The sequence below is a fragment of the Haliotis rubra genome, unplaced genomic scaffold, assembly GCF_003918875.1.
Source record: "Haliotis rubra isolate DU_JTF1 unplaced genomic scaffold, ASM391887v1 Scf838, whole genome shotgun sequence".
Lineage (NCBI taxonomy): Eukaryota > Metazoa > Mollusca > Gastropoda > Lepetellida > Haliotidae > Haliotis > Haliotis rubra.
The window spans coordinates 215,450-354,306 of NW_025767566.1; the positions used below are offsets into that span (position 1 = coordinate 215,450).

At 41.7% G+C, this 138,857-nt stretch overlaps 10 protein-coding genes across 14 annotated transcripts in view; 4 read left to right on the forward strand and 6 right to left on the reverse strand.

Annotated features, from left to right (window-relative positions):
* The window catches only part of LOC124262434 (ribonuclease P protein subunit p40-like), a 14,141-nt gene extending 10,521 nt beyond the window's left edge, over window positions 1-3,620 (reverse strand). Inside the window, exons 1-3 of the mRNA XM_046696922.1 lie at window positions 3,482-3,620; window positions 2,454-2,592; window positions 1,681-1,749 (exon numbers count right to left, since the gene is read on the reverse strand). Of these exons, the coding sequence (XP_046552878.1) occupies window positions 1,681-1,749; window positions 2,454-2,592; window positions 3,482-3,601 (328 nt within the window). The 5' untranslated portion in view covers window positions 3,602-3,620. The remainder of the gene's footprint in view (window positions 1-1,680; window positions 1,750-2,453; window positions 2,593-3,481) is intronic.
* A 1,222-nt stretch (window positions 3,621-4,842) lies between these two features.
* On the forward strand, window positions 4,843-12,160 carry LOC124262426. Its single transcript, XM_046696914.1, is given in 6 exon segments — window positions 4,843-5,091; window positions 7,323-7,434; window positions 8,227-8,475; window positions 9,051-9,099; window positions 9,102-9,732; window positions 9,734-12,160. Coding segments are annotated over 6 exon segments (2,634 nt in total). The 5' UTR covers window positions 4,843-4,929; the 3' UTR covers window positions 11,165-12,160.
* Window positions 12,161-26,473: 14,313 nt separating this feature from the next.
* Window positions 26,474-30,270, reverse strand: LOC124262436. The gene has a single exon (XM_046696923.1). It carries the CDS (start codon window positions 29,848-29,850, stop codon window positions 28,441-28,443), a length of 1,410 nt encoding a protein of 469 aa, XP_046552879.1. The 5' UTR covers window positions 29,851-30,270; the 3' UTR covers window positions 26,474-28,440.
* A 58-nt stretch (window positions 30,271-30,328) lies between these two features.
* Window positions 30,329-66,854, forward strand: LOC124262416 (short transient receptor potential channel 4-associated protein-like). 2 transcript variants are annotated; one of them, XM_046696899.1, is made up of 23 exons: window positions 30,329-30,507; window positions 34,771-34,893; window positions 35,664-35,777; window positions 36,228-36,288; window positions 38,082-38,155; window positions 38,365-38,524; window positions 39,537-39,647; window positions 40,506-40,568; window positions 41,938-42,000; window positions 42,448-42,585; window positions 43,337-43,470; window positions 44,056-44,135; window positions 44,629-44,689; window positions 51,715-51,773; window positions 53,711-53,766; window positions 54,170-54,215; window positions 54,620-54,703; window positions 55,317-55,407; window positions 56,112-56,355; window positions 58,934-59,046; window positions 61,035-61,183; window positions 61,709-61,775; window positions 62,932-66,854. In XM_046696899.1, exons 1-23 carry the CDS (start codon window positions 30,406-30,408, stop codon window positions 63,052-63,054), a joined length of 2,316 nt encoding a protein of 771 aa, XP_046552855.1. In that variant the 5' UTR covers window positions 30,329-30,405; the 3' UTR covers window positions 63,055-66,854. The 2 variants fall into 2 exon arrangements, with proteins under 2 accessions (XP_046552855.1, XP_046552856.1); XM_046696900.1 differs by having other exon boundaries at window positions 42,463-42,585.
* Window positions 66,855-72,991: 6,137 nt separating this feature from the next.
* Window positions 72,992-85,154, reverse strand: LOC124262417 (proline-rich protein 2-like). Of its 2 annotated transcripts, XM_046696901.1 has the most exons (9): window positions 84,990-85,153; window positions 82,527-82,569; window positions 81,506-81,621; window positions 80,240-80,403; window positions 79,349-79,376; window positions 78,767-78,950; window positions 76,129-76,413; window positions 75,389-75,550; window positions 72,992-74,015 (listed from the first exon to the last, which is right to left on the reverse strand). In XM_046696901.1, exons 2-9 carry the CDS (start codon window positions 82,567-82,569, stop codon window positions 73,687-73,689), a joined length of 1,311 nt encoding a protein of 436 aa, XP_046552857.1. In that variant the 5' UTR covers window positions 84,990-85,153; the 3' UTR covers window positions 72,992-73,686. The 2 variants fall into 2 exon arrangements, with proteins under 2 accessions (XP_046552857.1, XP_046552859.1); XM_046696903.1 differs by lacking the exons at window positions 72,992-74,015; window positions 75,389-75,550 and adding an exon at window positions 75,760-75,821 and having other exon boundaries at window positions 84,990-85,154.
* A 3,605-nt stretch (window positions 85,155-88,759) lies between these two features.
* LOC124262423 lies at window positions 88,760-91,365 on the forward strand. The gene is made up of 2 exons (XM_046696911.1): window positions 88,760-89,356; window positions 89,911-91,365. Exons 1-2 carry the CDS (start codon window positions 88,904-88,906, stop codon window positions 91,363-91,365), a joined length of 1,908 nt encoding a protein of 635 aa, XP_046552867.1. The 5' UTR covers window positions 88,760-88,903.
* A 73-nt stretch (window positions 91,366-91,438) lies between these two features.
* Window positions 91,439-98,270, reverse strand: LOC124262418. Of its 2 annotated transcripts, none has more exons than XM_046696905.1 (2): window positions 97,163-98,270; window positions 91,439-92,034 (listed from the first exon to the last, which is right to left on the reverse strand). In XM_046696905.1, the coding sequence occupies exons 1-2, from the start codon at window positions 97,836-97,838 to the stop codon at window positions 92,024-92,026; spliced, it is 687 nt and encodes a 228-aa protein (XP_046552861.1). In that variant the 5' UTR covers window positions 97,839-98,270; the 3' UTR covers window positions 91,439-92,023. The 2 variants fall into 2 exon arrangements, with proteins under 2 accessions (XP_046552861.1, XP_046552860.1); XM_046696904.1 differs by lacking the exon at window positions 91,439-92,034 and adding an exon at window positions 93,243-93,549 and having other exon boundaries at window positions 97,163-98,266.
* An 8,691-nt stretch (window positions 98,271-106,961) lies between these two features.
* On the forward strand, window positions 106,962-107,748 carry LOC124262420. The gene is made up of 2 exons (XM_046696907.1): window positions 106,962-107,350; window positions 107,384-107,748. Exons 1-2 carry the CDS (start codon window positions 107,040-107,042, stop codon window positions 107,670-107,672), a joined length of 600 nt encoding a protein of 199 aa, XP_046552863.1. The 5' UTR covers window positions 106,962-107,039; the 3' UTR covers window positions 107,673-107,748.
* Window positions 107,749-110,037: 2,289 nt separating this feature from the next.
* LOC124262419 lies at window positions 110,038-112,749 on the reverse strand. Its single transcript, XM_046696906.1, has 2 exons — window positions 111,644-112,749; window positions 110,038-110,231 (listed from the first exon to the last, which is right to left on the reverse strand). Exons 1-2 carry the CDS (start codon window positions 112,293-112,295, stop codon window positions 110,191-110,193), a joined length of 693 nt encoding a protein of 230 aa, XP_046552862.1. The 5' UTR covers window positions 112,296-112,749; the 3' UTR covers window positions 110,038-110,190.
* Window positions 112,750-123,115: 10,366 nt separating this feature from the next.
* Window positions 123,116-133,379, reverse strand: LOC124262431. 2 transcript variants are annotated; one of them, XM_046696918.1, is made up of 2 exons: window positions 132,465-133,379; window positions 123,116-123,413 (listed from the first exon to the last, which is right to left on the reverse strand). In XM_046696918.1, exons 1-2 carry the CDS (start codon window positions 133,135-133,137, stop codon window positions 123,325-123,327), a joined length of 762 nt encoding a protein of 253 aa, XP_046552874.1. In that variant the 5' UTR covers window positions 133,138-133,379; the 3' UTR covers window positions 123,116-123,324. The 2 variants fall into 2 exon arrangements, with proteins under 2 accessions (XP_046552874.1, XP_046552875.1); XM_046696919.1 differs by having other exon boundaries at window positions 123,122-123,365.
* Between the last annotated feature and the right edge of the window lie 5,478 nt (window positions 133,380-138,857).

The window sequence follows — 138,857 nt, forward strand, 5'->3', positions numbered from 1 at the left end:
CTGTAAACAAGATAATTTAACCCCTGAAATGTACATGAATTCTGCATCGGCCCTCATATCTATTCCTCATATGACGTCACAGAGATGCGCCGCTCTGATTGGTTGAAATTTCGTTTGCGGGTGAGAATTGTGCACTGTTGTCAAAAAGGTTGATTTAAGTTAATTAAAGATCGAATAGAGTAGTTTTAATGACAGGGTTTCATTTATAGCGATGCCAATTAGTAATTTATGTATTTGTACCCCCTAGAGTATATGTGATCTTTAATTTATGATACCCTTTTAAATCATGCAAGATTATGGCCTGATAACCTATATCATGCCGACAATATTTTATTCTCATCTATTTTTGTAATCTTTTGCTTAGTTTCTACATTTAAATTTTGTGCTAGTGAATTATTTTGTGGGCTAGTAACTTTCAGGTATAGCTAGCCCGACTGGCTAGCAAAATGTGGAAACTATTTCGCACACTGATTGGCTGCCATTTTTCTTTTAATATACATGTATATAGGAACAAGCTGGCTGATGGCACCACATTTACTTTCAGATGATGACTTCTTGAAAAGTGAGTGAGTGAGTGAGTTTAGTTTTACGCTGCACCCAGCAGTATTCCAGCTTTTTGGCAGAGGTCTGCAAATAATCGAGTCTGAACCAGACAATCCTGTGATCGACTGCATGAGCATCAATCTACACAATTGGGACACAATGAAGTGTCAGCCAAGTCAGTGAGTCTTACTACTCAATCTGTTAGTCACCTCTTACGACAAGCATGGGTTTAACATATGTTATATTTGGGATTACACTTTCTTAGTAAAGTACAGATTGTAGTACTTTTGGGGTTGAATCCCATCCAGGATTCGAACCCGCACCCTCAGAGTCAGGCACCTAATCGCCAGCACATAAAGTTAGACGCCTACACCACTCAGTCACCGCAGCTTCATGGGTTACTGAAGACCAATTCTAACCCGGGTCTTCACGGGTCCCTTGAAAATATAAAATGCAGTCAAATCCTGATAAGTCGAATCGCTGGGGACCAAGTAATAAATTCGTCTTATCGATGTATTCGAGACATAGGTATGTCTATGAGGGTAGAAAAAAGATGATCCAGTCCTAATTCCTCCACCTAAGCATTTGTTTATCTAATGATTTCCATATCACTAATAGGGGCACCTTATCAGTTCCAGTCTGATTAGCACAGACAGTGATTTCCATAAAATCACTAATCTACCTTTGGAACTCAACCGTCAATGGCGGAAAGGTGTAAGCCGCGCTGGTTTGTTAATTGGATCAGTTTGCTACACCAATCAACTTCTCATTGACTGACTTGGATTATGTGTACAAGATTGCTGTTGTTTGAATCTCATCGGACCAAATTTCCTTCTCGAGTCATCGTGTGTATTTATGAGACGAATTCGTGTAACCGGTATTCAAATGATGACAACTATAACAGGGAATGGTCGGGACCGACAGGTACTTCGAGTTATGCATAATATTCGAGACACCGGCATTCGACTCTTCGGGATTTGACTGTATGTGTAAAAAGGTCATGACCTTACAGGATACTGACAAATATATTTTTTTAAATGAGCTGTCATCTAAACATGTCACAACTAAACATGACCAAACATATTGGGAGTATGGGTGTGACAAGCTTTCAAGACCGATTTATTCTCGTTTCCTTACCAGATGGCAGCAGTGCTACACAATCATGGACGTCAAGCTGCGTGTCATGTGACAGGAAGTACATACATCCTACAACAGCAAAAAATCAAACATTCTACTCTTTGTTTGTTTGTCATTTAATGTCAGACTCTGCAATATGGCTGGTCCGTAAATATTTGACTCTAGACCAGAAAATCCAGTGATCAACATCTATAAACATCTTTCTATGTGGTGGAGTAAGTCAAAAAGTCTGACCACCTGATCTATTTAGATGCAAATAAGTTGACAAGGACTGATTGCCTTCAAACCTTTTACTTTTTAAATATATTTATAATGCATATGATATGAGTCCTTTATGGCATAATAATAATTATCATAACAATAGGGCTTCCCTTGAATTTACCCCTTGTATGTTTGTAAGATAATTTTATGGACAAAAGAAATACAAATCAACAGTGTTAAGTTCTACATTTTTGCAGTGAATGAAATGTTGACATTTACAATTTTTAGCAAAATGTTTTGTCCAGTTTGTCTGCCAAGTGCTCTTTGTTTGAAATCCTAGACAAATCTCAGGTACTTGTCTGGAAGACAAAGTTTCTGGATCAACAGGTTCCTGATTAACCAGGTTTCACTGTGACTTTGAATTAGTTTTGTTTTGTACACTGAAAATGAAAATTGAAACAATCTCATTTTCATTTGTTCAAGATAACACAGAAATGACAATTACATGTGAATGTTATCACGATCCAAACATAATAATGAAAATATAATAATTTGAATATTTTCTGTGTAACCTTTTTTGACAAATGCCTCAATGAATTCCTTGTCTATGAGACGAATCAGCGGCAGTTTGTGAACCAGGTATGCTTCTTCATTGTCCAGCTGGCTGGAGATGTTAGGGGGAATTGCCTCCCCTGGAAGGAGCACAGAAACCTGGAAGGAAATGTCACAATTGAGTCAGTGAATGAGGTTTAGGCACCACTTTCGTATGTGTAACTATCCTTACATCAGTTTATAAATGAAAAATGTAGGACAGCTATTTGACATAAAATTGTTATTTTTGCAAAGCTATCTTTATTATTATTCTTTTCATAGGTATTTCGTCCAAAATGTGGTTCCAAACCCACATGATTTAAAGGGCCGCTTGATTGGAAAGGGGTCCATGGGGCACCATGACACGGGTAAAATGAATATATTTTGTCACCTATTACAACACACATTGAATATTGGGGACTTGTTTTAACACAGAATCTGCACAGGTTTATTGATTGCATCTCAGCGTCCCATCAGAGACCATATAATATTATATGGTCTCTGGTCCCATGCATTGATGCTACTTATATCAAAATGTCAAATACTTAAATATATAAACTTCACACAGAAAATCAAACAAAATGATGATAGTTTGTGAAGTAACTTTCTATTTTGGAGACTAACGTTATGAATATTTTGTCCAGAGTTGTTCTCATGTTGGTAAGAGTTGGTAACCCCCGCTTGAATTAATGTATTCTACTTATTATGATTATTTCAAGGGGTTAGGGCTTTAGATTCAGCATTATGTTAGATTTAGGGTTAGGATAGGCTTTCTATGAAAACATCTATTCTTACTATAAATGTTAGGCATAGAATGATAATCAAACGGGGGTTACGGGCGGAAATCTTTCCCTGATGTTTTCATTACATTCTCTGTTGAAATGAATGTTTGATCATGAACCGATTTGCAGTTAGATTGTGATTCATCCAAATCATTTTCAGGTGATTTTGACCCGAACAGACTTAGCCTCGCTTTTAGACTCACGTGGAATTATGCATAAATACGTACACATGCATTAAAATAATGTTCTGAAATAAATTTCTTATGTCGACTGTTCTTGTGTAAGAAAGACGATTTTTCAAAAACGAGTTTGCCCGAAGGACTCGCGTTTGGAAAGGGCGCAGACATGTTTACATCCCGCACTAAAATCGCCTTTTATACAAAAGACGAACTCAATAGAGAGTCAAACAACTGCGAAATTGGCATGTGAAGCAACATCGTATGTGCTGTTTTCATCGTAGGTATATTGTAAGATAAGATAAGATAAGATAATTCTTATTATCCCAATAAAGGGGAATTTGTTTTGCATCATATGCAGTTCTCCTGTTTTTCTTTCATAAAGCAGCCATATATAACGTTGCAAATGGTTATCATAATTGTTTAAAATAATCAGGATATAAATACATCAATTTAGTACACAAACATAGATATTGACTAGAATTTGGACAATTGGAAGACAAGTAATTCACTGAATTTGTTAATACATCTAATACTAGCTGGAACAAATGAGTGGCGAACCCTGTTTGTTCTAAAAGTCGGCATTCACAGCCTGCGTCCAGAAGGTAATGATGAATATTCCGAAAAGAGTATGTGAGTAGGATCACTTAAAACTTTGTTTGTCTTGTTTTAAATTTGCTGCTCATAACAACTGCCGATAATTTCGATAGGAATCCCAATAATTTTAGACGCAGTGTTTACGATTTTTGAGAGTTTGTTTTTATTCTGGACAGACAGGTTCCCGAACCAACTAAAAAAATTAAAGGTTATCACACTTTGAATATAGGTTTTGTAAAATAACACCATGATAGTTTGGTCGATTTTAAAATGTTTCAACTTCCACAAAAAATGCAAGCGTTGTTGTCCTTTTTTATATATTTTCTCAGTGTTTTCGTTCCAGGAAACATATTCACGTAGACACCTGTTTTTACAACGTTTTCCTACAAGTACAACTTAATTGTCGGGCTGTGGGGTAGCCTAGTGGTTAAGGCGTTTGCTCGTCACGCCAAAGACCCGGGTTCGATTCTCCACATGGGTACAAAGTAAACTCACGCACAATAAACTCTTGTCGTTCTGATATGCGACCGATGTGAATGTAGCTTTAAATCTTTCGACCACACAGAATTACCCACGGGCATTGTTCATGACGAAAACGTTCGTGAGTGCTCTTTCCGCATATCAATCCTAGTTTTTTTGTTGTGATAAACGTTAATGTTTGATGGCGTAAATAGTTGATTTAATAATTTTATGTACTATCTAAAACAAACCATGGATGAATAAAGTTATCAACACAAACTGATTTTTATATTTAAATTCTTTAAATTCGCTGCGATACTTTTATCGACAAAAGGGAAACAACTCTTCCAGTTGTTACAGTAAACATGACCGAGGAAAAGACTCGCTAAGACTTAGGCCATGGAATATAGATTATGGAAATGAAAAACCCAATAATTTGAATAATGGCAGCGATGTTTGAAGAGATAAGACCTTCAATCGAAACTTTGGAAGCGGATATCCAGCCATCCACTGAAACTGTCTGCCCAGTTCAAGGTTGTGACAAAACATTCAAGAATTCATCACATCTGTGTCTCCACAAAGCTAAAGTCCATGGAATTGAAGTGGTAAGTAGTCATTCATAAAATTGTCGGGTTCCTTCCGTTCCCCCATCTCTAAACCAAACTCTAAACCTAACCCTAAACCTAGCCCTAACTTAAATTTTGGACTTTTAATCATTTTGTGAGTTCTCTAGTAATTGTTGTGTTAAGTTTTGTTTATAATTCTAGAATATTTATACATATTATTTGGGATGGGGGAACGGGAGGAACTCTTACCAAATTGTCGGAATTTCAGTAATTATAAATTATGTGTTATATTCCTCAGATCTTTTAACAACTCCTAAATATATATTTTGACAGAAAGTATGGTACCTATTGCCAAATGCCAAATATTGACCTGTCACTCAGTCCGCATGGTATGCACACCTGGGAAGTTGACATGGTAACAATGTCATCTATGGGATGACTCCTCACCCTGCAACATTAGAGTAATCTATCGCCTCTTTCATTCTGGGGTGGTTATTTTTTTTAATGTTTTTTTTCTTCTGAATAGTATGAAAATAACACACTAAAAATATAAGAGGCTCATATCCTCACACAATGTTGCAGAGTCTTGTCTTGACTGTTGAACACCCTCTCAACTAGTTTGATAGGGAGACAGTGTTTTCATAGACTGAACCAGTTCGTAGAATCGGTGGATTCGTAGTCCAGACTGGTTCGTAGATGGTGATTTCGTAGACATGTATAAATAATTGAATAATAGTATTTTGTAAACATATTAATTTTTGATAATCACTTGAATTGTGTATAATGAAGATGTCATGCTTTGATGTCACTCCTCGAATACATCATCTGGTGTGTTGATGGTGACGGCAGTGAGTGTTTGTACAGGTAATCTTTGTCGGCGGATCAGACAAAATTACTCTACTCATCATAGTTTCCCGACAGCAAGAAAATAAAGAAATTGTTTTTATTGTTTTCACTGGCGGCTGTGGGTGGATTAACAGGTTTCACTGAGTTGTTGTGAATGTTAATTAGGAAGTCGTGAGTTGTTTTGATGTTGTTTTTTAAATACTGTGTGTATATTGAAGTGTTTTCTTAATTACTTTCGTCATATGAGCGAAATATTCTCAAGCACGACGTTAAACCCAATTTCACCTCATTTCTTAATTACTTTGTCGGTGACCCACCTTATCCTTCTTCTCTACTGCTACTTCTCTGCTGGTGTGCATTTGATGTTTTTTTCGACACTGATGATACTTACCTAGTATATATTTTTTTAATTTCACAAAACTCAATTTCATATATTTATTAGCGGCCTGGAAGTTGTCCCATAGGCGATCATACTTACCTAATATATTTTATTTATTTCACAAAATGCAAATACTTTTCGTTTACATTAAGTCATAATATCGATTTTCATCATCAAAGATGTTGAAGTTTCCCCATTTTACTAACGTCTACAAATCAACTGGATTTCCACGTCTACGAACCAGTCTGGTCTACGAATTCACCTACAGTCATTTGATATGTCATAGAGATTCAACATTTCTGACATGTCTTTTGATTTAAACATATTTATTCAAGAGAATGGATTGGGTACAAGTTATTCCAACTTAGTGAAACCCTCTCTTATTTACAGTGCTTACATGCAAAAGTGAAACAAACTATATGTACAGGACTAGAAATATATGTACAAAAGGAGTATAAGACCTTTAAAATAAAGTAATACATTGAATACATGAATTATTTAGATCATAAACATTATATCCAATTACTGAACCTTTTGGAGTTTGATACATGTATATATTTTGAACTTCTTAAAAAATCTGAATATTGTCACTGTATGGAAGATCTGACATGTCTAATGAACAGTTGGTCCTTAAAACTGTCATTGTCTAAAATTACAGCTACACTATTTTCAACTTGATTGGGGTTTTATGCATCCAGATTGTGAGTGAGTGAGTGAGTTTAGTTTTATGCCACACTCAGCAATATCCCAGCTATATGGCGGCGGTCTGTAAATAATCGAGTCTGGACCAGACAATCCAGTGATCAACAACATGAGCATCGATCTGCGCAATTGGGAACTGATGACATGTGTCAACCAAGTCAGCGAAACTGACCACCCGATCCCGTTAGTCGCCTCTTACGACAAGCATAGTCGCCTTTTATGGCAAGCACATGGGTTGCTGAAGACCTATTCTACCCCGGATCTTCACGGGTCCATCAAGATTGTGATAAGTATGATGATGATTTTGATAACATGTGAATTGAATTTTAACATATACTTACAGGATAAGTTAAAGTCTAAAGGCAAGGCTGGAATACCTTGTCGCTATCACTGCCCAGTGCTTGGCTGCTACTATTACAGAGACAGACACTTTGCTAGCTACAAACTCCTCAAAAAAGGTAAGCAAGGGGCATTTTCAGTTCACTGCAGTAGTGTCCCTAAAACACTTTTTGATGATAGAGTTGGATGTTATTTTAAAAGAATGGCAAAATTTAAATTCATTTGATTGTGAAGTTGATTTGAGAAAAACAGAAAGTTACTGAGCTTACTGTGACACATGTAGGCTTGGATTATGAAAAAATAGCATCCTGAACATAAGCCCATGAAAAGAGACCTAACTTTGTGTATTGTCCAAGTAAATAACAAGTTTAGTTCATCACAATAATTTATATGCAATATTACCGATGACACAATTTTCACATAAATAATTGGATTGCCTCAGTGGTGTAGTGGTTAGGGCATCCTCCTGGAAAGCGGTCGGTAGGTCGCAGGTTCGATCCCCAGCCACGTCATTCAAAAAAACGTTAAAATATGGTACTTGTTGGTCCCTGCCTGGTGCTCGGCATTAATAGGAACAACAAGGACTGGTCGACTCGGAGTCAGTATAATGTGTCTGAGTGGGGTATTCATGCTTCACTGCGGTATGGTATCTCAGTGGGCTAGCACTATAAAACCAGCTCAAATCTGGGCTAGTACAAGCAGCCGCACATACACACTCATGCACGTTGTCATATGAGTGAAATATTCTTAAGTATGACATTAAACCCCATTTCACGTCACCTCATACCGATAATCATTAATAGTTTTTTCCATCTACAATATTTCCAATTGACGATCATTTTAGCCAGCCATTATGAAGACAGATGAGTTGACATTAAGTATGAAGATATCATTATGTGTTTATCTGCAGCACTATGGAAGTATTCATGGAGGCAAGAAGTTCACGTGCTCCAAATGCCAGAAAGCGTTCGGCTTTGACCACGCCAGGAAGCGTCACGAGGGGACCTGTGGTGTGATATACAAGTGTGACACATGTGATTGTCCCTACACCACGAAGGAAGCTCTAATCATGCACTGTAATCGCAAGCAACATGAACTACCAGATGCTGTGAAGGAAACAATGAGAAAATTCAATTCTGAAAAAAATAATTCAGTATGTGCAATTACCGAATTTAAACCCCAGACTTAATTATGGTATTACAATTTGATCACCAAAGGGGTCGTATTTTCATTATTAAGCCCAGACTTAAATACAAGAATTTCTGTTAACTACTGGTTGGGCAGGTTGGGGATATACAATGTTTAAATTTGATATTTCCATTATATTGGTTTGCTGCCTTAATTAATAGGGGCGGCGGGGTAGCCTAGTGGTTAAAGCGTTGGCTCGTCTCGCCGGAGACCCGGGTTCGAATCTCCACATGGGTACCATGTGTGAAGCCCATTTCTGGTGTTCCCTGCCATGATATTGCTGGAATACTGCTAAAAGCGGCGTAAAACCAAACTCAGTCAGTCAGTTATAATTAATAATGCTAAAGTAGTGTAGACCAGTTCACTTTTTCCACCTGACTATTAGCACTAAGGATATCATTTTACAGGCATATCAGGCTTAGGATATCAGACCAGTGCCTATTTCTATCTCTTGCCAGTATGTTTCCACACCATTATAGGTTTTGTGTTTGGTATGATTGTTGGCGTAATGATAGGGGCAGCTAATGTTCTACTTCTCTTCCAGATGTCGGAAACCGAAACCCCCTGACCGCCCAGCAAGTAAATCTGATGTCTGTCCCCAACCCTGTGTGATCTTTGTGTCTCGGATGGACCCCCAGGTCAATACAGCTCCTGGGCCACTCCGCCAGATTCTGCCGAAACCCATGATTAAAACTGTTATCCCCATGACAAGAGTTACTGTCAATTCCAATAAGATATCTGTAGAAAAGTTTGACTTTCCAGCCAAACAGACTGCTGAAATTCAGACGGACATCTATGGTGTCAGTAATCCCTTAGAACAGAGAGCTGTGGTTAAGAATCCTTCAAATTTACATTTGTCAAAGAATGTTGCCATGGCTACCACAGCAACACAGGTTTCACTAGGCAAATCTCACGTTATTGTTCCTTCCAATTCTTCCGTGACATCATCGACCGGGATTCAGACAAATCTAAGCATTCTGTCCACAAAGAAACGTCACTGTTCCATCGCAGAAACCCAGACTCCTGGAGATTTAATTCTTAAGTCAGCAATGGCAAGTGCAGATATTCCTTTCCATGATCTCAGGGGGAATGACAAAGGTCAGAGGTCACCAAGGTCAAAGGGTAAAACTCCAAGGCGGCGCAGCCTCAAGACATCGGAGGTTCAAACACGGGAAACGTTTCCACCACGGAAGAAGAGGAGACGTCGGGAACTCCGGCAGACAGATGGTTGCTGCTGAGTGCAATACAGACAATATTGGCCTCCTGTATCCCACAGCACCGCCTGCTGCCAGAACAGAGCAAACGTCCACTCAGACCCAGAAGAGTTTCTTGGAAGAGTTTGGTCACTACAGGCAGCAACCAGTAAAGAACTCGGAATCACAGACAAGCTTGTCCACATTGTTTAAGAATATGAGAGAGAGCTTACTTACGGAAGAGAATCCAGCCATTTTGTCAGATCTTGGATTAACGTTCAGCGATGGTCAAGACCAGTCTGTGGTTGATGCAGAATGTGGGCCAGGAACATCTCTGGTTGACTCTGGTTGTAGTCCTGGAATACCTTTGGTTAATACCAATCATCAGAGAATGCTGATGGTTGACACTGGATGTGGCCCTGGAATTCCAATGGTTGACTCTAGTTGTGGATCAGGAATGTCCATGGTTGACAGAGGGTGTGGCTCAGGGTCATCCATGGTTGATGCTAATTGTGGGACAGATTCCTTCAGCAGGACTACTCTTCAGTATCAAGGTAGTGGCACACAGACAAATACGGACCCAGATGTAGATTTTCTCTCTGTTTCAACTCCCTGCTTCCTTGAGCTTCTAGAAGGAGATGCATCATCAACATCAGGACTCACATCAGCAGTGTGCTCGGACTCACGTCAGACGAGGTCTCTTGGATCAAACTCACAGTTCCAGCGAGACAGACTTGGTCAGACATCTGTCACAGTAGGCACTAATGGCGATGATGAAAGAAGACTCTCAGAGAATCTGTTGTGTCAGAGGAATCCTCACAATGGCATTCCATTGAGTCCTCCTAAACACATAAACTCAAACCGTGCAGATTCTGATCCGTACACCTCATCCTATTCCTCCTCCACTGCTTTTGGTCGCCATGACTCCCTGGGTCGATCCACCAAGGAGGTGGAGTCTTTAAATGATTGGAATCCTTGCTTGGCATCAACAGCTGCTAAACATATCCACACTCAGACCATGGTGCCAAGGTCTGCTGATTTCGGTGCCCAGACTCCTGCTGCCCGATCTCAGACTCTAGACTTTCTCGACTCCCATGATAATCCTCATATGGAAGGTCAAGGACCAATGTTATCTTCCAGTGCAGGCACGGATATGCACACTCAAACAGCAGACGATCTTCTAGACTTCCTCATGACAAATATGGAGACACAAACAGACGATCTGTTCATATCCGGACTCGGTTTATCCGATATTGAAACTCAGACACCGGCAGAGAATGATTCCCTGGATACCCTAGTGACCACGGAGACTCAGACAAACATGCAGTCGTTGGTACACGAGGAGAATGATCTCACACTCTTCACCGACATGCAGACTCAGACACAGTTCAATGTCGTGGAATTCAGCTCAAATGATCTCACAGACTCTCATACTCAGACAAACTTTGAACTTTTCAGCTTGTGATATGTTGGCAATGTGCAAACAGTTTTGCTAGTTAATAAGATTGACGGGTCAACTTTAAATCTTTACACAACAGTGTTTAACTGTATGCCTATACTTGCCAAGATTGGCCAAAACTGTTTGTGTAATTGCAGATACACCAAGAAAAATGTGAGTACCGTATTTCCTCTAATAAGCGACTGGGTGCCCAACCCTTATTACGCTTACTGGGTGTACCGTAATTAATTGTTAGTGAACGCTACATCAAAGTTGAAGACCATTTCTAAATAAATCCATTTTTGGATCAAGGGAGAATACATTCATAAAAATGTACCCAGTGCTTATTACAGACCCGACTCTTATTAAGGTCTCTGCGCTTTCTTAAACTGCCGCTTAGTCCCCGGCGCTTATTAGAGACCCAGCTCTTATTAGAAGAAATGCGGTATCACTAACTTATGCCCTGCTTCAGACAACAATGCATTTATTTATTTATTTGTTACATTTCACTGCTGATGAAAATTATTGAAATGGTTGGAGAGTGGTGACATTGGGGTTCAAATCTCAGTCATAAAATTACACTGATCCAAATCTGTTATTATCACAAATCATTCAAGTACATAACCTTTACACGAATAGACTGTCGGTGATGAGAGCTTTGTGGCTGTAATAGACAAAACAGTACAGCTAGCTTGAGTTTGATTTGCCTCAGGTAACCAAATCCATAAGATTTTCAACAATACCTATCATATATGTGCTTTTGCTATAATTCTTTATTATTTATTTTCTATATAACTTTAGACAGTAGAACATTTAATGAAATGATGCAATGTCTGTTTCTTAAAGTTTACTTCAAATTGTATACTGAAATGTTGTTTCTCAAATATCCTTAGCTTGTTTAACCATAGCTCGCGATAACAGCTCAGAATATTCTAGGTAGACATTTTGAATTTGTTCGAATAATATTTTAATTTAAAAAAGAAAGAATCTTTAGCCATAATTAACACATTACATTTGTGATTTGGTAGACTGACTGACTGAGTTTGGTTTTACGCCGCTTTTAGCAATATTCCAGCAACATCACGGCAGGGGACACCAGAAATGGGCTTCACACATTGTACCCATGTGGGGATTTGAACCCGGGTCTTCGGCGTGACGAGCCAACGCTTTAACCATTAAGCTACCCCACCGCCCGTGATTTGGTAGATGTTGATGTCACATGAAAGACTCACCACCAGCCTTTCTTCTTTCAAGTTTTGGAGGGGTGGGTAGCCTTGTGGTTAAAGTGTTTGCTCGTCACACTGAAGACCTGGGTTCTATTTCCCACATGGGTGAAGCCCATTTCTGGTGTCCCCCGTCGTGATATTGCTGGAATATTGCTGACGGTAGTGTAAATCATGCACTCAGAATGGGCTCAGTCTGATATTCATGCCATACCAGAGTCTCCCATTCTCTGTCCTCCAGGGATTATATTTTTGTTAACCGACACTTGCCATTGCTCATGTTGATTTGTTTTTGTGCAATACTTTCATAGCACTTATATTTATCCCTATTTTGTGATATTATTTATTGATACATAATGAAACAGTTTTATATTTTAACTTGAACAAGTATTTGATCAACTTTCAAGGGATCGGATCATTTGTTGTTGATAGTATGAATTGTACGAATCTCAACGTACATCTTATTTACACAGCCAGTAATCAGAGTAGATTCGTTTGGTCTCAGACTGGCCAGGATGAAAGGTGCACTTTCAGTTATATTTTGTAAGAAAATGCACCTTCAAGATGAGTGATATCCAACAACCCTGCACCCTTGCACACCTTCACATTCATGGTGTGGGATATTATGGGATATTGTAGTCAGCTTGTCTGTCCATTCATAATCATTTCTACCTGGATCACATATCACACACTTATTGGTATTTTTTCATAGAACTTTGTACCCACAAACACCAGCTTGTTGACAGGTGCATATTGCTATTTAGAGATTTTTAGAAAAGACAATGAAAATTTCTTTTGCACAACAACAGGTTTGACTTTGATTTTGGGCACAGTTGTCCGCTGGTACTTTTCTTCTTGACAGAATTCGATTATTTTGTGAAATCCATTATCTCATATCATTGGAGAAAAGAGCCTGACATACAAAGTTCTGAATCCCAATGCCATGGTATTGTTACGTAGCTCAATAACTACCCTAGTATATAGACAGAGGAATCGTGTAGGAACAGACTCTTCGAGTTGGCCAGATCACTCTTGCAGGACTTGCTATAACAATCAGATGATTGTTGTTTCAAATTTGTGGGCGCCAGGGGGATTTGTCATCTTTTGATGGCTCTAGGGGCGGTGGGGTAGCCTAATGGTTAAAGCGTTGGCTCGTCACGCCGAATACCCGGGTTCGAATCCCCACATGGGCACAATGTGTGAAGCCCATTTCTGGTGTCCCCTGCCGTGATGTTGCTGGAATATTGCTTAAAGCGGCGTAAAACCAAACTCAGTCAGTCAGTTTGATGGCTCTAATTCTTTGAGTAGTCAAACTTCATAACAGGGTCCATCTGATGTGTTCAGGGTTTGTCAGGTCTTGACCAGATAGGTTTTCATATCGTAAAAAATGTATATTGATCTTCAAGTTTATTACATCATTGGATATTGATCCAAGATCAGGGTTCTGCTGACATGACTTCATAACAAGGGTTGATCAGAACTTGACGGGAAGTTTCATATCGTGGCCATAGAGATCATCCAGCTTACAACCCTGGATAGTGATCACAGATACTGGTAGGTGTTCTGCTGATTGCAAACAAAATTTGGAGTAAATAAGGTTTGTAGATTTAAATATAGACTTAGGCTCTGTAACTCACCACATATATTTCTGGACTGTTTGCGACTCGGATTAAACAGGTCGTTATGTAGAGTCATCCTTCGCAATATCGTCCTTTGTGATACGGCAGGGTAATCTATGTTCCCAGCAACCATGATCTCATATATAACATGTATCCAGTTAAGTCCCCAAGGTGCTGAGTGTATGTTAATTATTGTTATACATGTAGGTAGAAAAATGCATTATACTAACACGACAGCAATATGTGTTATCCCTGTTATAAGAACTGTTTACGATATAAATTCTTTTGATAATGGAATAGAAATTCTTTGAAGTTGATCATTTTTAACTAGTGTCCTTACAATATATGGATAAATAACTTCTATATTGCTGTTCTAACACTGTGATCATCTCTTGCTTGATAACGGTGTTAGAGGTGAGGTGAGGTGAAATTGGTTTAACGTTGTGCTTGAGAATGTTTCGCTCATATGACGACGTGCATGCGTGTGTATGTGTATGTGCGGCTTCTTGTACTAGCCCAGACTTAAGCTGGTTTTATAGTGCTAGCCCACTGAGAGAACCATGCCGGTTTGAAGCATGAATACCCCACTCAGACACATTATACTGACTCCGAGCCGACCAGTCCTTGTTGTACCCATTAATGCCGAGCGCCGATAACAGTGTTAGAACCTTCACCAAAACGTTGCTCTCACAGCAATATAGAAGTTGTTTCCTTATCCTGACTCATGCTCTTTTGCTTGTCTTCTTCTTCTTGCGAACATAGTGGAACACTTGTATCTCCTTATTTGAAGCTCCCTTCAAAATAAAATCACTAATTGGTACTCACCACGAGTTGCTCCCCTTTGTCTCCCCTGGCGGAAAAGGTGTAAGCCACCCTCTGGCCATGTGCTTCACTCTCTCCTTCTTCGCCCAGTGAGCAGGATGTGAGAGCGCCTTGTGTCTCCTTACACACATATCCTTTGATAATCTCTTAGTTTTTACCTCTCATAGGTTACTATAGAGGTATAGCTAGTATCCTTTACTATTTGTATTGATTAATTATCATTATTTCTACTGTTTATTCCGTGTGTATTAAGTGATTGTTCAGCTAACTTCGTTCATGAAAATCTATGCGATTTGTAGATTACGTTTTCTGCCTCCGATCCACATGTAATATGCCCTAGTTGTTCTCGCCGTGTGCGTTTAATTCCGTTGCAGTTACTGCATTAATTTATCTCATTCTGCATTTAATAAATATCATCTTTGCGTCTTAAGGCGTGCTGCAGATAGATCAAAAAACAAGGGCAAAACATGGCAGAGAGTCAGATATTCCTTCCAGTCAGCTGCTAGCGATCGACCCTCTCCCGTCTGGTGTTCTGCTAGAGACCCCTGCGGCAGAGGAGCGTGGGGCGCCATCCGTTACCTCGAAAAAAGCGACCGGCCTCCCCAGACATCCCGTCATTGCAGACTAAGTCTAAGAGGGCCTCATCGTCGTCTCAGCGCAGATTGAGGACACCCAGGGCAGCGCCAGACTTCCAAAGGGAAATCTGAAGACAGCAAGAACTTTCTCAGCGAGATCGTTCCAGCAGCAGAGTTGGGCCTCTCGATGATCAGCCGATAATCATCCCGACTTCACGGCAGAAGAAGCGACCCGGTGTCAGCGACTGTGACTTCTGCAGAGATCTCCATGCAGCCTGATGCCTCTACACCGGCGTCAGGCGTCATTGATGTGAACCCCATCGCAGAGAAAGGCGCCCGGCGACTTCGTCTGAATCATCCCAGAAGACATGATCGCGGCAGATTATGAACATCATGGAGGACCACTACAAACTGCGCCAAGCGAAGTCCGAGCGCGAGCGAAGGCTCCAGCGTGAACACACACCCAGAGGCACCCCGTCAGCGTAGCAGCCAAGGCGATGTCACCTTCGAAGGAAGTCCGCACCACCTTGGCGAAGGACCTAGATGTACAGCCTTGGCGAAGGCCTTGGCGAAGGCGGGAGAGATCATCACCATCTTCGATTTCATCTCTAGATATGGACTCAGACCATCAGACATCCGGAAGCCTTCGCGAAGGTCATATCATCGATCCCCGGACGGGGCGCAAAATGAAGCTTGCGAAGGCATTCGCGAAGGACATATGATTCAGATCTTCATCGTCTAGAAGAACATCGAGGGACTGCCGAAGAGCTTGCGAAGCTATCAACATTCACCTCACAAGTCTCGAGAAGATCATCCCATAGGCGATCTCCACTCCGTTCATCACCAGATTCGATCACCCATCAGATCTCCACATAGAAGCGGCACAAGTCAACTAGATAAATACAAACCTCATCAGATATACAGACAGCTACCGCGGTCGAAGAGCATCTACAATTTATTAATGATGATGGTTTTGAGGATGATGGAGGAATCATATTTTCTGATGCAGAATCACGGTATTGGATGGTCAATAACCTAGATCTCACATCACCATCTAAAAGTGGCAATACAGCTCAGGCGTATTTGATGAAGGAAGATGATCCAGATGCAATCACTCTACCCCGATCGACCCGATTGCGGCAGTGCCACAGAATCTAGATGCAGCTTTCCAGAAAGCTCACGAAAGTTCAGATACCACATCTACCCAACTTTCAAGCCAAGAAGTTCTCCACGCATAACATGGACTCCTTCTACAAGGCCCAGGACATCGATGAGAACTATAAGATCATCAGCGATGTAAAGAACAAGATTTACAAGATGGATGATGCATAAGTTGGCTCATATAGAAACCATGGCGAGGCGTATGTTCTTTGGGTTAAATAGATCTAGGGCGATCAATGAGACTCTTATTACTAGATTCGGGATTCCACGGCGGAAGATGATAGAATGATTTATTCTGCCTTACTTATGCAAAGAAAGATCAGCAGTTTTTAGCGGATCATCTTACATCTGTTTCAGCAGCACTGACCTTAGCTTCGTCGTCAAGGCCTCCTGCGCCTCCTGTAATTGGGGGAGAACTTTACAGCCCACTTTATACAGCCCGTGGTCGACAACATCCATCTTTGGCGGAGAAAATCGACAAAGATTAAGCCAAGGAAGTCTCTAAGGATTCCAGGGAAGTCCTTATGATTAGATCGATGGACACACTAGCCAGCGTCATTAGTCAGACTTCACAAAGATACTCAGGCAGATCTAAGTTCACGGGCCTACAAAGAGCAAGAGACAGGAAGATAGCCAGCTCTAGAGGTAAAGATTCTTTTAAATTAAGCCCATATGGCAACTATAGAGGAGGATCAGGAAGAGGCAGGACACCCAGAGGTTCCGCAATTATAGGCAGCTGAAACACAGGTTGGAGCGACTGGAGTCTTCCACCCCAGCCGTTCCAGTACAACCAGCTCAAGTGGGTGGGCGCCTCCAACTACACTGGGAAAACTGGGGAATACTGCAAGATCCTTCGTCTCCAACATTATTCAACAGTTTATTATCCCTCTACAGGACAAGCCTCCGCTGACAATCAAACCCCCAAGTTCGATTTACAAAGCAACAACTACCAAAGATAAAGAGGCTGTCTCATCACTCCTATCCAAACAGGCCATAGAAGTAATAGATCAAGCAAGCGTCGAACCAGGTTTCTACTCCCCAGTTTTCCTAGTTCCCAAGAAAAACTCCGCGGAGAAATACAGACTCATCTACAACATGAGCTTTTTCAACAAGAACTATCTCATAAAACCACGAAGTTTAGCATGATACATTTACCTCAGTTCGCCAGATGATTAGATCCTATGGACTACATGGGCAGCATAGATCTACAGGATGCCTACTTGCACATCCCCATTCATCCCGATTCCAGGAAATACCTACGATTTACTCTAGAAGGGCTACATTACCAGTGGAAAGTACTCCCATTGAATATCATCAGCCCCTGGCTATTCCGAGGATAGCGAAACCGATTATCAAATTTCTACATCGTCAAGGGCTCGCGGTCGCGTTTTACCTCGACGGACGGGATACAAGTAGATCAAGATCCACTGCGTCTCAAACTACAGTTAAATTACATCATAAAGCTACTAACACAACTAGGTTGGTTAGTAAACTTCACAAGTCGGACCTAGTACCATCGCCAAGACCTACAGTTCCTAGGTATTGATTCATCACAAATCGCAACCGTATTATGGTACCAGAAGACCGTTGGCTCAAGATACAACAGACCATTCCACCAGCTCTACTCTCTCCGTTACCACTGCGACAATGGCAGAGCCTACTAGGTCTTCTCACATCAGCCCAAGACATGACTGTCACAGGCAGATTACAGTTCGTCCCCCCTACAGGTCCTCATCAGCGCACATCTCAGCGATGTACAACCATTCAGTCTACGAAACATCTCAGACCACATCTACTATGGTGGACCAAGAAATCGAATGTCTGCGAAGGGATTTGTTTAGCAGAGCAGGAATACAAAACCCATCTGTATGTAGGCGTCGTCACTCCAAGGTTGGGGAGCTCATCTCACCAACCACCGCGATATCAGGGTTATGGAATCAGCAAGAATGCAAACTCCATATAAACAGTCTAGAAATGAAAGCTGTAATCAGCGCCATTCTACATTGGAGCACATTTCTACAAAATCGCGGCCTAATGATCCATACAGACAATTCGACAGTGGCGTTCTACATAAACAAGCAAGGCTCAGCGAGATCGATGAACCTTTTGAACCTAAGCTTTCAACTGTTGATTTAATACAAGATCTAAATCTACATGTCAGAGCAGTGCACATTCCGGAGCCAGAAATATACTAGCAGGCGGCTCTCTCTCGGCCTCATCTACCATCACCGACAGAGTGGATGATCAACGGGAAATTTTTGCACAGATAATCAAGCAATTAGGGCGCCCGCTAATAGACCTATTAAGCCCGCAGCGATTCAACAATCAGCTACCGACATTACGTGTCACCAGTCCCAGACCCCCAAGCTTGGGCAGCGGGCGCTCTAAGTCTATCATGGGAAGGCCTCAATGCGTCGCAGCGTTTCCGCCGCCAGCAATAATACCTCAAGTATTACAGAAAATCAGACAAACACAGAGCCTACAACTCACTTTGGTGGCCCTACTGGCCGGCCAGAGCGTGGTTTCCCATACTAATTCAAAAATCGGTCAACCAACACTGGAGCTACCCAAGCGGCGCCAAACCTGTTAATTCATCCTCACACCAAACAAGTGCGCGAGCCCAGCAATGTTCCAACTACTGCGTATGGACTGTATACAAATGTGTTTAAACAAGAGGGATATTCTGCCAGGGCGGCAAAAGCAGTCAGCGCTTGCCTTCACGTTACTCAACTTCGTGGCAATGCGGCGACAAGTGGCACAGTTTGAAAATTATGCAACAAAGAAAGGGTTTACAGCAAGAGGCTTCACACCTCAAGTGGCAGACTATTTGTGTTACCTACGCCAAAACAAACATTTAAAAGGTTCAGCGATATCAACATATCTTGCGGCTTAGCTCTGTAATCACCATGAGAGCGGGTGTCAAATTGACAAGATCTCCAGAGTTACTGGCCTTACTCACGAGCTTTCGATTGGAGGACCAAAGCGGAAGTTCCACGCCCAGCTTGGGATCTGAATGTAGTGTTACAACACCTCCGCAGTGAGGTCTATGAACCAACAGGAATCGACAAACTTTGAATTTCTCTCACAGAAAACATTGTTTCTGCTATAAGCTAGCCACAGCAGCAAGAATGTCTGAAATTCAGCTCTGGATTCTGAGAGGATACAGTTTGATGACAATCATAACACAGCGCACCTCGGATTAAGATGGGATTTCATTGCAAAGAATCAACTGCCAGGTCAACCAGACAGATTATTCCACATCCGGTATCCTCTATTCTCGGATCACAAGATACACAAGACCTATCACTGTGTCGGTAAGAAGCTCAAAGTTTATTCTGACGATCCAAAACAAGGAGAAGATTTCTCAAGCGTTTATTCATCCCATTATAAGCCCTCACTGAATCAAACAGAAGTGTCACGGACCACAATATCTATTTGGATAAGGACTGTCATTCTCCGTGCCTACAAGGCAGCAGGCTTGGACCCACCAACAGCATCAAATCCACATGAGATCAGGGCACTGGCCTCTACCCTCGCCCTACGGTAACTGTTCCTTGAACCGCGATTATGGAAGGATGCTATTGGAAATCTAACATGGTATTTGCTAATCACTACCTAAGAGACATCACTACAGAAGATGTCTCTGGCATTCCTCCATTCGGACCACTGGTCCTCGCTCAGCAACTGACAGTCCCTGCGTGAAGCGTTAAAATATTAGCCTCACAAGATTAATATGTATTTTATACATACTCATCTAGCTTATAACTCTAAGGAGTTTTAGGGCTATGTATATATGTTCAGCTTAAGTATTCTACCTTAAGCATATACTTGGATATAGTCAATTTCAGTGCCTCTATCAGAGTCACCTATATATATATATATATAATTTATATGTATTGTTCAATATATTCATAATGTAATTCCCCTTTAATGGCTTTATATAACCTATGGTTTTCTTTATACAGGAAACATCCTAAATCTAAGGCTTCATGAAGTTCCGTGGGGATATTACAGTATATCTATACAAAATCACTAATTATAAATCCAAAGTATTCTGTTACCCACCTCCGTTCCGTTAGGATGCTACAAACAAAAGCATGAGTCAGGATAAGGAAAAATATGTAATTTTTAGAGTAAAATTGATATTTTATACTTATCCTGACTCATGAGGTTAACCCCTCCATCCTCCCCACATAACACTTTGGATTTCCCTGTAAATTCAAGTGTTGGGCTCAAGCTAAATCAGGAGAGAGTGGAGCACATGGCCAGAGGGTGGCGACACCTTTTCCATCCAGGGGAGACAAAGGGGAGCAACTTCGTGGTGAGTACCAATTAGTGATTTTATTTTGAAGGGAGCTTCAAATAAGGAGATACAAGTGTTCCACTATGTTAGCAAGAAGAAGAAGACAAGCAAAGAGCATGAGTCAGGATAAGTATAAAATATCAATTTTACTCTAAAAATTACATCATGCTGTTGATCACTGGATTGTCTGGTCCAGACTCGATTACTTACAGACCACTGCCATATAGCTGGAATACTGCTGAGTGTGTCATAAAACTAAACTCACTCACTCACTCATGTTATGTGGCTAATACAATAAGAACAACTCTTGACCTCCAAGATATTTTTTATGGATTTAAGCTTCTTTATTATTGTGGAAAATAATAAAAAAGCTTAAATCCATAAAAAATATCTAGGACATCTATATACACCGCTAAAAGACAACTCTTGACCTCATGTGATAGCTGCTTGTCAAAGACCTCAAGAATGAGGATTGTTAACTGACAGTGAGGCGTCTTCATGCTATCAACCACCAGTTTGTTGGTCAAGGCGTGGTTATTTAGAGGAAGATGTCTGACATTTAGTTATAAATACTCAGCGGAAAGACTGACAACTGTGAATGAGTATGGCGTGCTCATTTCAGACTGCATGAGTGAATGGTTGACTTGAAGTCACCATGAAAATAGTTGCAGAGATATTTTCTGGCATTATTTCACCAGTGCATAAAACACAGACACCTACCATATAAACTTCAAGACTGGTTAATTGGTTGGTTATTGTTTAATGCCACACTCAGCAATATTCCAGCAATAAGCGGCAGTCTGTAAATAATCAAATCTGGACCAGACATTCCAGTGATCAACAGCATGAACATTGATCTACGCAATTTGGATACAATGACATGTGTCAACCAAGTCAGCGAGTCTGACCCTCCGATCCCGTTAGTCGCCTCTTACGACAAGAATAGGTTGCTGAAGATCAATTCTAACCTGTATCTTCACGGGTTAAACTTCAAGAACCTATATCGGAGTGAATGCCTTGATCACTTCCAAATCAACATATATGTGTCTAAGAATTGAGCGTCAAAATGTTCCTGTACAAACATTTGTCATTGTATTAAGCTTCACACTTCTAGGCTTTCAGGTTGCAACAGCTATGTGTTGAAGTATTGGTGCTACGATCCAAGTGCTTCCATTCCTCACATATTGTAGAAGTGGAGCTTCAAATGTCTAAGCACATCCAACTCATCTTGTGGAACAAAACTTCAAAAATAACAGCATGTGCAATGTAACATTTTATTCTATTTTTATATGAAAAGAATTGGTGTATCAAACTCAAATCAAGATAAACATGATAAAATCAACAGCTCTGAATAATATATGAATAATATGAATATAATATCTTCACAATACTGCACTTCATATTGAGCAGGCAACATAATGCTGGATTATATCAACATGGAATATGAATCATGATATGTGCACCATAAGTCTTGACTACATGTATTAGGAACACAGAACTTCCACAGTCTTCAATAGTATTTCAGTTATTTCACTGTGCCAACATGGGAAGTAAACCCAATGTTAAGTTTAGGAAAGGTCAAACGTATTTGTGAGGTGTTTTAGTAACAACTAATGTCAGGCACGTCTTTACCTCAAGCTGATTTCTTAGATGGAGATCAATACAACATATACATTCTGTGGAAATATCATCTTGGGTCAGTGACTTGGTCAAATTTAGATCCTTTCTTGAATTTCAAAATTTTGACTTTTTCACTATTCTGATACTACTTCTGCAAAAGGTCGAGTCAAAAGTGTCAAACTTGCAAGTGACCTTTCACAAAATGGTTCTCGGTCAGCCATTAGAACATGTCAGACACACTTTTCATACCAATGAATTATAAACTTTGACAGTGGGACAGAAGAGGCCTTATTCTACCTCGACCCTTGTTAATCTGGACAACTGGCTACATCCACATTAACAGGGTTTAACTGTAGTGTACTTACCCTTACTCAGTACTACCTCATCTCAATGTTATCATCTGACCACAGGATAGGTTTTGTGTTCATTACTGCACTTTGAAATCTTTCAAGGTACAGACATTACAAAATGATTAATACCAACCAGCTTATAGCAAGTACATTGTTTAGAAATGTGTTGATGTTAACTCTATACAGTTAATACTGAATGTATATAGTGAATAAAATGAACATAGAAAATAACAATCTCTGAACATACACAAACAAAACTTTAAATGTATTGCTGTCCATGTTTCTTAAAAAACAAAGTCCGTTTGAGACAAAATGATACCGACATAAAAAACAAAAACAAATCGACATAAAAGAATCAAACCAACGCGGACTGCAATAAAAACGACAGACCAACTCTAGAAAAAAATTGCATAATTTGTGTCACAAAATAAAAAAGTTGTTTAAAAAACTGTCATCATTTATTTGTGTGTTTTCCAAGTTTGTTACAAGGGCGCATTGGCAACTAAAGGAACAGCGCGAAAAAGCGACATGCATGTGCATTAGTGACGTCAGAGACTTGTGATTACTGCTGATTGACAAAGTGAGAGAAAATGAAAGTCTATAATTTACAAAGTCTATGATTTCTTCCAGGATGAAAATGACAGGGGGTGACCCAAGTATGCAATTACTAAGTACATACAGCGCACTGCCTGTGCAGCTGGGGTACGTGTCATCTCGCCAGCTCAAAGGTTTGTTGAGAACCCGTTAACGCACGTGCATCTCGCTTTTCGTGCTATTCCTTTAGTTGCCAATGCGCCCTTGTAACAAACTTGGAAAACACACAAATATATGATGACAGTTTCTTAAACAACTTTTTTATTTTTGTGACAAAAATTATGCAATTTTTTTATAGAGTTGGTCTGTTTTTATTGCAGTCCGCGTTGGTTTGATTCTTTTATGTTTATTTGTTTTTGTGTTAGATTGCAATTCATCGGTATCATTTTGTCTCAAAACGGACTGTAGAAGAAAACTGTTTTCAGTTTGCTTCACATATGAACAACCTTCAAACAGCTTCAAGTACAACATATGCGACACCATTTACATGGTGGAATACAAATATATCATATACTACCCACATAAAGTTAAGGAACTCCTGATGTTTCATGACTAGTTAATCTTGGATGTCATGACAGATTAACTATGATCAAACGAAGAATGACATATTAACTATTCATTTGAAAAGTTCAGGTGTTCTTGACTTCCGTTGAGTAGTATCTAACATGTTCAGTTTTCAGGCATTAACAAATCATGCATTGCAAGGCATTCCCATTTGGGAGATTGAATACAAGATGTATGAAGTTGTATAAGTCTTCAGCGATGCACCAAGGCTACAAGACCGTCGGGAGCAAATGTTGCATCACATCCGCCATGTTGCAGGTAGAAATATGCATGTGTGTAACATAGACTTACGCTTAGTCTCTGAATAGGTATAAATTTTATAGTAACAAATAAACCCATTGAAATTGAAAAGGACCCCCAGGGAGAGCAGAGATTTAGAACCTGAGTAAATATAGGCTTGCTTCATTTTACCATTGCAGGGAGGGCTAGGCAGTAGGGAATATAATGTGGTTCGGGAACTGTGAGACAGACTACATTGCAGGGAGGGCTAGGCAGTAGGGAAAATAATGTGGTTCGGGAACTGTGAGACAGACTAGTTTGTAATAGGATGCTAGGTGATTGTTAGTTAAACATCTGTGACTTGCATCAATGCATTATGATTAATAAAATGATTCCCTGAAAATGACCTCATTTGCATATGAGATGGTGATAGCACATAGGTAACATAATCAACTTCATGTGGATTATAATAAATTTTGTTCACCAAATTCTCCTTCCAAACAGCAGTGAACGACAATAACCAAAACCTCCTCAGTCTGCTAACATACTGAGTATACTTAAAGCTTTAACCATGTTTGATGTTATAGATCCCTGTTGGAAGCATACTGACCTAGATCATATTGGGGCCTTGGTGCATCTCTGAGTCTTCTAGTTCTTGTACCAAGTGAGGCACATACAGGGCTTTCACTATAGTGAAAGGCAGACTGGCATTGCATAAATAAAGGCACTAGCTCTATGAACAAGGGTGATAGGGTGACGCTTGATTGTGGGGTTGGCATCTACACCAACATATTGCATATATGAATACACAATGCCATTTAGAAAGTGGTCAAATGTTATATATGTTATATTTGGGATTACACTTTCTTAGTAAAGTACAGATTCTAGTACTTTTGTTGGGTTGAGTCCTATCCAGGATTCGAACCCACACCCTCAGAGTCAGGCACCTAATCCCCTGCACACAAAGTCAGATGCCTATTCCACTCAGCCACCGCGGCTTCCACAAAAATGGAAGTTGTACAACTGGTAGTCAAGACCACAGACTTTGTGTACCCCTCTGATAAGTGTAAGTTGGCACAGCTCCCAGAGCCGAAAGCTATGAATACCCAATGCCATTTAAAAGTGGTCAAATGTAACATATATTATATTTGGGATTACACTTTCTAAGTAAATGTTGCATATATTGTAAAAAAGAAATTGTACAGCCATAGAACTATCACTCTTGTTCGTCACAAGGCTTCTAAATGCCACTCAAAGAAGAAATTAGCTCCATAGAATAGATAGATAGAATCATACAGGACATGAAGAATTCAACTCAAAACATACTGTTACATAGCGGAAATATCTGTGACCTTGAGACCTGTATCTGTTGATATGGCTTCTGGTGTCCCCTGCCGTGATGTTGCTGGAATATTGCTAAAAGCGGCATAAAACCAAAACTCTGTCAGTCAGTCAGTTACACTCTACAATATTCAAGCTGCATGACGACAGTCTGTAAATAACAGTCTGGACCAGACAATCCAGTAACTGACATCATGAACAATCCAACTGGGATATGATGACATTGATCAACCTAGTTTATATGTTACCTGGCCAAATGATCCTTACCTGACAACTAATAATCACTACTTGTCACATGATCAAGTATAAAATTTTACTCTAACGGGAATACTTTTCATACAGATATGCTCTTGAGCTATATGTGAATATCATCAGTAGGGAATGCATGTATGGAGTTTACACATTAATACAATCACCGTTCTTGTTATCTGATACACTGCTTGTCCTGTTATTGCATCACAGTTAATCATCGGTATGGGCCATCTCAAACTAATCATGCACACCCTAGTTAATCATCGGTATGGGACACATCAAGATAATCATGCACACCACAGTTAATCATCAGTATGGGTGAAATCAAGATAATCATGCACACCACAGGTAATCACCATTATAGGCTGTATCAAGATAATCATGCACACCACAGGTAATCACCATTATAGGCTGTATCAAGATAATCATGCACACCACAGTTAATCATCAGTATGGGTGAAATCAAGATAATCATGCACACCACAGGTAATCACCATTATAGGCTGTATCAAGATAATCATGCACACCACAGGTAATCACCATTATAGGCTGTATCAAGATAATCATGCACACCACAGTTAATCATCAGTATGGGTGAAATCAAGATAATCATGCACACCACAGGTAATCACCATTATAGGCTGTATCAAGATAATCATGCACACCACAGGTAATCATCAGTATGGGTGAAATCAAGATAATCATGCACACCACAGGTAATCACCATTATAGGCTGTATCAAGATAATCATGCACACCACAAGTAATCACCATTATAGGCTGTATCAAGATAATCATGCACACCACAGGTAATCACCATTATAGGCTGTATCAAGATAATCATGCACACCACAGGTAATCACCATTATAGGCTGTATCAAGATAATCATGCACACCACAGTTAATCATCAGTATGGGTGAAATCAAGATAATCATGCACACCACAGGTAATCACCATTATAGGCTGTATCAAGATAACAATGCACATCATAGTTAATCATCACTATTTGCCATATCAAGGTAATCATCACGATAAGACCTTATCAAGATAATCATTCACATCATAATTAATCATCGGTATGGGCCATATCAAGATAATCATGCACACCATGTGCAGGCCGCATCACTGTGAATCATGCACAGCACAGACCATATCACAGTTAATCATGCATAGCACAGGCTGTTTCCCAGCTAATCATGCAGATCACAGGCCCGATGGTAGTTAATCATGCAGAGAACAAGCAGTTAAACTAACTTTATAAACAGCTTTGAATACATGTACACATGATTTACTGATTATCAGCTAAGTAAAACTGTTTCTACTGGCAGTGAGTATTAAATATCCAAACCACTGTACTCAGTACTAACAAGATACATCTTTTTGCACATAATCCTGCTTTAACAACTCCTTTGGAAGGCACTGATGAAAAGTGTTCTCATCACAAATGGACATGCAGCTTGTATCATATGTAGAACAGATGATGAGGAACAAGATGAACAGCTGATGAATGCAACTTCACGATGTCAAAAATGTCAGGCACAGCTGGAATTGTGATCATCATGCAAGACAACACACAACTTGTCGAAATGTTGTTTGCATCAGAAGACTGAAGGCAAATCTTTATATTGCATGAACTGACACCCTCAAGTTCCCGCATGAACATTGGGTATTGACATCATGAACAGTGTCCCACCATAAACATGATAAACATGCACACTAAACATTGCACATCCACATCATGAACACGTTGCCTTTACTTCATGAACATGTTGCCTTCACATCATGAACATGTAGCCTTCACATCATGAACATGTTGCCTTCACATCATGAACATGTTTCTTCATGAACATGCATCTTCAATGTCTTCACATCAAAACAGTCTTCATGTCAGTTAATATCACGAATACTGACACAATCATGAACACTGGTCTTCAAAGCATCATGAACACAATTATAATCATCACAAGATCCTGAACATGAAATAAGGAAGAACGTCAATAATTTCCCTGAACTTTAAACCTAATATGGAGCAGGTAACATACCAACATAATAAGCTTTCATGATAACTGTCAAGTAGCTGTCTTCATAAACTACTTAGAAAAACTGGGAGTTCATGTAAAGAAAGAATAGTAGTTACAACTACTTGCTAAAAAACATAAACAGTAAGAATGATAGTACAAATGCAATACTTCTACACAATTCTTCTGGTGAATACACAAATATGAACCAGAGCTGTGATACAACTGTCCTGATACGATATTTATCAGCACAGTACACAAAACTTACATTCTCCATGTAACCGAGCTGTATTCCATCATTGAAGGAAATGAATGTAGACTTAATCATAATTGTAGATTTGAGTTGATCAGTGGGTAGAGTGCTGTGTATACCAGCTGAAATAGTTTCAGAAATAATTTTCTCACTTTTAGTTTTATATATGTGAACATCACTGTATACTGAGTGTGGTATTACAGTAATTACTACAATTGTATTTAGGCCAGTGTATCGTAACGAATCAAAATTGGTATTCATTTACCAAGCACATATATATGTTGTAATTACAGGTATTGATTTTAAAACTGTCCATTTCAATAGCAATCCAGGAAATTAATGACAGTTTAGTTCATATTTTTAACCACCCGATAAAAGATCCTGCATATCTAAAGTAATCTGTAATTTGTAACAGACACTTCTAGTCTTCTCCCTGAAATCTCTGGCAAGTTTGGGTCTCGGACATTTCTACCTCGAGGATGGTGAGCACTTCTATCATCACATAAAGCCTTACTATCTACATCACTGAGATTAACATCATCTACAGCCACTGATGACACAAAACGACCTCCAATTCTTCTTCCAAGTGGCAGTTTGGATGTTCCAAGGATGCCTGAATTCTCCTGCTTGCCTTTTATGATCTGACCAATGTATGCGTTTGATGTTTCTGAAAGAGGTAGTATCCGAAGTGTATCAACATCAGCCTCAGAATTATTCCCACTTTGTTTTCGGGGTTGGCTGTTGTTTTCACTCATGTCACCACCTCCAGATTCATTAAGTGTCTGTTCAGGGAATCTCACCAAATCTTCTTTCATTCGCTGCTGTGGTGTAATCTTTTCAAGTGGTCTTAACGCGTCCTGGCGGCCAACTGGAGTGATGATGAAGGCGCTTTGAACACTCTGTGTATCATGTGAGGCTCTTGCAGTAACGTCGCTCAGTTTCTTGTTCTGTTTTCCTTTCATTAAATTAAAAGGAAACATTCTAGTCTGTTCATCCTGGCTTTTCCTAAGCTGAGAATCTCTCTTAATTTCTTCATCAAGTTCATCTAGACGGGATGATATATTTTCTATGTACAAATCACTAGCACTCTTCACCAAACTGGAATATGGTGATGTTGTTGTTCTTCTGTGTCCTTCTGATGTTGTACTTTGGGATCTTTTAGTACGATTACCCTCTGAAATACTCTCATCTGGAACAGACTTTCTACTGAAATCCCTTTTCATCAGTCGTTTTATTTCTCTTTGCATGTACCTGGTCTTCAGTGAAGGTGAGACTCTTTCAGCATTTTTCCTTCTTACCGTGTACCAGTCCCGGTCTTCTTTGCAAAATTTATGCAACCGATACTGGCCATTATTCTGAACATATCTGTAGGTAACAGGTTCAACATTAGCTTTCCACACAGGCTGTGTCTCATGTTCTTTCTTTTTGACATTATCAATACTCTTCCCAGCTGAGTTTGCAACTTTGTACTTTCCTGACTCCGCATGTTTTTGCCTTTTCTTTTGCGTGTGATATTTCGGATTTGGGGCGACATCCTTCCATCCAGTCACAGATTCCTCCCAGTCATCAGAATATATGTTATGTATACTGTAATATGGGTACAGACCTTCTTCACTTGACCCCAGCAAAGTATATAGTAAATTTACTTTTGATGTCGAACTTTCTTCCTGGTGTTTGCCTTCTTCATCGGGAATTACACAATGAGCGAAATGGTATTCCGAGTTTTGAAATTCATCCTCATTGTCATCGAATTCGTCAGTCTCCGATGCAGATTCACTTGTTGATTCCTGGTCCGACATTTCTGTGAACTATCATCGAATAAACTTGTTGTTTTGGGTATAAATACGGCTATCACAAAGAATAACTGGCACAATCTTCGGGTGGAAACGTTTCATAACTGCTGTTGCACTTCAGTCCAAACTATGCATGGCCCCAGTCGCAATAATTGTTAAACCTCAACATGATTACACAAGTAACAATTGCAGACCACCATGTCACACGAAAACATCATCTTCATTTTGTTTTGACAGATGAGGTTTTGGTGGTCGCCATTTTAGCTTCATATTCACCAAGGGCAACGGAGCAATAGGCTTCAAATTATTGATTGTTGTCGCAATATCAACAACATCATGTATGAAAATATAGATGCAAATACATTTTTAAAAACTGAAGCGAATATTTAATGAAAAGTGGTACGAAATCAAAGATATATTTCAAGAAAAAAGATGAATGCGCATGTGCGATCTTCTTTTCCGGGTCAGAAAGGCATTGCGCATGCGTGCAAAAATTACCCGCCTGGAGTTAGACCATCTTTCACATCATTTGTAGGCTGGGTTTTTGCACAGCGTAATAAAATGTTGCGACACAAAAGTCAAAAAGGCTTGAGTAGAAAGTCTATATTTCAATCCTATGAAAGCTGGCAGTATACCGGTATTGGCTACACCCGGATAAGCCAGGTTTGTATCCGGCGAAAGCCTGTTAACTTTCAGAAAATGAACTTCCTGCGAGAAAGAAAGTGTAAAGCACTCAGATATGGGCGAAATTAAAGATCGAACTTTATAAAGTGTGTTATGTGGTAGTTCTGATTGCTTTACTCTCATAGAAATTGCTGACATCGGTGCTTCTAGGAAATACGCACTTTTTCTCATATGTTCCTTTATTGAAAAAAAATCCAATTTCAGTGTTTACTTGTGACTTGTCCTTTTGCCCTTTTCACTCATCAGATTTTATTTTGGATACATCACATGCTGTGTTATCTGATATCAGTAATAGTGACAGAGAACTTCAGAATTACAGCTCATGCAGTATTCTCAATGGTTGCAGTTTTAGTAAGTGCAGACTAGAACCAAACAATGTACCAGTTGTGAAAGGTAGATATAGATGGGCCTCAGATTTCAGACACATCTGGATTTTATATGTACAGTACATAACAGTTGTGCCCTCATGTCAAATCAGGAATAATAAGCCAATCAAAATATCATTTGCAATGTCTCATGCCTCGCACAAACTTTGATATTTAATTTGGTAAAGATACGGACAGTTAGCCTTTGGAGAATTTGCTTTATCAGTTAAGAGTTCTGCCCATAACCGCCACTTGAAATGTTTTCTGTTTATTTGGATTATTTCGAGGGGTTAGGGTTACATTTTGTTAGATAAAAAAATCTATTCTTAGGCATGGAATGATAATAACAAAACAGCGGTTACAGGCGGAAATCTTTCCCTTTATCATATGAGTATAAAGGACTAGACTAAAATATTAGTTTGTCACTTATAGGTCACACGTCAGTAAGATGTGAAAGATTTGATCAGTCTTAAACTTGCCTTTCAGATTGTTAGCCCAACAAGCTAATTGACTGAATTATGTCCACACTATTGAAATGCAAATTTATCTAGTGTTTCCAATGAGGATGAACACTTAGAAAGGTTAAGGAGAGCCATGGTATCCCGTCACTTTAGTCTGCATAGACTTATGACGAATTTCAATTCCAATTGTTACCCTCATTGCATTTTGTAATCAACACCAAGAACTTAGGAATGGATAAGATAAAAATAAGTGAAAAACATCTCCAGGCGTTTGACATGTAATTCACGAGTAAACATTATGAATGACAGTATTTAATAATTTACAGTGTCGTTTTGTAAAGGAAAAGCACAACTGAACCTTTTGAATCATTTGATGTTACTGAACAAATGTAGCGAGTGAATAGTGGCTTGTTATAAAGTTTTGTGACACCCAACAATTTCATCCTTTTTCAAACTTTTTCAACTGAAAATTTGAATGTTAAAAAACAAACAATAATATGTGGCAACTTGTTTGAGTGGCATTTAGAAGTTGGTGAGATGAACAACAAGGAGAGTTCTATGGGTATACAACTTCTTTAATATAAAGTTTGCTTGCTTTGATGTTTCGTCTGACATCCTTTAAAATGCATTAAAAACTGACAACCTCCATACGTCCCTTTCACAGTTTTTCCCTATTTTCACTACAAGCCTTATTTATTTATTGCCAAAGATGTCCACAGATTATTGTTAAAACCAGTGACTTTCAAATGTGTACGAGATCAATAAGTATCTATTGTCTACATCCCAATACATAATAATAAAAATTACTGAAGACTAAGAACACAACTCCATATTATTATAGTTCCCATGAAGAATCTTTTTAATTGTAAGTCTTTAGTTAAAATTGAAAATGGTTTCATAAGTGTCTGTATTCATGTATGTAAATATGGATTGTCAGTAAGGCTGTTACGATTCACTCGCATATTCGGTGAATCGAACCGTAGCCCTTCATGAATTCAATTCGTTATTCGTGGTCACCAGAACCGAATATTCATGAATATTTACAATTGCTTTAAGGGAGTGTGTTTTACTTGAACACGTATGTCCTTTTTCAAAATGAGATATGCAAGAATGCATTATGTACTAGCCTTGTAGCGCAAGTCATGTTAGTTTGCCAAGGCCGCACATGGTGCTGTCGACTATAACTATTACATACCAAATTTGAGTGTCATGAGATGACTGGTTATTGCTGTGACAAATTAACACTGTCAACATGGGCAATCAATATTGTGCATCAATCACTTAACTACAATATTGTATTCGTGAATAACCATTCGTATTCTTTACCCAATATTCGTGATACATATCATATTCACAACATAGTGTATTCGTTACAGCCCTAATTGTCAGCACCATACCTGTGCTCATGAGTTCCACCAAACTGGTAAATGTGTAAGACCCTATCATTAAGGGTTTAATTTTAATTGTTTCAACCTTTTAGCAGTATGGTTACAAGGACTGCAATGAATCCACTTTGATGTGAATATGATACATATCACAAATGTTTGACAAAGTATATTGGGTAATGAATACAATACCAAAGCAATAGTTGATGTATTATTAATTTCAGTGAAAAAATAACAAAATACATTCTTTGATATGTTTTAACCATTAAGTCAATGTTAAGTTATCACAAAAATGTATCAGACTATTGACCACTCTCCTGCCTGGCTTGGATATACAGTCAAATCCCGATGAGTCGAATGCCGGTGTCTCGAATATTATGCATAACTCGAAGTACCTGTCGGTCCCGACCATTCCCTGTTATAGTTGTCATCATTTGAATACCGGTTACACGAATTCGTCTCATAAATACACACGATGACTCGAGAAGGAAATTTGGTCCCATGAGATTCAAACAACAGCAATCTTGTATACATAAGCCGAAGTCAGTCAATGAGAAGTTGATTGGTGTAGCAAACTGATCCAATTAACAAACCAGCGCGGCTCACACCTTTCCGCCATTGACGGGTGAGTTCAAAAGGCAGATTAGTGATTTTACGGAAATCACTGTCTGTGCTAATCAGACTGGAACTGATAAGGTGTCCCTATTAGTGATATGGAAATCATTAGATAAACAAATGCTTAGGCGGAGGAATTAGGACTGGATCATCATTTTTTCTACCCTCATAGACATACCTATGTCTCGAATACATCGATAAGTCGAATTTATTACTTGGTCCCCAGCTCATTGATTCTGATTCCATCATCAGGGATTTGACTGTATACAACAATGTAAAACTTTGTATCGATTCACTGTGTCTGCGATCCCATGGATCAATGCATCAATGTGTATCTTTGAATCGTCACACCACTATAAATAAGACCCAATTCACATAAAAACATTCCTTTAGAAATGCATGAGTATTTGATTCTCGTGACCATAAATAGCAAATTGAATTCGCCCAATTCATGAAGGAATACAGTTCGATTTGCCAATTGTGCAAGGGGATCGTAGCAGTCGTAATGGTTACATATAATTTTTCCATTCATTCTGGTGTAAAATCAGAAAGTCAGGCCAATATTGTATATACTACAAGTAATCCCAAACATTTGAAATGATCTTTTATGGACATTTTAAGAAAACTATTTTATTGGGTAAACATAATAAGCTAAGTGTACTTCATTTGTAGAAATCCTTTAATTGTCTTGTGACAGCATTTAATTTTAATGTGGGCATGAATGGTTTCTGCATGTCTTCATGTGCGTTGATCAGCTCAGATTCATGTCAAGCATCACTGTAGTTACAAGCATCATACTTTGTTTTCTCAACATTTGATGTGCAAAAAGTACTTTGCCATGATAGAGAGAATGGTCTGTGCATGTCAGATGAGCGCATGTTCACTGATTATAGTAACATTAATATGACATCAAAAAGCTATCAAAATGTTCATTGGCGCGCAGTCATTGAGTCTTCATGAGCTGATTTGCAGTCCGGAACAACTGGCAATCAGGGAAAAATGTCAAATTATATTTTTCCGACTTCTTATGTGAAGTTTAAAGTTCTGTGTTCAGAAATATTTTGCAGTAGTCATTTTGAATATTTAATTGAAGACCACTAGAATTTAGGCCGCATTGGCAACTGCTTTAGTCAGTTGCCACTTAGATTCCTGAATCTGACATTAAGCTTACATGCATTGTTAAACCAAGGTTACTTACTTTTGCCTTATTGACTTCACTTAAAGTAAGTCAAAACTCTTTGCTTTCATGTATGAAACTGATGCTCTGAAATTAAGTTATCTTAAAACGTTTGCGAGTGCTTACTCCATAATAAAAGGTACAAAGTCAAGTTGGATTTGTGGACTTGACTGCCATGATTTGTTTATCAACTTTCTAAAATACCTGTGTCAGTGTTTGATTCTGTTCCCTCCTTTCAGCTCCCCCCTCACATCTTGGGGAAGATTGGCGAACAACAGGAAGTGGCTGAACTCATCCAGTCACTTGACCAGTACAGTGTACAACTTGGATTTGACTGTGATGAATGTCTCAAAAGTCTTAAGGTAGGTCTTGTTGAAGGTTGCCTTGTTAGACCCTGTTAGACCCTGATAGTCTAGAGATCATACGTTCTGACGGGGAAACAGTGTGTTTGGTCACTACCACAACTCATTTTTGTTGATCGGGAAAATTGTTAGTCTGTATTGATCCACTTGACAAGGGCCGGTGGGGTAGCCTAGTGGTTAAAGCGTTGGCTCGTCACGCCGAAGACACAGGTTTGAATCCCCACATGGGTACATTGTGTGAAGCCCATTTCTGGTGTCCCCAGTTGTGATGTTGCTGGAATATTGCTAAAAGCGGCGTAAAACTAAACTCACTCAGTCAGTCAGTCAGTCAGTATATAGATGTTGATGTTGTTGATCAATGGATTGTCTGGTCCAGAATTGAGTATTTACAGACCGCTGCCTGCCATATAGCTGGAAAACCAAACTCAGTCAGTCAGTCCACTTGACAAGGTTTTGTATGAAGTTGGCAATGAATATTCATTTTAGAGCTTTAGAAGTTCTTGGCATATGAATCTTTTCTGTCATACTTCTATCACATGCCTTTGAGTGTATGAAGTGTAGAAGAAGAAAAAAAAATTTCCTTCTTCAGAGATTCAGAAAGCTTCGTTGTCAGGGATTTTGGTGTAGTGCTGTATAATCTTGATTATCCTGTAAGGTATAATTAAGACACACTTTTTTCGACATCCATAGTAGTAAACTTTTATCTGCAGGGCAGCTAATTGAGGCTGGTATTTGTTTATTCATTGACATCTTTGTTGTCTTGATTGCAGAAGCTTCTTGGTAAGCTGATGAACTTTGAACCCAGACGATCTCAGGATGAAGGTCCCCAAGACCAAAAACAGGACAAGTTTGCTGTGGAGTTCTTTGAGCTGGGAGGAGTTGATGTACGCTTTGTTCATTCTTTGGTCTTTAAGTGTGCCACTTGTACAATATTATCTCAGTACAAGGGATGCTACCCGTGAAGATCAGGGTTAGAATTGGTCTTCAGTAACCCATGCTTGTCGTAAGAGGCGACTAACGGTAGGTCAGGCTTGCTGACTTGGTTGACACTTGTCATCGGATCCCAACTGTGTAGATCGATCATGCTGTTGATCACTGGAATGTCTTGTCCAGACTCGATTACAGATCGCCGCCATACAGCTGGAATATTGCTGAGTGCGGCATTGAACAACAACCAAAACAAAGGGTGCAGCCTCTGGCATTCATTTGATAAATCATGTAGAGAATTTTCTTATGCTGGAGTAGTACTTTCTTTAGACCCTAAAAAATGTCTACAGTATTTTGAACAAAATATTTTGTTTCTGTTTCTAATATTGAACATATTTGTTCCCCAGGTGTTGTTGCGATTGCTCATCTTCGGCTCGCTCTTCCCACACCCAGTTAGACATGGCAAAGGTAAGTATTAGTAGCTGACTGTTTGATCTCAGACAAGAATCTTGATAGATTGATCCTTTCATGGCCTCTGATGTTGAATTTCCTGTTAAACAATGTAGTTTACAACCCCAGTACCCTTCGTTGTTGTAAAGGTTGATGGTTAGTACAGGGATGGAAATAACCCATTGCCCGACGTCCGAGTCCAGTGTTTTTTTCTGTTGGGCAAGCAAATTTGTATATCACACCGTACCGGTGTCCAGTTGACTTTCCAATGGTAATTATGTTGTTTATTTAAGAAATCGGCAAGAAAACGGTCGGTATAGTGGAAAAATGATCAGGGCAAGTGACTTTACATGTGGCACTGTACCGGAGTACACTATCAATTTTAAAGTCATTTCCACCCCTGTAGTATCAGGTGGTTGTATGTGTGACAAGCTGTTTGTAGTCACATTCATGTTTTAGAATTTTGGTGGTTTTATCTCCATGATATCGAAAAAATTGACATGCATGCAGACACACAGACATGCATGCAGACACACAGAGACATGCATGCAGACACACAGAGATGCATTCAGACACAGAAATTCATTCAGACACACAGACATGCATTCAGACACAGAGACATGCATTCAGACACAGAGACATGCATGCAGACACAGACATGCATTCAGACACACAGAGACATGCATTCAGACACACACAGATGCATTCAGACACACAAAAATGCATTCAGACACACAAAAATGCATTCAGACACAGAGACATGCATTCAGACACACAGAGACATGCATTCAGACACACAGAGACATGCATTCAGACACAGACATGCATTCAGACACAGACATGCATGCAGACACACAGACATGCATTCTGACACACAGAGACATGCATTCAGACACAGAGACATGCATGCAGACACATAGACATGCATGCAGACACAGAGACATGCATGCAGACACAGACATGCATGCAGACACAGAGACATGCATTCAGACACACAGAGATGCATTCAGACACAGACATGCATGCAGACACACAGACATGCATGCAGACACAGACATGCATTCAGACACACAGACATGCATTCAGACACACAGACATGCATGCAGACACACAGACATGCATGCAGACACAGACATGCATGCAGACACAGACATGCATTCAGACACACAGACATGCATTCAGACACACAGACATGCATGCAGACACACAGAGACATGCATGCAGACACACAGACATGCATTCAGACACACAGACATGCATTCAGACACACAGACATGCATTCAGACACACAGAGACATGCATTCAGACACAGAGACATGCATGCAGACACAGACATGCATTCAGACACACAGAGACATGCATTCAGACACACACAGATGCATTCAGACACACAAAAATGCATTCAGACACACAGAGACATGCATTCAGACACAGAGACATGCATTCAGACACAGAGACATGCATTCAGACACAGACATGCATTCAGACACAGAGACATGCATTCAGACACACAGAGACATGCATTCAGACACAGACATGCATTCAGACACAGACATGCATTCAGACAGAGACATGCATTCAGACACAGAGACATGCATTCAGACACAGACATGCATTCAGACACACAGAGACATGCATTCAGACACACAGAGACATGCATTCAGACACAGAGACATGCATTCAGACACACAGAGACATGCATTCAGACACAGAGACATGCATTCAGACACAGAGCGAGTTGAGTAAGTGTAAATATCTTGAACACAGTATTAAATCTCATTTCACTGTTGTCATGTTGATTGTTCCGGCAGTGATCTGGGAGTCTGAGAGGATGCTGCGAATCAAGAGTCTTGTCTTGGAAATTCTCACCAAGATCACCACAACTGTAAGTGTTGCAGTGTAGAGTGATAGTCATGGCATAGAAAATAACTTCCTTGGATAAACATGTCTCTCCGTTTTGTGTGAGTTTGTAATATCTAAAGATTTCAGACAAGTTAATTTATGCAGTATCATAAGAACTTCCAGCATGACATTAGCATTGAGGCATTCATCAACAAATGTAGCAGATTTTTTCAAAGATGTTGTCTGTTTCAGAGTGTTGGTGAGAGAGTAACCACTGAGCTGATGAGAAGTGACGACACACTCAACTACATCTTCACACTTCTAGCCCATCAGAAAACCTTTGTCAACGCTTGTCAACTCATTGAGGACATGCTACAGTCTCGTAAAGAAGTGCTCGACTTACACAGAATAAGTAAGTTGTTTACTGTATCAAATAACACTGAAGAAGCTTTTGTGTAAGTAAGAATGCCAATGTGGCATTTAATGCCACGTGCCAATGCTGGTAAGAATTCTGAAAATGGAGCTTTGCGACTTGGATAGTACACTTGGCTAGTGTATAATGCCACGCTATTCCTGTTGGTGTGGATTGGTGTTCATAATATCATTCACTGGTTTGATTGGTTCAGATTTGATTTCCAGCCTGCTTTCATATGGCTGGATTATTGCAGATTACAGCATTAAAAATGACATATTTTATAAGAAATATTTAGCCTGTTTTGAATCAAGTGTTAAGTTAGTTGTTGAAATGGACAATGAAGTGATACATTATAGACGTATTAAGTTTTAGAGTGTTTGATGGCTTCCTCGGTTTAGATAATAGAGCGTTTACTGAGCAAGCGATCAGACATTCACAGATCTTGTGACCCTACCTAGTGCTCAGCATTAAGGGAATCAAACAAGGACTGGTCACCTCAGAGTCTGTGTATGTCTGTGTGTTATATCCATGTTAAACGGCGGCATGGTATCTCGGTGGGCTAGCACCAGTCTGAAACCAGCATTAGTCGGGACTATTACAAGCAGGAACACCTGCATATATGTTGCATGAAATTACAAAACCATTTCATTTCACCAAATATGTAACTCATCTGGAACTGGACCTGTGAAGATTCGGGTTAGAATTGATCTTCAGTAAACAATGCTTTTGTAAGAGGGGACTATCGTGTGGTCAGGCTCGCTGATTTGATTGACACATGTCATCATATCCCAATTGCGGAGATTGAGCCTATACCGTTGATCACTGGATTGTTTGTTCCAGACTCGATTATTTACAGACCACCGCCATATAGCTGGAATAGCCAAATGCGGCATAAAACTAAACTCACTCACTCACTCATCTGGAAGTAATTTTGAAGCAAAGGATGTATGATAGCCGTCGTGAATGTCTGTGCATGCTAGTAAGAGTGCTCCTGTGTTATGTTTTGCAGCCAACTTGAGAGGGTTGATCAGCTGTCTCGACGATGTTCAACTGGCCAACTTCTGTCGTATTCTTGCTGTTGTGATCTCAGATTTAGATATTTATGAAAACAAATCCTCGTGTAAGTATCTCTGTTTTTTCTGTTCAGCTGGAACGTGTGTACATTTTATTAAGTTACGTTATATTCCGCAGCAACCTACACTGGTCGTAAAAGATGTCTCTGCGGATCACGTGGTCAGACTCAGTGTCTTGATTGTGTGGGATGGTGGGGTAGCCTAGTGGTTAAAGCGTTCTCTCATCACACTGAAGACCCGGGTTCGATTCCCCACATGGGTACAATTTCTGAAGCTCATTTCCGGTGTCCCCTGCCTTGATATTGCTTGTAAAACTAAACTCACTCACTTGATTGTGTCATTGTTCCCAGGCAGTGGTGAATGTCGCTCACAATATCAATCCCTGGGTTTACTGCTCTGGACTAGATTATTACAGATGCCATCATATAACTGGAATATTGCTGTGTGGGACATTAAACAATAGGACAAATAAGAATCAAAATATATTCACACTCAAGGACGTTGTGGAAAAAACAAAAACATTCTTTAAGACACACTAGTTTATTTGCGAGACATTTCTGTTCAAGACACTGTTAATTGTTACTAAATCAATAAAAATATTGCACAACTTTTGATAGGTATCTGGAAATATTTCATCTTGTGATGTAACATGACACCAACAAATTATTAAATTGTGTAATCATGTAAAATCAACACTGAAATCTTTAGTTCCACAGCACTATTGAATACTATTTTTCTGACAGGGACTGCTAGAATCCAGATATACTATCAAAAGTTGAGTAGTGCATATACCTGTAACTCCTGGGCATATCATGAAAGTGTAATAGTCTTCTTTGTCCATAAACCTTATTGAAAGTGTGAGCTTAATGTATGTAAATATCCATATTTGTACACATCTTTTTCAGTATTTGCTCAAAACAAGCAGAAGAGGAGTAGAGGGTTTGTGAACCTGAGAGACATCAACCAAGGCAAGTAGTTGTGAAATATTGCTCATTGTCTTTGGCTTTGTTGTCTCCCGCTGCAACGCGGAACGGGGGACTAAGTATTCACCGGCGTCCCGATTCTTGTTAACGCGATACCTCATGAACCGTTGTACCCAATGTCTTCAAAATTTGGTGACGGCCTACATTGGGGGATTACGCAGACACCAGTCAATTTGGGTGACCTTATCTTCAAGGTCACCACAACACTTTGACCACTTTTCAAAACTGTTGTTAACGCGATATCTCATGGACTGTCGTACCCAGTGTCTTCAAATTTGGTTACAGCCTACATTGGATGATTATGCAAACACCAGTCATTTCAGGCATCTTGTATGTGACCAAAATATAAAAAATAGTAAATATGGATCTTCCATTATTTAGCGGCGGGGGACATTGCCATATCAGTGGCATACACTTGTTCTTCATGTTACTCTTTGTTTTATTACCTGGTTTTTAGTAATGCCTTGTTTCAGAGCTCCAGATAAGATTTAGCTCATGTGGGTACTGTACCCACTCTATTATTTTGGAGTGGGTATTATGAATATTGAGTGGGTATTTCATTTTCCGTTACCCACTGCTTTCAAATATGTGCATATTTCAGTCATTTTACTCACCTAAGTATTATGTCATTGAGTAAGTTTACTAAGCAGGTATGTTCTGCCTTATGTCATACCTAATCAAAACCAACTTAAATATAATGGAAATGATTTCATAAAAAATCACTCATCCTGTACTGACAGTACAACTTGATAACAATAAATGTCTTTTTCATTATGCAAGCGATTTTTATAAATATATTCCATACGCATTTGTTTTAAACTTTTTGCGTATCTAACGTTATAAGTGCATAATTGGTATGCAACAATTATTTTCAATGCGTAAATGGAAATTTTCTATGCGTATTTTACCCGGATACGCAGCTTATCTGGGCCTCTGCTTGTTTGTAAAAAAACCCAAAACCAAATAATTTCAAGTTTGTTTTTTGTCTGTTTTCTGTGTCATGATATATCTTATCATGAAAAACTGTAAACGAATTAAAAACTAAAAGATCGTGGCCCTGTCAGTGTCACTGTTGTAAGTATTTCTTTATCAAATCAGTTACATAATCATTACATTTATCTTATTTCAAACTAAAATTCCATTTCTTGTGATAATTCACATTGTACTAGTGCCTGTGGGTTCCCCAAAATCATATTCATTATGCTTCACCTATAGCTGATTATGTACAAATCTAAAAGAAACAGAAATATGGTAGTTGTAATGTTATAACACTTGTAGGATGCATTTCATAATTGTATTTTTCACAAACCTTTTACTGTGATTCAGGTGATCAATTTCTCATGCTTTCTTCCAGAACTGTTGTTGGGAATTCCAGAACTACTTCCTCGACTTGTGAAGCTTGCCATTGCCAAAGAATGTAAGTGCAGTGAAAATCTGGTTTTTAAATTAAATATATACCCTACCCCCTGTTCCTACCCTGCCCTGCCCCTACCTTTTACCTTTGACCTCCTACCCTACCATCTGCCCTACCCTGCCCCTACCCTACCCTACCCTACCCTACCATACATAACCCTACCCTACCCTACCCTACCCTACCCTACCCTACCCTACTTGATGATGCAAGTTAGTCAAGAGAAGAGGTGTTAATTCTTAATTGCACATTCAGTTGAATACGGTGTTAAAGAACAGTGTTACCATATTTCTGAAGTAAACATGTTTAAGCATATTTGAACTTAAGATAAACAATTTAGCCTGCCATTATTATTATTATTATTTGAAATGGTAGAATAACCCTTGAAGATGTTGTGGTTTGCCTGTATGTTGTGTGGTATGTGAACTTGTCAAATATTCTAACATGTTACAGATCTGTTTCATGCAGATACACCCCGATACCGAGGAATGGTCAGCGAGCTCGACTGCTGGATGGAGTGGATTGAGAACCAAATGGCAGACGAGTTGTATGAAACACAGACAGTTGATGACTTTGAGGAGTACATCGGAGGTAAGAGCACACAACTTAAGATTATTTTTTGTGTGTATATATGGGTTGTAGAAGTGGATAAAAGGCCCTGGTATGATTCCAGGGAAAGAAACCTTTCAAAATTTCCCACTAGACCACAGGACCATTGAGTGGACAATAATTAGTGGTCCTGTCTGTACTTCACTGGTCCAACATAACATTCATAGATTTACTTTAAAAATTCACTGGCCACCAGGACCACTGCAAACTTCCATGCTGTGGTCCTGATGAATTTTTACTAGCCAGGGACCACAGGACCAGCATACATTTCGCAGACTCCTTGCACAGATGCAATGTGTGAACCTTACTTTTGTTTGAAATAAAAATATTTACTATTCTTGCAAACACACTTCTCCCTCTTTCACCTGCGACCTCTCATCTCTGAAATGACTAGCAGGAAATGCCAAGTGAGCCATACTGTTACTGAACTGAGCAGAGTCATTGCTAGGATTTGAATTTTATTGTCTTCAGTGGCAACAGTTTTTCTAGTGTATTCAGGATAAGAAGTATTGATATTTGTAATTTAATTTACTTTAATGTTGTAGGGTCTGCCTTTACCCAAAGCATATGTTGGCCATGATGTCAAGCCTGGTATATAATATTTCATTTAATAAACTAATAAAGTAAATATTTGTCTGTTCTTTTTAGTTGATATGTTTTTATATTCTTGTTGGGATGGTCAGTTTTCCTGAATCTGAAGGAGTTTGTATTGATGTGTGTATGTGTGTTACAGGTGTGTCGGAGCCGACCACAGAGGGTGGGTCTCTCATCCTACAGCAGGGCTTGAAGATCACAGAGGAGTTAGTACAGAGAGTTGAAGTAGTCTATGTCCTAGGCTTATTCCTACTGGGAAAACACAGGAAAAAAGTGAGTTTCAGAAAGGGAATATTTAATTTATATAATGTTTAAACAAGGCTAGAATGTATTCTTGGATTCATGGCATGGTATGCTGTTATATTTACCGGTACTGAATATTTACAGATATTCAAACCAGTTCTATTCTGAGACAGTGGCTGGTATATTTTTTTTTCTGCAATGTTTCTCCTCATTTTCAAAATTAGCGGTGATAAAGAAGAATGTCTTGCCAGGCTTTTGATTGTAAAACACCACACTCCGCAATATTCCGGCCATATGACAGTGGTCCATAAATGATTGAGTTGGGACCAGACAATCTAGTAATTGATATCATGAGCAGACATCTGCGCATCTGTGAAAGAGGACAGCAGGCCTGACCATTCAAAAACGGATAGTCAACCTTATGACAAGCATGGGTTGTAGGAGACCGACTCATAGATGACATAGAAATGTCTCCATCAAGAGCCTCGTACTTGTATATATGGCAGGACGCTGGCTAAGTGAGCCTTTCATCGTAATGCCCTTATTGAGGAAATAATCCCATATATTTGGTTTATGCCTAATGAAGGAGGTCTAAACATTGAATGCTTGTTACAGGTACAACGGAAGTTAGCAGACCTGAAATTGGCACCTGGTCTCAGCGAACTGTTTGATCAGTTCATCTGGAAATGTCAAGTGTGAGTATCTATATTGATTTGCCCCATATCGTCACCAAACCAAGATTGCCAGACTAAGTCATTATCACCACCATATTAATTTAGCAATCCTACACTGAAAAAAATATTGTGATTTTCATTTTTTAGCCACAGTAAGGTGAAACAGTTAAGAGTTGAAAATTTTGACCGAAGTACTATTTACCCAAATGTTTTGGACTCTCGTTTTTGTATCCCAGAGATTAAAGAAATTGCAAATCGTCAAAAGTGGCCCTTTCACAATTGAAGGTTCACTCTCACAAGGGCTTCTTTTGAGAGTTCGGGCGGTGGGGTAGCCTCGTGGTTAAAGCGTTTGCTCGTCACGCCGAAGACCCGGGTTCGAATCCCCACATGGGTACAATGTGTGAAGCCCATTTCTGGTGTCCCCCGCCGTGATGTTGCTGGAATATTGCTAAAAGCGGCGTAAAACCAAACTCAGTCAGTCGGTCAGTCTTTTGAGTGTTCCTTTTCATTACAGGAACCGGTACCACAGTAGGCATCGTTTAAGGGGACACAATGCAGCATGTGAATGCAGTCCGGTAAGTTGTGGCCCCAATTTCAGTTGATTACTGCCTTGTCTCTGGTGAACATCTGCATCTCTTAGTGCTTTCATCTCATATCAGGATGACATGCAGTGATACAGCTAAAATGCTGTTGGAAGTGGCACTCAGAAACTCTTCATTCTCAGTGCTGATGAATTATGTTGTGGTAGACCAGTGACCCCTTTGGGGTTTTACATGTCACGGAAATGTGTGTCCAGTGCACAGAAATGTATGGAATGGAAGCAGAAACAAAATATATTACATCACAATGGATGCACAGTATAATTCATTGTGAACTATTCATGATAAGAACTATAACTGTCGTAAATAATAATATTATCATCAAATCATTAAGTAAGGTATGCTATGACTTACTACACGATTTTGTTATGAGATGAGCCTCATTATTTTTCCTTATCCTGACTCATGCTAATTATGCTTGTCTCCTTCCTCTTGCGAATGATAGTGGAACACTTGAAATCCCTTTAAGTTCCCTTCTAAAAAAGCGGACGTAAAATCACTCACCCACGAGTAGCGTCCCTTTCCTCCCTTTGGCGCCCAAATGGTCATATGATTGGCCATATTTGTCACTCTCTCCTTCGCTCTTGAGGACGGTTGTGAGAGCACCTGGGTCCCTATACGGCACATATCCTTTAATATTTTCGTACCTTACATCAAAATTATTGCTGTATATGTTTTTTAGGATTATATTCTACATTACGGTTGGAAATTTGATTTAAGTTTCCGTTGTTTGACATGTGTTTTCTTCATGTTTACATTTGATGAAAACTTGTATTAGTTGTAGGTACCAAGTGTCTGCGGCTGACCCTCATTTATTATGTCCTAATTGCACTGTTTCATGTTCTTTCAACTCTCGGGGCGGTGGGGTAGCCTAGTGGTTAAAGCGTTGGCTCGTCACGCAGAAGACCCGGGTTCGATTCCCCACATGGGCACAATGTGTTAAGCCCATTTCTGGTGTCCCCCTCCGTGATATTGCTGGAATATTGCTAAAAGCGGCGTAAAACTAAACTCAGTCAGTCAGTCTTTCAACTCTCGCTGTAAGTCTAAGACGTGCAAAGGACTGGGTACGTAGGTACTCACAAGTCATGTCTCAATCGAGTGATTGCGCTGATAACCGTGTGATAACCACTGCTGCAGATATTCATAATTCTTGTGAATTGCTGAGCGTTTCTCAGGAGCAGGTCGATGTACCAGGGGTGAACGCCGGAGGCCATAAGAGATTGTCGTCTACTGAGCTGACCTCATCACAGATGAAGAAGGCCAGATCTTCATCTTCTTAGAAGAAAAAGGCTACTACCATGAAGAGTTTAGCGAAGTCAGATCAGCTCTACACAGAAGACGAGGTCTTTCTCAGCCGAGATTGTTCCTCCGGAAGAAGCAGAGGTTTATGATGATCCACCCATCCTCATACCTGAGGTCACCATCGTCAGTAAGAAGACGAAGCCTGCTTCTCTGACGCCCATCAAGAGCCGGCGCGAAGGCACTCCTACACAGGGGAAGCTACGTCCAGGAAACCCTAGAGAAGGCCTAGAGAATTATCTCAAACCTCCAGGAAGGATTCAAGATCGCATCGAGATCGATCGCCTGCGCGAAGCTTATCTTACAGATCATCCTATAGAGAAGCAGACCCCTCCTATGACAGTCGCCCTGCGCGAAGGAATATTAGCCATGCAAGCTTGCTCGGATGAAGGCCTGCACGAACGGTTACGTTTGCGAAGATCTTTACCGTCAGAAGTATCAGCAGTTAGAAGCCTGGAGGACTCTATGAACGCCAGCTTAGCGTTAGCAGTCCACGATGGAGCCTCCACACAATTTCAGCATCTCAGCAGGAAGGATTCTAACACAGAAGTAGATCCAGTCGCTCTCCAGGATTCTACAGAGTGCACAGATACGGATCTTTCAACTTGGACCTTCATGAACCTGCGCGCAGACACTCACAGGAAGGATTATAATCAGAGTCAGCATGTCTCGCCGTTCAACGATAGCAGATTTCCCCTTCATCATACGGAGCCCTTCATGATAACATCAGGGTTTGAGATTACAAGATCATCAGTGAATCCCATAATAGATCTTCAAGGTGGAAGATAAGAAGATAACGCAACTGGACACTACAACTAGATGATGGCTATGTTGGATCAACGCACAACTGAAGTAACGATGTCAGATAACATCCGATGAAACACTGAAGATGAATTTTCATCACATGGGCTTACACGTTTTCAAGGGGACAGTTAGCAGCATTGTAGCAGTTCCTCAGCGAGACATCGGTTACGGTCAACTTTACAGAATATCTGTATAAGATGACGACTGCAGTAAAGATTATAAAGTTGAAGAATACAGTCACAATAGACGGGGAACAGTCTGCTTACATCGGTACTATGCGGCGAAGTTTTCGCGCACTTCGACTCAGCCATCAAGACATGTGTTCGCCAGTGTAACTCCGGCACAAGCCGAACAGAGAGGTTACGGACAAGGCCGAGTGTTGATGAAGAAATCAACGACTGCACAAGATTCTACAAGGATCATTTACCTGCAACACCGGTGACGTCACAGTCACGTGTCAGGAAGTCGTCTACAGTTGTAAACAACTCTTTCAACGTGGGAAAGGCTCCATTTACAGTACAGTTAGCAGGGTTCAGCGTCATAGAGACTTCCCCTCAGCAGATTAAATATTGGTTATCTAGAGGACTTCCAGCCTGTCAGCAGATTTCTAATATTGGTTATCTGGGGACTTGCATCAATGACAAGCATGAGACAGCTATCGAATAGACTTATGCATCACATCGACATTGTTAGTCCTGGTGAGTACATCATAGATTTTTGCTGATCGAGAGCGTTGGCTCGTCGACCGGATTCGATTATGCATCATCACAATGCTGCACATTGTTCCCGCCCGGATTTGCTGGAATGACAACATCTTCATTACATATTACAGTAAGTCAGATTGATGATGAGACAAGCTTCAAGCCATGATTCCAGAATCGATCATTTCTCCGCTTCCATGATGGATATGGCAAGGGCTCCTAGATCCACGTACCTACATCGTAGGACATGATTGCAGTAGATGGCTAGTAATCTAATCGGAGTTGGAACCAAACAGGATCTTCAATTTCTGTGAATATGGCTCATCACACCACAGAATCACACGGTCGTCCCAGAGGATTGTTGGGTCAAGATACTACATATGATATCTCAAGCAATGCTCTCTCCATTGACGCTATGTGCTTGGCAAAGCATGCTTGGTCAACTCACCTCAGCTCAAGACGTGACTCGCAGAGGGAGACTACAGCTGCGCCCACTACAAATATTTGTGAACGCCCATCTCGACAGTCTTGATCCGCTGATACTACCGGACAGCCTGAAACCATTACTCCTATGGTGGCCAGCGAGGGTATGGTTTCCCATCCTCATACAAGAACCGGAAGTCCAACCCTGAAACTACCAGAGTGGTTGACCTGCTCGTCCATCCACACACCAAGCAAGCTCACGGGAATCCGGCATTGTTCCAGCTACACACGTGGAGCATATCAAAGCTTGCCTGAAGACTAGAGGGTACTCCGCCAGAGCAGCGAAAGCAGTAACACTAGCTCTACGCAGATCAACTCGCAACTTGTACAAAGACAAGTGGCAGAGATTTGAACAATATGCAACGAGGAAAGGCTTTACAGCAGTAAAAGCAACCCATCCTCAAGTGGCGGAATACCTGTGTCATCTACGACAGACGAGACACTTAAAAGGTTCAACACTCTCAACATACTTGGCTGCTCTCAGCACAGTTATCACCATGAAGACGGGTGTCAAGCTGACCAAAGTACCAGAGATACTGGTACTACTACGCTTGTTCAAGTTGGAAGACCAACAAAAGAAATTCAAGGCTCCTACCAGGGATCTCAACATACTTCTACAACATCTCACCAGTGATGCCTACGAGCCTCTAGAATGGACATCCTTTGAACTATTGACTCTGAAAACGCTGTTTCTGATCGCCCTAGCAACAGCAGCGTGGATGTCAGAAATACATGCTCTGGGCTTCGAACGAACACGATTTGAACCATCACATCGTGACATCGTACATCTATGACTGGGCCACAGGATACACAGGATCTATCCTTATGCCCTGTCAGAGCACTAAAAGTCTTCCTACAAAGGACAAAATAAGGAGACGAAAATTCAAGCGCCTATTCATCCCCTTATCCACTGAGACGCCCACGGAAGTCTCTCGGGCAACGATATCGATCTGGATGAGAGCCGTTATGCTAAGGGCCTATAAAGCAGCAGGACTTGAGCCTCCACGAGCCTCCAATCCACATGAAGTCAGAGCCATGGCGTCAACACTTGCTCTGCATGGAAACTGCTCGATTACAACTATACAACTATAATGGAGGGCTGCTTTTGGAGATTGAACACAGTGTTTGCCAACCACTACCTCAGAGACATTTCCACGGAAGATGTCTCAGGCATTCACCAGTTTGGGTCACTTGTTGTCGCACATCAACTAACGGTTCCACAATGGCGCTGAGAAAATCTCACCCTTTTTATCACTTGACTTGTGAAAGCCAAAGCTTTGGAAAGCAAATGGTTAAAGTCCATGCACACGTCTAGGACAGACCAGCATGAGTGATAGATCCTGAACTTGTATAGGACATACTCGTACATGAAGAAGGGTCACATCTCCACTTGATGCGCGCATCAAGAGATGGAGTTGCAATAGATAACTAATGGAATATTAGTATATCTAAAATCCACACGAAAATGTCAGGAGAAGTTTCGGAAGAAATCTGACAAGTTGTGATCCCCCACCGACTCATCAGAGAGAAGTTGAAAGAATCTTCAACAGTGCCGTCATAAGTTCCCAAGGGGGGTAATGCAGGACGTAGATCTACAACCAGTGAATCCAGAACGTGGCCTGACCCGCCACCGTTTCCGACGGATTCTGCAAACATAATTAGCTTGAGTCAGGATAAGGGAAAATATGTAATTTTCTGACTAAAATGATATTTTATACTTATCCTGACTCATGAGGTTAGCCCCCCCAACCTCCCACTCTGGAGTTCCCCGTAAATCCGGGTGTCGGGCTAACATACGGAGAGAGTGACAAGTATGGCCAATCATATGACCATTTGGGCGCCAAAGGGAGGAAAGGGACGCTACGCACAGGTGAGTGATTTTACATCCGCTTTTTTAGAAGGGAACTTCAAGGGATTTCAAGTGTTCCACTATCATTCCCAAGAAGAAGGAGACAAGCATAATAAGCATGAGTCAGGATAAGTATAAAATATCAATATTAGTCATAAAATTACATTTTCAAGGAAGGACCCTTGAAATAAATTATGCTTGACCCATAGTTTTGTAGGCCAAGGAAAATATCAAATCATTGAGTTGATAGCACCTGGATTGTCTGTGTGGATAAGACAATACTCAGCTATTTGCTGCAAACTTACCAGCTGCTTCCTGTCTTTCCATAATTGTTTGCCTGTACTGCATGGTAGTGAGAGATTTCTCTTGGCCTCTTCAGAAGCTGACAGCCTGCAGCAAATGTCAGTAAATATTCCCAAATTGAAATTTCAAATTTTTAAACTTATCCTATCTCACGACTTGCACCTCTCTCTCTTGCTTCGACTTTTAGTGGAACGACTGTTAACTTTTTCCCATAGGCCTCCTTGTCCATAAAAGTGGATTTCAACCTTTTGTTCTCATTATATGGGTTTAAGAACTACTTCACTTGGCCTCCATACCAAGGCATCGGAATACGGCCACCTAGCATGTCCCTACGGACCTGAGGCACAATCAGTATGACGATGCAGAGGTGTCGACATTCACGCTTACTGACCTCTACTCCACGGAGCAATTACGTCAGTGAAGTGTGACACTCCCGAATTCCAGTGGATTTCGTTGCGTTCTGCCTCAGAAGTTGCCGGGCACATCCTTTGACTAAGCTAAGGCAAAGGAGCGAGGGTCGATTTGATGCTGCCCGGAACTGAACGTTAAACCTTGGAGATGCCGAGTTGTTTCTCTTTCACCCGCCTCGGTCGGTGTCTGGGGGGCCTTCTTGAAGCAGTGGCTGGCCTGATTCTAGTCGCAAGACTTTAATTACGGGGGTACCTTGTAAATCGTGGCGAGGCGAGGCTTACTTGCCGAGTTGCGTCCTTTGTCTTGTACAAGGTTGCGGCCAAACACCACATCACTCGGGAGCACCCATCTCCCTGGGAGTCGTGCTTAGTAAGCCAAGGGGTTCCAGAGAAGCTACTACAAGCATAGGAGTTGCAAGCATGCATAACAGGCCTCCCTTGTACATCGCAATCTACGGTTGTCATCAGTCCACACAGCTCAAAGACCAGCTGTTCGCACTGTCCAGACAGAAGGGTAATCTGCGGCTCTGCGGCCCGCCGTCCAACCATGGAATAAGTGCAAGTCGTGAGATAGGATAAGTTTAAAAATTTTGGAAATTGTAATATAAATTGTATATTTATATACTTATCCTATCTCACGCGATGGATGCCCGCCCGGCCTCCCTACTACTCAGATTACAGCGTTGGCTCTAAGATGAGAATGATCATTCAAGGTAGTCAAGTAGGCAATTAGTGGAGCATGCTGCAAGCTTTATTAGAAACTAGGAAGCTAATTAAGGAGAGCATCATGGAGTGCATGGGCGAATGGACAAGGAGGCCTATGGAAAAAAAGTTTACAGTCGTTCCACTAAAAGTCGAAGCAAGAGAGAGAGGTGCAAGTCGTGAGATAGGATAAGCATATAAATATACAATTTATATTAAAATTTCCAAATTTCCGAATTTCAAGTAGAGTTGTGATATTTCCCAAGTGCCTGCCAGGTTTGAAATCCTGAATAAATCCCTCATAGAGTACAGTCTGTTGAAGCAATTTTATATAGGCACTGAATTGTTGTGTGTGTGATAATATATTTCATTTTGAATTAGTGTTTTATTACAATGTTAGTTTACCTGATCTGTGATACATTTACTGATGTATTTACACTTGTATTCCAGGAAGTTGCATTGAAAATCCAGTTCCTGAGACTTGTCCACAGTTTCTGTGATCATTCAGAGTGAGTTGCTACATCTTTCACTCAGTAAACAAGGATTCTGTGGTTGTTTAGTCCCCCACTTGCAGCTTTAATGTCTTACCTTAACTAATAACATTATTTACGTTGTAGTTGTATTATTTGAATAATATGATAAAAAATAAATTTCATATTTATAAACAGTAGGATTAGACCTTTCAAATGGTGTATGATATGTATTATAGCTAACCACAAATTGCTTGACGACGGGCCATTATCAAGCCTGTTGTTAGTTGACGTCATAAGTAGCTCAAATCTTAATGTTCAAACACCTACGGCTCGTTTGAACTTCAGTTCTTTATTGACGATATTTTTGACTCACATTCGTCACATGTACCTCTGCCATTATGCACTTTCTTGCTGTTGCCAACCTTAACAATTGTACCATAAATTACAACATGCAGCAATGAAAACATCGACTGGAACGCTAACATTGTTGAGCAATGAAAAAAATGGCGGCTGGTAGTATGGGCGAAGGTCAAGGTCGAATGACATCACGCTCAATAGTGACGTCATCTGTTTTGTTCTATGACGTTTCCATATTTGTAAAAACGTGGGTCAGTGACCTCCGTCGTTTGTTGTTAGCAGTAAATGCTTCAAAACCGATTTATTTTATTAAAAATTCTATCCATTTTAGCTATAATTTTTTTCAGGGCATTATCATTTGCAGAAGCCCTCGGTCTTTTCAACTGCCCTCCTTCGTCGGGTAGTTAATGAAAGACCTCGGGCTTCTGCAAATGATAATGCCCTGAAAAATAGCGTTACCCTATAGTAGCAATTATGTTTTGCAAGCTGATATTTTCCTTGATAGACATAGGCTTCATCTATGACCTCAGAGTCTCTGGGGACTCTGAGTCATGGCAGTAAATGCCTCTGGTTGACTGGTGTTGAAAGAGATAACTTCCTGTGTTCACACAGGCTTAGAAAGGCATGGTATTGTTTCCTTGGCTCATTGGTTTCAATCTACCAAGACAACACATTAGAGTTCAATGAATTTCCTGAATTGGGCAACAACTTTTAGGTCTTTCATTTAATATGCAGATATTGGTTTTCTCTAATAATGGATCATGTATAAATGTCTTAATGCATCTGTTGGAAGTATGTTGGACAGTCTTGGGAAGTTACATGTCCAAGCCAACTGCATGAGTCCCCTATTACACACTGGTGTGTCTGGAGTGAACTTTGGTGGCTACTGCGGTATAAAACAATTAGCTCAGAACATGCTCATCATACACTGTGATGATTTGAGAGAGAGTATATTTTATGTGGATGGTAGTGTTGGGAATTGGTGTAAATCTCATAATTGATGATTGGTTCATTACAACCGATCAATCATCGAAAATAATTGGTTAGCGTCATCTATCAAATTTCCCTGGTTATGTTTGTTAATGCACAAAAAATAAAGAAAAAACATGCGGTTCTCTCGTTTTTCCCCGCAAATTGCACAAAATGCATTTGCAAATTTAACATCTTTAAGGGATGACTAGTGTGTTAGGAACATACATTTCCTGGAGTTGTTAAGATAAACTTAATCATGACTTGGTACGAGCTTGTAGTGCTTATGCAATGTCGAGACAAAATCAACCTTTTGAAAATTATTGTTATTGCAAACAAGTGGTCCAAAATTGTTTGTGTTCGATTATGAGAAAGCGTGATCGATTGCTTGGTCGTTTTGTCAATGCGACCACTCTTCGATTATTTCAATTTATCGGACGACCACTAGTGGATGGATAAGATATGACCTTGCTGAAGGTGTCACTGTGAATAGAATAGAATGACTGTTCATGCCTTCAACCGCTGGCTTGCTGGCTGCAGTATAGTTGAAATATACGAGACTGGCATGGACAACGTCCGCTCAGGACGTGTTTAACATACATTCTGATAATTTGAGAATGTTAGTTTATATTGTCTTTGTTTTGCAGCTACAAGCATCTACTACTTTCCAAAAATGAGCTCAATGAAGTGAAAAGAATCAATGGTAAGATCTTCAGGTGCTTTACTCATTAATTAACCATTACAATTGAGTAGTGTTTAGGAAGTTCATTTTTTTAAATGATTCGAAATTAACAAAATAGTCACTGAAGGTATAAGATGCATAGTAAATGTTGACAACAGCAGGGTATATGCTTTCACTTTCAATGATTAAGTGCTGTAAGAGTAAATGTTGACAACAGCAGGGTATATGGTTTCACTTTCAACGATTAAGTGCTGTAAGAGTAAATGTTTAGAAAGCCTAAGAGTCCTGCTTCCTGTCCGAATGCTTTATGAATCGGAACCCAGTTGCAAACATATTGGTTTGGAACACTATCATAAATAATGAGAAACATGGTAAAGGACCATGTTTTTATTTGAAATTGAATATGTTTGGGTCTATTTTTCAGCCAAAGCTGGTTCTTTGGCTCTGCCATCTCTAGAAAACGTAAATAGGTAAGTAAATATCTTTATATACCTATTGTTTCCTCTTATATTATTCCAGTCTGACAGGGGAACTAATAATGCTACTAATAACATGTCGTCATATGTGCGAAATATTCTCAAGTGTGACGTTAAACCCCATTTCACCTCACCTTTAGTGTACTCACCATAAACAACTTATCACAGAAGAAAGAAATAGGATCTTTGAAAGTCTGTTCATTAAGAGTGTTATATATCAAGTAAACATTTCTCTCTGGCCTCTCATAACAATATTTGTCACTAGGTAATCTAGTTAAAAACAGAAGTGAAAAATTGATTTGTCTGTGTGCACTTAAGCAACAGGAGCTTATGTTCAATATGCCATTATGGTTTTAACCGTCCTACTGGTCCTCTAATACAAGAAATATATTCACCAGATCCCTGATGTGCCGGGGAAGCAAGGGTCTTCTCACAAAGATTGTTGAAGTCATGAAGAAGGAGCCCACAACATCTACATTCAGGTTGGTGCTGCTTCTTTACCATCACAGCCTGCGGAATTGTTGGTCACACTCGCCAATATTGTAGATATATACCGGTAGACTGTAGTGTGATTAATGTCTGGAAGACAAACCAATGATTGATATAATGAGCACCAACTCCAGGGTCATCCATGACACAACGCCCGTTGACCTGATCCATTTCCTGGCCTTGTAGGGGGTGGGTGGGTGTGTGTGTGTGTGTGGGGGGGGGGTTATCCTACTGGTTAAAACGTTAGCTTGTCATGTTGAAGACTTTGGTGACAAATTGGTGACAGCCTACATTGGGGGATTACCCAGACACCAGTTAATTTGGGTGACCTAGACCTTATCTTCAAGGTCACCACAACACTTTGACCACTTTTCAAACTTATGTAAACGCAATATCTCATAAAACATTGCACCCAATGTCTTCAATTATGTCGACAGCCTACATTGGGTGATTATGCAGACACCAGTAATTTTCAGGTATCTTGTATGTGACCCAAAAATAAAAAGTAGTAAATATGTTATAAATATTCCATTCTTTAGTGGCGGGGAACATTGCCTTATTAGTGACAAACACTTGTTCATGTTGTGTTAACTTGGTATGTGTTAGGTTCTGGCTGGCCCGGGCTGTGGAGAGTTACCTGCGCGGTGATACATCCTACTGTGATCAGGTCTTCCTTATGAGGAGAGGACTACTTCAGGTGAGGTGCTTCCACTGTTACAACATAGTTCATTGTTAACTGTACTCATCAATATTTTCATGAAATTGAAGACACACCCATTTCTGGACACTAATATTGTTCGTCCTCCCCCATACATTCAAAATGATCACCTTGCATGTGCAGGATTATAGTCTGTTTGCAGTGAAAACATACCGATGAATTTCACTTTAAACAAAGAAGTGAATCAAGTTAAGTAAAATTAAGATTGCGAATCCTCATAATTTTACCTTGCCAAATGAACATTTATATCTCAGAATTTTATTCAACTTAGGATAAAAGTTGTTTAACAAACGATCATAAATTCAAATCGCTATTATTGGTTTGTATTACAAGGGGGTGAGCGCAGTAGATGGAACAGTGAAACAAATGCACGTGCGGAACGTGATGAGCATTAACTTAAACCAACACTACTTGTTCTTGGTGTTTCATTTAAAGTGCATACCCCCTTGTAATGCAAACCAATAATAGCGATTTGAAACTATGATCGTTTGTTAAACAACTTTTATCCTAAGTTGAATAAAATTCTGAGATTTGAATGTTCAATTGGCAAGGTAAAATTATGAGGATTCGCAATCTTAATTTCACTTTATTCGATTTACCTTTTGTTTAGAGTGAAGTTCATCGCAAACAGACTATAAGTGTTACCATAGAAACACATCAATATCTTTCTGTTCATCTTCCAGCATGTTGCAACCAACATAGTGGAGCATGAGATTCGTCACAAGGAGATTCTGCAGAGCAGTTTTGACCTGCTTGGAGAGTTGGTTAAGTTTAACATCGAAGCATTCAAGACGTTTGACACAATCCTCAACACACAAGCCAAGTTAGACAAGTTTGTGGCTACAGTCAACCGGAACCTCGTCGACTCGAACATGTTTATTAGGAGCCTAGTCTTATCTCTAGAACACTTCACAAATGAAGATAACGGTAATTATTACACTATTTTTTGCACTGAAGACATCATAGCAATCAGTATACACATGTATTATTTTAGATGTATATAGAATATTGTAAAGTATTCATCATGCCTTATATGGAAGCAGCTGACAATTGATATTACTGTAGTAGTATTATAACATATGTTATATTTGGGATTACACTTTCTTAGTACACATTCTTGAACCTTTGTCAGGTGGAGTCCCATCCCCAAAGACCGCCTCCCGTGGTGTAGTGGTTAGAGCGCCCGCCCGGAGATCGGAAGGTCGTGGGTTTGATCCCCGACCTAGTCATACCAGAAGACGTTAAAATATGGTACTTGTTGGTCCCTGCCCGGCGCTCGGCATTAATTGGTACAACAAGGACTGGCCGGCTCGGAGTCAGTATAATGTGTCTGAGTATTCATGCTTCACTGCGGCATGGTATCTCAGTGGGCTAGCACTATAAAAAAAACAGCTTAAGTCTGGGCTAGTACAAGCAGCCGCACATACACATACACATGCATGCACGTCGTCATATGAGCGAAATATTCTCAAGCACGACGTGAAACCCAATTTCACCTCACCTTGCCCATCCCCGAAATGAACCCACACCCTCAGTGTCCGGCACCTAATTGGACACACAAAGTCAAACGCCTAATGCACCTGACTCTGAGGGTGTGGGTTCGAGTCCCAGATAGGTCTCAACCCAGCAAAAGTACTAGAATCTGTACTTTACTAAGAAAATGTAATCCCAAATATAACATGTTACATTTGACCACTTTCTAAATGGCATTGTGTAATCATAGTATTATTATACTTAATGTTCTCATGTGTATGAAAGTGGTGTAACCGTGTGTGAAATATAAACAACCGGCAGGGGCCAAAGACATCAGAAGCTGCCAGCCTGTGCCCAACTGAACTCTCCAGCCCTCATTACGAAAACTGCTAAAAAAAACCCAGTGGCCCATTCCTCAAAGCGATGGTAGTGATAAGGTGATCGTAATTTGCATACTTTAACATAGAGATGCAAATGTTGTGATGCTATGATCACTTTGAGGAACGGGGCCCAGTACATTAAATTGCTGCAGGCCAAAACAGTTTGAAACTACTATCCCAACACTACTATTTTGAACATGCATGCTGGTGGATAGTTTGAATTTGATGGTTTTGTTGTTCAGTCCTGATCCCCATTCCACAAAGTTATGTTAGCGATAATATGATCATAACTGTGGAAATCATATCAAATCACATTGTGAAATGGCTGCTTTAACCCCAGGTATTATTAATAAATATATATCACTTTAGATATATGTCGTCAGAGCAAGTTCTTAATTCAAGATCCTGAAACTTGAATCGTGCTGTTTTCAGGGCTCGATTTAGTGCTTTGTTATTTGCACTGGTGAAACTCAATATCACAAAGTGCAACCTAGTTATTAGTGAAAAGTTCATCATTTTTTAGAAATAAATCAATAACAAATCTAAGTATGTCAGTTCATTTTTCTTCTAAACTCTGAATAGCTATGGCACCGAAACATTGCCATTCGTAGACACTTCTTGGCTATGACAGCTCTTGTAAACAGTGAATAGCTGCGTATCTGTGTTGCTGTTTCATGGGTTCTACATCATGGAAATATGTTGATGTGCACCAAAACCTTTGACGTTTTAGCACACTATAGTCTGTTTGCAGTGAAAACGTACTGATGAATTTCACTTTAAACAAAAAAGTAAATCACATAAAGTGAAATTAAGATTGCAAATCCTCATGATTTTACCTTGCCAACTGAACTTTAAAATCTCAGAATTTTATTCAACTTAGGATAAAAGTTGTTTAACAAACGATCATAGTTTCAAATCGCTATTATTGGTTTGTATTACAAGGGGGTACGCGCAGTAGTTGGAGTAGTGAAACAAATGCACGTGCCGTCTGTGATGAGTGTTAACTTAGACTACCGTAGAAACCATCCATTCTTGTTCTCGGGGTTTCATTTAATGTTCATACCCCCTTGTAATACATACAGGCACCTAATCGCCAGCACACAAAGTCAGACGCCTAGACCGCTCAGCCACCGCGGCTTCCACAAAAATGGAAGTCGGACAACTGGTAGTCTAGACTGCGGGCTTTTTGTACTCCTCTGATTGTGCAACTAGGTTTTTATCTTAGGTTGCACCTGGTGCAAATAGGTTAACATCCCTTAGATCGAGCCCTGGTTTTAATGGTGGTGTAATCGTGTATAAATTGCATCACTTTTGGGTTTCCTCCAATTCATGGGGCAGTGGGGTAGTCTAGTGGTTAAAGCGTTCACTCATCACACCAAAGACCCGTGTACGATTCCCCACATGGGTACAATGTGTGAAGCCCATTTCTGGTATCCCCCACCGTGATATTGCTTGAATATTGTTAAAAGTGGCGTTAAACTGACTCACTCACTCCAACATTCATCCTATCTATGACTTATCTGAAAGTCAAGTATATTTCAGAGCAGAGTTAAGCCACAAGTACAATGTCTTTTTCTGGCACCCCAACCATGATATTGCTGAACATGGAATCCATACATAAATCCATACTCACTCATTGACTCTGTGTGCAGGGGAATACGCCAAGAAGGACTGCAAGCTGTTGACGTACATCGGCAACTTCCAGAGGCAGATGGAATACCTGTACAAGCTTATCCATATCATTAACGTCCAGAACCTCACACAGGTACTGTGCTCTCTTCCATTACACAATAGATGAACTTATTGCCAGTTGACAATAGAAGCATTGACGGAAGTATTTGGGTTTTTTTAAAAAAAATTATTACTTAAACTTTTATTTCAGGGTAGATACAGGTATCAACAACACAATACAATTAAATGAATAGAGAATGGCATGAAGACCAAAGTTTGTAAAACATATCGACTCTATTTGACATTTCAGCAGCACATTTAGTAATAATATAATAATACCGGACTTTGTATATCAATGTTTGGAAGGTTGGCAATTGTTTCTGTTTATGGTCAAATATAGTCTTTGTGAAAATCAAGATAATTATGTTAAGTGGGTCATTGTTTCTCTCTGGAAAACCAATCAGAATCCTTTCTTTATTAAAATGAATTTCTATTTGAGCTTTTTCTTTTAGCCAACCTTCCAGCTTGGTCCACAGTGGCCGTACAAGATCACATTCCCAAAATTAATGCTGCAATGTGTGTGTTTTGTAGGAACAAAAGTCACATCTATCTGATTTAGTATAGCCAAATCTTTGTAAACGGATATTAGTTGGACAGGATATGGTGTAGGATTTTGTACTGTAACCACTAAATGTTTGAATGGCAGGTATACCGAAAAGGTATCATGTTATATTTGGTCCATGTTTTGATAGGGATGTTACATTGCAACTCATGTTCCCACTTATTAATATGTTGGTTTTTGATACAGTGCTTCCCAATAAGTGTTGAATAATTATACCTCAACCCTTTGTTGTCTGTACAAATATGTCTTAGATTTAGAGGGAAGATTGGTAATTCAACTTTATTTTTTATTTCTAAATTTCCAAATGACTTGATATATGTTTTTGTCGTTTGAACCAAACCATAATAAAGAGTGAAGATTGGTAATTCAACTTTATTTTTTATTTCTAAATTTCCAAATGACTTGATATATGTTTTTGTCATTTGAACCAAACCATAATAAAGAGTGAAGTTTGTTTTAAGAGCGTATTTGTTTTTAAATTCAATGAACTTTAGAAAAGGCCCTTTTTCATCCAAAAGATCATTTATAAGTGAATTCCTTTCGAGTTCCAGTCTGAGTAGTAGATGCTTTTTTGGTCACAAAGACACTTTGAAGATTTCAGCATGTTAAATTGCATGTTAAGATAGTCAGCAAGATATCTCAAAAACCATTCACTGGATTCTTTTCATATATGACACCAGGCTTCATCCAATGAAGGCACAAGGCCCAGTCTATTTTGGTGACCTTCACATAATTTTCATGGTCACTGCGACACTTTGAAGATTTCAGTATGTTAACCTGCATGTTAAGATGGTCAGCGAGATATCTCAAGAACCATTCACTGGACTTGCTTCATATTTGACACCAAGCTTCATCTAGGGAATGAAAGTGCAAGACCCAGTCAATTTTGGTGACCTTCACATAATTTTCAAGGTCACTGCGACACTTTGAAGATTTCAGCATGTTAACCTGTATTCACTGGATTTTCAAGACTTCCCTTGAATGTTTTTCAATAAGCAATTTCTTTAGTACCATTTTTGCATATTTCATACACTGACATTCATGTCAAGGTCAAAGTCAGTCTTAAAAAAAGGTGTGTGTTTGAACAACTAGAGAGAAGATATCAAGAGAAGTTGACTGGTCATGTTTTTGTTGACGTGTAACTTCATCTCAAACTTTCATTACTTTTTAAGTTTGATTTGATAATTTGCGGTGTGGGATTATGTCACCTTAGTGACAATGCTTGTTTTCTATCCATGAAATTGACTTTAAAGCACCGATGATAAAGGGATATGTTGGTTTGCGGCCTGGTAATTTATTGCTCCTCAATTATTTTTATTTATTTTTTAAGACACATGACACCAGTACTTACCATACACCCACAATCTAAGAACAAAGCCCAAACAATACCACACTGTTTTGGTTTGTTCAGTCTTAGTTTCCATATAAATGTTTGTCATACTCCCTTGCTTGGCTTACAGGAGAACGTGAGCTGTCTGAACACTACGCTTGTCTTTCTGATGTTCGCCAACCAGAAGAACAAACTCCCCCAGTACCTGCGTGCCCTCCGTGACGAGAAGGATGATCTCCTAGATGTACATGGCTCAAGCTCAGTTATGCAAAACTTCAGGTTTGAACAGCTTGGCCTATCCCTTTAGAGCACTTATGTCAATATGCATTCAGATCATATAAACACATTCTGAACGTAAGTCATTTAAAAAATGTCCAAAGTGAAAGTGTGACTAGTGAAATGTCTTTTGATCCTGTAAGAGCAGCTGAGCCTCCTAAAACTGCAAAGGGGCTGAAAATAATGACATGCAGGTTCTAAGTGGCCATTTAGTAGATTTAGTTTTGAGGGTGCACAGTTTTAATAATCTTGGAATATAGACAAAGAGCATTGATTTGAAGTACAATGTTAGTGACATTTAGCTGGATTCACACCTATAGTAAATGAAGGAAACGTCAATTTTTCAGAAGATTCCACAGGATTCCGACAGGACATTCTGTCTCCCACAGGATTGATTGTCCCATACCACAGGCTGCTGCTTTAATATATGGATATCGATGAAAGTTGTGTAAAATAATATTCTCCCATTTACTTGTAGTTATTTTAACATCATGCTTTGTATGTTAACAACTGTTTTGACCGTTTCAGGGATCTGTTGATCTTCTGGCAAGATCACTATCTCCACAAAGACAAAGACTGCAGTGCCTTAGAGAAGGTGAGTTCCACAGAGCCTTGCTATAGCTCTAGAGATATGTACAGTGTGCATAACATTCATTGTGATTTGGGCATTATTTTGAACCAGAATCTGTTTATATGTTTGCGAGAAATGTTTTAAAGATTTTTTCTCACAAAACATTGTCGTAATTTAAAGTACATGTTGACCTTGCTATTGTCATTTGCAACCACTTTAAAAATCAGTTCATAATCCCTTGGGTTTTCTTCCAGTGGGAAGTTTAGCAGACTTTGAGGAGTTTGTGATAAAATATAAGGAGAAAAATTATTTTCATCAGTGCCATGAAGTCAGTCTGATAATGATTGTTTAATCTTTCTAAAATGATTAAATGTCATGGGGACGGGATAGCATATTTTGTAAGTGTTCACTTGTTAATTCCCAAATTAATTTCTCTTCCTGTGTGCAATGGGTGGAGCCCTATATCCAGTGTCCTCCACCATGATACTGCTTCAGTAGTGCTAAAAGTGGCCTAAAAGTGTATTCACTTTAGTCTCAGTTTAGATAGGGGATGACAATGTTGATCAAAGACTAGGATATTTTTACTAACCATGATGAGAGCAGAAGGTCACGAGTTCAGTCACTGGCTGCGTTCATACCAGAAGACTTTAAAATATGGTACTTGGTCCCTGCCTGGTTCTCGGCATTAATGGGTACCACAAAGACTGGTCGGCTCGGAGTCAGTATAGTGTTTCTGAGTGGGGTATGCATACTTAGACCCGTGAAGAGAATATTGATCTTCAGTATCCCATGCCTGTCATAGGAGGCGGCTAATTGGATTGGATGGTCAGGCTCGCTGACTTGGTTGACACATGTCATCATTTCCCAATTGCGCAGATAGATGCTCATGCTGTTGATCACTGGATTGTCTGGTCCAGACTCGATTATTTACACACCGCCGCCATATAGCTGGAATATTGCTGATAGCGGCGTAAAACTAAACTCACTCACTCACTGTTCATGCGTAACTGTGGCATGGTATTTCAGTGAGCTAGTACTATAAAACCAGCTTAAGTCTGGGTTAGTACAAGCAACCACACATACACATGCATGCACGTCATCATGAGCGAAATATTCTTATGTTCGATGTTAAACCCCATTCCACCTCACCACTAACCATGTGTATTCTTCCTGCTTGCAGAGTTCCCGGATTAGTTTCTCGTACTGGAAAAAGACAGTGAATATGTTGGTCTCTGAGGACAAATCTCAGCCAACAGCAGTGCTACATTATGTGACACCATTGTCAGGAGACCGAAATAACTGACCTTGACCTTGGTTTCCAGTCTCAAATCCCCCGCCAATAACGGTACAATTGCTGTGATGTTCATTACAGGGAGAAACTGTCAGTTGAATTAGACTTGCTTCCGTATCATATTTTCACAGGTGCTTACAAGTAGAAATTTCAAGGGAGACTTTTCAGGAGCGAACCTTGGATTTCACTTCTGAGGAAAATTGGTTTCTATAGTTACTGTTTACAGGGTTGTGCAAATGTGTTGAAGATATTTTTCCCCAAAACCAGCCAAAAGAGTCCTCAGTTTTGGCTAGTGCTGATGTGTTCTGTGGAACAGTCAAACACAAGTCTTTCAGATTTTACACTAACTCTGGAGTGTTTAGGGAGGGAACTTAATGCTGCCACTAGCTATGATCAAGCACTGTGGATGGACACACCCACTATCTACGTGTGGCGACTCTGGTTGGCCTGGCAGAAATCTCAAATCAGTGACGATGGATATGGTGGTAATCTACAGTGACTGGATGAACATTGCCTCCAACAATATGCATGATGTCTGTGGATGAATATAGTGGGAATCTACAGTGACCGGATGAACATGGCCTCTAACAATATGCATGATGTCTGTGGATGAACATGACGGAAATCTACAATCACGGTGACGATGAATATAGTGGTAATCTACAGTGACCAGATGGGCATGGCCTCTAACAATATGCATGATGTCTGTGGATGAACATGACGGAAATCTACAATCACGGTGACGATAGATAGACACTGCAATTGTCTGAGCATGGCAACTGTGAACAGACATTGCAACTACAAGCACAATGACTATGATGGACATGGTGATCCACAAGTGCACTGACCATTGGAGACAGGATTCATCTTTTATCCTCATCTGATGAGAGGAGAGTGCAAGCAACAGTTCTGTTCATGGGATTCTAACTGTGTTAGGATTTGGAAATGATGCGATCCTTTGTGCATGGTGTATTGTTCATACTGGAAGAGATGGGTGTTCCGTCAGTGCTCTACAAACCTTGTTCACTTGGATAGCCATGTTCTAAATCCATGGATCTTCACATGTGAAGTTTGTTAGTGCTGGCGTTTCTGAAGACATGTTTCAATGACCAGTGCAAGTTTTGTGGATCATACCTGAATGTGTCATAGTATGTGTAGCCATGGAAACAGATCTTAACGATAACCATAGTTACCTATGTGACCTTGTTCTTGGCAGTTATCCCTCAGTGCAAGCTCGATTGACGGCAGGAATGGAATGGTTTCTTGATTATTGATATATTATGATGTGGATCCCCTGGGATGTGCAGTTTTACCTGGTACAGATATGCATGTAATTGACTACCAAATGTCGTGTTAAGCTATATACAAATTTTTACTTATTTATGCACAAGATGGCTGCAGAAAGTTCTCCATGTTCATGCAGACAATGGAACAGTTCAAACCGGTTTTGTATCTTAGGCCTAGCCTGAATGTACAGTTGTCGACTCAAAAAAATGAAAATGTGTAAATTTGTACATGTGTATATATTTATTGTCATGTCTGTGTATGTTTTTAAACATGTTGACTTTGTGTTGTGTGGTGTTGTGTTTGCACTGTGGTCTCATTCCGAACATTACTCAGCTCTGTGACTATCTACAGCATCTATCTTCAGTACCCCATGTACCCTCAGTACCCCATGTACGAACTTCAGAAAGTTGCAGTTCAACTTCCATGTCACACCCATTTGAGAAACACAAGAACAGAAATATCTAATTTAATGAAGCTTTGCACATCTTGAATGATTAGTTTTGAAAGTTGATGTTTTGTGTTTCCATGGTTACCAGATCAAGAGATAATGAGGGTAAATTTAGTTTGAGGTAAGAGTTGTTAGGATTGAGGTTTAGTTTCTCCATTTGAGCCATCTTGCTCTAGTCTGAAAAAGGCATTTGAATTTGAGAGCTGTTGCATTTCTTGAAAAATACTTTATGAAATAATAATACCGTAAATTCAAATTTTGAAACAAATGACTGTCCCTGGCAAAAAAACCCAACTCTATAACTTGATGTGGTAAAACTGGACTCATGCCAAAGCTCTCCATTTAGTTGCTGGGTTGCCTGAAGCCATCAAGATATTGTCAAAAGTCACTGTGTAATGGTTTTGTGAAATGAGACCTGGTTTGATGTGAATGGCTGTGTGAAAGTACCGATCTCGTACGCGAATGTTCAATGATCTGCACGAAATGACTTCTTTGACATGTCTGGGAGATACTTGATCTGAATGAATACTGTTTGAAATGGTGATTGTTTACCTGCCCTTAACTTGAATCAAATTACTGTTGGCCAGACTGCATGTAACCATAATATAAGCATGATAAGTAAACAGCTTTTGCTTGTTGATAGCTCTCATATTTGACCAAGGAATGAAATAAGATGTAATGTTTTAAAGAAATGATCATGTATTATCTGTGGTATTTACAACATATTTATGAATGTTTCTTTTATCAAAATGTATGTATCCATTGTACCTTACATAGTATTTTTATTGTAAGTTATGAAATATTTTTTATACAAACTATATGTTAGAACATGATAGAAGGGCAGAATTTAAGAAGTTGTTAATGTTAAATGTCAGTATTTCTAAACTGTAGCACTGGCAATCATGATTTGCAATCCAGGTGTAGATCGGTCTGACAGCCTTAACAAAATTGCTTCATGATTTTGAACGTCCTATGAAATTTGTAAGTTAGTTCTGATGGAGGAAGTCTGCATCCCGTTTCAAAATTGCTATAATGGTACATTCACGAACATCCTGCAAGGATTCCTGTTTGTGTATACATGTGAGGCCCAAGTCTGATGTGTCTTGCAAGATATTGCTGTCTAATTGGCTGACTTACTCACACCAATTTCATGTAGTTGGTTTTATATTTGGTTTGTCTGATCTTGCTTATTAAGGCTCCAGAAAAGATCTACTTCCATGGACTGTTATATGTGATATTAAAGTTTGAGTAATCCTGATTGGTAGGCAGAGGGAGATCTGTTACTCAGCAGTTCACTACACTACTCATATATCGGGAAAAGTCTGATCCTCAATGCAAGCTCAGTGATAAAAGATGTGGCAGAAGCATATTTGAAACTGAAGAAGCCAACCTGAGCACATTTTATAGTCATTGTTTAGATGGCCGTGAGATTTTTCAAACAAAAGGATGAGGACTTTGAGGGAACTGCAAAATATTAATATTTCTTCTTGCCATTCATATTTGCATTATCAGTGTCCTCAAGTTATTAAATTAATTTTGACATGTTTATCAAATATGATCCAGTCTTCATCTTTTCTATAATAGTGTTTCCTAGACTTTAGCTCATGGGACGAATTTACCTCTTAAAAATTCTAAAACCAGTTTGTACTACATTTACCTTGTTGCTATAGATACAATTTCTTTTGACTTACATGTGATTATTGCTGTTGAAAGTAGAATTTTACGAATAGGAAGTTATGGGTAATCACATTCTAATTGTCACTAGGTGAAGTGAACTTTAAGCATGCTCCTTTTAATGTGCTGACCTGCAGACATAACCAAATCAGGTTCAAGGTACAGAATTCTAAGTGCAGGTCCTCCATTATATGTGTTATCTGACAGTCTGTTGCTGAAGTAGGTTTGTGGATGGGGAGAATGTACAGTGGATGGATGCAGCATGGAAGTTTTAAGGATGTATGAATGATATATATTTTAATGTTTATGCTGTCTGTACTGTTATGTTTTAGATAGGTACTGTACAGCAAAGAAAAGCCTGTATCATACAAAAAAAAGTAAATAAATTTCTATTGTAACACAATTTGAAGTTTGGCCTTTTACTTCAAACGTGATGTTTGAGCATGCACTAGTTGCGTGGATATGTGCGCTGTACAAATATCCTATAATGATAAAATGTAGGATCTGTTGGAAAAAGTATTTTAGCCATTATGAGGCTGTTTGTACTCATCTGTAAGATATTTGGATTGTTGCGATGCTAAGATCTTTTTATTTAACTTTACAAGTACACAGTTTTAGTGCTTGGACCATATTATAGAATTGGCCCAGTATGGTATTGCAATCATCAGTGGTAGGATCTCTATGGAACTGTAAGAGAAGGTCTGGGGTTGTCTTAGTGCCAAGATCTCTTTGCTAAACTTGGGTAGTCTAGTGGTTTTTGAAGCCCATTTCTGGTGCTTGTTATTACAGTGCTGCAATATTGCATACAGCAGCCTAAAACCAAACACTCACTATACCCTGACTCTTAATGGTCAGTGCAAATTAGGGGCGGTGGGGTAGTCTAGTGGTTAAAGCGTTGGCTCGTCACGCCGAAGACCCGGGTTTGAATCCCCACATGGGTACAACGTGTGAAGCCCATTTCTGGTGTCCCCCGCCGTAATGTTGCTGGAATATTGCTAAAAGCGGCGTAAAGCCAACCTCAGTCCGTCAGTGCAAATTAGTGATGGACTTGGAAAATGACACACTAATCATGTCTGCCATAACAATGGTTTTCCTGAACTGAATGAGTCCAATTTGTTGACCCAAGTAAATAGGTCCATGAAAGGCGTGTCAAGTGACACAAATATGTCTGCCATTTGTAAGTGTTGCTTGTGAAAAGATGGCCAGAAAGAAACGTTGTGTGGTTTTCTGAATATGTTGTAAACTTACTTTTCAACACACAACCTTATCAAATTCCAAATTTTGGGCCAGCATATATATTCTGCAATAAATCATCTTCATTGTATACCCAGACCGCCATATAGCTGGAATATTGCTGAGTGTGGCATAAAACTAAACTCACTCTCATAGAGCAGGGATGGCAAGCAATTTTCCACTGTTCCGCGGATTTCTGCTGATTTTATTTCAAATTGTTCAATTGTGAATCGTCTAACTCCATTGAGAAACCCTCAACTCGATGACAATATTAAGTTTTCAGCTGAAAATAGATTTTCCTGTTGCCATCCCTGATAAAGCTAGAACCAGTCAGGTTTGAAGTTTTTTGAAAGGCATTTAGACTGACTGAGTTTAGTTTTACGCCGCTTTTAGCAATATTCCAGCAACATCACGGCCGGGGACACCAGAAATGGGCTTCACACATTGTGCCCATGTGGGGATCCAAACCCGGGTCTTCGCGTGAAAAGGCATTTAGAAGTTGGGTGAACATGAATACATGACACGTTTTATGGATAACAACTTCATTTTTATTCTTTACACAACACTTCAGAGCTATTTCTTGCTCCTTCATCAGGTGAATGATGAAGGAGCAAGAATTAGCTCTGAAACGTCGTTAAAGAGTACAAATGAAGTTGTTATCCATAAAACATGTCATGTATTCAGTCAGTTTTGAGTAGTGGTGTAAAGATAATATATTAAATATAGCTTTCCAAGCATGTAACTGTTCTTCCTTGATTAAAACATCTGATGTCCACATCTAAAGCTAAGAATCTTCATAGAAAGATTCAGATTTGGTCACATTAAATTTTGTAAACTTGGTTTGGTTTGTTTGAAAACTGATTATGTGAAAAATGTTATCATGCCAGCAACTTTTCACAGTAAAGTAGTTTTACCTAAGTGCACGTGATAGATAAAATACATGTACATACGCAAATAGCTCATACCTGTCATCTTATGTTCATTAAACATTATTTGCTCGTCACTCCGAAGACCCGGGTTCAATTCCCCACATGGGTAAAATGTGGGAGGCCCATTTCTGGTGTCCCCTGCTGTGATATTGCTGGAATATTGCTAACAGTGGCGTAAAACCCAACTCACTCACTCACTCACTCAAACTTAATAAAAATTGTTAAAACAATGTGACAATAGGAAAATCATTATTTTAATTATGGGATGGCATCATCCAAAAAACGTTACATTAACAGTCATGAAAGACAAAGAAACATGTTAATCTGACATGTTTACAGATCCGATAACTTCAGATACACAATCAAATATACTCAGCCTGGGGTGTTGGGGACTGAGAGCAATTAGATTAACACCTGAAAAGTTCTTGCACACTTCAGACTCAAGTTCGAATATTGTTTGTTTCTCTGCACACATCATGTACTAATGTGGTTAATATCCCAAAAGATGAGTATTACTCTAATACCAAACAAACTACAACAAACAAAAACTACTTTCTAAAGCAATAATATCTTAGGTAACATCAGTGGATGACCTTGTCACCTTGAGAAAGCTGAGAGACATGCCACAGATCACACTCCTGCATGGAGACAACAGGTGTATAAGTGTGAAAACCCAGTACAAGCAGATCTTGACATAGCAAATCCCAAAACAGCTCTCATAGAAGACACTAAGACCATATATAAAAATATACTTGTTTCTCATTTCCGCCCAACCAAAATATTCGACCCAACACAAACATTTTTTCTATTTTTCACACGTCTAAGTTTTGATTTTCTATCGGAGAAAAGGTGTAAATTTCCACAGAAATCAAGAGGTCTTGGACAAAAAATGAAATCCGCCCGACCCATATTTTTTTGAGAAGGTGATGAGAAACAAGTATATTATTTAATGTGGCCTAACATTCAGTGTAATTCTATACATAAGGTAATCGGGAATATAGTGAACAGTATTTCTGAATATCATTCCTTGTCAGCTTGATGTGGCAGGAAAGCAGGTCCCAGATACGTACTGCTTCGGTGAAACCCACACTGCAGGTATTGTGATGGAACTGGGATTCGAACCCAGCCATGCTGGCATACACCTTAGAAAACTGGGACAACTATGCCACCTAATAAATGCAGAACTAACCAAAGTGATAAAGGGTGATTTTAAAACTAAACATATCACATGAAATAAGGAATGAATTGTGCAAGAGGTGGTGGTAAAATGTACAAGACCTCTATCAGATTCGAGAAAATCATTTAGTTCAATTATGACGACTCTGCATTTATTATGGTATTAACAGCTAGACTCCAGAATACATCTCATCATAAAAAAAAATCTAACAAATCTTTTGATAAAATTCATACATCTATTTTCAACCAATCATTATGTGTGATTCATTTACCTGTGGAGAGCTAATCTTTCAAGAAGCCAATCCAATACCCACATTTAGATCTCAAGTTCCATGTAAAAGCAGAATGTCAAGCTTAAGTACCATATGGACCATCAGACGATCCATGCATGTAAACAGAAAGGTGGAGTTTTCATGTTGCATCAATAAACAAGGCCCCAAACACCTGTAATGTAAACATCAAGGTAAATAAGATAACAAATTAAGTAAACAAGAAGCTATTTTGAAACCACATACGCACACTATGTTAAATAAGCAATGTTTCAAGTAACAATCCATCAACTTCTTTCAGACTTTGCAATCCAACATCCACTGAGAATACTTGTTACTGATAGCATGGAAGAAAGTTTATATTTGAAGAATAGTTAACAAAAGAGGATGTTGAACATTCTACCATGACATTTAAGTATGTTCATTTTTTATTGGCTGTTACTAAAAAATTAGAAGTGAAATTTTTTCAATAACCACTTCTGAGAGCCGGTTCATTGCGCGTAGGAATATTTTGCACTCATTAACCCTTACAAAGGTAAACAACACTACGGAAGGGTAATGAGTGCATATTTAAAACACGTTTTATTCATGGTGCATATGTCATGGTAGAATGGAGATAACCCTATAGTGTTTACATTTTGGAAGTGATTATAATTGGTTGAACGCTGCTAAATGAAACATTAGGTAAACACAATAGGGTTATCTCCTAATTCAACAAATCTGTCCCTCAAGTTTCTGGACGACTTTCCAACTTCCTGAAAATATTACCCTCAAATCACTTTGTTTACTTTTGACATGGTAGATTGCTAATAACATCATGTGATCATATTTAGTTGAGTATTATTTCTTGACTTGCGACCTCTTAATTCTACATCTGAAATCTCAATATCAATGTATGGTCTCAAATACAGCAAACATACATCAACAAAGCAAGTATCTGACACACATAATTAATGTTATATATAAACTGTAAATATGCATGTTCTATATTGTAAAACAAATTAATGGTTTACATCAGATCAAATCCAAGGAGATACATGAGAGTAACCAACGCCATTTTCCTCACAGATATAAATAAAATACAGACCTTATTTATCTAGAGGTTATTATTCCTTTTAAAATCATCTATATCAATAATTATTAGGTTCAACAAAAAACTGACATTCACTTCTCACTGTATATATATCTACATATATACAATACTAAAGTAACTGTCCTAAAATGTGGAGTTTCCAGATAAACAGGGTGAAAAGTTGACAGTAAAATAGTATTAAAGAATACCAGTATGTGTGTTTCAGTATTGGAAGTTCCATGACAATATCGGATACCAACTGAACGTACAGTCTGAATATCCTTACAAAAGTAATACATGTATTACAAACCTCCAACACATTTCATGAATATGACCACTTCAGAGATATAACTCTGTAACTGACAGTGTGATCATCTAATTATCTCTTCACTTAACATCATGAAACGTCCAGGTGAATGACGGTGCTAATCAATTACTGTCACACAGTCAAGTCTGGACAGGCTCCAGATAAACCAGGTTTCACTTTAGGTTCCCTCATAGACAAGGTGTTCCAGGCCTGAATAGGTCAGTGTATGTATTACCATAACACTCAAATATATCACAGCGTATCTGAAAGAACACGACTAAACCATTTAAGAGTTGACACTTCCTCTCCAAATATACAAACAAAACAACATTTTTTAAAACTTTCTAACCACCTTCTATGATACAAATAAAATATCACTGTTAACAATAAGACGATAAAACACAGAGGACCTGTAGGTGGACAGCTTAATTATGCTGTTATTTTGCATGATTTGATCCATGAAGTAAACAAGGCTATGCAACTAAAACAATGTAAAATGCATGACCAAAATCAGTTCATCTACAGCTCTGAACACAAAAAGTTGTACCCAACATTGAACACAGCTAAAATGGCTTATTTACTTCAGAATCTTCTGAGTAGGTCAATCAATATAAATGTTTAGATAATTTTTCATCTTAAATACTTCATATACCGGTATATCCATGAAAATCTCCCACTAATGGATTATTGACTGGTTTCCCAAAATAGTTCATATGTTACAAAACTATGTGCATAGGGGAATGTTCTTTAATTATGTATATTTTAAGTTGTATTGGTTTTTAAATTGGGCAAGTTACCTGTCAGCATAAGATACTATTCACATGACAACATATCATGCAATCACATCCTGCCATCACCTGAACACTCAGATTTCAGATTATCTTTATGAAATGTTATGAACTTCAATACAATCTGGCTCAATGACCAATTATACAAGATATAGAGATAACTATTTCACTACATAAAACTACCATTTTGATCTAAGATTATATGATGAATTTCTGCATGTGTGAGCATCTATTACAGATGGCAGAGTGATGGAATATATACATGACCTTGTGTGACCTTGTATGACCTTCATCACCTCAACATTGCCAAATAGTACATTGATGTGCCAACTGCATATATCCCATGATTATTTGTGAGAAGAAACTACATACAATCGTTCTCAACAAATATTTCAAATAACAAAGATGGGGCAGTGTAGTGTACTACAAAAAATGTACCGTTGTACCTCTGTATACCAAAACGTATCCGACTGAGAAAACTGGTCACATGGCTCAAACAAGAAGACAACATTTAAGGTGAGGTGAGGTGAAATTGGGTTTAACGTTGTGCTTGAGAATATTTCGCTCATATGACAACATGCATGCATGTGTATGTGTATGTGCGGCTGCTTGTACTAGCCCAGACTTAAGCTGGTTTTATAGTGCCAGCCCACTGAGATACCATGCCGCAGTGAAGCATGAATACCCCACTCAGACACATTATACTGACTCCGAGCAGACGAGTCCTTGTTGTACCCATTAATGCTGAGCGCCAGGCAGGGACCAACAAGTACCATATTTAAACGTCTTTTGGTATGACGCGGTCGGGGAACGAACCCGCAACCTTCCGCTCTCCAGGCGGATGCTCTAACCACTACACCACGGGAGGCGGTCACAACATTTAAGAGAGGAGCAGTCATTTATGAAGGAATGTGAACTTACCTTAAATTAAAATCATAATGAAATAGCATTCCATTTCGACTCTATAGTAATGTATTTCCACACCACGTGAGACTCAACACATGATACAGAAAATGTTCAACTGACAAGTCTAACAAAAGAAGTAAAAATGGTTCAGATTTCTGTAATATGGAGTCAGATAGGAATAGGAAACAGTATCTTGGAAAACAGTACTCTACTTTTCATTTTCATATCTCAGTACATGAACATGAGGTCATAACATGAGATATGACATCACTCACTTGCGACCTCACTTTGAGGTCACACTTTGAGATATCGCACAGAGTTCCAGAGAAACAAAAAGGAGATTTAACTGTCATGCGAACATATTTCACTGACAATTAGCCTTTATACCTTGTAAACTTTTAACGATATATTTGTTTTGTTAAATTTGAACATAGGATTTTTAAACTGAAAGCCACTGTACAACCGTGACATTTTGGGAGTCAACCCCTTGCAGCTCCTGCAGTAGACAGTATCGATACAAGAGGCAATACTTGATGACGAGTGTAGTGTGAAAGATTACAACCTACTTCTAGAACCAGTAAAAGGTAAATGATATCCGGTCATCATGAACACACTGTATGTAGTTGTACACACATTCATTATGTACACGCCGATGTTCACTGTATATAGCAGAACACACACATCCATTATAACCGGGATGGTGCTCAGTCCCAACTGCCGAAACTGCTGAAGCTGCCAAAACTGCCGCAGCTGCTGAGGGAGCTCCAACTGCCCCACCGACCCATGCCAAAGCCACCAAAGCCACCGTAGCCACCGTAGCCCGTAACAAGGTCCACTCATCATCCGAGCTGCTCCATACCCCAGCAGAGCCCCACCAGCCAAACCTGAAACACCATCAGTAAGTCATATGATGCTGCCTTCAACACAATCTTTTCTTAAGTTTTTAATTATATTAGGTCAGAGACTAGAATAACAGTGGTTATCACAAGGTGTATTTTGGGAGGTTATCACTAAAGTGAGTGAGTGAGTGAATTTAGTTTTACGCCGCTTATAACAATATTCCAGCAACAACATGGCGTGGGACACCAGAATTGGGTTTCAGAAATTGTACCCATGTGGGGCATCAAACCCAGGTCTTCGGCGTGACGAGCAAATGCTTTAACCACTAGGCTACCCCACTGCCCTGTTTTCACAAAAAGAGGGTTTGGGGATGGTAGCCATCCTGTATTAGGAATAAAAGTACTTTGTAAAGCCTTGAATGTCCTTCCTATTGACCAATCAGATTCATTCCTTCATATCATTTGTCTTTGCTTTAAACAAAATGTTCTTTAATCATATAATCAAAGAAAACTTTCATATCCCCTGTCTCTGAGACTCAGCACTTGTGGAATTGGCAGAACAGTTGAATGTGTTGATGCCTTGTTGATCGTACAGTGGACCTGTTGATCCTCCAGTTGACCAAACTCTTCAGTTGCCATGTAGTTTATAAAGAAGATAGATAAGCATCACCATTGCAACACATAATTCACAGGTTCTAGGGAAACCCATGAAGAATTGACAGTGAAACAATCTGGACCTGGTGGAATACATGGTTAGAAAAGACAACTTTCACCACAGGCCCCAAAACCTGTTTACTAAATGTCTGTAATGAGCAACACATGGAAACGCAAGTGAAAACACACGCTGCATCATGTGGAGAGATAATTAATAATAGTCTGTGCAGTCTCCACTGTTGCTGAACTAGGCTGGAACTGGGCTGGAGATATAGTTTTGCTGGAGTCAGTGAATAGTACAATCAAAATCGCGTAACAAAATCAATATTTATAGTCAGGTAATAAAGCTATGTATAACTTACACAGGTCAAATGAGCCATATTTGTTGTGTGAACTCTACAGAGTCATCTATTCTTTAACTGAAGCAATCTATAGAGCAGATGCAGCAAAACTGGGTCACAAACTGTATGAGAGTGAGTGAGTGAATTAGTTTTATGCCGCTTTTAGCAATATTCCAGCAATGTCATGCCAGGGGACACCACAAATGGGCTTCACAAATTGTGCCCATGTGGGGAATCGAACCCAAGTCTTGGGCGTGACAAGCAAATGCCTTAACCACTAGGCTACCCCACAACCCGTCAATGAGAGACCGTCCCCATGTGAAGTTATGGAGCTGAATTCTAAAGGTGCTCCTTTCTATGCATTGCACACTCACAAGTCACAATGTTTGTGTATAAATTATTTTCCCACAAGCCTCTACTCACCTGCTGCGGCTGAAGCTGTACTTCCTCCCAGAATTCCCTTGTCCCTTTTCTGCTTGACGACCACCACCTGGGGTTGTTGTTGGACATATTGTGTGTGGGGTCTGGGGGCATACTGCTGACCCTGGGGGTAGGCTATGTACTGACCCTGGGGGTTGTAGTAACCTGAAACAGACAACAGGAGATTTAGTAGGGAGGGGTCTGACTGTCAGCCCTGGGGGTAGGCTATGTACTGACCCTCGGGGTGGTAGTAACCTGAACCAGACAACAGAAGATTTAGTAGGGAGGGGTCTGACTGTCAGCCCTGGGGGTAGGCTATGTACTGACCCTCGGGGTGGTAGTAACCTGAAACAGACAACAGAAGATTAAGTAAGGAGGGGTGCATACTGTCAGCCCTGGGGGTAGGCTATGTACTGACCCTGGGTGTGGTAGTAACCTGAAACAGACACACAAAAGATTTAGTAGGGAGGGGTTTGACTGTCAGCCCTGGGGGTAGACTATATACTGACCCTGGGGGTGGTAGTAGCCTGAAACAGACAACAGGGGTGTGTACTGTCAGCCCTGGGTAAAGGCAATATTCAGGCTCTGAACCCAGTTTAGGAGGACAAGTGCTTGTATAAGTTCCCCAGTGACCTGTAAAATAGTTTCATTACAGAATCATCAAGGGTTACACATTTCCAAAACCATAACAACCTGTCAGTTCGCTACCCTGAATCCCCATCTTGTCTTCATCCAACACTTACCTTGTGCAGGTGCAGCGTTGTATGGTTGCCGTGGGTAAGCAGCCCCTGCAGGTTGTTGTGGGTAGTACTGTTGCTGGGGATACTGTTGCTGGGGATACTGTTGCTGTGGATACTGTTGCTGTGGATACTGTTGCTGGGGGTAAGATTGCTGATACTGCTGGGCTGGGGGCTGGTATTGTGGGGCAGGGGCTTGCTGGGGGTACCCCGCTGGGGCATGGTATGTCTGCTGGGGGTAGTATCCTCCGGCAGGGGGTGGGGGAGCTGCCGCTGGAGGGTGGCCAGAAACTGAAAAGGAAAAACGACAAGCATTGTCACTACGGTGACATAATCCCCCGCCGCAAATTATCAAATCAAACTTAAAAAGTAGTGAAAGTGAAGGTCGTAGTTTAAGATGAAGTTAAATGTCAACAAAAACATGACCAGTCAACCTCTCTTGATATCTTGCTCTGTAGTTGTTCAAACGCACAAATATTTTCAAGACTCACTTTGACCATGACATGAATGTCTTAGTGTATGAAATAGGCAAAATTAGTAATAAAGAAATTGCTTATTGAAAAACATTTAAGGGAAGTCTTGAAAGTCTATGAAGAAAATCCAGTGAACGATTCTTGAGATATCTTGCTGACAATCTTAACATGCAGTTTAATATGCTGAAATCTTCAAAGTGTCGCCGTGACCTTGAACATTAAGTGAAGGTCACCAAAATCAATTGAGCCCTGCACCTTCCCTAGATGAAGGTTGGTGTCAAATATGAAGAAAGTTCAGTAAATGGTTCTTGAGGTATCTCGCTGACAAGCTTAACATGAAGCTTCACAACCTGAAATCTTCAGAGTGTCGCCATGACCTTGCAAATTGAGTGAAGGTCACCAAAATTGACTGGGCCCTGCACCTTCCCTAGATAAAGCTTGGTGTTGAATTTAAAGAAATTCCAGTGAAACGGTTCTTGAGATATCTCGTTGACAAGCTCAACATGCATGTTAACATGCTGAAATCTTCAAAGTGTCGCTGTGACCTTGAAAATTAAGTGAAGGTTACCAAAATCGATTGGGCCCTGCACCTTCCCTAGATAAAGCTTGGTGTTGAATATGAAGAAAATCCAGGGAACAGTTCTTTAGATATCTCACTGACAAAGGTAAAACGTTAAAGTCCCCTTGTGACTTTGAAATGAAGGTCAAGCTCACCAAACCTGACTAGAACCTTTCTTATACTGTGATGAACCTAGGTACCAATATGAAAAGAATCTAGTCAAAGGTTCTTAAAATATTCCAGTTCGTACGTATGTACATACGGACGGACGGAGCCTAATACTATATCCCCCGCTTCGCGCTAAACGCGCGGCGGGGATAAAAATTTACACAATAACATTTTCATAGCCATAACTCACGTGGCAGTACATCAATACTTTTAAAGAATGCAGAGTGTTCAAACCATAACATTGGCCATTAAATAGAAAATGAAAAATATATTATGATAAAACAATATAATTTACTGTTATATATGGTCTCAGGCCTCGCATATTTGTAAGCCATAAAAAAATGACATATGCCAATACTCAAATTGAGCCAAGGGTCCGATCCACAAAGCGTTCGTAACGTTATGACATGTCGTAACTCAATAATATACCATAGGCTTACGGATGTCGTAGCACTACGAACACTTTGTGGATGGGGACCCTGAAGTTTTGTACCTGACTTGAATATTTATTCCTAAAGTAAGAGTAAGTATATCTCTTGAAGAATATTTCAGTCATAGGACAAACTGAGGTGGGATGAAAGCCTGAAGAGATTAACATATTTACAACGACCATGGGTATGTTGATGACAGCCAGGGCAAACAGGTTTTCACAGCAATTTGTGGAGCCTTAGACAAGTATCTTTATTTTCAGTAGTTGAGAAACGGTCACAAGACCTCTTTAGAACAGGGCAGTCGGGTAGACAAGTGGTTAAAGCGTTGGCTCATCACGCTGTAGACCCAGGTTCAATTCCCCACATGGGTACAATGTGTGAAGCCTATATGTCATGTCCCCCGCCATGATATTGCTGGAATATTGCTAAAAGCGGTGTATAACCATACTCACTCACTCTGTAGAACATTGTATTGCAGTAACACCCACCCTGACACTCCGGCAGTGGGACCGCCCTGCTTTATAAAACCAATGGACTATAAGGAAAGAAAATTGTCTGTGAGAGGTGAGGTGAAATTGGGTTTTACGTCGTGCTTGAGAATATTTCGCTCATATGACGACGTGCATGCATGTGTATGTGTATGTGCGGCAGCTTGTACTAGCCCAGACTGAAGCTGGTTTTATAGTGCTAGCCCATTGAGATACCATGCCGCAGTGAAGCATGAATACCCCACTCAGACACATTATACTGACTCCGAGCCGACCAGTCCTTGTTGTACCCATTAATGCCGAGAGCCAGGCAGGGACCAACAAGTACCATAGTTTAACATCTTTTGGTATGATGCGGTTGGGGAACGAACCCGCGACCTTCTGCTCTCCGGGTGGACGCTCTAACCACTACACCACGGAGGCGGTCGTCTGTGACAGTGAAAGGCATAGCTCATGAACCAGCAACAAACATCAACATATGGTATTGCTGCCATGAATCGCTAACAACTAAATAATATTTCTTACTATTCATAGCGTCAAATCCAAGTGTTCCGACTGGTGGACCGGCACTGTAGGGAGGCGGGGCAGCTGGATAGCCTGGAGGGGGAGGGGCTGACACCGGGTTGCTCTTCACAGCCTGTATCTCCTCCCTGTATGGGGCAGGGGGAGGGGCACTTGATGAGGGTGGGGCCTCGCCTTTATGAGGAAGCTGAAGATAACAAGTATAAAAATTCTGTACATTAATCAAAATATTATGCTGTATAAAATCAAGAACTATACAACAGCAATAGTCATTATTATCTTCATCATATATGAGTTTGATTGAACGCAGCAAAACTGTCCCCATCTTTTGCTGCGTTCATAGCACATCTTAAAACACATCTCTTTTTTACTGCACTGTTAACTCTATTCAAACATTATTATTATTTTGTAGTGCTTTGAGCACCCACTTAGTGGTTGGATTTAGCGCTATATAAATTTCCAGTATTATTATTATTATTGTTACCTGCAATATCCCACATACATAATACAGCCTGAAAATAATCATCATCATCATCATCATCATAACGATCATGAATGAAATGTTCATCGTGACTTTATACTTACTGTTGAAACAATGGCTTGCATCCACTCACTGAAACAAGATGGGATCTTGTTTAAATGATTTAGTTTCACAACAAATACAATGCAAAGATTTACTATCACATACACAAATATGAAACACATTGATTATGTACATGCCCTTACCACTGTTCAGTGCTGGAAACAGCATCAGAGATATTGTGTCCTTTAATGCTAAACTTGAAGATTTACCACTCAATTTGACCACTCATCATCGTACACCCTAATATCAGCAAAAGTCAAACTGTGTAATCAGCTTGTGGATCATGTAGATTTGGAACACATAAAGTCGACAAAATGTCAAATCCATTAAACAGTTAACCCCCCAAAACATACAAAATGGAAGTGGGTTAGATGGCTGACATAGCGCTGTGGTGAATAGGTAGGTGTCTGACTGAGGGTGTGGGTTGGAATCCCAAATGGGACTAAATCCAACAAACGCACTAGAATCTGTACATCACTGAGAAAGTGTAATCTCAAATATATCACGGTACACAGGAGGACTTGCTAGAATGGCATCATGTATTCATAGCTTTTTGGGCGGTGGGAGCCATGCCAATTTACACTTATCAGAGGGGTACACGAAGTCCATGGGCTGGACTACCAGTTATCCCATTCCGTTTTGTGGAAGTTGTGGTGGCTGAGTGAGTTAGACAGCTGACTTTGTGTGCTGGCGATTAGGTGCCTGACTCTGTGGGTGTGGGTTCAAATCCTGGATGGGACTCAACCAAACTAAAGAACAAGAATCTGTACTTCACTGAGAAAGTGTAATTCCAAATATAACATAGGATGCATCTGACTCTGTACTCAAAGGCAGTGTGTATTCATTTATACCATTAAACAAGCTGATTCGGAAACTGTTCTGTGATGCCTTACTTTATATCCTTGTCAGATTCGCATAGAAACCAGTGTAACTTGGCCTGTGAGCTGGGTTTCTGGGGTATCGCCAACACCCAGTCTATCTTGCCGTCCTTCGGTAGGGTTGGTCGCTCGGGGAACTTCTCCGCATATTGGCCAAATGCAAAATATTTACATACATCCTGAAAAGTAATCAGATTAAGTCAGTATTGACTAACTTATATAATAATAGTAACTACAGACAGATTACTACTTATCTGTTCATGGATTTTTCTGGTCAACCGATGCTGAAAGCAATGTATTTCATTCTTGTGTTGTCATGGTTAATTCCAATGTAACACATGTTTAAATAGATGATATAGATCATGTAAATGTTATATCATGGAAAAGTACATATTTATATCCTTCTGGAAAATGCATACAAATAGCATGAAAGTCCATTTTAAATACATGTACTTCAATGCAACAAGGGCCTTTAGTCATATATGTCTTCCTTACAGCATGGCCATTTGGTCACACCCTTTTCATCATAAGAAGATCACCTACTGGACATAAGGACATTCATTATGATATGGACCTTCGGTCATACAAACATGGTATAACATGGTCTTTTGATCATACCCCACATAAGGACAAGGACCTTTTTGTCATACACATACTTTATAACATGCATCATACACACTTTTGTTACAATAAGGCCCTTTTGTCATACACACATCCCCTATAACATGGACATAAGGACATTCATTATGATATGGACCTTCGGTCATACAAACATGGTATAACATGGTCTTTTGATCATACCCCACATAAGGACAAGGACCTTTTTGTCATACACATACTTTATAACATGCATCATACACACTCTTGTTACAATAAGGCCATGAATAAGTTCATGAATGTTGGTCATACACATTCTTGTTACAATAAGGACCCTTCGTCATACACACCTTTGTAATAACATGGACCTTGTCATGACTTGGGACTTTCTTCATTCACACATTCCTTATAACATGGACATTGGTCATACACACTTTTGTTACAAGTGTTTGCCACTGATATGGCAATTTATCATCCAAAACTGTGTTCCACAGGAGATATCGCTTGTGTAAGATCAAACGATATCTCCTAGGAGATATCGTTTTGACAGTAGATTTTGTACAATGCCCTGACAATGCTATGACGTCATGTACTTGATGACGTCACAATGCAGTGCATACATACTTATGTGACAACATGAACTTTTTGCCATACACACTTCATTATAACATGACTGATACAAACCTTCATTATAACATGGCCCTTTGGTGAGGTATCCGACTGTTTCTTGTATATCACCAGTTTGCTGTCTCTATGTAGAACAACCCAGATCTTTTTCCATCCGCCATCCATAAAACTATCTGCAGATTAATCCAAGCATTATGATGTATAATAAATTATGATAATCAGTACATATGTGATAGAGAGTGAGTTTTGAGAGAGTTTAGTTTTACACCACTTGTAGCAATATTCCCGCAATATTCCAGCAATATCATGGCGGGGGACACCAGAAATGGGCTTCACACACTATACCCATATGGGGAATTGAACCTGGGTCTTCAGCGTGACGAGCAAACACCTAAACCACAAGGCTACCCCACCACCGCCGTATATATGTGACAGATTCAATGGGAATTATTATATTCCACCTGCCAAATTTACATGGCATACATGGTAAATTGAGCAAGTTGACTTGGTAAGTAAGTGAACACTGGTAAATCATTGGCTAAATGCAGGGCTCCAGATAATTTTTGAACACCAGGAGTACGTACTCCTTATTTTTTCAATATAGGAGTACTCGAAAACCGTATCGTATCGTGCAAATGTTTTATCCGTACATACGCCGATACGGCCCTTATCTGGAGCCCGGCTAAATGGGTAGCTGAAACAACATTTGTGCTTTATTCTCACAATGATGCTGGATTTTAGACATCATCAAATATTAAAACCTATAATCTCCACTGCTTCTTCCTGAGGTTATCAGCTTCTACAAATAACTTCATCTGACACAAAGAATTAACAGACAACTATTGTACGATGTTTCTGAACATTAGTAATAATATTGTTTCATTCGACATAGGAATACAAGCGTACAGAGAGTGAAAGAGCATGATAATATTCCATCAATATCACCATGGGTAACACCAGGAGTGGGCTTTAACCTATGTGGGGAATCAAATCCTTACCCTTAGCATGATGAGCAAATGCCGCAATACCCAGGCTACCAACGCAAAACGAAGAAAAAATAGATGGTAGATAAACTTACTGCTGTAACGTTTGATGTATCCAGACTTGACAACATCCGACATCTGAAACAGGACACATGAAACATGAAGTTGATATATCTAGTGTTACAAAACCATCCATTACCCAGGGTATAACATCCAATACTCAAACACAGTTATCTCTCCTTTGTCGGCCTACCATGATGTAATCCTAGGACACCGAACATGTGGTACAATCAGACTAAATTCACATGCAAAATTTATTATATTTGAGACAATCAAGAAAATATAAACCTAGGGTAATGTTTTTAATAATAAATACAAAAATAAACTAGATCAGAAAGTTCAGACATTTTATTTGAAGGAGCTGAACCGTTTCAGTTAGTACCGCGGAGTGCACCCGTCTTGCGCACAAGTGATGATAAGCTGTCTCAGGTACATGTTACGTCTCTGACTGATAATTATCGTAAAGAGCTGTTTAAAAAATCAAAGACCTTGGAGGCCTCTTCAATCTTCAGGTTTAGTTGTCTGAGGGATAGGGTATGTTGCACCCAACACTATCCTTAGCCCCTGGATCATACTCTAATCAAACACCCTTTTAATTATTAAGGTCGGGTTCCCTTTCCTTTTCAATTTCACACCTTTACAATCCTTTAACATTGGGCACTCCTTTATTAATATCCTTTGTGTAATTTTTTATGCAGGATCAGTGTTCACGAATAGTGTCTGACCCTCTGACAAATCCGGAAGATTCGCCGGTGGTCCGGTGGAAGTCAACTAATTGCTGGCCCCAGTGTCCGACTGTATATTTCAAAATGACTTTGACTGAAGTTGTCGTATGTGACACATCACACTTGTTTGCTGTTTACATATTTTACGTTTGTTAATAATTTCAATGCCACTTATAAGATGTGTTAAATCTGAAATGTGTGTTTAATTTTATTCTATGGGTCCTGTGAATTTTCAGTGGGTCAGACAGACCTCTGAAACTTTTTGAAACACCATTCGTGAACACTGCAGGATATGGGTAAGTTATTTGTTTTACAAATCCATCCCAATGTAATTGGAGGAAAATCCATACATTTAGGGACAATTCATAATTTATGGCTAGGGGTGGGTGATGATGATTTTTATGGGAGAACGTGGACAATGTGAATGACCCCCCTAAAATTTATGTATGAAGCTAGTGACCCCCCCTGCATGTTATGTACAAAACCAATTATCACCCCCTAATTTTAATAACATTTGTATGTACAAAATTGCTGACCCCTTTCTCCCCTTCCCCAGAACAAAATAGGTCATTCTGTATCCTGTAATCATCCTGTATTATCAAGTTATGAGGCTACTGCACATGCCCATAAAGGTAAACAATCGGGTGCTGATGACTCTGTAGACAATTATTTGTAATAACAAATGTGGTCCAATGTGAGACTGATTGTCTTAACTCATTAGCCTTGCTTCAAGCTGATCTGATACTCTATGTAGCACTAACTGAAAGCTGTAAAAGTGTGCCAAATAGAGTACACTACCCCTGAGGTGTTTGATCAGATTATGTTGCCAAACCCTAAGGATTGTGAGTGGTTGTTTGATGGGCAAGAGCTACCTAACCCTATGGATCATAATGAGGATATTTAACAGCAAACATCATAACATTAGTTTTGCTCGTTATTTCCTATAGTGTCGTAGTGGTGGTCCGATTAATTGAAATAATCGAAGATTAGTCGCAGTGGCCAAACGACCAAGCAATCGATCACAAACAATTTTGGAACCGCTGTAATAAGAGTTTTAAATACTTGATGATGGAACATATCTAGGACATTGTCAGGCCCTGTAAACGTGTTTATTTCTAAGAAAACTCACTTCACTTTCTGAAAAGTCATGACTGAATATTTCTTGGAGAATCTGGGAAGTTAATGTTACACTGGAACTGAATCATTTTACACTGGAAATGAAATCTGCAAATGTAATTTGTGCAGTTTCTAAAAACAACAACAGAGAACCAAATGTTTATTTCTTTATACTTATCTGCAACTACAACCTGAATAGGAAAATCTAAAAAATGACGCTAACAAATCTTTTTTCGATGATTGGTGGTTGCTATTGAACCAATCATCAATTGTTAGATTTCAACCAATTTCCAACACTGTCCCCTACCTAGTTCAAGGGTCCAAACAACCGCAACCTAAAGTTCAATCAATATTAACTTGTTCCTCCAGTTTTCGTCCCAGGAATTAAGGCTGACCAACATTCAACCGGGACATTCATGAAAGGAAAACTCGTTTCGTACGCTATTAATTCAAATTGCAGAATACTAACTAGTCACTTATTTCAGAGAATTTCGACATGCCACAATAACTATGAAGACATTGTTTTCAAAATCGTGATTAACATTTAATAGCCATGGGACATTGAGTCAATGGTGTAGATAAATTTGTTTACATCCTTCACAGATAGATCTCAAAAAAAAATTATAAATGATAAATAAATGATATACGTGTACTTACTTTGATGTGTTGTTGAGTTTACGATTAATTCGAAATGAAACAATATACTCCAATGAGCTGAGCGTCAGTGATTGCGAAAGCCCCACCAAATTTAGATGTCAAACATTTTCCAGAACGTTTTATCAGAGCCATGCAAACTAAAAATAGCCACACCTTAACTAGGACCCTGTCTATAGTTCGATAGCGTGCGTCGGATAACGGATACACAATAACAGTTTACTGTCAAGGAATAGGTAACTCTAATGCCAAAACTGATGCAGACCACTAAACAGAAATCTTTCTGCAGCATTTCTGTCACAACGATTTGGATTGATTTTATACTTCACATAGGCGTAGGAACTGGGGGGGGGGGGGCAGGGGGGTCAGCTGCCCCCCCATATTTTTACAAGCTGGAATTTTTTTTAGGGACCATAATAGAGAATTAAACACAAATTCAAGCCTCTAGTAACGTTAAAAAAATAACATGATCACACAAAAAAATTCCACTAATGATAGAATCCAAATTTTTTAATTAATGTCACTCAAAAGTGAAAGCAGAGGCAGTCAGGCTGTTATTAACAGCCAACATGGATTCAAATCAGCGGTAAGTTGACAACATACATTGACATTACAGTGTAGTCTATACAGTAACCTTTAGTTTACAGTAATAGCCATATTTTAAGTATAATAGGTGCTGTTTGATTTATTTATTGAAAATCTAAACAATAACAATAAGACACGATTTCAAACTCATACATTGGCAGTGAGAGAGCTGGTTTTATCTGAAAGCCGAATTCATGTATGAAATATGAATGGCTGCATTATTATACCCCCGCTACGACGTAGTCACTGCTATATAGCACTCAGACCGTCCGCCCGTGTGTCCGTGCGTCCGGAATGGTTTCTCTGAGCATAACTCAAAAACTATACCACTTACAAACTTCAAATTTGGCATGGAACTTACCCTTATGGTGCCATTGTGGGTTTTGGCTTTCAATTGCATGATGCCAAAATTGAAAGTTTTCCTAAAAAATATTATTTTGGTATTCAATAATGGTATTGAAGGCGATCAGACTCTAAGCGGGGGTATGTGAGCTGTGCTCACTTCTGCCTTGTTATTGAATGTAATTATAATATATTTATACTATAAAACTATTGTTTTTCAGTACCCTATTGTTCTGTTTGTCAGCACCCAAAATATGATTATCATAAAGAAAAAATGACAGTGACTCCAATTTCTTATTTTTCAGATATTTAAGACCAAATATAAAGAGAATAAGTTATTATAAAGACCTTCTTGTGAAGTATTCTAAAGCTGCAGACAAGGGCTTGGACACTCTTTGTGGAGAAATTGCAAAGCAAGTGAATTCGTCTGTCCTCTTCATATACCTCCTCTCTCCACCCCACCCCCGTTATCAATTTCGAAATCTTGCCCCCCAACTTTTAAACTGTTCCTACGCCTATGCTTCATTGAATATAATTTATAAGCACATAAACTCTGGATCACTGATCGTGACACAAAAGATATCTTATCAATATTGTACAACTGAAGAAATATGCAGATGTTCCCAAATCAAACTGACTTTCCACAACATAACGATATTGTAGAAGGAATTTTCACCATAGAAAAAATATTATCTACCAGATGGAATAAGAAAACAATAAATACATTTCACAGTATCCCTATGATAAGATCTAAAAGGGTATATACTTAAAGAACGAATACACTTTTGTTTTTTGTACTCTTTTAACCATTACATAGGAAAGACTTGTGGTTAGTCTTAAGCGGAACAGCAAATTCATACTTTAAAAACTTGTCGTTAATTAATACCAAGCGATTAAAAATTGCCCCAAAGTCGTCTGCGTCAGCCCTTCAGACCACCTCTGAAAAATAACGTATTCCTGAGAGCCGCGTTGAATGTCTGGGGGTTTCCCCAGTGCCTCTCCAAGATCCAGACATTTTAGTTTGACGAGACCAAGAAACAAACCGTGTTATGTTGTTTATGTATTTATTTGTGAGCGGAAACTATGACGTCACGATGTCTACGAAACACGATGGAGTAAGAATTAGGCTGCCACCAACATTTTACTAGCAAAATATCTAACTCCAATAGTATTTGGTGGGCGCGAGGTGCTATAGCGCAATTCATAACAGAAAGGATAATCAAGTTTCATAACATTTTTGTTGCTAAACCCTCCCGTCCATATATACAAATTAATTGCAGCGAAACCGAAGTTATGATCATTATATTTTTTTATGAAAATGCAAATTACATGCAGATTAAATAACATGATTTTTCGTTTAATCCCGTGAAGATTCTCCTTAATGCCATTGATACCACTGATAACTTCTTTTCTTTCCCGGAAGTATTACACCAAGAATTGTGGAAATCTCGTTGTTGGCAGGTTGTATATTAAGCTCGGCGAAAAATTACGACAATTAAGTCACCGGTGTCAATCAAGTTTGAGTTGCTAGCGTACAAATACATATGAAAAACATCAAAATACCAACATAAATACAACAATATTATATTTATTTACTGGTCACAAGCAGACATGAGAACTCTACCGCACGGAGTAAAAACACATTCAATAATGTTAAAGATATAAACAGGCGTCAGTCAAAACCATCACGGTACTGGGAAAAGGGCGATGGCACAGCTTATATAAGGGAACAGGTCAAAATGGCCACGCGAAAAAATAGCCACACTGACCCTAGTCACAATGGCCACACAAAAAAAGCCAAAAATGGCCATACCAAAAAGTCAAAAAGGCCATTCATTATTTTTCCCTTAATTATAGATACTTTGAGATCGTTACTTATTAAATATTTTGAGATTTTTTTATCCTGTACTTTGAGATGTTGTTTTTTTATTCAATACTTTGAACTGTTTAATTACTCTCGCAATGTTTTCTTAATTAATAATTTTAGATGTTATTTCAATACCCTTTGATCATTGGGTAGTGTTTTGATGACAAGACTATATATGACTCAACTCAGTGCCATAATACTTTACTCTATAATGCTGGAAAGAACTTTACTGGATATCACTTCCCTCTTACATGACTGTTAAGTGTGTGAAGTGTACGAAGACAGTCCGGAAAAACCAGCATGCGTGATGGCTGTTAAACTGATTGAATGTGAGGAAATTAACGGTTACGAGAGTTATCGCCCTTACATTACAAGGGCTAAAGCTCCTTCCCAGCAAGTGAAAACGTTGTCACCCTCCCGGCAAGCTCAGCGAACTAAATAACGCTGCGAGGAGCTAAAGGGGCCATGACGCCATGCTTTGTCATGACTACGCTGCTCAATTGTCTCTTGAATGGATGGCTTTGGGCGAATCGTGTCTCGGGATGGGTCGTCATCTGTCTGTCAGATGTGAGACATTGAAGACCAGTAGAACCGTATTTCGTAATGGATCAGGTATGAGGCCAGCTGACAGTTGGTTTACAGATTACATCAGACGATTAGAACATATCTAACAATATAATGTGACCTTGTCCAGGCAGAATTTTTGTTATTGCTATTCATATCATCAAAAATAGAAAGGTTTGGCTTGTAAGCAGATTGTGAGGAAACGAACCCGTGTTTACGGCGTGACAAGCCAACACTGTAACCACCAGGCTACCCCACCATCTTGGAGAAACCCATGAGTATTGGTATTATACTGACACCCTAGAATCATAATCTGGGAGATTCAGAGATTCCAACACACGAACAAGACACTTTTATCCTGTGCTGCTGGAAACTATGGTGTGCTAGACGACGGAGCCAGGTATACACTCTTCTTATCAGGAGCTTTACTTATTTCAGGTGCAGAGAGGAGAGTATGAAACTAGATGACCTTGGTTCCAAGATCTTTAGAAAAGAATAAGCATCCGGGCATCGGTTGTCTTTCCTCCTCAGAACAGACTTGGAGCTGCAGGAACAAGCAATGGGCCCACAGTTCTATAAAGACACCAGTTTTGTGTCGGCAGAATCGTGGAGGGAGATAACCAGGTGGGGCATTGAGGCATCTAGGTGTGGAGTCGAGGCGTCAAGGTGGGGGATCCAGGAGTCAAGGTGGGGGATCCAGGAGTCAAGGTGGGGTAGCGAGGCAAGCGGAAACATCGAGTTGTCAAGACGGAGAACCGAGTCGTCAAGATGTGGAATCCAGGCTTCAAAGTGGGGTACTGCGTCGTCAAGGTGGGATAGCGAGGCAAGCAAAAACATCGACTTCTCAAGGTGGATTATTGAGTCATCGAGGTGGGGTAATGATCACCCCACATCCCCTACATCTCAAGCTGATGCATCTCCATCTCCACATACATCCCTCCCCACACAGGGTCGTCAGCAGCATCTCACACCTTCACGCCTTGCTTCATCAGCCCACGTGATGATCAAACAGGTAACGGATTTCGTGAACAAACGTGTGTATTAGATAGGATAATCATATACTTTATTATACCTTAGGAGATACTTTTCTGCAGTAATCATTTGAAGGCTTTAACCACAAGGCTAACCCACTGCCCCAAAGCAGCAGTAAACCCCTCCCTCTCGTCCCTCACTGACGCCATATTTATACCACCCGTGAACATCCGGGTTAGAATTGGTCTTCAGCAACCCATGCTTGCCGTAAGAGGCGACTAACGGGATCGGGTGGTCAGACTCGCTGACGTGGTTGACACGTGTCATCGTATCCCAATTGCGTAGATTGATGCCCATGCTGTTCACCGCTTGATTGTCTGGTCCAGACGAGATTATTTACCGCTGCCACAAAGCTGGAACACTGCTGAGTGTGGCGTTAAACAACCAACCGACCAACCAACCAAACCAACCATATTTATACCCTTCTTGCAGCTTCCAATTAGATGAATATGTCATCGTTTTATGCAACATGCAATATTGTATTCCCTGGATGTATACTAGCAATGTAACGTGATACAGTTGTATTGTTTGTAGGTTCCATTGTGTGGTCTGTCTGTGAAGCCCTCTCGAACTTCAGAATCTTCACATGAATACTTTGCTCACCACAAACCGATAAGAGCTGTGAGTGAAAAGTTGGAAGAGTCCAATAGTTCGAACATCGGCCATCCCAGGATGAATTGGAACATGGATTTGAAACTCATCACAAAAGGAGGAACAGTGCCTTACCAAGCAACGGGGCAAGTGTTATTTGAATCTGAGATTCATAATCAAGAAAATTCATATTTTGCTGTTGCCCGAGATAAACTGGAATTTGTGCCTTGTGAATCTGACCTAGATCTCATGCCAAGAGTTCCTGACATAGTCACACGTACAACCAGATCTAGCCTTGACCAAACATCAGACAACGTTGGATCTGCCATTGACATTACACCTGACGTAACTGCATCTGCCATAGACTTAAGAACAGTCACAACTAAATCTTCTCTTACGTCAGACACAGATGGATCTACCATTGACCTTACGTCAGGTACAGTTACATCTGCCATTGACCTTACGTCAGACACAGTTAGATCTGCCATTGACTTTACGTCAGGCACAGTTAGATCTACCATTGACCTTACGTCAGACACAGATGGATCTACCATTGACCTTACGTCAGACACAGATGGCTCTACCATTGACCTTACGTCAGACACAGATGGATCTGCCATTGACCTTACGTCAGACACAGATGGATCTACCATTGACCTTACATCAGACACAGATGGATCTACCATTGACCTTACGTCAGACACAGGAGTATCTACTACTGCCTTATCACCAGACATAGTTGAATCTACTGACCTAACTCTGAGTTTGCGTGGGTCTCATCTATCAGTGTTTTCGTCCCAATGCAAAATTGCAGGAACATTACCAAACCCCAAGAGAGATTCCAACGGTGGGCCACGATGTCGAAAAAGACCAGAAATAATTGCAACCCCTTTGTCCGGTTGTCCAACGTCTCGGGGAATGACGACACCACGTAGAGAAGCACGAGCAAGGCCGTGCGGCCCGCCGTCTGATGTGGAACTATCGGAAACCAAACATCCTCAGATCAAAATGGAAGGTGTCTGTCAACGTAAGAGAAAAGCTGTGGAACTGGAAAATCCACAGAACAAAACTCCGGTCACGAAAAGGCCTTTACAGTGTGGCAGAGTAAGTTCTAGGGCAAGGAAGTACATTAATGGAGGAAAAGAACACACTACTGTATGCTGTAAACAGTCTCTTGAACCACCCCCCGTACCGCGGATAGATCCAACCCGAGCAGCCAAATCCAGGAGGGCTATTGGTCAAGCCGTGAATAGGGCTAGTCCGACAATGTCAAGCGGGGATAGGTCCGATGCTGGGGGTGCTGCAGATGCGTGTCCGAGTGTGGTCAAGAGGAGACTCTTTGTTAAGGATCTCCCTTCTCCTGGGCACGAGGATCACAATCTGGTTCCATCAATTTAGACACATTTCGTTGACCTGTATTGCGTGCAACCAGATATACGATCAGTATTAAATAATGATAGATACAACGAGCTGGATAGTTAGAGTTTTTATTTGAACATGCCATGGACATTCTTTCAAGAATTAACAAGCTAGAAAAGAAACCATAACTAATATTAAATTATGTACATATATATGCACGCACTAAAAAATAAATATGTCACAAGCACAAAAATAAGCACAATGAAAAGTTCCACTCCCACAAAATGATAATACGAATGTCATGGACATTACTGAATCAACAAGCTGGAAAATATACCATAACTAACATTAAATCGTGTATATGTGCGTGCGTGCGTGCGTGCGTGCGTGTGGATAAATATATAAAATAATTCATATAATGTCACAAGTTGAATGAGCACAATGAAAAGTTCCGCTTCCACAGTCTGTTCAGACGGGAAAGAGAGTTTCACCACTAACTAAACCAAACGTAGTCATTTCAACTTGCGTACACGAATATGTTCACATCATTATTTTTATCGCGTCACATTCACATAAACTCCACTGCAGCGAGTAATGCACTAAAGGGGAAAGTTTCGCTGACTGCAACTGAGATGTATCACTGTTGGGAGCTTATGCCACACGGGAGACACTCGTGGCAGCACGTGAACAGAGAAAATTAGAAGTTACCTGAAGCAACATTTATTTATTAATTCATTTTAAAATGTTATCATAAGTCACATGGCCAAACTAGATTTTGTAGTACACAGACTGTGATAGGTAACACAAGGTTATTATATTGATAGCTGGTTCATGTATGAAATGTCGTTATCATGTTGAGAATGTATTGCAACATCAGCAACCACATTCTCCAAGCAATCAGTACACAGACATAGTGGAATAGGTATCTACTAACAGACCAGATGACGACTATGAAAACCAGTACAAATAATGTGTATATTATAGCGTGCATGTCCCTTCAACAGAGAGACGTGTGACAGACGATGGAATGGACAGAGTGAGTGAGTTTATATTTATCGTCACATCGGTAATATTTCAGCCATGTCGTGACGAGAACAGTTTATAATTATATTAAAGATCAATAAAGTTAGACATTAAACACCTGTTGACGAAGAACAGTAAAACTACTAGTGTATCACAGATATCCATTTAAAACTAGTAATTTAATCTAAAATATTGGAACTATAAATGACAATACAATATAAAAACAGGCTATAGATTGCCAACGACTGAAGGTTATGAATGGACAGACGGCAGAGGTCAATGGATGGATATGTATATAGAGAGAGATAGATGGAGATTGTTGAGTTGTTGGGTGTGTAGAAAGATAGCAGTTGGGTGGCTGACTGCTGTATTCCAGTTGTAACACGGCGGTTTGTAAATAATCGAGTGTGGACTGTACAATCCAGTGATTGGCATGATCAGCATCGATCTACGCTTTTGGAATACGAATATATCTGTCAACCTTGTCAGCGAACCTGACCATCCGATCTTACAAGTATGAGTTGATGAAGACCATTGCTGACCTGCATCTTCACGGGTAGATAGGTAGACAGATGTGGGGTGGATGGATGGATAGGTGATAGACAGGAAAGGATGGGTGGTAAAGAGTAGATGTGGATGCATAGATAGGTAGACGGGGATGGGTGGATGGATAGGTAGACGGGGATGGGTGGATGGATGGATAGGTGATAGACAGGAAAGGAAAGGTGGTAAAGAGTAGATGTGAATGGATAGATAGGTAGACGGGGATGGGTGGATGGATGGATAGGTGATAGACAGGAAAGGATGGGTGGTAAAGAGTAGATGTGAATGGATAGATAGGTAGACGGGGATGGGTGGATGGATAGTAATATAGTTGATGCATGGGAGGATAAAAAGACTGATAGGTAAAACCGCTAGATTAAAAAAACACCCACATAACAGCGTTTAGAGTCATGTTCGCAAACTTATATTCAGTAGGTGATGACAAGATATTAATGAAGTTACAATCTCCTGACACGTGGTCCACAAGTGTAAATAAACTAGAGCGCCCGCGTCTATCATAGACATATATACTAAATCCACGTCGGAGATGTCGTTGCCATATCGTGTTTTGGTGAAGTTGTCTGGGTTGTCGCTATCCACAAAGTGTATCTCGTCCTCAGAGGTCTTCCAAGTTGTCTGTCACTCTACCGTAAGTGCCTGGAGGATGGAGAAAGAGACGTTGCTGGCAACATGCTTCTAGGACGCCATGGTACCTTTTCACAAAACGATCTTAACTCTACGACTGTCGTAAGTCTATGTTAACTTTAGGAGTTACGATCAACTTAGCGCTACTATCGCTTTGTGAAAATGGAACCTGGTCATTAGTATAGGGATGAATGGGACTGTCAACATCATGGAAGGGAATAATTCGGGAATATGGCGTCCGTAGAAATAGTTGCGAAATAGGTTCATAACATTATGATGCACTCTTGTTTGAAATCTCTCCAGTTAACTTCTTCTATCCAGTCAACTCCATCACTCCAGTCAACTCTACCTCTCCAGTCACCTCCATCTCTCCAGTCAACTCAATCTCTACAGTCAACTCCATCTCTCCAGTCAACTCTACCTCTCAAATCAACCCCAGCTCTCCAGTCAAGTCTACATCTCCAGTCAACTCCATCTCTCCAGTCAACTCCATCTCTCCAGTCAACTCTACCTCTCAAATCAACTCTACCTCTCCAGTCACCTCCATCACTCCAGTCAACTCCATCTCTCCAGTCAACTCCATCTCTCCAGTCAACTCTACCTCTCAAATCAACTCCATCTCTCCTGTCAACTCCATCACTCCAGTCAACTCTACCTCTCCAGTCAACTCCATCTCTCCAGTCAACTCTACCTCTCCAATCAACTCCATCTCTCCAGTCAACTCCCCCTCTCCAGTCAACTCTATCTCTCCAGTCAACTCCCCCTCTCCAGTCAACTCCATCTCTCCAGTCAACTCTACCTCTCAAATCAACTCCATCTCTCCTGTCAACTCCATCGCTCCAGTCAACTCTACCTCTCCAATCAACTCCATCTCTCCAGTCAACTCCCCTCTCCAGTCAACTCTATCTCTCCAGTCAACTCCCCCTCTCCAGTCAACTCCATCTCTCCAGTCAACTCCATCTCTCCAGTCAACTCTACCTCTCAAATCAACTCCATCTCTCCTGTCAACTCCATCGCTCCAGTCAACTCTACCTCTCCAATCAACTCCATCTCTCCAGTCAACTCTACCTCTCAAATCAACCCCAGCTCTCCAGTCAAGTCTACATCTCCAGTCAACTCCATCTCTCCAGTCAACTCCATCTCTCCAGTCAACTCCATCTCTCCAGTCAACTCTACCTCTCAAATCAACCCCAGCTCTCCAGTCAAGTCTACATCTCCAGTCAACTTCATCTCTCCAGCCAATTCCATCTCTCCAGTCAACTCCATCTCTCCAGTCAACTCCATCTCTCCAGTCAACTCTACCTCTCAAATCAACTCCATCTCTCCTGTCAACTCCATCGCTCCAGTCAACTCTACCTCTCCAATCAACTCCATCTCTCCAGTCAACTCCCCCTCTCCAGTCAACTCTATCTCTCCAGTCAACTCCCCCTCTCCAGTCAACTCCATCTCTCCAGTCAACTCCCCCTCTCCAGTCAACTCCATCTCTGCAGCCAATTCCATCACTCCAGTCAACTGTACCTCTCCAGTCACCTCCATCTCTCCAATCAACTCCATCTCTCCACTCAACTCAACCTCTCCAGTCAACTGTACCTCTCCAGTCAACTTCATCTCTCCAGTCAACTCCATCACTCCAGTCAACTCCATCTCTCCAGTCACCTCCATCTCTCCAGTCAACTCCATCTCTCCAGTCAACTCCCCCTCTCCAGTCAACTCCATCTCTGCAGCCAATTCCATCACTCCAGTCAACTGTACCTCTCCAGTCACCTCCATCTCTCCAATCAACTCCATCTCTCCACTCAACTCAACCTCTCCAGTCAACTGTACCTCTCCAGTCAACTTCATCTCTCCAGTCAACTCCATCACTCCAGTCAACTCCATCTCTCCAGTCAACTCCATCTCTCCAGTCAACTCGACCTCTCCAGTCAACTCCCCCTCTCCAGTCAACTCCATCTCTCCAGTCAACTCCATCTCTCCAGTCAACTCCACCTCTCCAGTCAACTCCACCTCTCCAGTCAACTCCCTCTCTCCAGTCAACTCCCCTCTCCAGTCAACTCCATCTCTCCAGTCAACTCTACCTCTCCAGTCACCTCCATCTCTCCAGTCAACTCCATCTCTCCAGTCAACTGTACCTCTCCAGTCAACTCTACCTCTCCAGTCAACTGTACCTCTCCAGTCAACTCCATCTCTCCAGTCAACTCAACCTCTCCAGTCAACTCTACCTCTCAAGTCAACTTCATCTCTCCAGTCAACTCCATCTCTCCAGTCAACTCTACCTCTCAAATCAACTCCATCTCTGCAGCCAATTCCATCACTCCAGTCAACTCCATCTCTCCAGTCAACTGTACCTCTCCAGTCACCTCCATCTCTCCAATCAACTTCATCTCTCCACTCAACTCAACCTCTCCAGTCAACTGTACCTCTCCAGTCAACTGTACCTCTCCAGTCAACTTCATCTCTCCAGTCAACTCCATCACTCCAGTCAACTCCATCTCTCCAGTCACCTCCATCTCTCCAGTCAACTCCATCTCTCCAGTCAACTCCCCCTCTCCAGTCAACTCCATCTCTCCAGTCAACTCCCCCTCTCCAGTCAACTCCATCTCTCCAGTCAACTCCATCTCTCCAGTCAACTCTACCTCTCCAGTCACCTCCATCACTCCAGTCAACTCCATCTCTCCAGTCAACTCTACCTCTCCAGTCAACTCTACCTCTCCAGTCAACTGTACCTCTCCAGTCAACTCCATCTCTCCACTCAACTCAACCTCTCCAGTCAACTCTACCTCTCCAGTCAACTGTACCTCTCCAGTCAACTTCATCTCTCCAGTCAACTCCATCACTCCAGTCAACTCCATCTCTCCAGTCACCTCCATCTCTCCAGTCAACTCCCCTCTCCAGTCAACTCCATCTCTCCAGTCAACTCCCTCTCCAGTCAACTCCATCTCTCCAGTCAACTCCCCCTCTCCAGTCAACTCCATCTCCAGTCAACTCCATCTCTCCAGTCAACTCTACCTCTCCAGTCACCTCCATCAGTCCAGTCAACTCCATCTCTCCAGTCAACTCTACCTCTCCACTCAACTCAACCTCTCCAGTCAACTGTACCTCTCCAGTCAACTCCATCTCTCCAGTCAACTCCATCTCTCCAGTCAACTCCATCTCTCCAGTCAACTCCCCCTCTCCAGTCAACTCCCCTCTCCAGTCGACTCCATCTCTCCAGTCAACTCTACCTCTCCAGTCACCTCCAGCACTCCAGTCAACTCCATCTCTCCAGTCGACTCCACCTCTCCAGTCAACTCTACCTCTCCAGTCAACTCTACCTCTCCAGTCAACTCCATCTCTCCAGTCAACTCTACCTCTCCAGTCAACTCTACCTCTCCAGTCAACTCTACCTCTCCAGTCAACTCCATCTCTCCAGTCAACTCTACCTCTCCAGTCAACTCTACTTCTCCAGTCAACTCCATCTCTCCAGTCAACTCCATCTCTCCAGTCAACTCCATCTCTCCAGTCAACTCTACCTCTCCAGTCAACTCTACCTCTCCAGCCACCTCCATCTCTCTAGTCAACTCCATCTCCCCAGTCAAGTCTACCTGTCCAGTCAAACTCCATTATCAAGCATGAAATTGTAACTTACCTTCCACGTAAAACAGTCTGTTTCGCAGTATTTCCCATCTTGTAGAAGGGTCGAGCTGCTGGAAAGCCTCAGTGCTTCGTGTTGGTTTCACATTACATTCGACATTTTCGACATAGTTATATGAACACCACTTTTCGCTATACAGGCATTTTACTAACTTATCCATACACATTTTTCTCACTTCGACTAGTTTATGTTTATCTGCCAACACGAAATATCTCATTAAACGTTCCTTATTCTCTGATTGGTTGTAGTTTTCATTCGTTATTGTTGACTGTTGAGATGAATAACTCAGCTGGGGCACCGCTTCTACAATAATGGTTTCACATGCCTGTTGCAAATACAACAGCTTGTACTTCGCAGCCAATGGAAGCAGGTACTCCACGTTGTCTTTATTAACAACGTTGACGTTCCTGAAGTTGGGGTAGATGGAGGTCAGCATGTCCACGATGTGGTCAACTGGTCCCACCAACTTGGCCACAGCTTTGTTGGTTTCGCCTGGAGGAGAGTTTGGGTCTGGGCGTGGCTGGAATTCACTGGCCAGTGTCGAGGTCATCAGAGAGATTATGACCAGGTCCACGTGAAGCTCGTGGTCTTCCACCTGTATGACGGCGTCCGAGGTCTTATTCCCCTCCGTGAAAAACGTTTTCGCTTCTTTCAAACGATCCTCGGCCATTTTATGTTGTAAGTAAGGGTGAACTCTTTCAGAGTTTTGTCTCTAATTTGCTGGTGCTCTTGAATCCAGTGAGTTCTGGAAATCAAAATATTCTAAGGTGGACAAATCACCTTACACCAGTTCCGAGAAACGCCCCTTTTCCTGGAAATGTACCACGTGCACTACCGATGTCACCAATTGGTTGATCAGACAGGAAGTCGAAGTATTATTTGTGATCATGCAATGATCAATGATCGTTTAGTTAAAATTCCATTTACTCCTTTACAGCCGTTTACAACTGGACAACAGATACATACCGTCGTCATGGCCACAATCATTTACGTCATGTCTATCGACACGGACTGTGTGTAGCCGTACGGAGGATATGCTGTGAATGCAGACAAATAACTTGCGCATATGTTGTCAGTGTAGTCACACAATAGCAAAGGGAGACAACTGTACAGACGTTCAGGCTTGCATACACCTGATGGTATACAGGGCCTTTCATATTGACCCAGGGGAAATTCCCCGAACTCACTTTGTGAAGTCAGATGGGTGCGTCAACATACAAGCACTAACTGTTTTTTTTCTTCATCGTCTTTGTAGGTTTTAATTTGTTCACGATGGGGTGTACTTAACATAAAAGGGAAAATGCATTAAGTTGTGACACAAGTCGGGTTTGTAACCCTAAATTAATCAACTAAACTCTCCCTTGCGAAATCTGCTGCAAATGTCTAGGATTTGAACCAAAGACAGGATCCTAACTTTCCAAAGGGACACAACTCTGTACAGTGATATGTAGTATCTATCACCTCTGCACAATGTCACAACGCTTTGAAGTTTGGGTGTTATTTTAGCACATGGCTAATCTCCCGTGACGTGGTATGACAAGGCTGGTGGTTGATGGAAGTGAACACATCACACACGGAAGCCGACCGTGTCAAAACATGATCAAAACAACCATAATGATGGACACATTTAAGTACATGGGGATATTTAATGAGAAGTGTCGCGGGTCCTGGCCGATGATTAATCGGACTGAGGCGTAGTTAATTAAAATCTGTTTATTCTGTAAAATACACATGGACATCAATATAATATGATGTATGGCCGAGGGGTGTATCAACTCACTTCGGCCGTGGCGTGACATGAAGTGGCAAATATCAAGATTGCACGAATTTTACCATTTATAAAATGGTCTTTATAGCATTTTATGAAATATTGCACTTTGAATATTATGAGCAAATTAAAGGAAGCAGACATCACTCACACTTACTTACGTGCTGGTGCCAGTGTTTAATTAGTAATTTCGTGCAACGCGATGCCTTATTATAGAAATATAATAGATATTATAAATACTATGATATCGCTCACCTTTACCATAATACGTTTAGAGGATGACAAAGAAAGTAGACAGAAAAGGTACATACTTGAAAAATACACATGAACATCAATAGAATATGATGTATGGCCGAGGGGTGTATCAACTCACCTCGGCCGTGGCGTGACATGAAATATGAAGATGCCTACGTCACGGAACAGGTAATGCACGAGATGTCACGGAACAGGTAATGCACGAGATACTACTGGCATTACAACCAGAGTAAGAGTGATAGAAGAAGCGCTCGTAAATGAGCAGAGAGGAATAACGTAAGAGATACGCAAATGTATAGGGAAATACATCCGGCGACATCCTCCCCTCCTTTGAGAAATGTTGTCCTCAACATTTAAATGCGGCAATACATTAAAACTGAACAAAACACAAACTTATACAACTAGTTACACCTTGAGCGCACAAAATGACAACTCATACAAACACTTCAAAATCCAAGGTACAAGCCACCGCTGGAAAAGTATCAACCAACCTAACCTCTTCAGCTGACGAACATGATAGTGTACTCAATTTCATTTATCCATAGCGTCTTATTTCTGCTACGAGGTCCGCGCCCACCCAAGCCAAGCCCACACTCCGGCACAGCGATGACTTAACACTACCACAGGCTAATTTGCATATCACGTGACCGGACTTTTCTCTTGTTTGTAATCAAACGCGCATATTCATTATTCATAATAAGAAGAGACTGGACTCACGAAAGCTCTTCGGCGCTCTCTTCATAATGTCTTACATTGTTACATATATATTCTTCCACAACTGCGACAGTTAGGTCTATGACAGTACATATTTAGATATCAAACTGGCTGCATCGTTTGCTCTCCGTCGGCTTCGATGACTGCACGTGGAACCGTACAACCTATGTAAACAAAGGATCGCTACGCAAATCGAAATAGTGTTACATGTTTTTGGATATTTTCTCAGTGAAACTAAACCATTCTATTAAAGATGTTTAGTTAGATGTGTAGACTCGTCAAAAAAAAAAGAAATCTGTACATTATATTAAATGGACATTGCAAGATGTGACGAATCGTAATATTTTTTCTAGCCTGTGGCAGAGGTACTATGCTGGCTTGCCGCATGGAACTCTCCACTAAATGTAAACAAAGCAGTCCAACCTGTCCCGTACAAGGTCAAGGCCACTCACCCCTGCCAGCTCACTCGAAGCTTTCAACCTACAGCCACGGCCCCCGCCTTCTTCGCTCCCACCTTAACCTCCACCCCAACCCCCCAACATCTTAACCCCTTTTTCGTTCTTTATAAGCCTCCTTATTTAAACTATGCAGCTTACCTGCACCCATATACATGTCCCACTATGCTATACCTCTTTACAAATTTCCCTCTCCCCATCCCTCCCCACCCACTTTCCTGGCCCCCTTTACACTTAACTGTTAGTTATAACTCTATCTCTCATTCATTAACAATCACCACTGTTTTTCTCCTCTTTTCCCTTCATAACTTCGGCTTTTTATTTATTTTCCTCCCATGTTTCTTAAACGTTTTCTATTTCAAAATTCCACATAGGTTAACGCCCCATCATATATATTTTTGGGGGTATGGTGGTTTATCCCTTATTATTAACTTATTAATTATTAATCTAGCTCCCACCTACCCCGTCGGCGACATTGCCAACAGCCAGAAGACTACGTAAAACCTTAAATCATCATCATCATAGTGTACATTCAATTTCTGAATGGCTAATGCTCATTTGAACATAAGTTTATTCCTACATCTCGTGGTGGTAGTTATTTATGTGTCGCTGGATTCAAATATAGAGTCAACAAGAGGAAACGAGACTGGAATTCCTGGAAATGCACAGAGAAGGACTGTAATGCAACAGTGTCAACCATGAATGGCATTGTCACCATGGTGAATGATAACCACACTCATCTAAACGTCTAGACGACTACATCACCCACTTCTGGGTGGAAGGTGATCTCCACAGATCGCAGTGGAAGGTTGGCATTCCCGCATGAAACGCACCGTCAGCAAAGCTCACCCCAAGATTTTTTAACTCATCACGTTCCTGTCCAGAGAGCAGGCCAACACTGAACGCAATTTGGGTGCAATATGCTGGAGACCAAGACAACCCACGAAGAAGAAGAAATACCGAGACCTGGAACTGAAACACCAGCTTCAAAATGGAATGGTAACTGTTAGACAGTTTGCTGATTCAGCGTCTCATCTGTTACATCTTTGATAAATTTATAATGAACTTGTTTAAATGTGTACGTATTTTGTAAAATTTTGTAATGTTTTGTAAATTTTTGTTATCTAACTATTTATAATACCTGTAAAAGGTAGCATGTTGTAACATGATTAAATATAATCAGTCTATATAGTCCTGGACCAAAGGTAGGTTTGGACCAAAGGTCGACGTCCTGAGCCCTAACCCTGACAGACTACCCACTAAAGCTAACGTCACCAACTATGGCTTAATTAAAGGGGGGTTGGACTTCACATCACCAGCTGTGGTGAGGGACTGGCTTACCAATAAAGTTTCATAAAATCATTGTTGTTAAACCCCTCCGACCATATATACGTAGTAATTACAGAGAAACCGACGTTAGGATCAATATATATATTTTATGAAATTCCAACTTACATGCAGATGGCAAGATTAAATTTGCATGATTTTTGTTTTAACCTCGTTAAGATTCTCATTGATACCACTAACTTCTTTTCTCTCCCGGAAGTGTATTACACCACGAATTAAGGAAATCTGGTTGTTGGCAGGCTGTATATAGAGCTCGGCGATAAATTACGACAATTAAGTCACCGGTACTCAATCAATTTTGAGTTGCTAGCAGTGTTTGCCCTTAACCCTGGAAAGCTGCAGGCACTAAGGACCATAAAAGAAGTTCTGATCAGACTGTGTAGGCCCAGTATTTTAGCTTCAATATAAGTAATTCCTAGCAAACAAAACATTCGACAACAATTACTAACAATTTGAGTTAACTCCAGTGACTGACAGGTCATTGCATTGCATTCGGATAACTTGTTTGAAATTAACAGATCGAGATAAAAACTAGAAATTACTGAAGGATATTTTCTGAAAAATAATATAAAAAACAACAAAACACCAACATAAATAGAACAATATTATATTTACTTACTGGTCAAAAGCAGACATCAGAACTCCACTGCACGGAGTAAAAACACATCCAATAATGTTAATGATATAAACAGGCATCAGTCAAAACCATCACGGTACTGGGAAAAGGGCGATGGCACAGCTTATATCAGGGAACAGGTCAAAATGGCCACGCGAAAAAATGGCCGCACTTACCCTAGTCAAAATGGCCACACAAAAAAAGCCCAAAAAGGCCACAACCCCTAGTTAAAATGGCCATACCAAAAAGTCAAAATGGCCATAAAAATGTCAAAAAGGCCATTCATTATTTTTCCCTTAATTATAGATACTTACTTAGTAAATATTTTGAGATTTTTTTATCCTGTAATTTGAGATGTTTTTTTTATTTAATGCTTTGAGCTGTTTAATTACTCTCGCAATGTTTTCTTAATTAATACTTTTAGATGTTATCTCAAGACCCTTTGATCATTGGGTAGTGTTTTGATGACATGACAATATGTAATTGACTTATGTCAACTCAGTGCCATGATACTTTACTATATAATGCTGGAAAGAACTTAACTGGATATCACTTCCCTCTAACATGGCTGTTAAGTGTGTGAAGTGTACGAAGACCGTCCGGAAAAACCAGCATGAATTGAGTGTGATGACTGCTTAAGCTGATTGAATGTGAGGAAATTAACGGCTACGAGAGTTATCGCCCTTCCATAACAAGGGCTAAGCTCCTTCCCAGCAAGTGAAAACGCCGTCACCCTCCCGGCGAGCTCAGCGAACTAAATAACGCTGCGAGGAGCTAAAGGGGCCATGACGCCATGCGTTGTCATGACTACGCTGCTCAATTGTCTCTTGAATGGATGGCTTTTGGCGAATCATGATTCGGGATGGGTCGTCACCTGTATCTCAGACTTGAGACAGTGAAGACCAGTAGATCTGTATTACAGACTGTGTAGGCCCAGTATTTTAGCTTCAATATAAGTAATTCCTAGCAAACAAAACATTCGACAACAATTACTAACAATTTGAGTTAACTCCAGTGACTGACAGGTCATTGCATTGCATTCGGATAACTTGTTTGAAATTAACAGATCGAGATAAAAACTAGAAATTACTGAAGGATATTTTCTGAAAAATAATATAAAAAACAACAAAACACCAACATAAATAGAACAATATTATATTTACTTACTGGTCAAAAGCAGACATCAGAACTCCACTGCACGGAGTAAAAACACATCCAATAATGTTAATGATATAAACAGGCATCAGTCAAAACCATCACGGTACTGGGAAAAGGGCGATGGCACAGCTTATATCAGGGAACAGGTCAAAATGGCCACGCGAAAAAATGGCCGCACTTACCCTAGTCAAAATGGCCACACAAAAAAAGCCCAAAAAGGCCACAACCCCTAGTTAAAATGGCCATACCAAAAAGTCAAAATGGCCATAAAAATGTCAAAAAGGCCATTCATTATTTTTCCCTTAATTATAGATACTTACTTAGTAAATATTTTGAGATTTTTTTATCCCTTACTTTGAGATGTTTTTTTTATTTAATGCTTTGAGCTGTTTAATTACTCTCGCAATGTTTTCTTAATTAATACTTTTAGATGTTATCTCAAGACCCTTTGATCATTGGGTAGTGTTTTGATGACATGACAATATGTAATTGACTTATGTCAACTCAGTGCCATGATACTTTACTATATAATGCTGGAAAGAACTTAACTGGATATCACTTCCCTCTAACATGGCTGTTAAGTGTGTGAAGTGTACGAAGACCGTCCGGAAAAACCAGCATGAATTGAGTGTGATGACTGCTTAAGCTGATTGAATGTGAGGAAATTAACGGCTACGAGAGTTATCGCCCTTCCATAACAAGGGCTAAGCTCCTTCCCAGCAAGTGAAAACGCCGTCACCCTCCCGGCGAGCTCAGCGAACTAAATAACGCTGCGAGGAGCTAAAGGGGCCATGACGCCATGCGTTGTCATGACTACGCTGCTCAATTGTCTCTTGAATGGATGGCTTTTGGCGAATCATGATTCGGGATGGGTCGTCACCTGTATCTCAGACTTGAGACAGTGAAGACCAGTAGATCTGTATTTCGTAATGGATCAGGTATGAGGCCAGCTGACCAGTTGGTTTACAGTTTACATCAGACGATTAGAACATATCTAACAATATAATGTGATCTTGTCAAGGCAGAAAAAATATTGCTATTCATATCATCAAAAAAACAAAGGTTTGGCTTTTAAGCAATTGCAAGCATCAGTGTTGAAAGATACTTTTGCAAACATCTGGGGTCACTGCTGCTGTTCAGTGATACAGTATTATAAATATGATCACCAACATTCTTTTCACTCAAAAATCGGATATTGAAGTTTCATAAGCACATGAACTAAGAAGCACAATTAACATAATCGTATAGACCCTGAGAGCATTCATTGGCGTTAGATCGACAGCTTGTATCACAAAGCGTCATTTCTTTAAAGAGCAACCTTCTTGGAGTAAGTGAGTGAGTTAGGTTTTACGCTGCTCTAAACAGTACGTTAGCTATATCGATCGGGGAGCACCAGTGCCAGTGATTGAAGTTTTAGACGTTTACCATCTTGGTGAGTGAGTGAGTGAGTGTGGTATCACGCCGCCTTTAGCAATATTTCAGCAATATCACGGCTGGGGACACCAGAAATGGACTCCACAGATTGTGAGGAAACGAACCCTGGTCTACGGCGTGACGAGCCAACACTTTAACCACCTGGCTACCCCACCGCCCCACCATCTTGGAGAAACCCATGAGTATGGGTGTTTATACTGACACCCTAGAATCATAATCTGGGAGATTCAGAGATTCCAACACACGAACAAGACACTTCTATGCTATGCTGCTGGAAACTACGGCGTCCTCGACGACTGAGCCATGTATATACCTCTTCTTATCAGGAGATTTACTTATTTCAGGTGCATCGAGGAGAGAATGAAACAAGATGACCTTGGTTCCCAGATCTTTAGAAAAGAAAGCATCTGTTGTCTTTCCTCCACAGAAAACACTTTGAGCTGCAGGAACAAGCAATGAGCCCACAGTTCTATAAAGGCACCAGCTTTGTATCGGCAGAAGCGCGAAGAGAGTTAACCAGGTGGGACATTGAGGCATCTAGGTGTGGAGTCGAGGCGTCAAGGTGGGGCATCCAGGCGTCAAAGTGGGGTAGCAAGGCAAGCAGAAACATCGAGTTGTCAAGACGGGGTACCGAGTCGTCAAGGTGTGGAATCCAGTAGGGCTGGGACGGATAGGAAAAAGTGGAATCGAGTACCCGCATCTACGGAAATGTAAGGAATACAGCGCTTCTGTCAACTCTCTGAATATTCAATCACGAGTTGACAGAAACTATTATAGAAAACTCGAAAGGATGGCAATAAGACATTAAAACAGATCTTAGGCTATTAAATTTACGTCTGTTAAACCAATATAGAGAGTAACACCATTACTTACATTTATCGTTAAAACCAGGGAGACTATATAAAACACAGAACCTTTTGTTCCCGCTGTAACTGTAACTTTCACTACTCACTGCTCATGCGCAGATACATTACACTCGTTAATAATAACCCCCATTAATCGGACAATACCAATGATGTAAATTAGTGTTGCGTCAATTATGAAAAAGACAAGTTATTATCTGCCCTTGTCATTACAGAGTTCTCTCCTTTTCCGGGTACTCGATTCCAAGAAATAGGACTCGATTCCAGCTGTACCCGACCCGGATTCGAGTACCCGAGTACCCGTCCCAGCCCTAGAATCCATGCGTCCAAGTTGGGTAGCGAGCCAAGCAGACACATCGTAATGTCAAGACGGAGAACTGAGTCGTCAAGGTGTGGAATCCAGGCGTCAAAGTGGGGTACTGCGTCCTCAAGGTGGAATAGCGAGGCAAGCAGAAACATCGACTTCTCAAGGTGGGTTATTGAGTCATCGAGGTGGGGTGATGATCACCCCACATCTCCTACGTCTCAAGATGATGCATCTCCATCTCCACATACAGCCCTCCCAGCACAGGGTCGTCAGCAGCACCTGACACCTTCACACCTTGCTTCATCAACCCACGTGGAGGTCAAACAGGTAACGGATTTCGTGAACAAACGTGTGTATTAGATAGGATAATTATATACTTCTTTAAACCTTAGGAGATACTTTTCTGCAGTTATCATTTGAAGGCTTTAACCAGCAGTAAACCCCACCATCTCGTCCCTCACTGACGCCATATTTATACCACCCGTGAACATCTGGGTTAGAATTGGTCTTCAGCAACCGATGTTTGTCGTAAGAGGCGACTAACGGGATCGGGTGGTCAGACTCGCTGACTTGGTTGACATGTCATCGTATCCCAATAGCGTAGATTGATGCTCATGCTGTTCATCACTGGATTATTTACTGCCGCCTTATAGCTAGAACACTGCTGAGTGTGGCGTTAAACAACCAACCGACCAACCAACCCAACCAACCATATTTATACCCTTCTCGCAGCTCCCAGTTAGATGAATATGTCATCGTTTTACCTACAGCATGCAATATTGTATTCCCTAGATGTATTGTAGCAGTACAATGTGATTGTTTTGTTTGCAGACTCCATCGTGTTGTCTTTCTGTGAAGCCCTCTCGAAATGACTACTTTGGCCACCACCAACAGATTAGAGCTGTAAGTGAAAATTTGGAAGAGTTCAATAGTTCGAACATCGGTCATCCACGGATGAATTGGAACATGGATTTGAAACTCATCACAAAAGGAGGAACGGTGCCTTACCAAGCAACGGGGCAAGTGTTATTTGAATCTGAGATTCATAATCAAGAAAATTCATATTTTTGTGCTGCCCGAATGGAACTGGAACTGGTGTCTTGTGAATCTGACCTAGATCTGTTGCCAAGAGTTCCTGACACAGTCACAAGTACAACCAGATCTAGCCTTGAGCAAACATCAGACAAAGTTGGATCTGCTATTGACTTAAGATCAGTCACAACTAAATCTTCTCTTAACCTTACGTCAGACACAGATGGATCTGCTATTGACCTTAAGTCAGACACAATCGGATATGCCATTAACCTATCACCGGACACACCTGGATCTGCCGGAACGCCTAACGTAACTGGATCTGCTATTCACATAAGATCAGTCACAACAGGATCTGCCACTGACCTTACGTCAGACACAGATGGATCTGCTATTGACCTTACGTCAGACACAGATGGATCTACCACTGACCTAACTCTGTGTATGCGTGGGTCTCATCTATCAGTGTTTTCGTCCCAATACAAAAATGCAGGAACACTTCCAAATCCCAACAAAGATTCCAACGGTAGGCCGCAGTGTCGGAAAAGACAATAGATAATTGTGACCCCTTTGTCTGGTTGTCCAACTTCTCGAGGAATGACGACACTTCGTAGAGAGACACGAGCAAGGCCGTGCGGCCCGCCGTCTGATGTGGAACTATCGGAAACCAAACACCCTCAGATCAAAATGGAAGGTGCCTGTCAACGTAAGAGAAAAGCTGTGGAATTGGAAAATCCACAGAACAATACTGCGGTCAAGAAAACGCCTTTAAAGTGTGACAGAGTGAGCTCAAAAGCAAGGACATACATATATGGAGACCGGGAACACACTACTGTATGCTGTAAACAGTCTCTTGAACCACCCCCCGTACCGCGGATAGATCCGACCCGAGTAGCCCAATCCAGGAGGGCTATTGGTCAAGCCGTGAGTTGGGCTAGTCCGACAATTTCAAGTGGGGGGAGGTCCGATGCTGGTGGTGCTGCAGCCGTATGTCCAAGTGTGGTCAAAAGGAGACTATATGTTAAGGATCCCCCTTCTCCTGGGCACGTCGATCACAATCTGGTTACATCACTGTAGACACATTTCGCTTACTTGTATTGCGTGCAACCAGATATAATACAATCAGTGTTAAATAATGATAGATACAACGAGCTGAATAGTTAGTGTTTTTATTCGAAAATATAACAATGTCATGAACATAACTGAATTAACAAGCTAGAAAAAATACAGTAACATTCAAGTGCGTGCGTGCGTAGGCGTGAAATATCAATATATACAATATCAAAAGAAGAATCACTATGAAAACTTCCGCTTCCACGAAATGGAAAAACGAATGTCATGGACATTGCTGAATTAACAAGACGGTGGGGTAGCCTGGTGGTTAAAGCATTAAAGCGAATCAACAAGCTATTAAACATACAATAATGAACGTTAAATTGTTTGTATACATGTATGTATATGCACTAATTAAAAATGTTGTTTCAGGTAACTCCCTCTGTTCCCGTGCTGCCACGCTCGAGTGTCTCGCCTGTGGCGTAAGCTCCCAACAGTGATACATATCAGCTGCAATAAGTGAGACTTTGCCCTTTAGTGCATTATACGATGCAGTGGAGTTTATGTGAATGTCATGCAATGCAACTTTTTTTAAACATGGGACAGTATTCGTGTATGCAAGGTGACATGACTACGTTTGGTTCAGTTAGTAGAACTTAGTAGTACTGTGACTCAACTCTGGTAAAACTTCACAAAACAAAATAATGATAGTTTGTTAAGTAACGTCTTTATTTTGAAGACAAACATTATGAAACTTTTTCCAGAGTTGGTCTGATGATTCATTACATTCTGCGTTGAAATGAAAAGACCGATTTTGAGCTAGATTGTGATTCATCGGTTCAAACCGACTATAACTGAACCAAACGTATTTTTTGTCAGCTTGCGTACGTGAATACCATCGCATACATAGTTACAACGGATCACATTCACATAAACTCTACTGCAGCGAATAATGCATTACAGGGCAAAGTCTCGCTGAATGTTAACATAGGTCACATGGCCAAACTAGATTTGTAGTGCGCAGATAGTGATATGTTATACGACCGTATCGCACTGATAGCGTGTTGATTACGAAATGTCGGTATCATGTTGACAACGTACTACAACATCAGCAATCAACATTTTCTCAACAGTCAGTATCAGCATCTATAAACTGATGACAAATATGAAAGCATGTACAAATACAATGTAATGTGCATATGTGTATTATAACTTGCATGTTCCTTCAACATAGAGGCTTGTGATAGACGATGGATGGATGGACAGACAGCAGATGGGAATGGCTGGAGAGATGGTAGATTGTTGGGTGGATGGAAAGATAGCAGATGGGTGGCTGACTGACGAAAGGATAGTGGATGGGGATAATTAGTTGTTTTACGCCGCACTCAACAGTATTCCAGCTGTAAGGAGGTGGTCTGTCAATAATCGAGCCTGGACTAGACAATCCAGTGATTGACATCATGAACATCGTCCTACGCGTTTGGGATACGATGACATGTGTCAACCAAGTTAGCGAACCTACCCGGTCGCCTCCTACAAGCATGGGTTGCTGAAGACCAATTCTAACCCGAATCTTCACAGGTAGATAGGTGGATAGAAGATGTGGGATGGATGGATTGATTGATGGATGGATAGGTAGCAGACAGGAAAGGACGGATGGGGAAAGAGTAGATGGGGATGGACAGACAGGAAGACGAGGATGGGTGGATGGGTAGTAATATAGTTGATGCATCCTATAGGAAGGATAAAGAGACAGATAGATAAAACAGCTAGGTATAAAACACTCATAAATAATAAGCGTCTCGAGACATGGTCACAAAGTTATATTCAGTAGATGATGAAAAAGGCATTAACGATTTGTTACAATCTCTTGACACGTGGTCCATAAGTGTAAATAAACTAGAGCGACCGTGTGTATCCTAGATATATATACTATATCCACGTCGGGGATGTCGTTGCCACATCGTGTACAGATGAAGTTGTTTGGGTTGTTGGTTGTATACTCTTGGTGTCCCCCGTCTCAGAGGTCTTCCACTTTGTCTGTCACTTTACCGTAGGTACCTGGAGGACGCCTGGTCATTAGTATAGGGACAATAATGGAAGGGGGGCGTCGGCAATATGGCGTCCGTACAAATAGCCATGAAATCAAGGTGGTTCGTAATTTTTCGATGCACTCTTGGTTGCAAAACGACACAATACAAAAAAACAATGTCTATTCGAAAAATCCTGGGTCCGTCACACAAAGTGATCTTAGTGATGTGTATATTTTACATATTTTACTCCCACAGTTTATCGTGGACTGGCGATAGGGACGTTAATGTGAATTACCCGTCCAGTCAACTCCCACCTGTCCTGTCCAGTCCACTCTACGTCTCCAGTCAACTCCACCTGTCGAGTCAACTCTATCTGTCCCACCCACTCCTCCTGTCCAGTCAACTCCAACTGTCCAGTCAACTCTACCTGTCCAGTCAACCCTACCTGTCCAGTAAACTCCACTCTACCTGTCCAGTCAACTCTACCTGTCCAGTTATCTCCCACCTGTCCAGTCAACTGTACCTGTCCAGTCAACCCTACCTGTCCAGTCAAACCCCCTTTCCAGTCAACTTCCACCTATCCAGTCAGCCCTACCCGTCCAGTCAACTCCACTCTACCTGTCGAGTCAACTCCCACCTATCCAGTCAACCCTACCTATCCAGTCAACTCCCCTTTCCAGTCAACTCCCACCTATCCAGTCAACACTACCTGTCCAGTCAACTCCACTCTACCTGTCCAGTCAACTCCCACCTGTCCAGTCAACCCCACCTGTCCAGTGAACTACCACCTATCCAGTCAACCCTACCTGTCCAGTCAACCCTACCTGTCCAGTCAACCCTACCTGTCCAGTCAACTCCCACCTGTCCAGTCAACCCTACCTGTCCAGTCAACACCCACCTGTCCAGTCAACCCTACCTGTCCCGTCAACTGTACCTGTCCCGTCAACTGTACCCGTCCAGTCAACCCTACCTGTCCAGTCAACTCCCACCTGTCCAGTCAACCCTACCTGTCCAGTCAACCCTACCTGTCCAGTCAACTCCCACCTGTCCAGTCAACCCTACCTGTCCAGTCAACACCCACCTGTCCAGTCAACTCCCACCTGTCCAGTCAATCCTACCTGTCCCGTCAACTGTACCCGTCCAGTCAACCCTACCTGTCCAGTCAACTCCCACCTGTCCAGTCAACCCTACCTGTCCCGTCAACTGTATCTGTCCAGTCAACTCCCACCTGTCCAGTCAACTGTACCTTTCCAGTCAACCCTACCTGTCCAGTCAACTCCCACCTGTCCAGTCAACCCTACCTTTCCAGTCAACCTACCTGTCGAATCAACTCCCACCTGTCCAGTCAACTGTACCTTTCCAGTCAACTCCTCTCTAATTGTGCAGTCAACTCCACCTGTCCAGTCAAATGTCATTATCATGCATGAAACAAAAACTTACCTTCTAGGTACAATACTCGGTTTCGCTCTATCTCCCCTCTTGTAGTAGGATCGAGCTGCTTGAACGCCGCAATGTTTCGTGTCGGTACTAATATTTTGTCCTTATATTTCCTTTGTTCACTGTAAGGGTGTATTACTAACTTATCCATACAACGTTTCCTTGCCTCCACTAAGTCAGTTTGGTGTGCCAACGCGAAATATCGCACGAGACGTTCCATAATAGGTCGATCGTACCACTGCATTTTTCTGTAGGCAGGCAAATCGCACATGCATTGCATCCGAGATAGCGCTTCTACAATATATTTTCCACACGCCTCTTGCAGAAATAGCAGCTTGTACTTCACAGCCAATTGAAGCAGGTACTCGACGTTGTGTTTGTTAACAACGTTCCCGAAGTTGGGGTAGATGAAGGTCAGCATGTCCAAGATGTGGTCAACTGGTCCGACCAACTTGGCCACCGCTTTGTTAGTTTCGCCCGGAGGAGAGATTGGGTCTGGATGTGGCTGGAACTCATTGGCCAGTGTCGAGGATGCCAGAGAGATTATGTTCATGTCCACTTGAAACTCGTGGGCTTCCACCTCTATGACAGCATCCGATTTCATATTTTCCCCCATGAAAAACCTTTTCGCTTCTTTCAAACGACCCTCGTCCATTTTATGTTGTAAATAAGGGGGAACTCCTACAGAGATTTGTCTCTAATTTGCTGGTGTTCTTGAGGCCAGTGAATTCTGGAAATCCAAATGTTGTAAGCCGGGCAAATGACCTTACACCAATTCCGAGAAACGCCGCTTTTCCTGGAAATGTACCACGTGCACTACCGAGTATATTCAAGGACGTCTAAGCGTAAGAAATTTCATATTACCTAATTTGTTAAAAGAAGGTTGACGTTTAGTTGAAATTCCATTATCTCCACTACAGCCGTTTATAACGGGAAAGCAGATAGATACTGTCGCGGTGGTCACAATCATTTACGTCATGTCAACTGACACGGACTTTGACAAACTTTCGCAAATGTTGTACGTGAAGTCGGAAGTCATATGATACAATATCAAAGGGTGACACAGATAGGTTTAGGCATGGAGATAGCTGATGGAACAAAGTCCTTTCATATTGACCCAGGTGTATATGACATAATGTATTGTACTGTGAGGCATTTCGAGTCGGGGTCATCTCAAAAATTATTTTACTTAATCTTTAATCTTCGCAAAGGGCCTGTGGTCTGGGTGCCTCAATATACAAGCACTAACCACTTGTTATCCTTCATCGCCTTTGTAGGCTCTAGATTTTTTCATGATTGGGTACATTTAGAATAAATAAAAACATACATACATGAAAATAATCAGAGATGCAAGTTTGGTTTGTAAGCCTAAATTAACAACTAAATACATAATAACTCTCCTTTGCGAAATCTGGTTGCAAAAGTCTAGGATTTGAACCAAATCCAGGATCCTAAATTTGCCAAGGGACACAACTCCATCACCAACTCCATCTATCACCTTCGCACAACGTTTGTTCAAACTTTACAATATGGTCAGCCATCTGAAAGACTACCCACTGCAGCTAACGTCACCACCTATGCATGGCTTCACTAAAGGGGGTTAGACTTACCAACTAAAGTTTCATAAAATTATTGTTGTTAAACCCCTCCGACCACATACGTAGTAACTGCAGAGAAACCGACGATAGGACCAATACGATCTTATGCAAATTGCAAGCAGACGATAAGATTGAATCACAAGCTTTTTATTTTTAAACATGTGGAGATTCTCATTTACTGCCATTGATAACTTCATTTCTCTCTCGGAAGTGTATTACACCACGAACTGAAGAAATCTCGTTGTTGGTAGGTTGTATATAGAGTTCGGCGATTAAAATAATTTCGACAATTAAATCACATGTACTCAATCAGTCTTGAGTTCCTTGCGTACAAATACACATGAAAAACAAAAAAACAACACCAACATCAATACTAAAACATTATTACCACAACCTGTATTTATTTAATGGTCAAAAGTAGACATCATATGCAGGAATTCCTCAGTCAATAACGCGCTATGTACAACGCGTGATCTCGGTTTTGTAGCGTAGACGTGCATGCAGTATATAGGACACATTTGGAGCAGCACATGACACAAACCGAAACATGAGTCTCATTAACCTATTTAGACAATGACCTACTTTTCAGCCGATCCGCATTTTCTCGTGTGGAAGGGAAAATAGACATCACAAACAACTATGGTTACACTGAATTCCAATTCCTTGTTTCATAAGAAATGGTATTTACAAATGAATTTTAATAACATCGTATTTCTATATTTTATGGCGAGGTGTAGGCAGCATGACCTTCACTTCTTAAGACGTCACAGACTGCCCCAGTTTGATGAGGTCGTAAAATGATTCACAATGCATCTGGCTCACTGGTTACACCTGTTATGTGTTGTTTTAGTGCTTATTCAGTGTAGTTCTGTAACGCACAATGTGATTGATATAATATTAAGTCCGTACCAGACCGCCAAACTTTTCTAGCGGCAGAGCCTCGTTTTGAGATTTCCACGATTTCCATGTTTCCGTTTGTCAGAGCTTGCTGTACGACAGAGCACGCTGTACGACGTGCTTGCAAGGATTAGAAGGAGCGTAGTGTTGCAATATACAAGTGCTTAGATGTATCAAATACTACTGATTAATATTTATACATCCAGTTAAATGAATTGGTCGCAAAATGCTGGACTGGTTATTGTACTAAGTTGCGCAATAGGACGGAACCCAGTCAACAGGAAACGAGACTGTACATGTTGTGTAATCAATATTTTGACTTGAACAGATACAAGTGTAGAAGTCACCTAAAACCTGACCATTCGCTGGTTTAAATAACTGTGTGTGATCATGTGAGTAAAAACACATAACATAACAAAACGTATTATGGATAAGGACGATGGCACAGCTACATCGCATGATCATATACCTGAAAAACAAACAAAAATAAATAACTGAAGGACAAATGTAAACACGTCTGGAAAGCTGGGATGGTAAATATAGTTGAAAATGTCTAACAATGTAACAAGTTTCTGGTATGAATAACATTGTGGGACAACAGAGCACGATGTTGAATTTTAATGTACGAATACGGGAAACTTAACGACTACGCGAGTTATCGCCCTTACATTACAACGTCGTTACCCTTCCAAACACTCCGGCTCAGTGATGACTTAGCATAACATCACTGCCACAGGCTAATTTGCATATCACGTGACGGGACCTTTCTCTTCTTTGTAAACAAACGCGCATGTTCATAATAAGAAGATCTGGCCTTACACAAGGTTCCTGGTGCGCTCTACACAAAGATTTACATTGATACATATATATTTTTCCATAAGTACGACAGTAAGGTTTATGACAGTACATATTTAGATATCAAACTGGCTGCATCGTTTACTCTCCATCGGCTTCGATGACAGCACCTGGAACCGTACAACCTCTGTAAACAAAGGATCGCCACGCAAATCGAAATATTGTTACATGTAGTAGTATACACAATAGCGGTTCTTGACCATTTACACCTATAGGTTTAATTTGGTTTAATTTTGCTCCCAACACCCAGTAAAAATTGAACACCACCTCCCTCAAACCCACCACCACCACCCACCCCTACACACACCCAAGCGTGAGACATCATTGTATTTACAGACGAGCTCGCCATGTTAAATCTCCTCTACTGAATGTTGGTATCCATAGCCATAAGTGTGAATACCATAATTTGAAATCCCTCGTTTGGTGTCAATTTCTTGACCCCTTTGGCTTTTCTGATTTCGGCGGAGGCGGCTTTGAGGATGGAATACATTTTAGGTTTTAATCCAACGTATTCCATGAGGACTTTTTTGTTGGCTTGGCTGAGGATAAGATGGTCTTTCGAGTAGTGGCTGGTGTCGTAAACATGGATGTGTTTCTCCATGTCCGTGTACACATCCTCGGCACGAATTTCTAACAACAAGGAATCTGTGTCCGTGTACAGCACTTCGCACTTGTCGCCGTACTGGTTCTTTTTTAACTCGTTGTAGTAGAAATCGTACATCAAGTGTTTGGATAAGTCGAGGATAATCATCCCCACGTAGACCAGTCAATTCAATTGGATGTGACTTTTGTTCATGTGCAGCCCCACCAAATCGTCATCCAACACTTTACTTCGGTTGAAGGCCGGGCTGGCTATCTATTTCCTTAGTATTTCCTCCTCCTTCGATCTCACTAGTTTTACAGTCACCCGTTTCCTCAAATTTTCCATCGTTTTGCCGAACCGAGTTGTTCATGAGCTTGTACAAGTTTTTCTCAAAGTCGCTTGTGGCTTGTTTTCGCAGCTCCGTGTTCAGCCAAATGTAAGGTTCCATCCATGAATGATACGCATCGATGCATCGATCCATGAACCGCCGATACAGTGAATCCATACAAACTTTTACATTGTTGTATATCCCGATACGATACTTCAAATGGGCCAGGACACATCAATGTTTTACTTTGGATATTGCCGAATCGCGATATCTGTCAAGAAAAAAAACTTACTTTTGTTTGATGATTGAAATATATGCTTACTTATTTTCCCTTCATAAGTAAACGTTTTCTTGGAAATTCTTGCGTCAAGAACTGTATCAGACATAGCGCTCGCATGTTATTAACATTGACAAACTTCGTCTATAAACTTAATTAACTCGTTTCCGAATGAACATTGAAAAACGCTGGCGGAATTTAACGAAATACTTTACAATGGTTTCCGATTGATATTAAGGTGTTTTATAGTTGTTAGAATTTTATAGATTTTAGGATCATGATACGTATCGTATCACGACCCTTATATCGGGATTCGTATCGTATCGTAGCTTCAGTGCACAATACTTTGTCAATATATATTGTCGTCACTAAAATGTTAGTATCGTGATGTATGGTATCGGTTGTTGTATGCCAATGCCAGCAGTAGTACCATAAATAGGATCAACAACAGCTGTTTACGCCTAATCTGTTTCAGCTGAGAATGGAGACTTATTATTCTCTGGTATTAAAGTTTCACATTTCCATGAAATAGGAAGTACTTTGAACATAATCGTATTGCCCTTGAGAGTAAAATTGAAGGCTTGCATCATGGATATGTCTTTAATGTGCAACCGTTCAATTGTCCTATCTTTTTGACGACCTTTATGGAGTAAGTGAGTTAGGTTTTACAGCGCTTTGAACAGAAGGTTAGTTATATCAGGGAGTGCTGGTGCCAGTAACGTAAGTTTTAGATGGTTACCATCTTGGAGAGTGAGTGAGTGAGTGAGTATGAATTTACGCCACTTTAAGCAATATTCCATCAATATCTTTGACGTTTACCATCTTGTGAAACCCATGAGCATTGGTATTATACTGACACCTGAGAATTATTATCTGGGAGATTCAGAGATTCCAACCCACCATAAAGACACTTCTTGGCTTTTCCGCTGGAAACTACTGCGTCCTAGCGAGCCACCTGTACGGCTCTTCTTATCAAGAGATTTACATGTTTCAGGTACAGCGAGGAGAGGATAAAACAAGATGACCTTTGTTCCCAGAAAAGCATTAGCATCCGTTGTCTTTCCTCCACAGAACAGACTTGGAGCTGCATAACAAGCAATGAGCCCCCAGTTCTATACAGACACCAGTTTTGTATGGCAGAATCGTGGAGGGAGATAACCAGGTGGGGCACTGAGGCATCTAGGTGTGGAGTCGAGGCGTCAAGGTGGGGGATCCAGGCGTCACAGTGGGGTAGCGAGACAAGCAGAAACATCGAGTTGTCAAGACGGGGTACCGAGTCATCAAGGTGTGGAATTCAGGCGTCAAAGTGGGGGATCCAGGCGTCAAAGTGGGGTAGCGAGGCAAGAAGCAAAAACATCGAGTTGTCAAGACGGGGTACCCAGTCGTCAAGGTGTGGAATTCAGGCGTCAAAGTGGGGAACTGCGTCGTCAAGGTGGGATAGCGAGGCAAGCAAAAACATCGACTTCTCAACAACTTCACCCCACATCTCCTAGGTCTCAAGCTGATGCACCTCCACATACATCCAACTCCACACAGGGTCGTCAGCAGCATCTGACACCTTCAAACTTTGCTTCATCAGCCCACGTCGAGCTCAAACAGGTAATGAATTTCGTGAACAAACATGTGTATTAGATATGATAATTATATACTTTTGCTATACCTTAGGAGATACTTTTCTGCAGTTATCATTTGAAAGCTTTAACCACCAGGCTAACCCTTGCCCCAAATCAGCAGTAAACCCCACCATCTCGTCCCTCACTGACGCCATATTTATACCACCCGTGAACATCTGGGTTAGAACTGGTCTTCAGCAACCCATGCGTGTCGTAAGAGGCGACTAACGGGATCGGGTGGTCAGGTTCGCTGACGTGGTTAACACACATGTCATCGTATCCCAGTTGCGTAGATTGATGCTCATGCTGTTCATCACGGGGATTGTCTGGTCAGACGCGCGATTATTTACAGACCACCGCCATATAGCTGGGACACTGCTGAGTGTGGCGTTAAACAACCAACCAACCAAACCAACCATATTTATAACCTTCTCGCAGCTCACAGTTAGATGAATATGTCATCTTTTTATCAACAACATGCCATATTGTATTCCCTAGATGTATTGTAGCAGTACAAAGCGATTAATTGTATTCTTTGCAGGCTCCATTGTGTGATATTTCTGTGAAGCCCTCTCGAACATCAGAATCTTCAAATGACTACTTTGGTGACCACACACAGATTAGAGCTGTGAGTGAAAATTTGGAAGAATTCAATAGTTCGAACATCGGTCATCCAAGGATGAATGAGATTCACAATCAAGAAAATTCATATTTTCCTTTTGCCCCAGTGGAACTGGAATTGGTGTCCTAGATCTGTTGCCAAGAGTTCCTGACACAGTCATAAGTAGAACCAGATCTAGCCTTGACCAAACATCAGACAAAGTTGGATCTGCTATTGACTAAAGATCAGTCACAACTAAATCTTCTCTTACGTCAGACACAGTTAGATCTGCCACTGACCTTACGTCAGAGACAGTTGGATCTGCCATTGACCTTACGTCAGACACAGATGGATCAACCATTGACCTTACGTCAGACACAGTTAGATCTGCCATTGACCTTACGTCAGACACAGTTAGATCTGCCATTGACCTTACGTCAGACACAGTTAGATCTACCATTGACCTTACGTCAGACACAGATGGATCTGCTATTGACCTTACGTCCGACACAGATGGATCTGCCATTGACCTTACGTCAGACACAGTTAGATCTGCCATTGACCTAACGTCAGACACAGATGGATCTGCCATTGACCTTACATCAAACACAGTTGGATCTACCACTCGCGATTCACCAGACACAGTTATATCCACCACTCACCTAAATCTAAGTATGCGTGGGTTTCATCTATCAGTGTTTTCGTACCAATGCAAAAATGCACGAACACTTCCATACCCCAACAAGGATTCCAGCGGTAGGCCACGATATCGAAAAAGACGAGAAATAATTTTAACCCCTTTGTCCGGTTGTCCTACTTTTTGTTCGAGGAATGACGACACCACGCAGAGAAACACGAGCAAGGCCCACCGTCTCATGTGGAGCTATCGAAAACCAAACATACTCAGATCAAAATGGAAGGTTTTTGTCTACTTAAGAGAAAAACTGCAGAATTGGAAAATCCGCAGAACAATATTCTGGTCAAGAAAAGGTCTTTACAGTGTTACAGAGTAAGCTCTTGGGCAAGGAGGTACATTTATGGAAACCGAGAACACATATCTGTGTGCTGTAAACAGTCTCTTGAACCAATCCCTCGTTCTTCCTCTGACAGATCCGACCAGAGCTGCCAAATCCAGGAGGGCTGATGGTCAAGCCGTGAGGAGGGCTAGTGCTGCAGCCCCATGTCCGAGTATGGTCAAGAGGAGACTTTTTGTTAAGGATCCTCCTTCTCCTGGGCACGAGGATAACAATCTGGTTACACTTTAGACATAATATGTCGTTGACAAGTATTGCGTGCAACCAGATAAACGTTCAGTGTTAAATAATGATAGAAACAACGAGGTGGATAGTTAGCGTTTTATTTGGAAATGTCATGGGCATTCCTGAATTAACAAGCTGGAACATCTACCATAACCAACATTAAACTGTGTACATACATATACTGAGTCAAAAAAGAAACTTCACGTTCTTTCTTAAGGGCAGTATAAAAGAACAAGAGATGGTAAGATGGTTAAATTGTTATTATTTCATTGCTGAGATCTGTGTGATGTACTCGATACACTGACAGTGCCATAGTCAGTCCCATCAGGCTACACCGCCGTTCCAGAACATGGATATACAGAATGTCAAGTCACAAGAATAAAAATGCGAAATTTCTCAGTTCAATATCGTGTATGGCCGCCGCGCGCGTTCACCACTGCCAAACACCGTCTCCTCATCGACTGCCTGATGCTTGTGAACACGTGGTTGGGGATTCTGCGCCATTGCTCTTGCAAGGCAGCGCCAAGTTCCTGCAAATTCTGAGGTTGGTTCCTAAGACCACAAAGCCTTCTCCCAAGCGCATCCCAAACGTGCTCTAATGGATTAAGGTCAGGGGACCTCGATGGCCACTCAATGATGTTGATTCCAGCGTTTTGAAGGAAATTTCGTGTCAACATCGCGGTATGCGGCCGAGCATTATCATGCTGGAACTGTAGACCTGGGCGATGAGCCGCGATGAAAGGAACGAGTTCAGGGGTGAGCACCTGGTCGAGGTAAGCAGCAGCTGTGATGTTTCCACGGATGACCAGAAGTCGGGAACGGTTGTTCCCACAGAAAACACCCTACACCATGCAACTTCCGCCCCCGAATCTGTCGACTTCCTGTACACAACATTGGGCATACCGTTCACGACGTCGTCTCCGTCTGCCTGCCGTCCGCGAATCTGAGGGTAAACCTGGATTCAGACGACTCCATTCAAGTCTCTCTGGGTCCATCGGAGGTGACGTTGGGCCTACAGCAGACGTTGACGTTTATGAAACGGCATCAATATTGGCCCACGATATGGACGTTGAGAAGGAAGATTGGCAGCCCGCAACCGAATTTCGAATGGTCTGTGAGGACAGTCGACCTCTAAACATCTCAGCCCTGGTTCGTGTAGCCGGCAGAAATCTGTCACGTAGGTGACGTAGGACGATTTGACGGTCTTCTGCACGTGGACGACCCAACCTTGGGCGATCAGAAGTGGTGCCAGTTTGTTGTAGACGACCTAGCAAGTCATACACAGTACGACGGCTGCATCTCATTGCTCTTGTGACGTCAATAACTGATCTTCCCGCTTGAAACATGCCAACGGCACGTTCACGTTGCACATTTGACAATCGTGGCTTTTCAAGTACCGTTAGAACTGTGGTTTAAAAGTGTTTTTTCAATTCTTGAGGCCAATGCAAACACGTGCATATGAAGAAAACTTCGATGCGAAGATCACGTGATCGACTGCACGTGCAAAATCTGATTTGGCACTAACGTCATTTGCACGACGAATGGATGGGTTTGAGTGGGTTTTGCTCACGTCGAAAGATAGGGATCCCATTTCAGATACATAGATGTATCATCAGAGAAAAATTATTCTTTATTTTTCAAATTACATTTTGTGAACATTTTTTTTGGACTCAGTATATATTCAGGCACTAAATACTAAATATAACGTACTTCACAAGAAAAATAAGCACAATGAAAGTTCCGTTTCTTCAAAATGAAAAACCGAATGTCATGGACATTACTGAATTAACAAGCCTGAAAATACACTTTAACTAACACTAAAATATGCAAAAATAATAAACATAATGTCACAAGAAGAATGAGCACAATGAAAGTTCCGCTTCCACAGTCTGTTCAGAGGTGAAGATGAAATGTAAACAGTGCAACGGAATCCTTTTGGGAAAATTTATGCTATACGATATCCCCAAACTAGAGAACGTGTGTAATGTTTCACAACTAACTGAACCAAACGTTGTCATTTCATTTCCTGTTAGTTGCAACGCGTCACATTCACATAAACTCCACTACAGCGAATAGTGCACTTAAGGACAAAGTCTCGCTGTTTGCAACTGAGATGTATCACTGTTGGGAGCTTACGCCACAGGCGAGACACTCATGGCAGCGCGTGTACAGATGAAATTAGAAATTACTTGAAACAACATTTCAATCAGATTTATTTGAAAATGTTATCATAGGCCACATGGCCAAACTAACTTTTGTAGTGGGCAGATAGTGATAGGATTAGACAAGGGTATCGTACTGATAGCTGCATTGATTACGAAATGTCGTTATGATGTTGAGAATGTATTTTAACATGAGCAACCAACATTAAACCGAAACATGAGTCTCATTAACCAATGACCTACTTTTCAGCCGATCCGAATTTTCTCCTATGAAAGTGAAAGAGACACCACAAACAACTATGGTTACACTGAATTCGAATTTCTTGCTTCATAAGGAAATGTTGTTTACCAAATAATCTTAATTTTAAAGTTTAATAAAATTGTATTTTTTGTTTTATGTCAAGGTTTAGGCAGCATGTCGTTAACGAAGACGTCACAGACTGACCCTGTTAGAAGAAGTCGTACACTGATTCACAATTCATCTGGCTCACTGGTTACACTGTTATGCGTTCCTTGCGCTAATTAAGAGTATATTTGTACCGTACTATGTGATTGATATAATATCAAGACCGTACCAGACCACCAAACTTTTCTAGCCGCCGAGCCTCGTTTTGAGATTTCCACGATTTCCAGATTTGCTTTTGTCGGAGCACGCTGTACGACAGAGCACACTGCACTATGTGTTTAGAAGGAGCGTAGTGTTGCAATATACAAGTGATTAGATGTATCAAATAATAGTGATTAAAATCAATATATCCAGTTGAATGAGTTGGTCTCAAAATTCTGGACTGGTTATTGTACTAAGTTGCGCAATAGGGCGGAACCCAGTCAACAGGAAACGAGACTGTTGTGTCATCAATGTTTTGACTTGCTCTGAACAATCAGTACACATAACAGTGGAATAGGTATCTGTAAACTGACCATATGAAAACGTTTACAAATATTGTGTATATTATGACTTACATGTTCCTTCAACACAGAGGCGTGTGATAGATGATGGATGGATGGACAGATGGAAACGGACGGGTAGATGCTAGATTGGTGGGTTGTTGGGTGGATCAAAAGATAGCAGTTGGATGGCTGACTGACCGAAGGATAGTAGATGGGGATGCACTGCTTGTTTAATGCGGCACTCCAGCTGTAAGGCGGCGGTTTGTACATAATCGAACTAGACGATCCAGTGATTAACATCATGAGCACTGAGGAATGGTGGAATGCATCACAACACGCTGCAATGGCATGCAGCGAGCCTGACCACCCCATCGCGTTTGTCGCCTCTTACAAGCATGGTTTGCTGAAGACCACCATATTTATGTAACACGGGATATATAGAGCGTAAGTGGGTGGATAGTAGAAGTGGGATGGATGGATAGATAGGTAGAAGACGAGAATGGATGAATGACATCATATAGACACCAATACTATATCCAAGTCGGGGGATGTCGTTGCCACATCGTGTTAAGATGAAGTTGTTTGGGTTGTTGGCGCTACCAACTTGGTGTCCCTCGTTCTCAGAGGTCTTCCACGTTGTCTGTCACTTTACCGTAGGTACCTGGAGGATGGAGAAGGAGACGTGGCTGACAACATGCTTCAAGGACGCCTGGTCATTAGTATAGGAATAACTGGGACGGTGACAATCAGGGAAAGGGACGTCGGCAATATGGCGTCTGTAGAAATAGTCGTGAAATGAAGGAGGTTTGTAATTTTTCGATGCACTCTTGGTTGTAAAACGACACAAGACACTACAGCAATGTCTATTCGAAACGTTCTGGTTCCGTCCCGTAAAATGATCTTAGTGGTGTGTATATATTACATATTTTACTCCCACAGTTTATCGTGGACTAACGATAGTACGTTAATGTGACGTTACCTGTCCAGTCCTCTCAACCTGTCCAATCCTCCCAACCTGTCCAGTACTCTCTTCCTGTCCAGTCCTCTCTACCTGTCCAGTACTCTCTTCCTGTCCAGTCCTCTCTACCTGTCCAGTACTCTCTACCTGTCCAGTACTCTCTGTCCAGTCTCTCTTCCTGTCCTTCCTCTCAACCTGTCCAGTACTCTCTTCCTGTCCAGTCCTCTCTACCTGTCCAGTCCTCTCTTCCTGTCCAGTCCTCTCTACCTGTCCAGTCCTCTCTACCTGTCCAGTCCTCTCTTCCTGTCCAGTCCTCTCAACCTGTCCAGTCCTCTCTACCTGTCCAGTCCTCTCTTCCTGTCCAGTCCTCTCAACCTGTCCAGTACTCTCTTCCTGTCCAGTCCTCTCTACCTGTCCAGTCCTCTCTACCTGTCCAGTACTCTCTATCCTGTCCAGTCCTCTCTTACCTGTCCAGTACTTCTACCTGTCCAGTCCTCTCTTCTGTCCAGTACTCTACCTGTCCAGTCCTCTCTTCTCCAGTACTGTCCAGTCCTCTCTACCTGTCCAGTCCTCTCTCTGTCCAGTCCTCTTCTGTCCAGTCTTTCCTCCAGTACTTCCTGTCCAGTCCTCTCTTCCCTGTCCAGTCCTCTCTCCACCACTGTCTCAGTCAACTCTTCCTGTCCCAGTCAAGTCCTCTCCTGTCCAGTCCTGTCCAGTCCTCTCTGTCCAGTCAACTCCTGTCCAGTCACCTCTCGCTCCAACTGTCCCTCTACACTCTCTTCCTGTCTGTCCAGTCCTCTCTGTCCAGTCCTCCGCTTCACCTGTCCAGGACGCTCTCTGTCCTCAACTCACTTGTCTTCCTCTCCTCTCAATCTCAACTCCTGCCTCCACCTCTCCAGTCCTCTCCTCCTACCTGTCTAGTCAACTCTGCTCCACCTGTCCAGTCCTTCCAACTGTCCAGTCCTCTCTACCTGTCAGTCAGTCCAGTCCCAACTGTCCAGTCCTCTATGCACCTGTCCAGTCCTCTCCACCTGTCCACCTCCGTCAGTCCTCTCTTCCTGTCCAGTCCTCTCTATACCTGTCCAGTCCTCTCCAACCAGTCCAATCCTATCTACACCTGTCCAGTCCAACTCTCGCTCCACATGTCCAGTCAACACCGCTCCAACTGTCCAGTCAGCTCCGCTCTAACAGTCCAATAAGCTCCGCTCCAAATGTCCAGTCCTCTCTACACCTGTCCAGTCAACTCCACTCCAGCTGTCCAGTCAACTCCAAATGTCTACGCAACTCCGCCCCAACTGTCCAGTCCTCTCTACACCTGTCCAGTCAGCTCTGCTCCACCTGCCCATTCAACCAGCTCCAAATATCCCGTCAACTCCGCTCCAACTGTACAGTTCGCTCTATACCTGTCCTATCAACTCTGCTCCAACTGTCCAGTCAGCTAAGGACCAACTGTCCAATCAGCTCCGCTCCAACTGTCCAATCAGCTCCGCTCCAACTGTCCAGTCTTCTCTACCTGTCCTGTCAACTCCGCTACAACTGTCTACTGAACTCCGCTCCAACTGTCTACTGAACTCCGCTCCAACTGTTCGGTTCTCTATACACCTGTCCAGTAAACTCCACTCCACCTGTCCAGTCAACTCCGCTCCAACTGTCCAGTCCTCTCTACCTGTCCTGTCAACTCCGCTACAACTGTCCAGTCAACTCCGCTCCACCAGTCCAGTCAACTCCGCTCCAACTGTCTACTGAACTCCGCTCCAACTGTCTACTGAACTCCGCTCCAACTGTACGGTTCTCTATACACCTGTCCAGTAAATTCCACTTCACCTGTCCAGTCAACTCTGTTCCAACTGTCTCGTCAACTCAGCTCCAACCGTCGAGTACTCTGTATACCTAATTAGTCAAATACACCCCAACTGCCCAGTCCTCTCTACACCTGTCCAGTCAGCTCTGCTCTAACTGTCCAGTCCCGTCTACACCTGTTCAGTCAACTCCGCTCCACCTGTCCTTTCAACCTGCTAAATCTGTCCCGTCAACTCCGCTCCAACTGTCCAGTACGCTCTATACCTGTCCAGACAACTCTGCTCCATATGTCCAGTCAACTCCGCTCCAACTGTCCACTCAACTCGGCTCCAATGTCCAGTCCTCTCTACACCTGTCCAGTCAACTTCCCTCTAAATGTCCAGTGAACTCGGCTCCAACTGTCCAGTCAACTCAGGTTCACCTGTCCAGTCAACTCCACTCCAACTGTCCAGTCAACTCCGCTACAACTGTCCAGTCAACTCCGCTCCACCAGTCTAGTCAACTCTGCTCCAACTGTCCAGTCAACTGCGCTCCAACTGTTTAGTCCTCTCTACATCTGTCCAGTCAACTCCACTCAACCTGTCCAGTCAACTCCTCTCCAACTGTTTACTGAACTCCGCTCCAACTGTACGGTTCTCTATACACCTGTCCAGTACATTCCACTCCACCTGTCCTGTCAACTCTGCTCCAACTGTCCCGTCAACTCCGCTCCAACAGTCGAGTCCTCTCTATACCTGTTCAGTCAGATCCGCCCCAACTGTCCAGTCCTCTCTACACCTGTCCAGTCAACTCCGCTCCACCTGACCTTTCAACCCGCTCAATCTGTCCCGTCAACTCCACTCCAACTGTCCAGTATGCTCTATACCTGTCCAGTCAACTCTGCTCCAACTGTCCAGTCCTCTCTACACCTGTCCAGTCCTCTATACCTGTCCAGTCAACTCCGCTGCCTCTGTCCAGTCAACTCCGCTTCAACTGTCCAGTCAACTCTGCTCCACCTGTCCAGTCAACTCCGCTCCACCTGCCCATTCAACTCCGCTCCTACTGTCCTCTCTATACCTGTCCTGTCTACGCAACTCCGCTCCAACTGTCCAGTCCTCCCTACACCTGTCCAGTCCTCTCTACCTGTCCAGTCAACTCCGCTCCACCTGCCCATTCAACCAGCTCCAAATATCCGGTCAACTCCGCTCCAACTGAACAGTTCGCTCTATACCTGTCCTATCAACTCTGCTCCAACTGTCCAGTCAGCTAAGGACCAACTGTCCAATCAGCTCCGCTCCAACTGTCCAATCAGCTCCGCTCCAACTGTCCAGTCCTCTCTACCTGTCCTGTCAACTCTCAACAACTGTCCTGAATCCTGCTCCCAACTGTCCTACTGAACTCCGCTCCAACTGTCCAGTTCTCTATACACCTGTCCAGTAAGCTCTGTCCAACTGTCCAGTCAGCTCCGCTCTAACTGTCCAGTCCTCTCTACCTGTCCTGTCAACTCCGCTACAACTGTCCAGTCAACTCCGCTCCACCAGTCCAGTCAACTCCGCTCCAACTGTCTACTGAACTCCGCTCCAACTGTCTACTGAACTCCGCTCCAACTGTACGGTTCTCTATACACCTGTCCAGTAAATTCCACTTCACCTGTCCAGTCAACTCTGTTCCAACTGTCTCGTCAACTCAGCTCCAACCGTCGAGTACTCTGTATACCTAATTAGTCAAATACACCCCAACTGCCCAGTCCTCTCTACACCTGTCCAGTCAGCTCTGCTCTAACTGTCCAGTCCCGTCTACACCTGTTCAGTCAACTCCGCTCCACCTGTCCTTTCAACCTGCTAAATCTGTCCCGTCAACTCCGCTCCAACTGTCCAGTACGCTCAATACCTGTCCAGACAACTCTGCTCCATATGTCCAGTCAACTCCGCTCCAACTGTCCACTCAACTCGGCTCCAATGTCCAGTCCTCTCTACACCTGTCCAGTCAACTTCCCTCTAAATGTCCAGTGAACTCGGCTCCAACTGTCCAGTCAACTCAGGTTCACCTGTCCAGTCAACTCCGCTCCAGCAACTGTCCAGTCAACTCCGCTCCAACTGTCCAGTCAACTCCGCTCCACCAGTCCTAGTCAACTCTGCTCAACTGTCAGTCCAACTGCTCCAACAGCTCCGTCCCACCTGTCCAGTCAGCTCCGCTCCCAGTCACTGTCCAGTCAACTGCCTCCTGCCCAACTGTACGGTTCTCTATACACCTGTCCAGTACATTCCGCTCCACCTGTCCAGTCAACTCTGCTCCAACTGTCCAGTCAACTCCGCTCCAACTGTCCAGTCTCTGTATACCTGTCTAGTCAAATCAAACTGTCCAGTCCTCTCTACTGTCCAGTCTGTCCTGTCCAGTCTGCTCACACCTGTCCAGTCAACTCTGCTCCACCTGTCCTTTCAACCTGCTAAATCTGTCCCGTCAACTCCGCTCCAACTGTCCAGTACGCTCTATACCTGTCCAGACAACTCTGCTCCATCTGTCCAGTCAACTCCGCTCCAACTGTCCACTCAACTCGGCTCCAATGTCCAGTCCTCTCCACCTGTCCAGTCAACTCCGCTAAATGTCCAACTCTGTCCAGTCCAGTCCGGTTCACTCTGTCCAGTCAACTCCAACTCTGTCCAGTCAGTCAGTCTCCGCTCACAGTCTGTCCAGCTCAACTCCTCCACCTGTCCAGTCAACTGTCCTGTCAACCTGCTCCAGTCCAACAACTCCAGTCCAGTCTGTCTGTCCTCAGTCCTGTCCGTCAACTCAGCTCCAACTGTCCAGTCAACTCTGCTCCAACTGTCCAGTCACTCTCCGCTCCAACTGTCCAGTCAGCTCCACTCCAACTGTCCAGTCAACTCCGCTCCACCTGTCCAGTCAACTCTGCTCCAGCTGTCAACTGTCCGGCTCCAACTGTCCAGTCCAGCTCTCCACTCCAGTCCTCTCTCCTGTCCAGTCAACTCCGCTCCAACTGTCCAGTCCTCCGCTCCAACTGTCCAGTCAACTCTCTACCCTGTCCAGTCAAGCTCCGCCTGTCCAACTGTCCAGTCCTCTCTCCACTCTGTCCTGTCCTGTCAGCTCCTCTCCTGCTGTCCAGTCAACTCCGCTCCAACTGTCCAGTCCCTCTCTCCTACCTGTCCAGTCAACTCCGCTCCACCTGTCCAGTCAACTCCTCCTACTGTCCTGTCAACTCCTGCTCCAACTGTCCAACTGTCCAGTCCTCCACACTGTCTCCACCTGTCCAGTCAACTCTCTACTCCACCTGTCAGTCAGCTCCACTCCACCTGTCCAGTCAACTCCTGCTCCAACTGTCCAGTCAGCTCCGCTCCACCTGCCCATTCAACTCTCTCTCAACTGTCCAGTCAACTCCAGCTCCAACTGTCCAGTCAACTCTCTCCACCTGTCCAGTCCTCTCCACCTGTCCAGTCATACCTGTCCAGTCAACTCCGCTACAACTGTCCAGTCAACCTGCTCCAACTGTCCAGTCCTCTCTACACCTGTCCAGTCAACTCTCCGCTCCAACTGTCCAGTCAACTCTCTACACCTGTCCAGTCCCTCCGCTACCTGTCCAGTCAACTCCGCTCCACCTGTCCAGTCAACTCTCTCCACCTGCCCATCAACTCCGCTCTCCAGTCTGTCAAATCCTCCCAACTGTCAGTACGCTCTACCTGTCCAGTCAACTCCGCTCCAACTGTCAAGTCAACCTCTGTCTCACACCTGTCCAGTCAAGCTCATTACCTGTCCAGTCAACTCTCCAACTGTCCAGTCAACTCCGCTCCAACTGTCCAGTGCTCTCTACACCTGTCCAGTCCTCTCTACCTGTCAAGTCAACTCCTCTACAACTGTCCAGTCAACTCCGCTCCAACTGTCCAGTGCTCTCTACACCTGTCCAGTCCTCTCTACCGGTCCAGTCAACTCAGCTCCAACTGTCCAGTCAACTCTCTCCACCTGTCCAGTCAGCAACTGTCCAGTCAAGCTCCTGTCCAGTCTCCAACTGTCCAGTCAGTCAACTCCGCTCAACTGTCCAGTCAGCTCTCTACAACCTGTCCAGTCAACTCCGCTCCAACTGTCCAGTCAACTCCGCTCCAACTGTCCAGTCCTCTCTCCACACCTGTCCAGTCAACTCTCTCCACCTGTCCAGTCAACTCCGCTCCAACTGTCCAGTCAACTCTGCTCCAACTGTCCAGTCAACTCTCCCCTACTGTCCAGTCAACTTCTCTCCACCTGTCCAGTCAACTCCGCTCCAACTGTCCAGTCAACTCTCTCCACCTGTCCAGTCCAGTCCTCTCTACACCTGTCCAGTCAACTCCAGCTCCAACTGTCCAGTCAACTCCTCTCCACCTGTCCAGTCAACTGTGCTCCAACTCTCAAGTCAGCTGGCCAGTCCCAACTGTCCAGTCCAGTCAACTCCTCTCCAACTGTCTCAGTCAAGTGTCTCTCTCTACCTGTCCAGTCAGCTCCGCTCCACCTGTCCAGTCAGCTCTAGCTCCAACTGTCCAGTCAGCTCCGCTCCAACTGTCCAGTCAGCTCTCCACTCCAACTGTCCAGTCCTCTCTCCACCTGTCCAGTCAACTCCGCTCCACCTGTCCAGTCAATCTCTCCACCTGTCCAGTCCTTCTAGTCTCTCTCCTCCAACTGTCCAGTCAACTCCTCTACAACTGTCCAGTCAACTCCTGCTCCAACTGTCCAGTCTCTCTCCACCTGTCCAGTCCAGTCTCTGCTCCAACTGTCAGTCAGTCCAGTCAACTCCCTCTCCCAACTGTCCAGTCCTCTCTCTCCACCTGTCCAGTCAACTCTCGCTCCAACCTGTCCAGTCAGCTCCTCTCCACCTGTCCAGTCAGCTCCGCTCCAACTGTCTAGTCAGCTCCTCTCTACCTGTCCAGTCCTCTCCGCTCCACCTGTCCAGTCAAACTCCGCTCCACCTGTCCAGTCCAGTCCTCCACTCTGTCCAGTCCTGTCTCCACCTGTCCAGTCAACTCGCTCCAACTGTCCAGTCAGCTCTCTCCTGTCCAACTGTCCAGCTCCGCTCCAACTGTCCAGTCTCCTACTCCAACTGTCCAGTCAGCTCCGCTCCACCTGTCCAGTCCTCTCCGCTACACCTGTCCAGTCAACTCCCTCTCAACCAGTCAACTCTGTCCACCTGTCCAGTCAACTCCTGCTCCAACTGTCCAGTCAACTCCTCTCCAGTCTGTCCAACTGTCCAGTCAACTCCGCTCCAACTGTCCAGTCCTCTCTACACCTGTCCAGTCAACTCTGCAGTCCTCTCCAACCTGTCCAGTCAGCTCCTCTCCAACTGTCCAGTCAGCTCCGCTCCAACTGTCCAGTCTCTCTCCACCTGTCCAGTCCACTCCTCTCTCCACCTGTCCAGTCAACTCCGCTCCAACTGTCCAGTCAACTCTGCTCCACCTGTCCAGTCAACTCTGCTCCAACTGTCCAGTCAACTCTCTATACCTGTCCAGTCAACTCCGCTCCAACTGTCCCTGTCTGTCCAGTCCACTCTATCCACCTGTCCAGTCTCTCCTCTCCACCTGTCCAGTCAACTCCGCTCCAACTGTCCAGTCCTCTCTACACCTGTCCAGTCAACTCCGCTCCAACTGTCCAGTCCTCTCTCCAACTGTCCAGTCAACTCTGCTCCAACTGTCCAGTCAACTCCTCCTCCACCTGTCCAGTCAACTCTGCTCCACTGTCCAGTCAACTCCTGTCCAACTGTCAGTCTCAGCTCCTCCCAACTGTCCAGTCAACTCTGCTCCAACTGTCCAGTCAACTCCTGCTCCACCTGTCCAGTCAACTCCTGCTCCAACTGTCCAGTCAACTCCAACTGTCCAACTGTCCAGTCAGTCTCTCTCCACCTGTCCAGTCAACTCCTGCTCCAACTGTCCAGTCAACTCCTCTCCAACTGTCCAGTCAACTCTCCTCCAACTGTCCAGTCCTCTCTACACCTGTCCAGTCAACTCCGCTCCAACCTGTCCAGTCAACTCCCGCTCCAACTGTCCAGTCAACTCCGCTCCACCTGTCCAGTCAACTGTCCAGCTCCACCTGTCCAGTCAGCTCTGCTCCAACTGTCCAGTCAACTCTCCTCTACCTGTCAGTCAACTCTGTCCAGTGTCCAGTCAGCTCCGCTCCAACTGTCCAGTCAACTCCGCTCCAACTGTCCAGTCAACTCCGCTCCAACTGTCCAGTCAACTCTCTCCACCTGTCCAGTCAACTCCGCTCCACCTGTCCAGTCAACTCCGCTCCAACTGTCCAGTCAACTCCTCCACCTGTCCAGTCAACTCCTCTCCACTGTCCAGTCAGTCTCCTCTCTCCACCTGTCCAGTCAACTCTGCTCCACCTGTCCAGTCCTCTCTACCTGTCCAGTCAACTCTGCTCCTCTGTCCTGTCCAGTCAGCCTCCAGTCTCCACCTGTCCAGTCAACTCCGCTCCAACTGTCCAGTCAACTCTACTCCAACCTGTCCAGTCAACTCTGCTCCACCTGTCCAGTCAACTCAACACCTGTCCAGTCAAGCTGTCCTGTCCCTGTCCCAGTCCAGCTCCAACTGTCCAGTCCTCTCCTGTGCCTGTCCAGTCAACTCCACCCAACTGTCCAGTCAACTCCACCTGTCCAGTCAACTCCACGTCCAGTCAACTCCACCTGTCCAGTCAACTCCACCTGTCCAGTCAACTCCACCTTTCCAGTCAGCTCCTCACCCTGTCCAGTCAACTCCACCTTGTCCAGTCCTCCGCTCCACCTGTCAAGTCAACTCCCCCTGTCCAGTCAACTCCACCTGTCAAGTCAACTCCACCTGTCCAGTCAACTCCACCTGTCTAGTCAACTCCCCCTGTCCAGTTAACTCCACCTGTCAAGTCAACTCCACCTTTCCAGTTAACTCCACCTGTCAAGTCAACTCCCCCTGTCCAGTTAACTCCACCTGTCAAGTCAACTCCACCTGTCAAGTCAACTCCACCTTTCCAGTCAACTCCACCTGTCTAGTCAAATTTCGAAACGAAACGAAAACCTACCTTCCAGGTAAAATACCCGGTTTCGCAGTATTTCCCATCTTGTCGTAGGGTCGAGCTGCTTGAATGCCGCAGTATGTCGTGTTGGTTCTGGTACATTGTCTTTATCTTTCCTGTTTACACTGTAACTGTGCGTTACTAATTTATCCATACAATGTTTCCTCGCTTCCAAGTTGGTTTGGTTTGCCAACGCGAAATATCGCATGAGACGTTTTATATCATCTCGATCATAGCAACTGTAATTATTACTATTGGAACCAAATATACTATTACATGTATAGTATTTACATTGCATCCGAGATACAGCTTCAACAATATATTTTTCACACCTCCGGAGCAGAAACAGCAGCTTGTACTTCGCAGCCAATGGAAGCAGGTACTCCACGTTGTCTTTATTAACAACGTTGACGCTCCTGAAGTTGGGGTAGATGGAGGTCAGCAAGTCGACGAAGTGGTCAACTGGTCCGACCAACTTAGCCACGGCTTTGTTCGTTTCGCCTGGAAGAGAGTTTGGGTCTGGACGTGGCTGGAACTCACCGGCCAGGGTCGAGGACATCAGAGAGATAATGTTCAGGTCCACGTGAAGCTCGTGGTCTTCCATCTGTATGACGGCATCCGAGTTCATATTCCCCTCCGTGAAAAACGTCTTCGATTCTTTCAAACGATCCTCGGCCATTTTATGTTGTAAAAAAGGGAAACGCCTACAGAGATTTAGCTCTTATTTGTTGATGCTCTTGAAGCCAGCGAGTTCTGGAAATCAAAATGTTCTAAGGTAGGCAAATCAACTTACACCAGGTCCGAGAAACGCCCCTTTTCCTGGAAATGTACCACCTGCTCAACCTGCTTTGAGGGGCAGTACAAAGGATATGCTGTGACTGCAGACATAAATAACTTGCACAGGTCTCGTCAGTGTAGTCATACGATCACACCCTCTGGATCCGCCTATGCAGGCAGTACAAAGGAACTGCTATGAATGCAGACATATTGAATAACTTGCGCAGGTGTTGTCAATGTAGTCATACAATAGCAAAGGGTGACAACTGTACAGACAAGTACAACCATGCAGACAGCTGATCATACACAGTGCCTTTCATATTGACCCAGATGAAATTCCCCGTACTCACTTTGTGAAGTCTGGGTGCTTCAATATACATGTACAAGCACTAACACCTTATTGTTTCGTTCATCGCCTTTGTAGATTCTAGATTTGTTCACGATTGGGTGAAATAAGGGAAACATGCATTAATGAAAATAATCAGGGATAAAAGTTAGGTTTGTAATAAAAATATATCAGCTACCTACATAACAACAATTTTCCTTTAAGTGCAAAAGTCTAGAAGTCAAAGACAGGATCCTAAATTTGCAAAAGGACACAACTCTGTACAGTGAAATGTAGCATCTATCACCTCTGCACAATGTCTCTTCAATCTTTACAATAAGGTCAGCCATCTGAAAGACTACCCACTGAAGCTAACGTCACCACCTATGCACGGTTTAATTAAAAGGAAGTTGGACTTCACATCACTAGCTATGGTGAGGGGCTGGCTTACCAATAAAGTTTCATAAAATTATTGTTGTTAAACCCCTCCGCCCATGTATGCGTAGTAACTGCATGATAGAATCAATATAATTTTAAGCAAATGCAAAGTACATGCAGATGGCAAGATTACATAACATGACTTTTGTTTTAACCTCGTGAAGATTCTTGACGTCGTTTGTCTGTCAGACGTGAGACATTGAAGTCCAGTAGAACTGTATTTCGTAATGGATCAGGTATGAGGTCAGCTGATCAGTTGGTTTACGGTTTACATCAGACAATCAGAACATATCTAGCAATATAATGAGATATTGCCCAAGCAGAAGAAATGAAATTTAATACTATTCATATATATAAAAAAAACAATGGTGTGGCATGTAACCAGGCATCAGTGTTGAACGAGATGGGGTAGCCTAGAGGTTAAAGCGTTCGCTCGTCACGCTGAAGACCCAGATTCGATTCCCCATATGGGTACAGGGTGTGAAGTCCATTTCTGGTGTCCCCCGCCGTGATATTGCTGGAATATTGCTAAAAGCGGCGTAAAACCATACTCACTCACTCTTTCCTCTACAGAAAACACTTGGAGCTGCAGGAACAAGCAATGAGCCCCCAGTTATATAAAGACACCAGCTTTGTATCGGCAGAATCGCGAAGAGAGTTAACCAGGTGGGACATTGAGGCATCTAGGTGTGGAGTCGAAGCGTCAAGGTGGGGCATCCAGGAGTCAAAGTGGGGTAGCGAGGCAAGCAGAAACATCGAGTTGTCAAGACGGGGTACCGGGTCGTCCAGGAGAGACACAGAGTTGTCAAGGTGGTGTATTGAGTCATTGAGGTGGGGTAATGATCACCCCACATCTTCTACATCTCAAGCTGATGCATCTCCATCTCCACATACATCCCTCCCCACACAGGGTCGTCAGCAGCATCTGACACCTTCACGCCTTGCTTCATCAGCCCAAGGGGTGGTCAAACAGGTAACGGATTTCGTGAACACATGTGTGTATTAGATCAGATAACCATATATTTTTTTATACCTTAGTGAGATACTTTTCTGCAATAATCGACTGAGGTGAACCCAATTATTCACTTCATTTGCATTGTAATTAATGGGTATTGCTATACACATCCAAAACCTGTCACCGACGCCTGTATATTATCAAGTTTGGACCAGGCAAATCAGTGACTAAAAGCATGAGATGCTTTGCGCCACATGGGCTAGTGACCACTTCTGATGGTGAGTTGAGTTTTACATGGTTTGTAGCAAAATTCCAGCAATATCACGGTATAGGACATAAAAAATGGGCTCCGGAATTTTTTGCCTATGTGGCGAACCACCAGCCTAAGCCACTGCCCCAAATCAGCAGTAAACCCCACCCTCTAGACCCTCACTCACTCCATATTATACCGCCCGTGAAGATCCAGGTCATTAACCTATTCTTGTCGTAAGATGCGACTAACGGGATTGGGTGGCCAGGCTCGCTGACGCAGTTGACACATGTCATGGTATCCCATGGAAGGACAACGGACAGTACCCAGGCCGGAAGTCTGAACTTCCTGGACTGGTTGGTGACTTGTAGAAGTGAAGAAACTCTGCAATTCTGGAAGAGTGGAGATCTTCATAGTAGTAGTACCCTTGAGTTCCCTAGTAGCACGGATACGCTGCAGGAACGCAGAAACGACCTGAGTAGAGGCAGATTGGGAGATGGATTTCCCTTAAGTTACAACAGCCTTCAAACTTCTTCCACTATTATCGTAGAAAGAACGGGTCGAATTACGATGAACAGAAGTGATGGCTGTGGCTGCTTGACGAGAGTAGCCAAGGTAAAGATTAAGGGTCTGAAGGGACCAGAGGCGTAGTTCCGGGTGAGGGTGAAAAGCAGCTTGCCCCGGTCGGGAAGCGGTACTGGGTTTGGTTCTACCAGGCTTCTTAGGTCAACAAACCAACTTCTCGCTGGTCAGGAAGTTAACAACCAAAAGCAGTAGAATCTTGCTGGTGGTCAACAGCTTCTGTATTACGCATGAACACCAGATTTCGGCTTCACACATTGTACCCATGTGGCGATTCGAACCTGGGTCTTCGGGCTGAAGGTACGGGCACAAAAAGTGCTGCAACAGTCAAAGCTGAACGTCAGAAAGCCTAGTAGCTTATGCCACTGAGAGAGCACTGGAGCAACACATCGCCAGCATCCACCTGTCCTGAAGGGTGAACATCATCCCTTGACTGGTGTCAAACAATGTTTGGACTCTGGATCGATGTTAGTTTCGATTCCACAATGTACAATAGCCACCCTAACTGCCAGAGCAGCATGGTGGTGAACTGCAGTTGGTGAAGAAGTACGAATGAATCATGTTGTGCCTGGATGCAACTATCAATGTAGCTTCGAAGGTGAAGTAGCGCCTAAAATTGACCTCTATAAGTGAAGGCTAGTGCTGAGGTAAGGAGACCTAGCAACTCTTGTCACTGATGTAGGGAGATCTCTCCTGAGATAGGAACATTTAAATAGTCAAGCTACCATGGTAGCACTGACCGAGTGCTGAATGTAGTAAGGTCGGTGCATAGAGATTGTCAGTCAATCTACAGGAACGTTCACACTGTGCACGGAGTGATGAAGGTCATAAAATCGGAAGGAACGTTGGTTCCCCAAATGAAGTATTGGTCCGCCAGATGGAGTGATAAAGTTAGTAGATTCAACGCATGGAGATCGTTGATCTACCAAAACATTCGTAAAGTTGCTGTAATGACGAAGGTAAAAAATCCGGCAATGCCGGGGAAAGTTCATCTGGCAGACGAAGGCAGTAAAAACGGTGCCTGGGGACCATGCGAGCAGAACTGCAGTGACCTCTGAACTGAGGGCTTGGGCTAAAGTTGGAGGCCGAGTAACTCTCTGTGAACTGTCTCTCGGCTGGCTGACGAATCCCGACATAATCACTCTTACCGGGAATGGCACTGTTCATCGTCACTGGCAATATAAGGCTGGATTGTTATCCGCTTGTAGATCTGTCAGTGTACTTCATAGTGACTCTAAATATCATAATTCTCCGGTAAACATGGGGTAGTCCGCCATTTGCAAATGGTACCCATAATGCAACAGTAACAAAAATATGGACAACACGGTCTTCGGTGAATCGTGCAAGGCACAACTCCGTAACATCCCGTCAAAGGGATGATAGCTACTTGGCATCAGTACTGGTACCATGCACAGAAACTGGACCCATCTGTCCAGAAGCTTGCTGATGTAAAGGAAAGGGTGATGAAGATGACAAATCAGGCCATGATTACACCATAACGCTGTTACGAGTAGTTTGTAGTAACAGGCCTCAGTGAAGCGTCGGAAAAATTCCTGGATAGCAACCCTGTCTAGTAATGCACAGACGAGTGGACGTGGAGCTGATATCTACGCTGAGGGGTAGATTCCTAAACCAAATCATTCATCAAGGTGAAGATCAGAAGGTAGATAAATCAGGAATGATATAAGCTCTGGTCATGTAGTCTAAGTCTGGGAGATCGGGGATCGGCAGAGCGTCAAGTGCCGGCATAATCTAGATGTCTACGCTTCTGACAGAGCTACTTTATCTGTTCAATCAGCAGAAAGGGGGTACCATCTGGGATAAGTCATGTGACTGAAATCTTCTAGGGTAATCCGGAGAGCCAAGTCGAATGGTCATGCTAAGAGCATGCCACTCCGTGGTGAGGAATTCAGAGTATCACAAATTCCCTAAATATTATCATCGTGTTGAAAGCTGGTAGAGTTTAATTAACACCTGGTATAATTGACCGTATCTAGATGCAAGGTCATGATCCTCGATGAGCATGTAAAACAACAATGTTGACAAGTTCCGATCCGTCAAGTTGAATGTAGTAAGTAGATCATCTGGTATCTTGCTCAAGATAGCTGTAGATGAGTGAGTGAGTGTGATCTTACGCCGGATAGCTGTAGCTGTAACCAAGTGACCATGTGTGTCAACTGAACCAACATTACTGTTGTACCTTAAAGGCGGCATGGTTCGGCAATGCTGGCAGTTCGGTGAATACTGATGGTTCGGCGAACGCTGTTGGATCTGCGATCAGGCACGGTTTGATGACCAAAATCGGTTAAGTGATCTGGCTCGGCGAGGTTTGATCTGAAACGGTACTGTGATCCGGTTCTGGTGTGGCAACTCAGTTTGGCCCGACGAACTAGTTCTGAGATGAGCAGATCGATCTGGTAAACTAGTAAGGGGATGTTGTAGTGACTCAGTTCGGCGATGTGGTTTGGACGAGATGAGCCATTCTGTGCACAAGAATTAGTTCACACCGGCCAGCCGAATCGGTTCGAAGATGATACTTGGATGAATTCGTAGCTAAGATACATAGCATTCACTGACATGAACGTTCATGTCAGTGAACGCTATGTATCTTAACTAATGAATTCGGTGAACCATGGGAAGGTTAGCCAAGTCGAAAAATGTTGATTCAGTGACTGCTGATGCGATAAATGCTGGTTCAACGATCTCCGGTTCGAGGAAAGCCGGTCTGGAGAATTTCGGTTCGGTTGAATGCCAATTAATTAGATGCAGCCATGGTTCGTTGACCAATGCTAGTTCGTTGCATGCGCATTTGGTCCCTGTCGAGGGAGCAGACTGTTGCTGATTCCAAGCAGTAGTAAATAGCACTCAGTATCGCAGCCAGATCTGGGGGAGGAGTAGTTTCCTGCGCAGGAGTCCAGGAATATGGTACAATCCGTGTAGACTAGAGACCGCGAGGAGGCAGGAGCCCAGTCAGAAGTTGTAGCATGCTGCGATCTATAATCGGAGCCCCCTTGAGTAGATTTATCTGTAGAACCATAATGATGTCTGGAGGGGGACGAACCGGAAGAAGAC

Bases quoted from the DNA above. Each gene is read 5' to 3' on its own strand.
- LOC124262420 (XM_046696907.1), top strand. From the start codon at position 107,040: ATGAATTGGAACATGGATTTGAAACTCATCACAAAAGGAGGAACGGTG. The intron at 107,351-107,383 runs TATTGACCTTAA...AATCGGATATGC, and splicing joins TCAGACACAGATGGATCTGC to CATTAACCTATCACCGGACA.
- LOC124262423 (XM_046696911.1), top strand. From the start codon at position 88,904: ATGGGCCCACAGTTCTATAAAGACACCAGTTTTGTGTCGGCAGAATCG. The intron at 89,357-89,910 runs GTAACGGATTTC...TATTGTTTGTAG, and splicing joins CCCACGTGATGATCAAACAG to GTTCCATTGTGTGGTCTGTC.
- LOC124262418 (XM_046696904.1), bottom strand. From the start codon at position 97,838: ATGGCCGAGGATCGTTTGAAAGAAGCGAAAACGTTTTTCACGGAGGGG. The intron at 93,550-97,162 runs GTAAGTTACAAT...TCCATCCTCCAG, and splicing joins CAGACTGTTTTACGTGGAAG to GCACTTACGGTAGAGTGACA.
- LOC124262431 (XM_046696918.1), bottom strand. From the start codon at position 133,137: ATGGCCGAGGATCGTTTGAAAGAATCGAAGACGTTTTTCACGGAGGGG. The intron at 123,414-132,464 runs GTAGGTTTTCGT...ACTAATGACCAG, and splicing joins CCGGGTATTTTACCTGGAAG to GCGTCCTTGAAGCATGTTGT.
- LOC124262416 (XM_046696899.1), top strand. From the start codon at position 30,406: ATGTTGCGACACAAAAGTCAAAAAGGCTTGAGTAGAAAGTCTATATTT. The intron at 30,508-34,770 runs GTTTGTATCCGG...CCCTCCTTTCAG, and splicing joins GCTACACCCGGATAAGCCAG to CTCCCCCCTCACATCTTGGG. The intron at 59,047-61,034 runs GTACTGTGCTCT...CTTGGCTTACAG, and splicing joins ACGTCCAGAACCTCACACAG to GAGAACGTGAGCTGTCTGAA.
- LOC124262436 (XM_046696923.1), bottom strand. From the start codon at position 29,850: ATGTCGGACCAGGAATCAACAAGTGAATCTGCATCGGAGACTGACGAA.
- LOC124262417 (XM_046696901.1), bottom strand. From the start codon at position 82,569: ATGTCGGATGTTGTCAAGTCTGGATACATCAAACGTTACAGCA. The intron at 81,622-82,526 runs GTAAGTTTATCT...ATTAATCTGCAG, and splicing joins ATACATCAAACGTTACAGCA to ATAGTTTTATGGATGGCGGA. The intron at 78,951-79,348 runs GTAAGTATAAAG...TGTTATCTTCAG, and splicing joins TGCAAGCCATTGTTTCAACA to CTTCCTCATAAAGGCGAGGC.
- LOC124262419 (XM_046696906.1), bottom strand. From the start codon at position 112,295: ATGGACGAGGGTCGTTTGAAAGAAGCGAAAAGGTTTTTCATGGGGGAA. The intron at 110,232-111,643 runs GTAAGTTTTTGT...GGCGTCCTCCAG, and splicing joins CCGAGTATTGTACCTAGAAG to GTACCTACGGTAAAGTGACA.